General features: G+C 32.9%; 11 protein-coding genes, 2 long non-coding RNA genes and 3 pseudogenes across 23 annotated transcripts; 10 read left to right on the top strand and 6 right to left on the bottom strand.

Annotated features, from left to right (window-relative positions):
- Positions 1-3,679: 3,679 nt before the first annotated feature.
- LOC114412713 (V-type proton ATPase subunit F) lies at positions 3,680-7,249 on the top strand. 2 transcript variants are annotated; one of them, XM_028376721.1, is made up of 5 exons: positions 3,680-3,857; positions 4,593-4,664; positions 5,399-5,480; positions 6,110-6,192; positions 6,839-7,249. In XM_028376721.1, exons 2-5 carry the CDS (start codon positions 4,602-4,604, stop codon positions 7,001-7,003), a joined length of 393 nt encoding a protein of 130 aa, XP_028232522.1. In that variant the 5' UTR covers positions 3,680-3,857; positions 4,593-4,601; the 3' UTR covers positions 7,004-7,249. The 2 variants fall into 2 exon arrangements, with proteins under 2 accessions (XP_028232522.1, XP_028232523.1); XM_028376722.1 differs by having other exon boundaries at positions 3,693-3,857; positions 4,540-4,664.
- A 1,941-nt stretch (positions 7,250-9,190) lies between these two features.
- On the top strand, positions 9,191-14,899 carry LOC114412714 (uncharacterized protein At2g02148). 2 transcript variants are annotated; one of them, XM_028376724.1, is made up of 9 exons: positions 9,191-9,333; positions 9,487-9,706; positions 9,789-9,915; positions 10,340-10,672; positions 10,972-11,134; positions 11,701-11,824; positions 12,164-12,220; positions 13,656-13,925; positions 14,350-14,899. In XM_028376724.1, exons 2-9 carry the CDS (start codon positions 9,560-9,562, stop codon positions 14,449-14,451), a joined length of 1,323 nt encoding a protein of 440 aa, XP_028232525.1. In that variant the 5' UTR covers positions 9,191-9,333; positions 9,487-9,559; the 3' UTR covers positions 14,452-14,899. The 2 variants fall into 2 exon arrangements, with proteins under 2 accessions (XP_028232525.1, XP_028232524.1); XM_028376723.1 differs by having other exon boundaries at positions 9,216-9,351.
- A 2,743-nt stretch (positions 14,900-17,642) lies between these two features.
- LOC114412715 lies at positions 17,643-21,503 on the bottom strand. The gene is made up of 2 exons (XR_003666812.1): positions 18,799-21,503; positions 17,643-18,042 (listed from the first exon to the last, which is right to left on the bottom strand). It is a non-coding gene; the product is annotated as an uncharacterized LOC114412715 (long non-coding RNA).
- A 3,644-nt stretch (positions 21,504-25,147) lies between these two features.
- LOC114412716 (uncharacterized protein At3g61260-like) lies at positions 25,148-36,227 on the top strand. 5 transcript variants are annotated; one of them, XR_003666813.1, is made up of 7 exons: positions 25,148-25,421; positions 25,648-25,777; positions 26,212-26,790; positions 28,990-29,479; positions 31,262-31,343; positions 35,563-35,695; positions 35,845-35,963. XR_003666813.1 is itself a non-coding variant. In XM_028376727.1 (6 exons), the coding sequence occupies exons 1-6, from the start codon at positions 25,392-25,394 to the stop codon at positions 35,547-35,549; spliced, it is 1,338 nt and encodes a 445-aa protein (XP_028232528.1). In that variant the 5' UTR covers positions 25,148-25,391; the 3' UTR covers positions 35,550-35,564. The 5 variants fall into 5 exon arrangements, 4 of the variants coding, with proteins under 4 accessions (XP_028232528.1, XP_028232526.1, XP_028232527.1 ...); XM_028376727.1 differs by lacking the exon at positions 35,845-35,963 and having other exon boundaries at positions 35,523-35,564; XM_028376725.1 differs by lacking the exon at positions 35,563-35,695 and having other exon boundaries at positions 25,151-25,421; positions 35,845-36,227.
- Positions 36,228-41,770: 5,543 nt separating this feature from the next.
- On the top strand, positions 41,771-46,102 carry LOC114412718 (zinc finger CCCH domain-containing protein 17-like). 2 transcript variants are annotated; one of them, XM_028376731.1, is made up of 3 exons: positions 41,771-42,172; positions 43,638-43,748; positions 43,874-46,102. In XM_028376731.1, the coding sequence occupies exons 1-3, from the start codon at positions 42,035-42,037 to the stop codon at positions 45,773-45,775; spliced, it is 2,151 nt and encodes a 716-aa protein (XP_028232532.1). In that variant the 5' UTR covers positions 41,771-42,034; the 3' UTR covers positions 45,776-46,102. The 2 variants fall into 2 exon arrangements, with proteins under 2 accessions (XP_028232532.1, XP_028232531.1); XM_028376730.1 differs by lacking the exon at positions 41,771-42,172 and adding an exon at positions 42,192-43,535.
- A 7,298-nt stretch (positions 46,103-53,400) lies between these two features.
- On the bottom strand, positions 53,401-54,163 carry LOC114411340 (abscisic acid and environmental stress-inducible protein-like). Its single transcript, XM_028375048.1, has 2 exons — positions 54,001-54,163; positions 53,401-53,537 (listed from the first exon to the last, which is right to left on the bottom strand). Exons 1-2 carry the CDS (start codon positions 54,161-54,163, stop codon positions 53,401-53,403), a joined length of 300 nt encoding a protein of 99 aa, XP_028230849.1.
- A 405-nt stretch (positions 54,164-54,568) lies between these two features.
- LOC114412720 lies at positions 54,569-60,075 on the top strand. The gene is made up of 2 exons (XR_003666814.1): positions 54,569-54,673; positions 59,330-60,075. It is a non-coding gene; the product is annotated as an uncharacterized LOC114412720 (long non-coding RNA).
- Positions 55,122-61,140, bottom strand: LOC114412719 (protein TOM THREE HOMOLOG 1). The gene is made up of 11 exons (XM_028376732.1): positions 60,904-61,140; positions 60,705-60,795; positions 60,536-60,588; positions 60,338-60,430; positions 60,156-60,227; positions 58,696-58,768; positions 58,548-58,593; positions 56,557-56,620; positions 56,397-56,450; positions 56,236-56,313; positions 55,122-55,614 (listed from the first exon to the last, which is right to left on the bottom strand). Exons 1-11 carry the CDS (start codon positions 61,066-61,068, stop codon positions 55,522-55,524), a joined length of 882 nt encoding a protein of 293 aa, XP_028232533.1. The 5' UTR covers positions 61,069-61,140; the 3' UTR covers positions 55,122-55,521.
- A 1,106-nt stretch (positions 61,141-62,246) lies between these two features.
- LOC114412722 (SWR1 complex subunit 2) lies at positions 62,247-69,299 on the bottom strand. Of its 2 annotated transcripts, XR_003666815.1 has the most exons (11): positions 69,044-69,299; positions 68,899-68,951; positions 68,564-68,804; positions 68,206-68,281; positions 67,982-68,101; positions 67,795-67,863; positions 67,374-67,416; positions 65,259-65,324; positions 63,792-63,991; positions 63,573-63,704; positions 62,247-62,649 (listed from the first exon to the last, which is right to left on the bottom strand). XR_003666815.1 is itself a non-coding variant. In XM_028376733.1 (10 exons), exons 1-9 carry the CDS (start codon positions 69,248-69,250, stop codon positions 63,799-63,801), a joined length of 1,068 nt encoding a protein of 355 aa, XP_028232534.1. In that variant the 5' UTR covers positions 69,251-69,299; the 3' UTR covers positions 63,356-63,704; positions 63,792-63,798. The 2 variants fall into 2 exon arrangements, 1 of the variants encoding a protein (XP_028232534.1); XM_028376733.1 differs by lacking the exon at positions 62,247-62,649 and having other exon boundaries at positions 63,356-63,704.
- Positions 69,300-70,832: 1,533 nt separating this feature from the next.
- On the bottom strand, positions 70,833-73,094 carry LOC114411341 (annotated as a pseudogene).
- Positions 73,095-77,526: 4,432 nt separating this feature from the next.
- On the bottom strand, positions 77,527-79,905 carry LOC114412721 (annotated as a pseudogene).
- Positions 79,906-86,829: 6,924 nt separating this feature from the next.
- Positions 86,830-91,954, top strand: LOC114412723 (protein NRT1/ PTR FAMILY 8.3-like). The gene is made up of 5 exons (XM_028376734.1): positions 86,830-87,140; positions 87,563-87,668; positions 87,753-87,970; positions 88,621-89,177; positions 90,612-91,954. Exons 1-5 carry the CDS (start codon positions 87,090-87,092, stop codon positions 91,432-91,434), a joined length of 1,755 nt encoding a protein of 584 aa, XP_028232535.1. The 5' UTR covers positions 86,830-87,089; the 3' UTR covers positions 91,435-91,954.
- A 1,101-nt stretch (positions 91,955-93,055) lies between these two features.
- LOC114412724 (protein NRT1/ PTR FAMILY 8.3-like) lies at positions 93,056-98,754 on the top strand. 2 transcript variants are annotated; one of them, XM_028376735.1, is made up of 5 exons: positions 93,056-93,326; positions 93,810-93,918; positions 94,182-94,399; positions 95,095-95,666; positions 97,544-98,754. In XM_028376735.1, the coding sequence occupies exons 1-5, from the start codon at positions 93,276-93,278 to the stop codon at positions 98,364-98,366; spliced, it is 1,773 nt and encodes a 590-aa protein (XP_028232536.1). In that variant the 5' UTR covers positions 93,056-93,275; the 3' UTR covers positions 98,367-98,754. The 2 variants fall into 2 exon arrangements, with proteins under 2 accessions (XP_028232536.1, XP_028232537.1); XM_028376736.1 differs by having other exon boundaries at positions 93,062-93,326; positions 95,110-95,666.
- Positions 98,755-106,964: 8,210 nt separating this feature from the next.
- Positions 106,965-111,158, top strand: LOC114412726 (protein NRT1/ PTR FAMILY 8.3-like). Of its 2 annotated transcripts, XM_028376737.1 has the most exons (4): positions 106,965-107,207; positions 107,452-107,669; positions 108,032-108,588; positions 110,080-111,158. In XM_028376737.1, exons 1-4 carry the CDS (start codon positions 107,108-107,110, stop codon positions 110,900-110,902), a joined length of 1,698 nt encoding a protein of 565 aa, XP_028232538.1. In that variant the 5' UTR covers positions 106,965-107,107; the 3' UTR covers positions 110,903-111,158. The 2 variants fall into 2 exon arrangements, with proteins under 2 accessions (XP_028232538.1, XP_028232539.1); XM_028376738.1 differs by lacking the exon at positions 107,452-107,669 and having other exon boundaries at positions 107,126-107,207.
- Positions 111,159-113,174: 2,016 nt separating this feature from the next.
- Positions 113,175-116,628, top strand: LOC114412727 (annotated as a pseudogene).
- A 9,788-nt stretch (positions 116,629-126,416) lies between these two features.
- LOC114412728 lies at positions 126,417-128,338 on the top strand. The gene is made up of 5 exons (XM_028376740.1): positions 126,417-126,579; positions 126,715-126,890; positions 127,015-127,108; positions 127,369-127,533; positions 127,816-128,338. Exons 1-5 carry the CDS (start codon positions 126,468-126,470, stop codon positions 128,094-128,096), a joined length of 828 nt encoding a protein of 275 aa, XP_028232541.1. The 5' UTR covers positions 126,417-126,467; the 3' UTR covers positions 128,097-128,338.
- Positions 128,339-143,756: the final 15,418 nt, after the last annotated feature.

Genomic DNA, 143,756 nt, shown 5'->3' on the forward strand with positions numbered 1-143,756 from the left:
TAATAATAAACGTCATAAAATAAAAAATATTTAATATAATAAAAGTGACAATAATATAAAATAAAGAGTAAATGATAAATTTAATCTTTCAAATTGTATTTTCATTTATATTAGTTTTTGAAATCTCTGCAGTACTCTAAGTCTAGATGTCTACATGTGCTTTCATTACTGCACTCTCTCACTCACATCTCTTTAGTCTAAGTATGTTATTTTGTTTTTCTATAAAATAAAATACATGAGGCTCACCAGATCAAGTCATATCTTAATGCTCACTAGGTACTTACAAGATTGCTTACATATCAAATGAACTATTTAACCAGCAATATTTCAATATAAAAAATAAATTTCAAGTATATATATATATATATATATATATATATATATATAATATTCAAAATTTAAATATGTTTCTAAGCATTTGAGATATGATCTTATATTTTTAGATTATATTTAACAAGATTTTTTTAGTTAGTTTTTATCTTTTTTTACTTATTAATTAAAAGGTTTATTTGAGTATTGATAAACAATTTTTTTTAATAACTTTTATTGTTTTTTTAAAACATTAGCTTCTAGCTTATTATTTTTTTCATTTTTATTCTTAATATATTTATTCATTTTTTTAATTATCTTTTTTAAATAAATCATGATTTTTTTTATAACATTTATATTTTTCAGTTATTTCAATGACTAATTTTATTAAACATGTGTTATTTAATAAGTTAACTTTTCAGTTACCATTTAATTTTTCAGCTAATTTTTGTAAACATAGCCTTAAATTATTTTTTTATTATCTTATACTTTTAATTAATCTTTTAAAAATATTTAGTTCTAATTTTTTTTTAAAAAAATATCAATAAGTAATAATAACAATATATCAACATTATAAATTATTTATCATAAAAATATAACTTAGGTGTCAAAAAATATTTATTTATTACAAATTCTAATTATAGTATAATTTATATATTAAAATTTATAAATTTTAGTTATATAAAATAAATGTTTATTTTGTGCCATGCACAAGTTTAAAATGATTCAAATAAGTTCCTGAATTTTATTTAAGTTCCTAAAATTAATTATTATTTTTCAATTTAATCCCTAATCTAGAAAAAAATGATATAATAGCATATATTTAAGGACCAACATAAAAATAAAATAAAATAAAAAGTTAATATCAAGAACTTAAATGAAGATGGTGGTATAGGCTTCATAAATCTTCATGCATTCAACTTGGCTATGCCAAGGAAATAAGGTTGGAGTCCAAGCACGATACTATAATTTTACAAATCTTCAAGGTTAAATATTTTCCAATTGAGAATTTCTTGGATGTCAATCTAAGACATAATTCAAGTTTTATATGTTATAGTATCCATGCTTCATAGGTAATTGTCAAGAACGACATGAGATGGAAAATTGGTGAAGGCTCTTTAGTGAATATTTGGAAGGATCCAGCCATGACTTAGGAAAAAAGAAGATTCTTTTATCATCACCTCTCCACCTCCAGGTCTTGAACATCTCACGGTTAGATCATGAGACAACTTTTTGGAGGTATGATTTTACTGGGCATCTTTTTAATAGCCATGACATGCAACACGTGAAAGTCATTCCCTTATTGAATGTTCATGAGGGAGATCAAGTGGTTTGGAAACATAATCCTAAAGGTGTTTACATTGTACGCTCAGATTATCATTTAATTATGGAATCTTTGATAGATAATTCAAGTCTAAAAGTGGTTGAGAATTGAATGACTGTATGGAGATTAAAGCATTTTTATTTGGAGAGTGTTACGTGGATGTCTTCCTTGTAGGCAAAGACTTCAATGTAAAGGAGTTCAATGTCTAATAACTTGCTTTTTTTTTCTCCAACATTGAAAATGAATGGCACATTTTATTTTATTTGGCTGCAATCAAGCTAAAAGCATTTGGCAGGCTGCTGGGATTTGGCAATTTATTGAACACAAAGTGAAAGTAGCAGAAGGTGTTAAAAGAGCTCATTTTTTACTTGCTTGAATCTTTCCATGAAGATCTTGACAACAAATTTGTTGCTATTTTATGGAGTATTTGGAATTCTCAGAATGACAAGATTTGGAATGAGCATACTAATCCTCCTCACGTCTCAGTTTCAATTTCCATGCAGTATTTTACATAATGGCAACATGCAAGGCAATCTGTTCATCATCACCAATGCGCAAATATTCTTGCTGCTCCTTTGATTCATCAACATTTTGGATAATTGGCAAACACCACCACCTGAAGGTTGCTTTAAATGCAATATAGATGATGCACTTTTTAATGAGGAAAGCTGCTTCGATGTAGGCATGATAATTCGTGATCATCAAGGAAGATTTATAAAAGCTCAAACTCATTTCCACAGTGGACTTCCAAATTGGACGGAGGAAGAGACTTGATCTAATCACTTGGTCTAGCCAATGTTATTTATGAGCTAGATTGTAAATTTGCAATTGATAAATGTTGGTCAGAGGGGCCTAAGTGATTGTATTTGTCTAAACAATATCTCAAAAATAATTCAAACTCAAAGGTGAGTTTTGTTAGGAATTGCTGAGTTAATCATGTGCTCATACTTTATTATCAGAGTGTCAAGATTATTTGTTTGTTAGCAATTAACTCTTTAAATGTATTCCTTCCTTGTATTTACCTTCTTTTATTAGCTGAAATGAAATAAGTTTGCTGTCTATATATTAAAAAAGAACTAAATGAAATCCTTACAATATTTAAACACTTATTTAAATTTTCCTTTAAGTTGATACACTAATATAATAAGAAATACAATTTCATGACCAATTAGTAAGCACCTGTTTGCAGGTTTGAAATATATTTGTTTACAAAATTAACTATTTTCATTGATATTTAAATAATTAAGCTTTTTAAAATGGTAAAACATTTGAGAAAATATTCAAGCAAGAAAAATATATTTAGTTATAGTTGTGCATATATTTATAATTTAATTTAAAAATGGATTAAATTATACGAATGTAACTTAAATAACTATTACATTAATTTATAATTTCATATAAAATATGATTTTTATCCATCAAACCGTTTAATTATATATATATATATATTAAAAGATTATTTCTGTCAAATTTTATTAAAATTAAACATCAATAGATAAGTAATAAAATGATTCATATTTTATTATAATGATATAATAATTGTTTAAAATTATATTGGTATAATTTTTCTAATTTTATTTAAAATGTTTATAAAATTATTTGAGAAATTTATCATGTATACTTTTACAGTTTTATCGTATATAATCATAATTATATTATATATGTAGATAATGTTGCTAAAATCTGAATTTGAAAAAACAAAATACCATTTCAATTTCAATTAAAAGTGTAATTTTTCTTTATACAACATAACAATAATAAGAAAAGAGTAAATATTCATCTTAGTCATCAAGATGTGAATCACGGAAAAATCAATCTCTAATAAATGAAAAATTTAAGTTTAACTTTGAAAGTGTAAAAGATAAATTAATCATTTAAATAATCTGATAATAAATTATTACTTAAATTTTATTACTTATCATCAAATTGATTTTTAAAGATTACATTAATAATAAAATTCTCTTACAAATTTAATATATATTAATTTGTTATATTTTTACCATTATGATATCAAAATCGATATTAATCTGAGGGGAAAAAAAGGGAGAAAAATAAAAAAGCTGAAAAGGGTGAGAGAACGAGGTCTGAAACATATAGCACTAGCAAGCATAATTGTTGGAGCTCCAAACCAGACGGGACTACTCCCTAGCTCCGTCCACGTGCCGTCGTACGCTCTGAAATCTTCCGTCGTCTCTGGCATCTCCGCTGCCAGCCTTCTGATCTGGTGCGTTCTATTTGTGCTTTGTTCTGAGTTGTGAAATTTGCGATTTAGTTCTTTTGATTCTTATATCGGTTACTTCGATCCTCAGATGAGGAATTTCAGCGCATAATTCGTTTAAATCACTTTAAATAGAGGCCAGATTATTGTACGTCTGCTCCAATTCGCATTCCGTTTCTCAATTTATAGATCTTTTGATTGGGATTAATGGCAAGTAAAGGGATCGCAACTTCAATCGATCACGTGTAAAGGGTCTAAGATCTGTGATTATTTACTATTTAGTAGTGCTCAGATTGACGTAGAATTAAAATTTTCAAGTGAGGTTAGTTTGGGATCCCCGTGAAGAATTGGGGTAAATTCTCACCATGATTTTTAAGGGGATACTATAGTGGCTCGTATTAATGAATGGATAATATGATTTAATGTTGTATCATATATTTCATCTAGGAATGAAATATGGGTTGCATTTTATTGTTTTGTTACTGTTTTACTGTCATATAACGAATTGAACACAAATATCTGAAACTTGGGTTTTTAACGGTGACGAATGCTATCGTGTAATCCATGTAGCCGACTTCACCTAGTGGGATAAGGCTTTGTTGTTGTTGTTATTACTGTTCACTGTCTAATGCCTATGGAGTTGCGAGCCTCTCTGACTTTAGTTTTTCCCCTTGTTTATCATCTCCAGTCATACCAAATGGCCCTCTGACTTTAGTTTTTCCCCTTGTTTATCATCTCCAGTCATACCAAATGGCCAACAGGGTTCAAATTCCTACCAACAATTCAGCACTCATTGCTATGATTGCAGATGAGGTAAGAGTGTGGCAATGTCATATATGCTTTCTTTATGTCTTGACTGCTGAAGAACAAATATTTCATGTTTGTGATGCATGCCCTTTAGATTTTTTCTTTGGAACCTTTAGAATTTCAGTTTGTGAAGATTGAAAACTTGAAATAATTATTGCATCACATCAGAGTCAGAAAGAGAGTGATTTTCTTCAATAAGACATAAGCTGGTAACTTATTTATATTCTGATAGTTGAGTGCATCAATTAAATAGGAGTATAGGACTTATCAAAACTCAGGAGCAGGTAGTCTTAAACTTCAGTTCAAATTCAATTAGACAATTACTCCAAATCAGATATTCAGCCACTAACATAACAGAACCCCTAACAAGAGTGAAACACATGCTGAGTACTACAAACCTAAAACCCACACATTGCCAATTTGACACAACTAGATATTTGACTTTACAACCTTAACATCAAAGTACTGAAATATCCCTATAGCTTAAAAAATTTAGTTAAAATAGACAGCTACTCTACTAAGAACTGCAAGTCTGCAACATTACAATGAGCCCCAGACAAATTGAAACCAATTAGTGAGATACTTTATAGTTCAAGCTTGTGTTTTAATGTTTCAATGCTGATTGCACCAGTTCCCCATTCTGTTATAGTTGTAATTTTTTCATAATTGGTATTCTGAACAACTGATTGAAATGATTAAAACATCCTGAAGGCTTACAATGACTACTATATTTTACACAGGATACTGTAGTTGGATTTCTGTTGGCTGGAGTGGGAAATGTTGACATACGTAGGAAGACAAATTACCTCATTGTGGATTCAAGTATGCCACTAAACTATATTTTACTTAATATTCTGTAGTCTGAGTATGTTTGGTATTAATCCCCTAAAAACTACAATGTTTTTCTTGTGAAATTGTACATCATGAAGTGACTCCCTGCCTCTTTTAGCTACCATCCAAATTGTGATACCCAATAAACAATATACATACTTTCTTGTTAAGGTATGTGTTGTATGGGTTGTTTTCAACATTTCCTACAAAAGTCTTTGAAAACAAAGTAGCATTTTCCTAATTATTAGTGAAAATAGGAAATGCAAACTGAACATGTTTTTAAAAAACCAAACAGGCCAAAGGTTTCTATATGACAGCCCATGTTCCTTATCTGCAGCACACAAGAAAGGATAGAGAATACATGTTATAGCCTAGACACTTGTAAGAAATTGACATATCATATGTATGCATTATTTTATTACTTTCTCACTGGTTATTAGTAGATATCCTAGAAACTATGGGGTTGATCAGGCTAAAACCTCAGGCAGAGCTTGGGTTATACAAGATAACATTTTTCTTTTGTTTGTGTCAATAGTGTCGTGTTCTGAAGTATTTTTGGTCAGTTTGAAATCAAGTTGATTCTACTCTAGGTTTTTGTATATCATGACTTTGATTTTCAGAAACAACCGTCAAACAAATTGAGGATGCATTCAAAGAATTTACAACAAGGGAGGATGTTGCAATTGTGCTGATTAGCCAATATGTAAGTCATATTTCTTGGCTATAATAAATGGGTCTTGCTGTTGTGCACTTGCATGTTAATTCATACTATCTGCAATTGTTTTCCTACTTCATATGGCCTGAAACATGACCTTATTATTTCCACAAGCCCATTTACTTACTTTTAGCTATAGTTTAGCACATTTTCTGCCTGGTAATCAAAGTTATAGTAGTGAGAATTGAGAAATTCTGGATGGAATCTGCTCATCCACTACAGAAGGTTCCAAAACTTAGGTGAGGTTTTGAATGAACAAATTGCTCTATGAATAAGGCTATACAATGCTGGAGTTTTGCTGGACTGACCAACAGGGCAATATCAATCCCAATTTTTGTCGCTGTTTTTCAGATGTAATCCTGTGGGTTTGTTTTAAATGTTGGCCACTAATTTGATTTCTCACATTTGGTTGATTATTTGGTCCATTTCTTTTATTGCCCATTCAGACATCATGGTACCCTACCCGATCGGAAAGTATTTTGTTCATGCTATTCATTTTTTGGGCACCTTCTTGCTCATTTGACTTTTACTTGTGACTTGTGATCTTTGGTTATGACCCTGCTACCCCCCACTCCCGGTATCCCTGCATGTTTTCCACAAATTGAAAGATCTTACACTTTTTTTCACTGTGCAGGTTGCAAATATGATAAGGTTTTTGGTTGATAGTTATAACAAGCCTGTTCCTGCAATACTTGAAATCCCTTCTAAAGATCATCCTTATGATCCGGCACATGATTCGGTTCTGTCACGAGTGAAGTATCTCTTCAATACCGAATCAGTTGCATCTGGGAGACGCTGAATTCACCTTTTGCAGTTGCAGCTTTTTGGGGGTGTTTGTTGTTTTTCTTTGTACAATATGGATAATAATCTTTTCTTGAAATTCAGAGTTCTATGTAGCTGTAGCTTAAATAATTTGTGCTGTCTGGGGATAATTTAAAATTCCTGTCACAGAACTTCAAGACGGGCCAATATTTTCTGGTGTCATGTCAGATTCAGATGAAAGTTCAACTTAAAATATGCGTTTATATAATCTCTCTTTGACTAATTTCCACCGTGTGATTGAAGAACGCATGTTGTGACATAGGGTATACCGTTGTTTGGCAATGCCTAATGCTGTGTTTTCTTCTTCCGAAATCTGTTTCTCTTCAATCAAACACATTCATTGTCATGCTTGGTTGCGGCTAGACTAGGTTTTTTCAGGCGCTTGTAAATAGATTTTGAGGGGTTTCCTTTTATTACTTTCTTTTAGAAGATATATTATTAATTAAAAAATATAAAAGAAAAAACAGATTTGACAGAAAACACTGTCGTGCGTATTTCACGAAATCAATTTCGTATATTAAGCATTTCTGCCTTGTTAGCTCAGGACCTGCTAAAGGAAATCCTAACTCATCCTATCATATGTTTTTTCATGATCGATCTTGAGAGATACATAGGCATTCTTTGCCTTAGATATGTGCATATGGTGCACAATCTCCTTGGCTAAGATAACATTATATGTGGTGCCTCTGCCAAGAATAAAGCTGGCTTATTAACAAGGACTTTGGAGATAATTTTACGAAGGACATTGCAGAGGTTGATAGGTCTCAAGTTCTTGAAATGTGTGTTGGGTTAACATGGAGGGGGTCGATATTAGTATCCGTAGAGGGGGTCGACATTGTGGCAAATGATGTTTGTGTCGGAGCTTCACCGAGACACACTACGAGAGGAAACAAACAATCTCTGGTATGATGGCCATAATGTCCATAAGTATTGCCCTTCATTTTCAATGTGGTAACAATGATCCCTAATATTGACTTGACTAACCATCGGTTAATGGAGATTAATTTCCACACATACCCATGCAAATCTACCACGATTAACATGCAATGTGTTCGTACCACTTTGATGGATTTGCCAATAACTGAAGCTAACCCATGTAGGAAGCTCTTGTAATAGAAAACCAAGTTTAGGCTAAGCAAACCCAAACTAACGTATTATCATTGTGTCCGCTTCGACAATGAATTCTAGTGAGCACGTCCTCACTATTAGATAGTGTTAAAAAGTTCATTGAACGATCACTAATCATCACCTTTTATGTATCTTTCAGTTAATCAAATTCGATCATGAAATAACCATGGCCAACATCCTGTAGGTCAAGATGTAACTTCCACAATTATTTTTGCTTAGCTGTCTTGGTAGGATAACCAACTATTTTCTCCAATAACTTTATAATAAGTGCTTCTAACCGGGATTCACATAATTCATTGAAATATTTATCCTCTAATAAGATTTTTGGGAGCAAAGAATTTACATCTTCGAATTTCACTTTTAGAAGATTACACGTAAATAGGCCTTTCTTTTCTTTTAGCGCTAAAGGTAGTCTTCCAATGACTTTATCTTCTTTAGAGACCACAAAAATCCATAACTTATCTAAGGATAATGTCGGAGGTCAAACACCATGAGAAGAGTTTTCAGAGAAAACAAAACTTTGAGACACCATTTATCTTCATATTAGTCAAATTAATCTTTAGTTATGACATCCTCGTAATATTACGTAATTATATAATACCACTATTGTAATTTAATTCGTTTTATAAAACTATAAACTATAATAAGAATTAGAGTTTTACAAATGACAAGCCAAAAAGAAAATCTAATCTAGATAGACTGAAAGCTACTGATCGTAATATCACCTCTTCGGACAAGGGTCGGGCTTCGGATCAGTCATCCGCAATTATTTTTTCATATACTACCTTCCCCCAAAAGAATTATAATTCTAAACTATTTTACATAAAAAAAATAGATAAATAAAAAATAATAATTTTATAAAATTAATCTTATATTATTATTAATATATTATAGATTTTGTACTATATCATTAATATTATAAAAAATATAAGTAAAAAATTAATATTATATTAAAAAGTTAAAATAATAATTATTTTAAAATAATTTTTTTCGGAAGAAGGAATAAATTTTGTCCAGTGAGTCTTCTTGAACATGTACATCTTGTTTTTTATTTATTTTATTTGTCAAGAAAACAAAATTAAAGAAAGGAAGAGGAATTGGAGTAGTCTAAGTAGTAACCTAACTGGTGCGGAGATGGGAGTGAGGTTTGGGAACTGGTTTGAGCACCGGAAACCTCAGGTACGGTGTCACCCTCAGGTTTGGAACTCTTCCTTCTCCCTCTCTCTATGGATAGCCGTTAACAATTTCATTTTTCATTCTCTTACTTTCTCTTTCCCATTCTTATTCTTCTTATTTCACCATGTTTTCTCTCTCTGCCAAACCCTTTTTCAGTGACACTTTCAAGAACCACCACCACGCCCAACCCATCGACTTCGGCTGAATTCCATTTCCCTAATTCCCGCAAATGGGTGCTAGGGTTCCCGTGCAGCACTACAATCTCAACTCCCCCTCTTCCTTCATCGAGAGCCCTCTCCACGTCCTCAACGCCGTCGACGCCCGAACCGCCGCCTCCGCCATCGACAACCCCAACGACGATTCCGCCTCCGCCGTCGTCAGTACCGCCTTTCTTCAATTCTTTTGGCTTCCTCTAATTTCAACTTTTCCACTCTGAAATTTCTTCAATTTCGTTGCAGGATTGCATGAATGAATCGCATAGGAGCTGTTTGCCGCTTCACAGTGTGGAGGTAGACGAGGATCGCGCTAGTCTAGACACTAACGAGTCTTCTAGAACTACCTCTTATGATATCTTGACCGCTGAGGGTAAAAAAAACTCGCTTCAACTTCTTAATTCTGACATTGTCATATGAGTTTAATGGCTATGCACTGTGAATCTAAAAGATTTTATAATGTCAACCGATGAGAAATCATTGTTGGTATTATTTTTACTGTAGTTACCATAAAAATCAACAAACTTACCATACATGGTAGTATGTGATTGGATGACATTTGCCCAGTGGTTGGGGAAGGGTAAAGGGAGGAGGGAGAGGTTGCGGGTTCAAATCTCCCAACTGAAATTTCTAACAAAATTAACAAACTAACATTTGCCGATAAAAAATGTGGTTGGATGACAGTGCAAAACCGGTGCATAGCCTATTTTCTCTTGTTCTAGATGTGTGTGATTTTTGTGTGGTGAAGGTTGAGTTAACTTGTTAAGCTTAATTGATTTTAGTTCAACTTGGAACAGATATTTCGCCAATTGAATCAGCAAGGGCAAGGTTTTTGCAAATTATCGTGGATCATTTTATTGATGACCGTGTGATTGAGGTGCCTGATTCTGAGGCTGATTACGCTGGCCAAGACAAAATGAGTAAGAGGAGGACAAGAGAGATCCAGTATGAAGGAGACCCAAATTTCACTCTGCCTTTGATGTATGTGGCAAATATGTATGAAAGTTTAGTTAGTGATGTGAATAATAGGCTTGCTTCCTTGAATGGTATTCGGGAGAAGACAATAGGGGTAGCCCTTGAAGCTGCTGGTGGTTTGTATAGAAGACTGGCTAAGAAATTTCCTAAAAAAGGTAATATGTTCTACCTTGTACCCTTTATGTAGTTTTGTGTGTGTGTGTGTGTGTGTTTTTTTTTTTTTTTTGGAAGGGGGGGGGGGGGGGGGGGGGATTTAGTTGTTTGAAGATGATTTTTTCTATTCCGTTTTTAATGGTTCATCTTTCTTGTTAAAAAAAAGTGAATTTGTGCTTTGGTGGCCAAACATGCAACTAGGCAGTTTGGTGTGGGAGGGTTTTGTGTTTTTCCTTTTTCATGACAGTTTCGTCTTGACATACCGATTGCAACATTTGATGTGTGAGTTACCCCTCATCAGGACCATGTACATTTAAGAGAAGAGAATTGGCGACTTCTATGGAAACGAGGACAAGGTTCCCAGAACTAGTTATACAAGAAGAGAAACGTGTTCGCTTTGTGGTAGTTAATGGATTAAGAATTGTTGAAAAACCAAATAACATGCCGATTGATGACGCTGAGTGGTAAGTTGAGATCCTCCCTCTTTAGTTTATTCTATTTTCCGAGTTTTTTGGGTTTTCTTTTGTAGAGTTTCTGACTTGTATCATAGAAATAGAATAATTCTGTATAATCCTTTTGCTATATCAGAATCTTATTGTTTCTTGAGAAGTAGTACTTATATTTCAGTTCTAGTTTGTCACTACATCAAAATTTTATTATGTCAATAATTGTAATTGAGTGGGAAACAGTTCTCTCCGATGCCAAACTTGTCTGTACCGTTTTAAGAAAATATGTTGATAAAGATATTTGATCTGTTGATGGTTTGTGTTTTTTTATCATAGGCCTTTTTGTTACTTCATTAATTGAGCTGTTAACAATTCTCTTTGATGCCAAACTTGTTTGTGCCCTTTTAAGAAAGCATATGGTTGAAGATATTTTATTGATGGTTTGTGTTTTATCATCCTGTTCAGAAACTATTGATGAGCCTAAATATAAGAAAGTTGGTTACAATGAGATAGAGATTGAACATTTATTTGAACTTTGCAAAATGTGTAATGCTTGGTCTCACTTGCTTTGTTCTTGGTTTTAGGTTTAAGAGATTAACAGGTCGGAGTGAAGTTGCTATCTCAGCCAGTGATTACAAATTTTACTCTCCAAGACACAAGTATAGGCGTGGTGCATCGATTTCACTTTCAAATATCCAAGATATCCCTGTATGTGTGATGTGGTTCATTTTTGGCAAACAAATTGTTTCCTTAAAGATGCATAATACATGAGCTACTGCAGTTTTGTGCACAATGTCTAAACTGCAATTTCTAAATTTGCACCATTTTTGGAAAAGTTTTACTAGCATGCTGATTATGAATATAATGTGCTTTGTCATCTGCTACCAGCATAATTATGATTTATACATCATGATTATTGATGTGTATTACTAAATGCTATAGAAGACTATGTTTAAAGGGTGCATAAATTGTAGTTGCTGGCTGCACTTATTTGTATCCAAACTCTATCTAGTATTTATGCTATTAACTGTTGACTTGTTTTTACAGAGTTATCCTGGAGCAGAAAATTCAACTGCATTGGCTACTCCTCAAGGATTTCACTCAGTAAGTGATATATAAGTTAATATATGTTACTGTCATTGTTGGTTTGTGATAGAAATCTAGTATCCAATCACAAAGAATAGGGAAAAATTCCCTGAATACAGCTAAAATTTTGCATAACTGAGGGTATGCACCGCACAATGCTCATATGCCCTAATTTTCTTACAAACGACAAGATGTTCCTCTCTCCCAATCTCTCTTCTATATATATAAATGCAAACATGCCTTGTTTCTTCAAAGTTCAAACTGTCCCAGCCCAACTAACCTAACTAACTAACTACCTTTCTCACTGACAAACTAACTCTAACAGTCATCTAACAATTGCTCCCATCCTCTTGCAACCTGCACTCATGTTCTGCAGTTGTGGCACAACACCCATTCTACCTGTTTCAGCCACCATGCAAGCCACGAAGTTCAATGGTTCTTGCAATTCTAGTGGTGAAATCTTGGTCAGTGTATGTGAGACCCAGAGTTTAGTCACCTTTGCTGGCGCATCCTCCTCCACTCAAGAGCTCGAGTCTGGTGGTTTCGGCAGCAGTGGGTTGGCTGGTGTACTCACAACCTAATCCTTCTTGGCTGTCACATCTTCCATCCACCTCTGTCAGACCACCATCTCACTACCAGTGGGAGGGATTTCTCTTTTACTACCCACACTAGAATCCCATACTTCTAATGTGGGACTAGTCTCATACCTTGTTGGATCCTAACATCCGATCACACTCAACATCCTTGGCATGCACGCAGACGAGCTGTGCACTTGCCCTTTGACTAGTCTCAAGTGAACACTACAATGTTGGCATCACCATCTTTGTTGCTCATTAGCAATTGAGAGACATGATGAAGAGCTTTGATACTAGCTGATAGAAATCTGATATTTTATTACAAATAATGGCGAAGATCTTCTCTGAAAACCAACAATTTTTGCAAAGTTTCTTCACCTCAATGCCCCAAAATCCCCAATTCTCATTAATGACAAGATGACCCTCTCTCTCACCTCCCCCTCTTAATTTGTATGCAAACATACCTTATTTCTCCAAAGTTCAAACTGTCTCAGCCCACCTAACCTACCTAACTTTCTCACTATCAAACTAAAACTAAGAGACACCTAACAGTTTGTCTTAGATGGGATGATCAATGAATGTTGTTATCACCTCAGTACAATTTTTTGGGTGCAAACTGCAGATGGCATCATTGACTCCTTTGATTTAAGTTGGATCGAATATCAACTTGTTGCTGGTGGTGATTGGTGTCTCTCCTTATTTATAAACTGACAATAAATTCTTTTTTGTCTATTTCTGGGAATTGGGTTTGTTTACCCTATTTTCATGCTTATCCATTAATTATGCTTTCTGTTGCTTTGGTTGTGCTTGGTGTGGATCTTGGGACTTTTTTTTTCTGTTACTTTTTATAATATTTTAAGAGCATTATTTCTTGCCAGCCACAAAATCAGCAGCAAACACCATGTAAACATCAATTGCAGTCATTGCCACATCAACCTCAGTTTCACCCAGTTCTCCAGAACAATCAAACTATGCACCAAAGTCAGCATGCAGGGCCCTATTCTCATAACCCTCAAAGTGGTCCTCCTTCACACCTACCTGAAATTTCTCATGCTCACCAGCCAATATCAATATCTCAACACATGGCTTGCTTACAGCCACTCACTGGTGGCCATGTTGGAGGACATGGAGGGCGCTTGCATATGCTGGTGAGTTTATTTGATAGATTTTAGGATAGGGTTTTTGCAATTCAATTTGCATGTCTAAAAGCTTGGTAAGACCAACCTATTTATGCCATTTTGTGTCATTTCTCTAATTGCTGAGTTAATACTCAGACTTTATTGTATTTGCTCTCAGGCCTATCCCCGGTATGTTGTTTTAACATTTAAACATAACTCTGATAATAGATACTTATTTTGGATTTCTCAATAGGACTTCATATTAGTACTAAGGTTTTACTTATTCTGCCTTATCATGTGTAGTAATCAATATGGCACATGACCAGGCCCAACAGTTTAAATATCTTTATAATGCTATGAGACACTTGAACAATTTTGTTGATTTTAGTTGTTTGACATTCCTTAAACTACTTTTTCTTTTTTGCTAAGTTGTATTGTGTTGCTTATTATACAGCCAACAACTCCTGCAAAGTTTTGTGATGAATGTGGGGCTCCATATCTGAGGGAAACATCTAAGTTCTGCTCCGAATGCGGCTCGAAGAGGTTAGGAACATAGCAGGTTTAGACATGTTTTACTACTCCATTCCCATATAGCATTTGTCCTCAACATTTTTTTTTGTCACAGGTGTACTCAGGTTTTTTATATTATTAGTTTTCATAGTATTTTTTATGTTCTGAAAAATGTATTTAGCCTAAGAAAGAGTATAGTTTTCACTTGAAAGGTGTGGTCTGGTAAATAGTTGTAGATATATCTATTGGGTTTGCACTTGTGTGAGCTTTATGAACCGGAATGCAGAACTTCAAGAAGCCGTGAAATTGACAAGCTTGTTTGTTTTTAGCTTTTCTCTGTTTTAGTAATAGGATACTCTAACGTACTATATTGGTTTCAATTAACTACACGGGTGTGGTAAAATCATGCGTTGTATATTTCTGAAGGGATTGTGTGTTGAATTGGAAGATTTTGCAGTTTGTACACACAAGAAGCTCGAGATTTGTTTTGGTTCTTTTGACTTAGAAGTTTTATTTATTTATTTTTGATAAATGGAACTTTACTATGGATTGATTTCTTTTGGTTTCACTTTCAATGGTGATCAATGCTATTGGAAATATGAAAAATTAGTTAGTTCATAAAAAATACCAGCAGAGAAGCAAGTGGTCCTCTTAAGCATGGCTGTTTGTATTGAAAACCATAAAGACCCTAAACTTTGGCTCATCGAGATGTTTACCATTATATGTTGAATAATTTTTTAACCAAATACATGACCTAATTTAACCTTAAGAAAAAGCACAATTAACAACTGAAGAAGTTTCTTTTTTTTCTTTTTAGTTCATACTAGTATCAATTTTATAGTCTGTTTAGTTAATAATTAACCTACATTATTGGTCTTAATAGAAATATGACGTGATTGCGTCCAAAATTTACTTAAAGTGTCAATGATTTGAATCTTGAAATCGTATTGGGAAAGATTTTATTTAAAATATCACTTTCAACTGGAAGGTTAATCTAACAATAGACTTGATTAGAGACTTAAGAATGAAATGATTGAATGCAAAAGTAATTGGTCTAGAAATATGTTGTGGCTATACACAAAACGACTTGCAATGTATCGTTTGAATTCTAAAATTGTTTCGAGAAGGTTTTATTTAAAATACTACTTTCAACAAGGTTCGTTCAGCAATGCTTACAAGGATACTGGATTATTTTTGTTTTTTGTTTGATTCATTTTCTATTATTTTTAACCTTGTATATATGTTTAAAGGTGGTCATTTCGTCAACCGAAAATGTTAATTTTCTTAATTTTTTAGTTATTATGAAATAAAAGTAATTAGGTTACCTTTCAACATGACCATCTCGTTTTCTTGATGGTCGTTGATTTCGGATATTAGATGCAGATGAAAAAGTATATCAAATGTCTGGTATAACGAGTAGAAATAATTGAAAATACGCGCGAAATATTCAAGAATATGGACAATGTATTCCATATACAAATATTATACGGACATTGAATATGAACTGTGATAATGTGTAGTCAACATTGGTTCACTGGAAAAGGGGAGGTAATGAAGTAATTGGATATATATTGGTTGCCTATATTTTTTTTAACATCAATAACCTAACTTAGCATGTGAATTAAATTTCATTCTATTAACAAATAATGTAGATTTAGGATAATGAGACTTCCAAATTCGCCTTACACGCCTATATTATTTTTAAAATGGATATTGTATTTAATTTCGTATTCACAATTTTATCATTAAAGTCTATTATTCGTTATTACTTTTAAAAGGTGGGAGAAGAGGGAAATGAGTATGAATTGTATTGTATGATTATTAATTTTGAGACTTTGATCATTGGTAGTTGGTACTCATTAATTTTGAGTCATTAATAAATTAATACATTAATATTCATTCAATTAAGTAAAATTAAAGCATTATAATTAAGAAAACATAACAAAACCTTTAAGATGGAAGATTAATTAATGAAGACGTGACTAAATTCCAAGAGTAGATGAAGGAGCTGAAATGTTACACTAGTGACAATATGCAAAACTGACGAGGTATTAAAAAGTACTTGAATTTGTGAGAGATTGAAAAGTAAAAAAAAATTAAAAAAAAAATACATTGGTATATTAATCTCTTCCATTTGAAATCTTATTGTTAGGATAATTCTAATTGAAACTTGGATTTTCTAATGTTATTTTGCTGAATTTAGATTAAAAGCAATGTTGAATTAGTGATAACTTAGCTAGATGAACACCATTGGGAGAAATAAGTTAAAGTAATTAAATAATGTAACAAGGAAAGTTAAATAAATAAATTATTTATATCTTAAGCAAAATAAAATTCTTGTGTTGATTGCTAATAAAAAAAAATATGAAAAGGTCAAATCCAAGCTCCAAAAGGTACTAATAAATATTGATAGAAGAATAATACTTTAGTAAAAAAAATGACATTATTTTAATTATTAATAGCAAAATGAAGATTAAGATGAACATTTAATTATAAATAAACTTTCAAGCCAATTCATGGTAACAATTCTGACAAATAAAAAATGTAAATGTAAAATTATTTTTAATAAATTACAAATGATGATTGTACCGAGCACGACAAAGATGGATGATATCATTTCATTTCATTCTCATTCCCATTCGTTAGGAAGCCATGATAACAACTTGAATCCTCTCTGTTAGGGACCTTCATGTTTTTTGTTTCTATCTTCACCCCCACGCTTAACACATCTGTTATATTTCCCATTTAAACACCAACTAAATGGCCTTATCCTTGATGAAACATTGCATTCAGGGGGTAGAAAGTAGAGCCAAGTAAATAAATACAACGCCGACAGGTTCAGGTGAAATGCGGTGGGGGGTGGATTTATTGGTGAATGCATGTCACCGTCTGATGTTGCATAATTTAATTTTATTTTGCACACACAGAAAAAATAAATCTATACTCGCTATGCATCATAATCTTTTATTTTGGTCTCGTCCATTTCTTCTTTGGATACCACAGCTTACATTAATGTCCTGTGGTCCATTTTTTCCTTTGGATTCCATCACTCACATCATGAGCTCTTTAGATGAAAATGCATGTTAAATGGAATGCTGTAGGTAGAAATTGAATAAAGGGTTTCTATGGGCTGAATTTTTTCTGCTAACAAAATTCAAATCTACATCATATGTACTTTTGTACCCACATTCATTGAATATGGGCGCCATTCATGACAGTGCGTAGTCACACGTGATATAGACAAAAGCTGTGAAAATACTACTTGCCATACACCAATAATATGGTGGTATTGTTTTGGCACTGTCCAATTTAGTTGTTTATTCATTGCGATACAATGGCTGGTCAAAACACCTGAGAATACTGGTGATCTTTTATTATTAAGTTATTTTACCAGTACAACAGTAAATCATCCTTGAATCTAGTAACCTTGAAATGACACAATCTCTTCTCTCCCCTAAACTTTTTAATGCCAAAATCAATCAATAAATAAATATACACCTGATCTTTAGACTGTTTGTCTTTGTTAGCTACAAGATTGGGGAGAGAACAAGAGAAGCCTGAATCTGTCCACCCATTGGAGTGATTCACAAATTTCTAACTCTAGACCTCTCTTGGATCCATGTCATCTAGAAGCAGCCTGCATGAAGCAAAGTACATGAGACCATATCAGGAGCATAAAGCGCCTCAGCTTCCAAGCAAGTGAAACAACCTGATAATAATGTACTTCTGATTATCAGCATGTTAGCTTATATATGTAGTTGGTTTACAATTGGCAGAAATATGGGGGGAAATTATCTTAGACTGACATACCTATTGAGTTAGCAATGAAAAACTCACATCAAATTATAATCCCCATGCAATAAAACTGAAATCAATTTGTTAGATTAAAGAAAGGAGTACCTAACACCAATGACAATGCTGACAGTTATTATCAAAATAAAAATTACTTTGGAAATGTATGAACTGTGTAAAAAATGTTCAATAGTAAGCGTTTATATTGTGAAATGCATAGATAGAATCAGAAAAGTAGTGCTAGCCCATCATAGCTAGGAAAGATTTTATGAGAGAAGGCGTTTTCTTAAACAGACAAAGTTTCTGTATAGGGAGGGGCCTTGTCTATAAAGGGACTTGAAATCACCACTATGATTGTCCAAGTGGTGAAAAGGGCATCCCACTATGGCTGAACTCCTCTACATCTGCCAAATAAAGATTTGCTGTTCTGTGAAAGTCAGTTCATGAGATTGCGAAGCACTAAGCTTGTGCAATTAGGTAACACAGCTGTCGAAGTAAGGCACTGAAACAAAAGGAATTAAACTACAAGACAACTTGTATCAAGTACATAATTTGAAAGGAAAGAAATCTGAGTATATAGAAGAAGAATAGTGTCCAGTACCTATAATTATGAGCTTCCTAGTTATAATATTAGCCAAGTTGCTTTCAAACCAGGAAAACATCACGTTATGGTTGACTTGATTATCAAATGAGAACATGATTATTGATGTACAAATCCCGGAAGCTGCAGGATTTACATCATAAAAAATTCAAGTGCCTTGAGAATGAGAATGCATCAATTGGAACAGCCAGTTGCCATTATCGAATGATGCATCAAATTCATTTCAATGATGCTATTGAACTTGGTATAAAATGAAGCAATCTAGATTGTAGGCCACCAAAATAAGGAACAGTAGACCAAGTATGTATAACATGTTTTCCTCTCAAGTGTGTACAGAAGGAACTGTTATGTCAATAGTCACTGGAATTAGGCCCCTCCTCATCATATCATGAAGCGCCAGAGCTTCATTGATGTCTCCTAGTTTATAATACTTTCTCAATAGATGAATACAGAGAACTTGATTAGGAATAATGCCTTTCCTGAGCATCTCATCTAGCAACGACTTTGCAAGTTGTACTTGACCATAACAAGAAAAACCCCAAATCAGTGAAGTATAAGCTGCCAGGTCTAGCTCCATACCTATTTCAACCATTCTATTTCGCAAACTCAGCTTCTCCAGGATTTCCATGCTTCATGTTCCCATCAATCAAAGAAGTATAAATTAATTTATCTGGACTGATTCCCTTATCCAGCATCTCATTGAACAGGTTCTTGGCTTCTTCAACACAATCATTTTTACAAAGGCCATCAATCAGAGCAGTATAAATCATAATATTAGGTTGCAAACCAGTTCTAGTCATGTGGTCAAAGTAACTAACAGCCTGTTGAGCTAAACCTTTTTTGCATAAACCATCAATTAGTGCACCGTACGTTACCACCGTTATCTTGATACCCAAATCTTGCATCTCTTGTAATAGATTAACAGCCTCTGTGGTTTTTCCAACCTTAAAATATGCATCCATAAGGGTTGTATATATGTAACTATTTGCAATCAGACCAAAATCCATCATCTCCCGAATTACAGCCATAGAATCTTCTATTTTATTTTGTCTGCAAAAATCCCATATTTTAGTTCCATACAGCAACAGATCTGGCTTGAAGTTTTTCTTGTTTATTTCCTATAAAATATCCATTGCCTTCTCCATCATCTTAGCCTTGATATATCCATGAAAAAGGGAAGTATAAATCTGCTGATTAAGAGTCCATTCAGCTTTTAACAATGCCCCAAATAATTCTTCTGCCTCTCTCATTCTTCCATCTTCACAAAGACCATCCAGTAATGCAGTGTAGGTGACGATATTTAAGTTAACTCCAGCCTGCTGCATCTCACTTTCCAGTTTAAATGCTTCATTGAGATCACCTATTTTACAATTTGCATCAATTAGAGATGTATACGTAAATTCATTGGGTTGAAGACCAACATGTATCATGTCAACAAAAAATTTATTTGCTTCCAGTATCATGCCTGCCTTGCAAAATGCATCAATTAGGTACTATAAGTTACAACATTTGGTTGCAACCCTCTTTGCTTCATCTCATGCAGATACTCAAAAGCTTGAGGAATTCTTTCAAATTAATAAGAGAATTGTATGTTATCACATCTGGTTCACATCCTGCATCTTTCATTTCCTCAAACACAGTGACTGCTCCAGTTAACATCCCTACCTTTCCATACCCATAAATGAGAGGATTATAGGTGACAATGTCTGGCCTAAGACCCAGAGCTTTCATTTCTTCAAATAAACTCCTGGCAGTTTCTATGCCCCCTTCTCTGGCCAGACAGCCTATCACTATATTATACGTAAAAACTGAGGGCGAAAGGCCAGCCACAACCATGTCCTTGAAAAGGCTTAATGCCAATTCCCCTTTGCTTGATTTTGAAAGCCTGTGAAGAAGATCATTACAAGACCTCACTTTTGGCAGAACCATGAACTTGTTCTTCTTCCAAAAGCATTGCCTTGGCCTCCTCAAGCATCCCCAAATCCACTAAAACACTAAACAAAGTATCAAACACTCCAAAACCAGGCCTACAAACATTCCTAGTAGACCACAGCATATCAAAGAAATCACAACCTGGAAACTCCCTCCCCAACAAAATCCACTCTTTAATGACACTCCTGGCATCAAGATAAAACATTCCACAAAACAAAATGTGAGCCAAAACGCAATAAGACTCCGCGGCGTGGCGAAACCCGGCTCGAGCCCCTGCCTCCTTGAAGAACTTCAGGGCTGATTTAGGGTCCCCTTTCAGATTAAGCAAATCCTTAGACACCCAAATGGGTACCCAATGCTGAATCAAACAAGTGGGGACGGTCCTGCTGCAAGAAACTACGCATTGATTCGGAAGCAATGTCATCAAAAGAAGGTTTTGAGACAAAGGGGTATCTCATAACACACAGAAAACTGGCGAACCAAATCATGGGGCGAGCAAAAATTGAATTTTGAGAGGAGAGGGATGAAGGAGTGAAGAAAAGGGGAAAAGGATTTTGAAGGGGTGAGGAATGGAAGGAGCTTACTCGGAGTGAGGCCCTGCTACCGATGTTGCGCGCAAAAAGCAACATGTTTGGTGAAAACAAGTTCGATTGGATTTGGATTCTTCATAGTGGGGATTGGTGTTGGTAATGCAAGAGGAGTTTCATAGCTAGTGTTGAAGGAACAAGAATGAATGCTACTAAGGTTTATGGAACGGGAAGACCATTCCGGCCATTCGTTTTACTATTCAACTTCCTAGTCAGTTTTAATTGACTTTTTTTTTTATTTTAAAAAAAAGTAAACAAAAGTTGTGAAATTAGCATTGAGTAAATCCCTAATCGTTTCAAACTGTCATGGTAATTTTTAAAATTACATTAAATAGATCTTTGAAATTAAAATTAGACTTAAATATATTTTTTTCTTTAAATTTGGGGTTAGTCTTTTTTAGTCCCTAAATTAATATTTATATTTTTTTTAGTTTGTTAAATTTGCAAAAGGTTTTTTTAGTCCCTCTTGACTAATTTTTAGCAATTTGAATGAATAATTTGTGACAAATTTTTTACCATAGACTAAAAAACATGAATTTGAAAAACTAAAAAAAATGTAAATTTTAATTTGAGGGACTAATAGAACCCTAATTTTGAATTATTAAAAACATATTTAGATCTTAAAAAATATTATCTTTTTTTAAAAAAATAACGATTACATTGAAAATTGAATCTAAGACTTCATATATATATTACCCAAAATTTATAATTTATCATCATTGTAGTTCATAACAAAGTTAGCGGCATGGATTAGTGTAACTAATGGATTTAATTTCAAAATTTAAGGATTACTATGAGAATGTCTAGCCAATTTAGAAATCAGTAATTAGTGTTTGGTAACAACAAAAGAAAGTTAAAATGGGATTAAAAGAAGAAAATTACATGAAAAATATGAATTTCATAAGTTTAGCATTGAAGAGGTGACAAATATTTTTTTTAAAGTTATTATGAAGCCTGTGCAAAAACATTTCTTCACTTATATGAGAAGAAATTGACTCATTTTGTGTGTTGTGTCTTGTTCTAAAGTCTCATTCTTGCTTCTATTGTCACCACAACAACAATCCCAATAGTAAGTTATGGAAGTCGCTAGCATTTAATAAATAGAATGCTTCATGTGAACTATTACAACCATGACACATCATGTTACCACTACAATGTCTCCTCATATGTGTTTGTCGCTATAGATCTATGTTTGTCCATTGTAAATTCACATCACCCACTTTCGAAGGAATCTAGACGAAACCTAAGTGAGTTTCTTATACAAATAATTTCTTCCCTCACAAAATTGTAAATTATTTTATTTTTTAAAAAACAAAATAATAACAATGATAATTCTAGTATCCTCTGTTTTTTTTACCCATCAAATAATTTTAATTTAATTATTTCTCCTTTATTTTTCACTTAATTTCTCTTCTACAAAACAACCTATATTAACCTCTATTTCCCACTTATTTTCCTTTTTTCTTTTTTTCACCTACCTACTCCCCCTACCTCTAATTCTTCTCACTCTAAATAATGATCAAATAAGTCTAAAATTGTCTTCTTGTTATTGATAGTAAAATATGTGACAACATGATAATAAAAAATAATACAGAAATGACTGTTATTTTAATCTATGAATATAAATCTTACTATATTTATAATGCTTATATTTTATAATTTATTATCATTCTACGTCTCCCTATCCATTTTAATTGAACAAGTTTTCTTGACTCGATTTACATAGTATATAATATTTTTTAAACCATGTAACTTTTTTTAAATGATTATGTATTAATAATTATCCTCATACCCTAGTTACCTTCAAGCCCTAACCCAGCAAAGAATTTCGTTGCCATGGTTTGGGTTGAGGATTTATTTGTTAATTTTTTACTAAAATATATTTGTAATTTCTAATAAATATCCAAATTTTATATTTATTTTTAATAAACTTTTTATTTATTTTTCCCACTGATAAGACAAAAAAAATTATTTTTGATGTTGACACTTTTTTCGTTGGAGTTGCTTATATTTTTTTTCAATGTTAAAAAAAATTGATATTACCAAATTATATTTTTCTCGTTAGTACCCATCTTTTTTCTCATAACGTCTATTATTGTTCATGCCACATGATATTAGTTAGAATTTAAATTTTGGCAAGTGTCAAGCAAGATGATATGTCTTGCATATATAAATAATCGTTCAAGTAGCTCAACAACTCATCATAATTACTCTTTAAAAAAAAACTCATGATAATTACTTTTATCCACCATAATAATTTGGCTTAATGTTTCCTTATTAAGGGAAAAATTAAAATATTTAAATGTGTCTAAGAGCGTCTCTAATGTTGCTGATGTTTAACTAAACTCTTAAATATGAAAATTGAACCAAATATTCGTTTGTAGTTTGAGCAAGTTTATAAAACTCATATAATTAAACGTTGTTTATACAGAAAACAATTGTTTAAGAAAAAAATATTTTTGATCAACAGAATGGAGAGGAAAAACAAACCAAAACCTCAATCTAAAATACTAGAAACGTGAAAATGATGATCAACACAAATTTTAAAACAAACAATTGCAAACTAAAATCAAAATCCAAATTGTAAATTAGTTGCCCAACCTAGAAATTGGAAAATCTAGAAATTGCATTTTATTTTGTATTTTGAAAAAATGTCTATAACTTTTTTTTCCTCTGAGTAGTGCACTCAGTGTCAATATGATCATCTCCCAAACAAAATAAATTCATAAGAAATAGACATAAGATATGATGAATTTTAGTTTCGAGGCTTATTTAGAATACGGTCTGATTGGAACAATACTTTATAAATTTGAAGTTTATATGGTTATTTGTAATAAAAAAAATGAATTATCACCTTATAATTGAGATCTTAAGAAGAATTTTATGGTCAATGACTTCATTAATATATACCGAGTAATTTACATTTGAATTCGAGACTCTTTAATTTAAATATTATAGTATTAGGTTTGAATTAGTCTAAATCAAGATAAATAAATTTATTTAAGGAGTTAAATTTTTAATTTCTTTTTAATTTTGAATAAGAAAGTTTATTTAAAAAATAAAAAAGCAATTATTGATATATGGGAAATTGATTATATATATATAATCAATTTTTGCAAAAATGTAATTTTTCTCCTCTTTTATCATAAGTCTAAACTTATTAAGATGTATAAATTTAACAATAAGTTGCAATTTTCATAGCCCTGACAAATAAAAAAAATCAAATTTCAAATTCATACTATTTTTTTCGATAAAAAGGATTTTGTTAAATATTTGATTTATAGATAATAATAATCTCATAAAGGTTTTTAAATTGTTTTTATTAAAAAAAACGCCCATAAGAGTTGTCCTTTTTTTTTACGGAAAATTATAATGTAATCAAAGATTAAAGTGAAAAATATTAATCATTGTATTTTTAGTTTATATAATACCATAACACTTCTTTTATTAAAAGAAAAACCCACACACACATCTTCTTACTGTTTAATTTTATAGAAAAAAGTTTGATATTCTCTTAAAACATGGTATTTTTTTATAAAAAAAATGCTTTTGTATAGTAGTAAGCTATATAAAAAAATTTCTGAACTATCAAACTCACTCTAATAATTAATTAATCTCTCATAATTTAACTATAACGAAGTAGTATTACTGTGTGATACAATCATGTGGCAGCATGATTAGGGTGATTGGAAGTTAAACTCCTCTCTTATCATGATTTGCCCGTTAGTGCTAAATTTGATAGATTTTTTGCATTACAATACAAGACGGATAATAATTGCACATAGCACATGGAACTTAGAAGTAACAAAAGGGATTAACATTATATGGGGCGGGGAAGTGGTCCACAAAAGCCGATGTAGTACAACAGGTCAGAGACAGGGCCGTCTATTACTGGATCTTCTTGTCTTCCAACTCTCTCTCTCTCTCTCTCTCTCTTGTGAAGGCTCTCACTTTTGCAACTCAAAAGCTTCAAACCCAAAGAAGTAGTACTTGGCTTATAGCCAGTGATGAACACTAACTGCATTATGTAAAGATTGCATTTTTGCTCCCACAAGGACAACCCATTTGTCAAATATGGATTACGAGAGGATCCAAAAGCCTCAGGTATCTCTTCTATCTCTTTCATCCCACCTCACCTTTTTTGTTTTTGCTTGATTTGCATTTTTTAATATTTCTTCTCTCTTACATATGTGTGTTGTGTTGTACTTGGAAAGTGAGTATCATTGTCAGAGTTGCTTAGTATTCTGCAAAGTACAAGCACTTGTTTTGATCTTTTCATTTTTGGGATTCTCTGATTTGCCTTTGGCTTTATGGGAACTTGGGTTTGCAGGGTGTTGGGGGATTTTCGCCTGGAAAATTGAGGAGCATGCTACTGGGTGTGGAGAAGAAGAGAAAAGAAGAGGAAGAGCTTGATTCTACTTTGACCACGAGATCTCAGAATTCAGACATGGATGAATCTGGTATGTATGCTCATCCATTCTTAGTCTTGACAAATATGATGCTGCCTTGAAGCTTGAGAAGTTGTAAATCCAAGATATTGCGTTTCTCAAAATGTAAGATTTTGACTGAGTGTGGTGATTTCTCCGTCACCATTGTTGTGTTGTTGCCTGTGATGTTTTATTTCACTCCTGTAGTTTTGTGGAAATTTGGCAGTATACTATGATTTAAATTATATGCAAAAGGGTGAAGAAAGTGAAGAAAAGGGAACAAGTCATTCTTTGATACATAATGTACTTGATATTTCATATATGGTATACTATTTAAACCTTGCGTCTGCCTTTCTTTTGTTTGGTGTTTTTGATTAGTTTATACAATGATATTTGTAAGCAGTGTCATATATGTATGTGTATCAAGTGTTTGTTAATTGCCATTCTATTTGACATATCTGTTACAGGTGGTAGCAGTTCTGATCATTGTAAAGACGTAGATGTTGTGAGTGTCCTTCCTGATTATTCAACTTCTGCTATAGTTCGCACTAGTAGCATAGAGGCAGTTGGTGGTGATCGTTTTGTGAAGGCCAATGCAGCAGTGAATTCAAGGAATAGAGTCTTAGAAGACCCTTCTTCAGATTATGATAGTGGGCACGATAATATGAGCATGTCCTCATCAATGTTCGAATTTCAAAAGGCGGAGCGTGCCCCACAGAGGGTGCCCGTGGGGCCATTCTCAAAACCAGCACCATCTAAATGGGATGATGCACAGAAGTGGATAGCAAGTCCAACTTCAAACAGGCCAAAGACAGCGCAGATCCAGGGGCAAGGTGGGCATGCAGGACCGCGTAAGGCTGGTAGTCTTGGTTATGGAAGCCGGCAATCTTCGATGAAGGTTGTTGTTGAAGTTCCAGATCAAAAAGAAATTGCTTTAGATGAACCAGATACCAAGAAAATTGATACAAATCAAACTAAGATGGATAGTGGAGGACAGAAATTTGTGAGTTGGGAGGCTGATCCCTATGCAATTGCAAGTTTTTGTGGTAAATGTTTGATTGTGTTTTGGAATTCTTTACTGGAGTTATCTCATAAACATACTTTTTGTTCGTTATAATTTTATTTTTGCTATTTTTGTGAAAGATTATGTTTTTTTATCACTTGTAGTGTGTCGAGTATATGTTGACTCTGTAATCCAGATGACATAAGCTTACAGATCACAATTAGAACTCAGGTAGATTAGTGTTAATTCAGTTAATAACTTATTTTCAGGAAGGCATCTGTATGGGTGTCATTTTTGTGTGTGTTTTTTCTTAAATTATTATCATTTTGACTTTTCAAGGTCTTTATGTTTATTTGGGTCTGGTTATTCAACCTGGGCCCTAATATGGTTTATTTGGTCCCCATGTTTGATGGGCCCTGTATGAATGATGTAGTTAGCTATATATTCTGGGAAACTCCTAGCTGCTAGGTGTGTGATGCTCCCCTTTCTCTTTGGAAAATTTGTAGTCCCCTCGCTACTTTTTATTTTTATTGGTGTATGATGGTTGCACTGAGATTAGAATCTATATTCTCATGCATTTTGTTCAAAACCCCCACCACTAGGTCGACCCTAGTGGGTATCCTACAGTACTACTTATTACTGAAAGAGTGGGTACTACTGCAATTCTTCTTTTTGGTTTCAAAGCTTGTTGGAAGTTGAATGCTAATTCCGAAGGGGGCTAAGTGTGTGTGTATATATTAAAAAATATTGAATGGTAATAGTACCCACTTTTTCAGTACTGTAGTATCATAAATGAATCCGGCAAGTCGGACCAATTGTTAGGAACCAAGTCTTGAAATGAGGAAGAAAATAAATAATTTTATTGAATAGTGAGAAAAGAACAGAAAATAGGAGATAAAACTCTCCTCCAAGGGTTTTCTCTTCATACTCTTCACAAAGGATTTCTCCTTTCACAAAGAGCTAATGCTCGATCTACATATGATAAGGGCTCCCTCTCTCCTATCCTTCTTCCCTTGTTTATATCTAATAAACCCCTCTAACTAACTAACTAACTAATCAATATCCTAGCTGTAGTAACTAACTCTCCCTTCCTCATAGTTCTAGCAGATGCCGAGGTTTCTCCCTTTATTTTCTTCTGTTGTGGCTTTATTAATTTTATCAACAACTTGGGTCATATTGTTTTGGTAGAAATAATATTGAGCTCATCAAATCCTTTGTTAGACACTGCTTGAATTTTCCCTAAACCCTGTCAACCCCCAAATCCAATCCTGCAGGTTCTGTTAGCCATCAATCTAGCCTTACAATTCAACACTTTCAAGTGCCTGAAAACCCCACTGTCTTTCATTTGTTGAGCCTTCAATACCCCTTTGAAAAATTTTGTTTTGATAATTTTAATCCTATGCTTTCCGCCTTCGACTGCCTTGCATCATCAGCAAAGTGCTTAAATTTTGGCAGTATTCTCTTATGATGTTCTGCATTGGCCTAAGAGATAATCACTTGCCATCAAAATGGATATACTGAATTGACTTGTACTTTTCATATGGCATTGCTACAAGATTTTCCAATAAAAGATGAAGACAAGTTTTGGGAGATGGATTGCAAAATAATCCTCTGTAAAGAGTAATGTGAGCTGGGTGGATTTACACTTATATGCCAGTGTATGATTTATGATTGTTGATATTGTGAACCAGGCAAGCTCCTAGCTTCATTCATACGAAAACATTTGGGGGGCGGGGGGCATTTTCATGTGGACATTAAGTAAGGTTTAACCTTTGGCTTCTTGGTATAGATTTTATACTTTCACCAATGGTTAATTACAATTATGTTTGGTCTGTTTATAATTTTGCATGAATCTTATTATTTTTAAAAAAAATTAAGATAGTACACCTCAAAATACTTCCAATAAGACAAAGTCTTCAAGTGAACTACATAATTTTATTTTTTTTGACAATTATTACTTACTTTGCTGTTGATTAGAGTTCAAAAGTCTCAAGCTGTATAACCTAGGTTAATAAAAATTTGAGAGAAATGGACATGAGCATGTTCTCCTACACCAAAATGCTTGAGAAGTCTTTCTTTCTCTCTCAAAATGGTATCCTATAACCAGAAGTTGATTGACATAATTGCAATTGAAAGAGTTAAATAAATTGTGTCTAGTTTAATTCAGTAGTTATTGTGCATATAGCTGACTCTTACTAATTCCTTGTTCTTTCATTACCTTTCTGTTATTTGATATTGATAGTTAGTCTCAGCCAGCACAATTTATCTCTTGCAATCCAAAATGAAACAACATTTGTTCCTCCCCCTTCAACAGCTCGGTCTGTGTCAATGAGAGATATGGGTACCGAAATGACCCCTATTGCTAGCCAGGAGCCATCAAGAACAGGTACCCCAGTGAGGGCAACAACACCAATGCGCAGCCCTAATTCTTCCCGGCCTTCTACTCCCCCCAGAGCCTCCCCTGCATCTACTTTAACTGATCTACATAGTGACAATCTGAATCTCAACATGAATGAGTTGTCCGAAAAGGAGCTACAAATGAAAACAAGGCGAGAAATAATGGTTCTCGGGACACAACTAGGTAAAATGAACATTGCTGCCTGGGCTAGCAAAGAAGAGGAGGATAAGGATGCATCCACTTCCCTGAAAACAAAAGCAGAATTACCTAAGAGTGTCGTTGAAGCACGTGCAGCAGCATGGGAGGAGGCTGAGAAGGCCAAGTACATGGCCAGGTCAGTTTATACTAATTATTAATGTTAACATTATCTGTTTAAGTTTTGGTTTCTGTCCTATAACCTCTGTTGCTTTAGAGATATAAATCTGTTAACATGCCTGGTTGTTCATACTTAAATTAAATTTCATCAGGTATAGGGTGCTGTCCAAATAACTCTTGCATGAGTGATCTGTCACATCTTAAAAATATATAAGTAAAACCACCTAAGTGCCTCCACTTAATAGCTTAAGCTTTCTAGAGCATTGGTCTTTGTCAAGTGTCTATTTAATTTTTGCTACAAATAGATTCTTGAATATTTGTCAAAAGATTCTGGACCAACCATTCTCTTTTGGTGTTTAATCCTATAAAAAGTAATGTTTCTACTACATTTCCTCTGTAAGTGGCCTTTTGTAAAACTTTTTCATGTTTGTGGTTTCCCCTGGTTTCTTGATAATGATGTACCTGAATTTTTGTGTTGTGTTTGAACAAATCATCATAAATGACTTGGTGATGAAGAATCTAGGCAGGAAAAATGAAAAGAAAGGAGGAGAGATATAGCAAAGGAAACAAATAGTTACAAAATTGAATTGAACGCTAGAAACTGTAGTGCAGAACTTCAGTGCATTAATTCTTTTGATTTGTGTAGATTCCAATCATGTCATCATGTATAGTGATTCTAGATAAAAAGGATTATTATTCTCCTAAGAGCATCTCCAATCCAGCATCTCTCATTAGGATTCTTAAGTGGGTCCCATTTATACATATCACTCATTTTTACCATTTTGAACTTACCTGCTGGAGAGAGGCTGGAGACAAAGCCTGCAGGAGAGGATCCATACTCGGCATCCAATCCCTCCAACCCTGCACCTTTACTAAATGGACCGCCACTAATAATACCACGCCCTTACATTTCATCAATAATTTAGCTAGTTATAAATATTTTAAAAATTATCTGTATATGAAAATTGGCTATATTTTTGCTTTTTCAAAATTTTTATTTCATATTAGTAAAAAAAGATTTTACAAAAAAACTACATTATGCATTGCTGCACTGTTTAACAGCAGCTTTCCAGTGATAAAACATTTGAAACCATTTTTATATTATATACATATATATATATACACACACACACACACACACACACACACATATATATATATATATATATATATATATATATATATATATATATTTTAAATAACAAAGCACAGGCGCTTAAATAAACAACTGGTGCTTAATTTGTGTGTCAGAGTAGCACTCCAACAGCAGATTCTTAGGAAGAACGGTTTTCAATAAATAAGAACCCAAACAAGCATCACCAATAGAATTGCTCTAAGTTTTTCAGTAGTTTGAAAGTGACTGCAATTTTATACCTACCCAACTACTCCTGAAGAAACAAAAACAAGGAAACAAATAATAAAAGGCAACAGAAAAAATTATAAACCAAGGAAGGACTTAAGGCCTAATTGTCTGAATCTGACAATATGTGGAGTTTATAGCCTATAGGTATGTATTTAAATTTCATGTCTGTCAGTTTCTTTGTATCTTTGAGACTTAGGAATAATAGCTTAAAATTTGTCTTCCCTCCCTTTATCATGGATATTCAGTACAGATTTATGGATGTGTTTCTTATTTGTGACACAATGAATAAAATTTCGCTACATAATTAACCAGACTTTTGGAACATGAGATCAATATTTTATGGGCATTTAAACAGTTTCAGAAACACATAGGTTAATATTATTTTGTTTTGCTACATTCTAAATTCTCTGAAGCAGGAATATGTTGTTAATTACACAGGTTTAGGCGTGAGGAGATGAAAATTCAAGCATGGGAAAATCACCAGAAAGCAAAAACAGAAGCCAAGATGAGAAAAATTGAGGTATACGCCTGTTATTATTAGTTTATTACTAATTTTGTTGTTTCCAACATGGCTATTTAATTTAGTTTTTTGGGACAATCCTGTGGATGTTAACCTCTAATCCTAATATGGAAGAATCTGAGTCAGCCTAACAATGGCAACACAATGTCTGCTTGGAGATGAATAAGATACCCTAAATAGGTACAGAGTATGTGAACGGAAAACAAGGGAACATCTAATATATTTTAATCCATATTGTACCATAATTTATAAACTTAAAATTGACTTCATAGGGTCTAACACCATGTACTGTTCTTGTGTTACTAATCTGAGAAAGCTTTAATAAAATTCTAATAAGTAACCTGTTGGACATTTTAGTGTAATTGATCTCTTTATTATGTTAAAATAAGAGTGCACGCTTGTTTTAATGTAATAACGAGATGTTCGGTTTAGGCAAATTTTGGAAGTTACATGGAAGTTACTAAAACTTCCATCAACGGTTGGAAGTTACATGGAAGTTACTAAAACTTCCATCAACGGCAGTTTTTAAAAAAGAAATAACTTCCATTAACCGTCAAAAACCACCTGTTCTTTGATCATAAATAATCATTCTGGTTCAGAAAGCATAACGGGTGACAAAACATACAAGACCAAAACAAAACTCTTGAATTATAATCTTCTGATTTTATCCGATTGAACAATTTTGGTTGAACCCCGAAATTTGATTCAATCTGAAAGTGTTATACACGACTTCAGATTTATCCAGTATCATCTCGATTTTTCAAAATAACCAACTAAAGATTGAATCAAATTTTTCGAGATGACGAACGATAGTTCGAAGATGATAAGCAAGTTTGCGAAGTTGGACAAGTTTGAAGGGCAAGATTTCAGAAGATGGCAGAAGAAGATGCACTTTCTCTTGACAACATTGAAAGTGGTGTATGTGCTGAGTACACCGATGCCGGTGTTTATGGAAGACGAAACTCTGGATCAAACAAGGAAGCGTTCGAAATGGGAGAACGACGATTACATTTGTCGTGGACACATTCTGAACGGTATGTCTGACTCTCTCTTTGATATTTATCAAAATGTTGAGTCTGCTAAGGAATTATGGGACTCTCTTGAATCCAAGTATATGGCAGAAGATGCCTCAAGTAACAAATTCTTAGTTAGTAATTTCTTTAATTACAAAATGATTGATTCGAGGTCTGTTATGGAACAATATAATGAACTGCTGCGGATTTTGGGTCAGTTTACTCAACATGATTTGAAAATGGATGAATCCATTGCAGTTTCATCTATAATTGATAAACTGCCTTCTTCTTGGAAATACTTCAAGCATACCTTGAAACATAAGAAGGAAGAGTTGACTCTGGTTCAACTCGATAGTCATTTCATGATTGAGGAGTCGCTGAGGGCTCAGGAAATTGACAAAGTCAATGATAAAAATGTAGCAAGTTCCTCTTTCGTTAATATGGTAGAGGAAAGTGGAACAGTTAAGCAAAATTACAATGCTAAGGTAACAAACGAAAATTTCAAGGAAATAAGAACAAAGGTCCAAACAAACAGACAAAATTGTCATGTTGGAAGTGTGGGAAACCTGGTCATTTAAAGAGGGATTGTCGGGTGTTCAAAGGAAAGAACAACGCTGGTCCAAGTGGGTCTAATGATCCTGAAAAGCAACAAGGTCAAATTGTAGTGAATAATTTTAATTCGAATACGAATTCAAATTATGTATCACTAATATCTGATGCATACTATGTGCAGGATGATGACGTTGCTTGGTGGTTTGATTCGGGAGCAACAAGCCATGTGTGCAAAGATCGTCGTTGGTTCAAGGAATTTAGACCAATCGATGATGGCTCTATTGTGAAGATGGACTATGTTGCAACTGAACCAATCCTAGGATTAGGTTGTGTGAATTTAGTTTTTACTTCTGGAAAAAGTTTATATTTGGATAATGTCTTATTTGTACCTGGTATTCGTAAGAACTTATTGTCTGGTATGGTTTTAAATAATTGTGGTTTCAAGCAAGTACTTGAAAGTGACAAGTACATCTTGTCAAGACATGGTTCGTTTGTTGGATTTGGTTATCGTTGTAATGGAATGTTTAAATTAAACATTAATGTTCCTTTTGTTCATGAATCTGTTTGTATGACCTCGTGTAGTTCTATAATTAATATGACAAAATTAGAAATTTGGCATGCTAGATTAGGACATGTTCATTACAAAAGATTAAAAAATATGTCAAAAACAAGTATGATTCCTCCTTTTGATATGAACATTGAAAAATGCAAAACTTGCATGTTGACCAAGATCACTAGGAAACCTTTTAAGGATGTTAAAAGTGAGACTAAAGTCTCACACCTTATTCATAGTGATTTGTGTGATTTGCATACTACTCCATCATTAGGTCATAAAAAATATCTTGTTACTTTTATTGATGATGCATCAAGGTATTGTTATGTATATTTATTAAATACAAAAGATGAAGCTCTTGATAAATTTAAAATTTATAAGAAAGAGGTAGAACTTCATCAAAATGAGCTAATCAAAACTCTTCGTACGGATAGGGGAGGTGAGTATTATGATCCGGTTTATTTTCAATCTACTGGAATAATACATCAAACTACAGCTCCCTATACACCACAACAGAATGGTGTAACCGAAAGGAAGAATAGAACCTTGAAAGAAATGGTGAATTCCATGTTATCCTATTCGGGTTTAAGTGAAGGATTTTGGGGTGAGGCTATGTTGACAGCCTGTTACTTGTTGAACCGAATTCCTAACAAAAGGAATAAGGTTACCCCATATGAACTTTGGCACAAAAACACACCAAATTTGAGTTATCTCAAAATTTGGGGATGTAGGGCTGTGAGAACTCAGCATAATTTGGCGATCATTTAACCAAAGGGTTAAGTAGAGATCTCGTGAAAAGGTCGGCTGTGGGATTATGATTAAAGTCCATCTGAAATCTCTTATGTTAAGATACCCAATTCCCATCTAATATGACATTAGGTGCTGAATTCAATGTGGAAAGCTTAACATGTAGAGATTGAAACACATCATCGAAAGTATCCCAAAAGGTATGTGTTCGGTTCTGCAAGTTAAGGAGGTTGAAGTATAACTTCTCAATGGTTCTTTTGAAAAATTGCATTTGCAGGTGCAAGAAAGAAAAGGACTACCTATATAAGCATGAAGTTTAGCCGCTTCAAGAAGCTGAGACTTGGCTTTGATATGCTTATGAAGGATAGGGACACAGGCTAGTAAACTAGTGTCGAGCAAGAGTAATGTTATAAACTATTGTGCAAATTATCTTCATGTATTCATTATGAATAGAAAGGGTTCAATCCTTAGTGACACCCTGATATTCGAATATTTGAAACGTGTAATTTGCTAAGATGAAATTCAATCGTCACGATATTTCATTTATGCAGTAGTTTGTTGTATGTTATGACTTTGGTGATTTGATCGGTAATTACACTAAAATGGGGGAGGTTTGTTGGACATTTTAGTGTAATTGATCTCTTTATTATGTTAAAATAAGAGTACACGCTTGTTTTAATGTAATAACGAGATGTTCGGTTTAGGAAAATTTTGGAAGTTACATGGAAGTTATTAAAACTTCCATCAACGGTTGGAAGTTACATGGAAGTTATTAAAACTTCTATCAACGGCAGTTTTTAAAAAGAAATAACTTCCATCAACCGCCAAAAACCACCTGTTCTTTGATCATAAATAATCATTCTGGTTCAGAAAGCATAACGGGTGACAAAACATACAAGACCAAAACAAAACTCTTGAATTATAATCTTCTGATTTTATCCGATTGAACAATTTTGGTTGAACCCCGAAATTTGATTCAATCTGAAAGTGTTATACACGACTTCAGATTTATCCAGTATCATCTCGATTTTTCAAAATAACCAACATAATCGTAGGTGAAGCCATGTACTGTTCTCTTATTGGTCAAGACTATGAGGTGCATTGATAAGTGAACAATAGTATGAGTATCAAATATATGTGTATTTTGTCCCAATCTGAATACAGAAATAAGTGGCTATCCCTTCTGGTATACTGAGAGAATTTATGCTTATTTCTTTAGTCTGTGTATATTTCACTTTAAATTGAGCATTATGTTAGCCTTTAGGAGAATTAGTTCTTCACATGGAATTAGAGCCTTTATGACCATGTCATCAGGAGTTCAATCCTTATGCTTCTAAATGAAGTTGAATTTCAGCACAAGATGGAAGAGGACTTTGAGTTGCATGCCCTTCAAAGTCCAAAGAACTCTTATGTGATGGAGTGCTGAAGTTTGAGAGTTGACTGATACATTTGAATAGGAAAACCAAGATGTTGGTGTTGAAAATTAAGTAAGCAATGATGACTTCTACTAGATTTCTAACATTTTAGCAAACTTCCCAGCAATAAATGTAGTAGTCCTAATAATACATTGTATTACCAAAAAAATGGTTAGTTACCCAAAAATATGATTTTATAATAAATAATAATTTGGTTGCAGGTAGAAGTTGAAAGGATACAAGGTAAGGCACATGATAAGCTAACGAATAAATTAGCAGCTGCAAGGCATAAGGCCGAGGAAAAGCGTGCAGCAGCAGAAGCCAATAGAAATCATCAAGCTGCAAAAACTGAAGAGCAAGCAGAGTATATACGAAGAACTGGTCATGTCCCTTCCTCATATTTATCATTTTCTTGCTGCAATTGGTGCTCTTAAAAAAAGCCAATCTTTGTCAATGTTTATTTTTTGTTTCTATAGGTATGAAATGCCTTTTGCTGCTTACACCCAAGCATGTTAAATATGCCTGTTGCATTTCCCTCCTGGTGTAAAATGTTACATTGTTCTGAAGAATAATTGCAATTTGAAAGTGCTTTGCTATTTGTTCAGTTTTTATTTTCTGATCATTAGAATTCGGATTTTGGACCTAATTCAGTCCAAAAGTTAAGGTAACTTGTGAAGTGAGGGTTGACTTACTGTTTTTGGCATCACTGTCAGTACGAAAATTTCAACATGCTCTTCTTATATCGAGGACTGAACATGGGTTTTATACAGGCATCAAAATGATTTGGAAATAAAGTAAGTTGATATATATTAAATTTATTCGTATATTCTGTGACTATTACATATTAAGACGTCTATATGTATATATGTGCATATGGTGATCAAAATATTGTTTATTTTTGGTTTGCCAATGTAATAGCTATAATATTCAACCGTATAAAAACTTATGTAAACAAAATAATCATCTGTATTGTTAAAAAAAAAATTATGTGATTGCTTCAAAAATATCAAAGCACAGGTGGATTTTGATTCAATGTGCCATCATGTAGAAATGTATGAGACACATGATAATAACAATAAAAAGCCCATGATATGAATAATGAAAATACCAAACATATGAAATATATGGAATCAATTTTTTTATAACCTTTGAATTTTTCTTCTTTAAAATATGTTTATATACTATTTTCTGAAATATTATGTAAATAATAAATGAGAAAAAAAGTTATATATTGATAATATGAGAAGTTTTACACATTTATTGAGTCACAGATTATTATATATGATAAATTTATTGATTTTTTAAAATAATTTGAAAAGTAATTTATAATTAAATAATAATGTAAAACTATTTTATAGACATTAAACTCATAATAAATTGTGCCATAGAAAAAGTCAATGTATTTATATTTAGGTGAATATTACATAATACAATAAACTGCCGCTTTAATACTTTTTTCAAATCTAGATTATTTATATACATAGACAGTTGAATCTTTTAAATTATATATATATATATATATATATATATATATATATATTATAAACACATTTTTTAAAAGTATAATAAAATTGTATCATACTGTTTAGGTAAAAAAAAATCTATTTATATTTTTTGTACAAATATTGCTTACGTTAAATGTAACATAGTTAACTTATATGTAAAGAAATATAGTAACATGTATATATAAATAGATTAAATTTTAATTTTAATTTTTTTTAATCATGGCAATTGTGTGAAGTATCTGTTAAATTTGTTAATGGTTAATTTGTGTTACTGAAACTAACTGATCATCCTTAGTGAATCTTTTCTTCTTATCATATTTTATTTCATTTATAATACTCAAACTCGATATTTTACTTAAGAAAATCGAGTCTGGTCATTTGAAACAATAACTTTTGGTATTAATTTTAATATTTTTAAAAAGTGAATTTTACTTATAATATATTAACTATAATATTTGTAAAATATAATAAATAAAATATATACCTATTAAACATATGAATTCTTATATAAGAAAACAGATTCATTTATTTATATATTTGTGTAAATATTGTATTAATGCAGTCAATGTTAACATTAATAATTCTTTTTCAATTCTTGTTTACTTATATATATATATATATATATATATATATATATATATATATATATATAAAATTTGACTTCATATTATATTTAATAAATAAAGTATTTAATATTTTTGAAAAGTCAATTTTACTTATAAAATATTAATTACAGTATTTGTGAAATATAAAAAATACAATATATACCAATTAAACAAATGACTTCTTATATAAATCTAAATATATTGAAAACATATTTTGAAATAAAACACAATTAATACAAAATTAATTCCTTGATATATATATATATATATATATATATATATATATATATATATATATATGAAAATATCAATAAAAAATTTATTTGTATTATTGCGTAAATGATATTTATGGAAATTAATTAAAACATAAAATTTCAAACATATTAATTTAATATGCTAAATTCATAAATATATATAATATTTTTCTTATTTTACATACTTAAGAATTTTACTATATATTATATATTTATTAAATACAGTATTTAATGTTATTGAAAAGTCAATTTTACTCACAATATATCATTTATGCTATTTATTGGTTCTAACATATTTATCAAAATTAATACATTAAATATTTTCGCATTTCTTTTATTTTTCAAAGAATTAGTTGTTCACACATTTTAAAATAGGTAAATTGAATTATATATATATATATATATAATAATAACAATAACTCATTTCATAATTTTTATCCTTAATAATTTGAATATATATTCTTAAAAAAATAATTACTTCACAAAACATATAATCTATGTTTCCTTACATGTTTACAAATTTTAATTTTTGCTCTTATTGGGATTTTGGTAAGAATGCCAAATTACTCAAGTAATAAAGTAGTAAGTAAAATATCATTTTTACTTTGACTTGTGCGATAATTTGATAATTAGTAATAAATTAAATAGATTATGAAGATTAATAGATGAAGTAACCAAGACTAAAAGACAATTTCATAAAATTTAACTGAGAAAAAGTGAGAAATTTAAGTTTTTGAATTTTCACAAACAATTGGCATGCACAATAAACAGATTTTAAATCAATAGGAGAAATTTGTTAGGTTTAACTTCATCAAATCATCCTAACATGCAACCTCTGTCTTCTTATTCAAAAAAATGTTTGTTATCATCAACCCACAACTTTATTCAAATCTTAATCATTTAACTGAGAGAATCTAAGTCCTTTGATCTTGCATTAGGAATAAGGATTTTAATGATATCCAATCCTTTTTACCCTATCCCTAGACATAAAAATTATTGGGTGTTCCCTATAGTTTGCAATTAAATTAAAATTTCCAATTATAATTGAATAAAGAGATTGATGCAATCGGGTGATCAAACTAAAACAAGCATTGAACATAGAAGATAAGCAATAATAATTCTTTATTGAATAATAAAAAGAGTAATTACATGAAAATATGTTTGATTACATTAAATCCCAACGAATGATGAATTTAGCTTCTCATGGCCATTGGAGAAAGCAAACTTGACGATGAAAAAGATGAAGAATCCCAAAGTATAGACACCACCTCCAATGTAAGCACGAACAAACAACACATGCCTTCTAAAGTTGTGCTTAAGCGGTCTCAAAAGTGGTGCACTTAAGCATTGACAACAACATTAAATGTTCAGCTTCAAGATCATGTTTAAATTGTCCCAAAAGTGACTCCTTAAGTTAGGGGTGTTCATCGGGTCTAAATCTACCCATGATCCAACCCAATCCAATTATATTGAGTTAGGTTTCTAAAGTGTTTGGATCGAATCTAACCCAACTCAATTAAGACTTAATCATGCAAGGGTTGAGTAATGATTTTTTTTTAACTCGACTCAACTCAACCCATATCATATAATTTAATTTATTATATATAAATTAATTATTAAATACAAAACACATTAGTAATTTTTAGTTCACATAGTTTATTAAATTAAATCATCCATGAAATTTTCCTTTTTTAAGTTGTTTTTATTTTGGTCTTGATTTTGTGTATGCTTTCGAATGTTAATATCATACTTTATTTTTTTTATCTAAAATAAAATATTGTATTAACATTAAAATATTAATTATATTGGTTAAATATTTTTATAATTCCTTTCAAATGCATTAGTCATTATATACTTACAAAGCTTTAAGCGAAAAATAATAATATTGTTCTTAATTTTTTTTTCAAAAATAAAAATATTTTTTAAATAGTCACATCCAATCAATCCAACCCATAAAAAACACAAACCTGACCCAAGGCATAAAATTATGATCTAATTGGATAATGAGTTTAACCAAACTCGATCCAACTCATGAACACCTCTAGCTTTAAGCACATACAATAACATCCATATTTTTTTTTCCAAAGTTGGGCTTAAGACCTACCAAAGTGGTAACTCATGAACACCTCTAGCTTTAAGCACATACAATAACATCCATATTTTTTTTTTCCAAAGTTGGGCTTAAGACCTACCAAAGTGGTAGAATTAAGCCTTAGTAGTAAAATCCCAAATTCTTTCCTTTTGTTTTTCCTTCCATAATGGTGCTATAAATTTTCAACTCTTCTCTAAATGATACTTCATCAAATTTCATAAAAAAAACACAAACAAACAATCCAAAATCATAAAAAAAAAACACAAACAAACAATTCAAAATTATCCATAAAAAAATAGAAAATTAGAAAATTTTAAACAAACTAAGCTTTTATTCAAAATTTAAGTAAGCAAAATATAAACAAAACTCAAAAAGCATAAAAAATATAACATAATTGTCACAAAATAACTACAAAATGTAGGAATATATGACAATTATCACATTGCTTATTTAAGTTTTTTTTAGACATATGATCGCACCAAGTTGATGCCTCACCACATGCAACATCACTTTAAATTACCTACATTCTTAAAGCTAAATTCGTAAAACAAAAGAAGAGGATGAGAAAATATTTCTTGTTTCAGGTTTTTGTATTTTAAAATACTTATTTTCAAAATTTAATACATTTTAGAGGAGAAATTTGTTATTGAGCAGTATATCTTAGAAAACAATTTTAAAATCATGTAAAAAAATCACATGATATAATCATATAAATTTTTAATATTAGAGTATTTATTCCAATATCTCTCCAAATTTTCTCTAGCTCATCATCATTGCCCTATGCTCTCCCCCTTCTATTTTTGTCTTTTTTTTTATAAGCAAGAGAGCAGGAGAAGTCCATATTACTTTTCCATTTATTACGTACTCGTGCAAAAAATTTCATACTAAATAAGTAAATAGCACTGCTAGTTCATGGACGTCTTAGACTTTATTTGAATCTATATGTTGTTTCAGGTTGAAAGAATAAAAAAAGTGATCGGTAATCTCTTTAAAACTTAAAATAAAATAAATTGATGTCAATTATTTGTCTACTTTTTTTATATCAAATCACACCTATTTTCTTATTAGAGGTAATTTTGTTTTAACCAATTAGATTAATCGTGGACAATAAGATTTGTCCTATGACTATTCATTCCAACTACATATCTAAAGTTTAAATTTGAAATTACTAATTAATCTAAACAATAATTTAGCAAGTGGTAATAATTTATTTTTGAGAAAAATGATTATGTATTGTTTGGTTTTATAATTTATTTTACATATTCATTCAATCACAATCTATTATATACAATAAATTTATTAATTTTTAAAATAATTATTTTAAAATTTTACATTATCAGTAAATAAACATCATACTTATTTTTAAAATTTTTGAAAACTAAAAGCTGCTTGTAAAAATACTGTTATTGTTATTCTTATAAACATGAAAAAGGAAACCCAAACCCAAATTGAAGTAGGAAGTGTATAGAGGAGCTAGCCAGGCCCTTAACCTTAAAACATTAGAGAGAGAAGATGATGATGAACCAACAGATAGAAGGCAAGTGTCCCATTACATTACAATTTTGGTATGAAACATCGAAAAAGAATCATTAACACACAAACACACAACAGACACATTAATCTCAATTTCTACATAAATAAATAAATAAATAAATAAATAAAAAGACAGAAGCCGAAACCAGGCTCACCCTTACCCTCTCTCTCTTTCTCTGCTCCATATAAACCCATCACATTCGCATACTCATACTCGAACACACACACTCTCTCTTTCTCTTTCTAAGCTCTGACCCCAATTTCTGTGGCGGCTCTCTCTCTACTTATTTTCTCTTCTGAGATTGAGATTTGGATCCACCCTCTTCCCCTTCTTTCGGTCTTTGATTTGATCTTTTCCTTACCTTTCTTTGGGTTTGGGTCTGGGTCTTCAGCTTCAACTTCAACAACAACAAAAAACAGCTATGGTTACCCAACAACAGCCACAGCCACAGCTTCAGGTTCAGCCTCAGCAGTCGACACCACCCTCTTCACAAGATGAGGCCTTGAAGAGGAACACCGATTGTGTCTACTTCCTTGCATCTCCTTTGACATGCAAAAAGGTCCTTATTCCCACCTCTTTGCTTCTGTTTTTCAAAGAAAAGAGAGAATTTGGGAATTATGTCCTTTAGGGTTTCTGATTCGTGTGTTTCTGGAAATAGTCCTGGTGGGTGGTTTTCTTCAATGGGAAAAATTGAATTTTGGGAAAAGGGGTTGTGTAAATTCCCCAAATTCTTTAGTTTGGGGATGGTGATGGGGAATTTTGTGGACAGAGAGTGTTTTATTTTCAATTTTATTTTGGATTGCGTTTTTGGGTGCCTAGTTTTTGTGAATCTGTTATTGATCAATTGGTTTATTAATTGGATCTTTCTTGGCCTTACTTTTTTGTATTTTTTTTTCGTTTTATCTGATAAGGTAAGGGGAATGGGGGAGGACGGGGTTCTTGAACCGTATTGCGATTAGCGATATGAGATTTTTTTTTCTTTTAAATATTGTTTAAATTGAATCAATCCCATGGATCCTTGCTAGGAAAACATATCAATCAAGTTTAGGGTTTTTTGTATGGTTTAAAGTGTTATTCAATATGTTCTGACAATCTGATTGTATCTGAAAAGCAACAGTTGGCATAGTGAATTAACTTTCATTGCAACAAAATGTTTTAACAAACTGCTATTACATGATAGATAGTCTGCATAATGTTCTGTTAGCAAGATCTGAGTTGTTCACTGGTGTTGCTGGCACTCTTTTACATAATCCTTGAAGTTGTTATTGTTATCATTAAATATATTTCAACATTTTACTTGAAATAGATATTTGTTTTCATAATTATTCTGTTGCGTAATCTTGTTTCTACAATTATTCTATTGAATGTGTCATGCCATTTTCTTTGTGCAAATCAAGTAGTTACTGTATGTAGCAACATAATGTTTTTCGCGTATGCTCTATGAAGCACCGACTCGGACACCGGACACGACATGGACACGGACACGTGGACACCTGTAATGTCCAAAATATAGAACGTAGTACGGGTGTCGTGTCGGTGTCAGACATTGACACGGACGCGTGTCAGACACCGGACACGGCAAGGGACTGGAGTGTCCGTGCTTCATAGCGTATGCTTTCTGCAGAGTTTCCTGTTTCAAGATCGGCACAATAGTGTATTTTACCATCAGCTATTGTTTTGGTTCTGTGCAAATCAAATATTTTACTGTCATGGCGGGTTTTTTGTGTGCCCTGCAAATCAATTATTTTACTGTCGTGTTTTTTTTTGTGCCATGCAAATCTATTATTTTACTGTCGTGTTTTTTTGGTGCAGTGCAAATCCAGTATTTTACTGTCATGCTGTGTTTTTTTGGTGCCGTACAAATCAAGTATTTTACTGTCGTGCCGTGTTTTTTTGTTGCTGTACAAATCAAGTATTTTACTGTATGTAGCAATGTAATGCTTGGTGTATACTGCTTTGATATTTTGAACTCTGGCTTTTGTTGCTAGCATCATTTTGATTTGTTTTCTTCTTTGTCGGAACAGGGAAATGAATGCGAGTACCGCCACAGCGAGTATGCACGTGTTAATCCTAGGGACTGTCGGTATTGGTTGAGTGGCAATTGCTTGAATCCCAAATGTCCATTTCGTCATCCGGTGAGTGTCTTTATGAGCACCAATTTTTTATACTTTCATGTCAATTTTTGGACTATTTGTCTATTTTCCTCTGTTATTCTTTCTTTGTACGGCTTTTGCTAACAGCATTTTGTTTTTGCATGCAGCCTCTTGATGGCTTGTTAGGAACACAGGCAGCAGTGACTGGTGGACCATCTGTATCCCCATCACAGATTCCAACAGCATCTGCAACACATGCACCGTATAATTCCAGTAAACAAGCTGTACCTTGCTTTTTCTTCCAAAAAGGACTTTGCTTAAAAGGTGACAGATGTGCCTTCTTGCATGGACCACCCACTCCTACTTCTAGCACGGGTAATAAAGTAGCTGCTCAGGTTCCAGTGACTAGCCAAGGAGTTGAGAATCCATGTTTTAAGAAGCCTTTTGTCAGCAATGAAAAGTATACTCAGGAAAGGAAAACTTCCCAAGGAAATGTTGCAAAGTCAAGTGGAATTTCTGAAGCCAAACCTGCCTCAAAAATTGAAACTGCTCCTCAAAGAAATATGTTTGAATGGGAGAAGAAAGTGCCACCACCAGCTGTGGGATTTGATAATGAGGTTTCTAGATTTAAGACAACCTCTCCACCAGTGACCAATGGCCCTACTGTAGCCCGGCCAAACCGTCTGCATCAAGCTCGTGTGCCAGATGATCACAATTTCCAGAGTGGCAAGGACAGTGATGAGTTTCTCAGAGAATCATCTCCTGGGTTTGATGTTCTTGTAGCTGATGAACTTAGGAATTCTGATTACTACCACGGAGAAGATGAATTCAGTAAAGCAAGAGGTCAAGATGAAAGGAACTTAGACTCTTTGAATGAATATGATTTAGGACATTCTGGTGATTATAGTTTAGCAGCTGATATCGATCGTGAAAGATTCCGTGTGCCTCAAGGTTATGAGTCATATGATCACTTGCAGGAGCCGTATGCTTGGGAGCAGCATAGAAAGCCCTCAGCCCATGTAGACAGAAGGACTCGCCGCAGATCCAACAGTCCTGAAAATGCTGAGGTCTCAGATCTACGACATCATTTATCCAAGCGCAGGAAGGGCAATGGTTTGAAGTCTGTTGTCGGTCATGATTATGCCCATGAGGGCCATGGTGAGGAACAAAGTCGTCGGCCCTTCTCTCGGAAGGATTCACTTGAGTTACCTCTGAATGAGAGCTTCCTCGGTAACCGCTTCCGAGGTAGAATAAAACTTCCAGCAAATGGTGGTGCTGATCACCTAGAGAGGGAAGACAGGGGAAGATTTAGGAACAGATTGTCATCTGGAAGGTTGCCGGCCACTCACCATTTGTCACCTGGAGAGGGAAGGGTCCATGACAGAATAAGAGGAAGATTGCAAGATGATGAGAGGAGAAACTCCAAGGATCGATTGATGGGGAGAGAACTACCGGGTGATAGGAGTGATTTTGCTGGGCCAAAAAGTCTTTCTGAACTTAAAAATGGGAGGAACACTGAGAATAGGGAGCAACAATCACTGGGAAGGAGAAGAAGTTTAAGGGATGATCGCCCACAATCTGAAGATGATTTTCTGTTTGAAGGTCCAAAACCTCTTAGTGAAATTCTGAAGGAGAAGAGAGGTGCTGGAGCTGATGCAGACTCTGGGAATGGCAAATCATCTGACAATAAGAATCAAGAAGTTACCAATGGCCAGAATCCTACACCTGCTGCAAACACACAAAATGGAGTGCTGTCTGAGACCAAAGAAGATGTCAAGAATCTTCCACCAAATAATGAAGAATCATCCAAGCTTGAGGTCACTGATGCAGCTGGAGGAGACAATGATGGTGAATATGAGGAGGGAATGGTGTACGATGAAGCAGGTGAGGATCAGTATTATGAAGGTGATGATCAGAGAGATGCGGACTATGAGTATGAACAAGGTGAAGGTGATGAGGGATACTATGAGTACGAGCAAGGTGAAGAGGGTGAAAATCAAGAGGAAGATTACATGGAAGAAGAAGATGGGGATGATTTTGCTAAGAAGATTGGTGTCGTTCATTCGTAATTATTATGGAAACTCTGAGAAACAAGGGGACGTGTCCTACTCTACTCCTTGTGATCAAATCTCATATAGGTCTCTCCTCTGACTGAGCAGCATTTTCTGCTTAAAATTTGCTTGTAGAACTCAAAACTGCGCTATCATTATCACTTTGTTTTCTTGTATTAATTAGTCCTTTTTATTTTTACTGTATTTTCATCAAATTTAACGGATATTTTTATGTGATCAGTGGGGCATTTTGCTGTGCTCTCAGCATATAAATGTCATGCAGAGTGCAGGCCTTTAACCTTAGAAAGTTAATAATAGTTGCATTCACTTATGAGTTTACCCTAATACCTTGATTGATCTAGTCAAATTGTGCGGTATAAGCCATTGTTGCTTCAGCCTCAATCATTGGTTAGCTCTTTTTTTTTTTTTGACAGAAACTGGTTAGTAGTTCTTTAAACTCTTCTGTTAACGATTCTGATTTCTCAAGTTATGAACCAATAAATGCCTAGACTTTTCTTGGTACAAGTCATTGTAGCATTCGGGATTGGTGCTTCAATGATTTGATACGTGTTCAATAGGACACTTCGTGGCTTTAATAAGTTCACAAGAAACAAATTTAAGATGAAGTTTTAGTAATTTTTTAGGACAAAAAGAAAAATGATTAACTAGAGAACTAAACAAGATTATGTTACTGTCCACGTCAACTGTACAAGTTAGCGTCTGGTATGTTCTTTGAATTCATTGTCAGTTAGGAAAAACACTCTCCAGATTAGGATTGTTTCTCCAAGTAAAAGTATATTCATTGTTTGGTATGTTCTTTGATTTCTTTCAGTTAGGAAAAATATCCACCAGTTTAGAATTATTTCTACAGACTGCAAACAAGTATAAGTATGCTCATTCTTGAAATTTAATAGGTTAAAATTATAATAAACTTAGATTAAATTAAATGAAGGTAGAATCACCCTTAATTTGTTTATTTTAGACGAGTCATTTTTTTAATTGTTATATTAATGATTATAAAAATGTTTTGCTTTTACTTTTTTTTTTTGAATTTAGGAATGAAATGGCTAAAATAAATTTATTGTTTTCACTAGCTTTTAAAATAAAAAATTAAAAGAATAAAGTGAAAAATGTGTAATTATTAATGAAAAGATAGTAAGTGAAACTAAATATATATAATTAATCCATCGTATTATGTAATGTTGTAATTTTTGTTTTAAGGGTACAAGGCTCATAAACTCCTTCAGGATTGAATGAATTGTAACCACAACTCCCATTTAATAAATGTAGCAATTAAGTTATTGGATTCTAATATTTTAGAGGAGTTAAATACTTATTATTAGGTTGGGTATATAAATTTAAAGACCCAAAGGTAGTTATGACATCTAAAGTGACCTTAGGAAAAATATGAAATCAAATGGTGTAGTTATTGCCTTGTCTTATGAAATAAGAAATATTATAGGCAAGAGATTGTGTTGGTTCGTGAAAATCCTACATACTTAAAAGGTTACAACTCTTCATGAAATGTTAGTTTTGATTAATGTTGGTTAGTTCAATTTTTTATTCCTGAAAGGTTATATCACTTTATTAAAAAAAATATGTTTCTTTATTCGGTTCCCAAATGTATTTTGCCCTTACTTTTGAGTGCACGAAAGAAAAAAAATCAAACTTTTTTTTGGAAGGGAAAAATAATCGAACTATCACTTTGTAAATTACATAATGTTATTGTTTTGACTAGAGTTTTTTATACGTGCAACTGTGCAAGTCATACTCATGGTCAAAGATCTTCATTGTATAAAGGAAATTTATCATTAATCCAAGTTACACATTTAAAATAGAATACATTGAAACAAATTAAGCCTAAAGATAAATATTGCTTACTCCTTAAATACACGTCTTTTCTTCTTATCTCTTCTACTATTGCTCTTTAAAAATCCATAAAAACTTCATGTTAATATGTATTAGTAGGAGTAGGGATGGAAATGAGTCAAGTTAAACCAAGTTTTATTAAGCTTGAGCTCGGCTTGAGTTGAATACGTAAAGCTTGAGCTCGGCTTGAGTTGAATACGTAAAGCTTGAGTTGACATAGGCTTTTTTTAAGGCTCTGCTCGACTTACATAAAAGTCTGACTTACGAGCCTATTTAAAAGCTTGCTTAAAGACGTCTTTTATTAATTAATTATTTTAAAACCTAGTGAAATACTAACTAAAAAAAGAAACTTATAAAATTTCGTATAAATAATGTACAAATCTAAAAATAATTGATAAACAAAATTATATTGAATTCAAGTCGTTAAAGCACAAAGTATATAAAAAAAAATAAAAATAGCATAATATTAAAAAATGTATGGATTAGAGATGATTTACACTAATATAGCCAAACAAAAATTATTATTAGTTAAATTAACAATTTTTAATCCAATTTTTTTAATATATAATTATATTATATATTTTTAAAAAAAATATATCCACAATAATTTCATCTTAGTCTACTCAAGCCATATCTTATATAATATTGATCGAGGTCGTACCCAAATCAAATAAACATTAAAAATGCAGTAACGAATCTAGGAAGTGATCCTAGGCCGTCTCCCAACGAGCAATGGTCAACCAAACGTTCATAATAGATAGTAATAAAACAGTAACGAATTGGGGGGTTGTTTGTTTTTGTAAATTAAACAGCAAACAAATTTGAATTAGAAAATAATAGAATTAAAAAAAACATGTTTCCCCTTGATTCACAAGCAAGTCTCTTATCTTAGGTCACACGAATTTATCCTTAATCAGTTCAACCACTTAATCCAACTCTAAATTAAATTACTAACCGAAAATTAACATAAGGTTGTCATTATGTGATTAAACAACACATACACCAATTAATCATGAACGAAACTGATCATTAAGCATGAACATAAATTAAGCGTAGAGACAATTAATCAAGCACTAAGCATGCATGGATTAATAGTAATTGGTGAAGAGGAAAAACTTATTCAATAGTAATAAAATCTAGATGGAATAAAATCTGAATAAGATAAGATTTGATAAAATAAAATTATTATTATTATTATTAGTTAAACAAGTTGGCTTATCAAGCTTAATAAAATTTTTTTATAATTTGAGCTTGAACTTTTTATTTAAAAAAACTTTTTAAAAAGCTTGAATTTGACTTTTATAATAAACTAGCCGAGCCGAACCTTACATAAACCGAACCAAAAATCTTCGATAAGCTGTTTGACTCATTTCCACCCCTAGATAGGAGTAACTAGCATTCATCAATTAATACTTATAATCATTTCCTAACCTACCAGATTAATTTGATTTTTGCTGACCAACTAGATTAAGTTGTTTGAAGAAGGCATTCAACAACACCAATAATATATACAAGAGCATTTAGATAGCCAATCATGTATTACAGAAGCAGGAGTTTATTGTCTATTAATTACGTCCCCCTCCCTGGAAAAAATACAAATTAATTATCGACTTGTATATAAAATCGCGATTGAAGGTATTATTTTATTTAAAAAAGGATCGACCTAATAAAAAAGAGATTAATTGAATGTGAAGTAAAATCTCCATATACATCCTAATTACAAAAATAAAATAAAATTATACAAACCCCTCTAATCCTTGTCACCTGCCAGTTGGGATTCCCCTCTTCATACAACACTATGGCCCTCCAACCACTTCCCATGTCACTTTCAATATTGGATCAATTTGTAGATGCTGAATTTCTCATATTCTTAACAACTAACGAGATTATTTTTTTAAGGGTTATTTCAATTAGTTTTTAATTTTTTTATTAGCTGACAAATTTATTTAGCAGATTTTTTTAGTAATTTTTAACTTTTTTTAAAATATTATTTGAAGTAATTTTTTTTAAATGTTAACTTTTAACTTTTAATTTTTATATATTTTTTTATTTTTACCTTCAATATATTCATCTAATTTTATAATTATTCTTTTTAAATAAATTATAATTTAATTATTTTTTTATTTTTTATTTTTAAGCTACTTCAACAATAATACCAAAGCACTTATAATTTAATAAGTCAATTTTTAACTTCTAACTAATTTTTCAATTTCAACTTAGAATCACGTGTAACCTTAATCTACAGTAATATTATTAATAAAACGCACAAGTTGTGCTTCAGTTACACGATAACAACTCGGTATGTACATGACAGCGCAACACGTGGCCTCAGTCACCCCCACAGAAGACACAAAAGATCATCCACACCTTATAAATCGAATTTGATACTATACACACTGGTAATGCATAATGAGATACGAAACCTATCCTAGAACGAATACAAAATCATAGCAAGCAAAGTGCTGGATTTACCTGCCACTGCTTATAGGAGAACTTGAAATCTTTTATATATACACCTTCAACCATGACCATAGCACGAACAAAACCTTCTGACAGACTTGTTCTGCATCAAAAGTTTTCCTTTAAAAAATCTCCAGATTACAGTGCTGCCAAATGGTCCACACATTTGCACTCCAACCCATATTCCACCACTCACCCTTTATTATACCATGCGGATTTTGCCAAAAATGGTTTCTCATAGAACTTGGTAGAGCTGAACTTATGCCGAAGAGTTTATACCATCTCTTCCAAATTAAATGAGTAACTCTACAATTGAATAGCAAGTGAGATGAGACTTCAACCACTTCATGGCATTTCCCATTGACAATTTAAATCACAACATCAAGCAAATGGTGATCAAGCCAAAACAAACATTAATGCATAGAAGAGAATACGTAATCATGAACAATAAACATAAATTAATAATGAAAATGTAAACCTAAGGATAGGTTCAATTACATCAACCCCCAAATGGATAAATCCAATTACATAACCACAAGAAGAAAATAAGCAAATAGATGAAAGAGTTGATGAGAAATGGTAGGGAAGCCATGGAGAGCAAGGGGAAGAGCTTCATAGCCTTCCCCTCAACCCTAGAGAGCTCTCCTCCCCTAAATCAAATCTCCTTCAATTCGCAACCATGAAGTTTAAATAGGGTCAAACACATTGCACTGTTGTTCTTGTACAATGACTTGCGCACTTGGAAGTGCGCATACAAAAACAACATGTGTCTAAATGATTGAGAGTTAAACCTGAGTTGCACGTTAAGCCTCCATGCAAAATAGAACTGTTATAAGTGACTACGTGTTGAGCCTAAGATTTACGTTGAGCCTAAATTCCGTGTAGGAAAAACAATTTGTCTAGCTTAAAATGTGCGCTGAACTTGACATGTTTGACTCCTTTAACCTCAAAAATTTTCTTTAAAAGGACCTTGAATTAGGTCCCAACACCATCTATCTTCTCTATTCATTTATTTCTACACCAAAATAAACTAAAATTAGATAAAAAAATCAAACATTTAAACTATTTTGAAGTTATTCTAATTTATCCAAAACTTAATTATAAACATGGTCAAACAAGCTTAAATGTATTGAAATATTAAGATAATTACGTTTAAAATGGTTATTAAAATAAAGTTCCTAAGACAATTATGACCACCCAAAGCCAAGAATCCTCCCCATGGGTTGATATATTCACATTGACCACCATGTTATGAAATTCCTCCTCCAAACTCCTTTTCCATACAAGCCAATCTTTCTCCACTAGTCCACTAAAAGTCCCAAGCTCATGTTTTTTTATCACTCCACCTTTTTGTTCCGAATTGAGGAACAACCTCGGAAAGTACTGTTGAAGATACTTGCTACCCATCCAACAATCTTCCCAACACCTAATATATCTTCCATCCCCAATCTTTCACTCTACTAAATTATCAAACCATCCACCATAGTCACCTCCACACACCAACTTCAAATCCCTCCACCAAATGGACTCATGAGACTTAATCTCACCCTCATTCATCCCTTTACAACCAACATACTTAAACTCTAGGACTCTCACCCAAAGAGATCCTCTATCATGAAAAAAGGTTCCACTTTCATTTTGCAAGAAGTGCCTCATTGAATAGGGGTATCCCTTTCACTCCCAACCCCCCAGACTTCCTTTGTTCACAAATCTTACTCCAACTCACCCACAAAATTTTCTCCCTCCCATCCTCACACCCCCATAAAAATTAAATTTCCTTTGCAATCTACCTAAAATCATAGCAACCCTTTCTAGAATTTTGAAAAAAGATAAGAAAAGAAGAAGAGAGGTAAGTACGGAGTTTATCAAGCAAATTCTACCAACAAAGGAAAGGTACTGGTGCTATGATTAGGTTCAATAAGAATTCCCAAATACACAAAAAAAGGGAAGGAAAAAAAATTCTACAAATCAAATATGTAACATATCTCTCAATAATCCACTTCCAATCCAACCCCTTCAAATCTACTCCTATGGAAATTGATCTTTAACCTGGATACAAGCTCAAAACTTCTCATGTATGATAGGCTTTAACTAATGAGAGTATATGGAGAATAAAGAAGAGAGGGAAATTTTATGAAGTACAATCATTAGTTTGGGTTCCAAAACACGTGCTTACATAGATAAATAAAAATGAAATTTAAAAGAGATTAAAATTAAATGCTTATATTTTCATTATTATTAAAAAACTGTTAAGGAATTGTGATTTATATTATGAATTTAACTAAAATACATCGATAATATATTTTTATAATTATTAACTTATCACAAATTATTCACGTTCTAAATTGTTAACTTTCTTGACATTAACATGGTAGCTATAGATATTATTAAATATTTATATAATGTATCAAAATTAAATTCTTAATGTTTTTAATCGACCGAACAATCCTTTACTTTCCTGGAAGATCTTAATGACAAAACTGTTTGAGGAATTGTTGTTTATAATCCTTTTGCACTTCTTTGGTGATAACCTTAAAAAAAAAGTTAGGGAATAGTTTTCAGCAAAGTTTTCATCCTTGAATGCATTTTTCTCCATCAATTTTGTTTTGTTGCGAGCCATGTGTTTGGCAAGTTTACTTGGTTGAGAATGTGATAACTTGGTTTTGTTTTGGATTTGTAGTGATGATCCATCCCCCGAGTGTTTGGTTATTGGTTTTCTACTCGGAAATTTTTGTTTGTTCTTCACCTTTTCCTATCTCTATTGGATTCTTTGATGCTTGTGTATATTTGTTGTCTGATTAGAGGGATCAATTTTTGTTTCAATTTTGGTTATTGGAAATTTTGAATACGCGAAGTTCTATAGTTAAGGTTTTCCTTAATCGTTTATCTCAATTCTGTGTTGTTATTTGAAACTCAATACCGGGGGTGTTTTCCTCCATTTTCAAGCTGATGATCTACAATCTACCAATACAAGTCCTGTTGGTGCAGTGTGTATTCTCTTTTCATGATGTTGATTGAAACATTACCCTCTTCAACTGGATCTAGCAACCAATTACAATCTATTAGTGGAAAAAAGTTAAAAGCATTACTTGCAATTTATTTTATAAGAGTTTTTATTTATAATTGAGTATCTATCTTATAGGAGAACATAAGAATAATTAATAATAACTATGGAAAATAATAGATGGTTGAAATTAAAATATTTAAAATTCTAAATTAAAATCTAATATATTATCAAATCTCTAAAAGATTAGCCCAACAACAAACAAATTTATAAAGATTTCAATTATTATTTTTTAAAATATCTTAATCAATCATTTATCATCACCATAACTGTCATTATCACCACCATGACCACCATTATAGCCACCACCATGATTGTCGTTGTCGTTGTCACCACCTCCACTATCATGACCTTCTTTTCTGTTGCAACTATCATCATGATTGTCACCTGGTGGTGGCAACGATGACGGTCATGACAACAGAGGTGGTGGCGACCATGGTAAAAGTGATGAGTTAACAATAATTGTGATATTTTAGAACATGATTTGTTTGGTGAATCTTTTAGACATTTGATGGTTATATTAGATTTTAATTTGAATTTTTGGATATTCTAATCTTAATTGTTGATGATTTTTAAGCTTGGTCTGATGCTTGTTATTAATTTTCTCATATAAGAAAGTATTCTCAAGAGTTGTATTATATATATGTAGGTTATATTAGATTAAAACATTTTAGATTCAAATTAAAGTCTCGTTTAATCATAAATTTTTTATAAGATTTATCAAATAAAAATTAACTTATAGCGTTCTAAAATATCTCAAATCTATCATCACCATGAACAACATCACTTAGTTATTACCACAACTGTTATTGTCGTCATCGCAATCACTACCATGATTGTCAACCACTACCAACACCAACATGACTCTTGTTGTTACCGTCGTCACCACCACCATGGTAATAGCTACCATGACCACTGTCATCGCCATCAACATGATTGTCACTGTCATTACTGTTGACGGTGACATCGACGCTCATGTTAATGACAACGACAGTAATCATGATAGAGATCATGGTAGTGGTAGTTGTGGTAAAACAAGTACACACATTTAATAATTTTTTTGTCGCACCAACCAAATGAAATAATTTTAGCTCTATTAGTTCTCACTCCATTTTTCTGCATAGTAAAACAAGCATAACCTATAATAAGGCTATATAACCAATTTATATGAACCCCTCGTCAGGAAACACAAGTTTTTTTTTCATTATCTTTGGGTGAACACAACTCTAGACTCCAACTCAGTGGGACACATCATACTCCTACATAACACATTTTTCAACGCATCAACGGAACGTTCTTGACGTTCCCGTGTTTTGTTCAATAACTCAAACCTACCAGTCTTTTAGTGAACGAAGTCAAACCAAACATTCAAATACTGACCGGCTGTTATTTGATACTAATACTGCTTTAAGATGAAATGAAAGGCTAAAGTGTAGCAAATCCACAACGCCCGAGGCCTCATCAAGCAAGAGGCTTTATTAACCCCAACCAAAAAACAATGAATTCCAGCAAATTTGCCCCAGGTATGAATTTTGATCTTCTAAGGTTCTTGCAAGCATGCTTCAGAATTCTGAATGCTTTTGTTTTCTGGGTATGTTAATAATTATATTGATTAATGGCATCATCAAATTCCGGCAAATATGCCCCCAGGTATGAATTATGATAATCTAAGGTTCTTGAAAGCATGATTCTGAATTTTGAATGTTTTTGTTTTCTGGGTATGTTAATAATTATGCTGATTAATGACATCATTGAATTCCGGCAAACATGCTAAAAAGTAAACGTTTCAAAGAGGAAATTTTTATTTCACTTAGTCGCTGTTAAATCTTAGGGATAATCAAATACATCCGAGAAATTCCAAAACTAGCATAGTATTATCTGTCAAAATACAAATTTATAGCCCTCGTCAAATTCACAGAAGACATGAAAGAAATTATATTTAAAAAAGAATTGAATGAATTAACAGGAACGTGACTGAAAAGGAACAGTACATTTCATTTCACCAACTAGTAGCAGTTACAAGACTTAAGAAACTATTTTACAATATATCAGTGTCCTTTTCTCCCAAAAAAGGTTTGCTCATCGTGTTGAATTGCAGAACCTGAACAGCAACCACATTTTCCTAGAGACAATGCAATATCACTTATATAACACAAGCCAACGTGTTTGACAATCCATAAAATGTCACGTTTCAAAACCTACACAAACCTTAGGAGAACTTTAAAACAATGATATTAGCTTTGCCAACAGAAGAAAGACTGACTTCTCTGTCCTCTAGAAATTATCCTTTTAGGGTGGTGTGAGAAACATCAAAGAAAGCAGAGAACCACCAACGAAATCCTGACTAAATTTTCTCCATATGCTAGTCTTTTCAGCGTATTGGGTGATATTGTGTGATACCACGCTTGGGAGGAAGCTTCCTCAAAATGAAAAGGACCAAAGTAGAAGGCAATATTTCCACAAACTGCAACAAAAATGTGAAAAAGATGAGAGATGACCAAAGACAAGTAGAACAAACCCCCTTTGTAATGCCTTATCCTTGAGATCAAATTTAAAATATCGAAAAGAAAATTAACTCTAGAGCGTGGGAAAAATTTGCAATAACAAATACCTAAAAAACAGCAATTCAATTCCTTTTAAATTGACTTCAGAAAATTAATTAGCAATTTTCCAAGAGAAAAATTTCCACCAGAGGTTGAAAAGTCACTCAGGATATATTCCCTAACAATATGAATTGGAGGATTTGAAACAGAAATGACTTGATTATCCAATTTATCAATTCCCTTGCCTCTACTGTTTCAGGTAAAAAAAAAAATCTTACTAAGAATCAAGACAAAACTCAAATGACTTGCCAAAAGAAAAGATGAATTTATGTAAGTTCATAAAACTAATGCACAGAATTTAACGGAGCCAAACAAAATTCAGGCAGGGAATGCAGCTTTCAACACTAATCTTACAGCAAGATTAACCATATAAACCCAATAGACCTAAATGCATAACCCAAAATATAAAAATGATTACTTGTACAGCACAACAATGGGGAGTATGAAAAAAAAAGTACAACAATGAAGAAATACAAACTCACCAGGTAATATATAAAATTCAGAATGGGATGGTCCAAGACATCAAGGTCGGCGGCTTTATCAAATGCATTAAAGCACATCTGACACAATATAATATGATCAAACTCAATTTAAGAACCATGCAACAGGAATCACTGAGGTTTTTAAAGAAAAGGGGACTAACCATAACACATCTGATAAGGAAGCATGAAAAGCATATGGTAGTCACATAGCCAACCTGCATTAGAAAGATCAGGTAGATTAACTCTGGGTAAAGCAAGGGGAGGAGTGAGGTGAAGAGCAGATAAATACAGAAAAATTTCTTAGTAAAACAGAATACAGACCTCTTGTAGCTTCTTGCGTCGACCTTTGGATTCCACAGGAAAGCGTTGCAGCATCAAGAATAGTCTATCATAGAAAGAAATACAAAAAAAATGGATAAGGAAATGAGAGGATACTAATTACTAAAGATACATACACATGATACAAGTGCATAAATAACACTTAAATACAATATAAGAAGTGCCTTAGTTGACACATGACTGAAAACTGATAGCATAGTATGGACCATGGACTTTTCTGGTCTGTTGTTTTTTCAGGTAAATCCCCTTTTCATTTTCTCACTTGTTCCCCAGGCAATCAAAGCTTCATCCTTGACAATCCCATTCAAAAATGTTTTGTTCGGAGTCCAGTACTTGATAGTATCCACTCAAATTATTTATCATATCACCCTCTAAGCAAACGTGTAATGTAAAACATAAGCTCTGAAATTATGAGCCACTTATTCCTGCATTTTAAAATAGCTACTTTCTTCTGGAACAATCAGTTTGGGTTTTTTTATGAGAAGGGTTTTTGTCCAAACAAAGGCAAAAATTTTAGGAAGTGTGTGATTTATGCAGTTTTTTGGTGCTTTGAAGCAGAAAGCACTTGTTTTCACAGGTTTTCCTAGCCACTAACAATGCTCAGGATAATATCAAGTTTCGGCCACTGATGTTTTGCACATGTTACAATGGTGTGGCCATCTCTGAAATGCACATAGATTTGGCAGCACTGCCGAATTATTTGCTCAATTCTAGTTGTTCCCATTTATCCACATAGATTGGGTATCTTATCCTCACTATCTCAAATACTTTTTTTCCAATCCAATAAAAAAGGACACGAAAAGTCATTTGTAAACAAAATTAGATTTTCTTTACACTTGCATTGCAAGGCCCCTTCAAACATATACTAATAAAGATAAGTCAAATACTGTTCTCTACAATACCTAAATTTTTTGTTGAATAATTTAGGATAAAAAAAGGACACTTTCAATTGCACAAAGAAAACAAACACAGGGCAACACATTGTAATGCAACATGAAAATTTTATCTGCTTACTAGGTACTGGTAACTAACAGTAGAAAGTAGATGCTACTTTGCTGACATTAGATCCTAGCACCACATCATATCACAAACAGAATCATAAAAAGACTGTCACTGGGCATAATGTAGACTTTGTTTTGTGTGTAGCTGGAGATCTGGTTACAATCATTTCTAAACTAGTATTTTAGCCTGTGTATTACACTGGATAAATATTCATTTTTAAATAATTAAAAATCATAATAAATAAATACCTTTTAATACATAATTAATTATATTATTATTAAAATTCCTAATAGTTAAATATCACTTAATATATAAATTATATTTTAGATCTATAATGAACAATTTAAATAGGGCTATAATGTTATTTTAAATATTGACAATTTATTTAAGAAAACTATTAAAATTCAATTTAGAGATAAAGATTAAAGAGACGTTTTGGCTTGTATGAGAAGTGAAAAGCACATCCAAAGGAGAAAAGAGAGAATATGGAGAATGTCTATTTGAGAGAATGGGGAGAATCAGAGCTCTACACTCCAAGTTGTATAGTCTAATTTATAATATAGGAATAGATTAAACAATTACAACAATGAACTATTTAGTATTTACATCCAATGAAGTGTCTACAACTCCTCATTCACCCTTACAGCTTATGAAGTTACACTATAGCTGCTATTAAGAATTATGACCTTACACGTTTCATAGAAGAAAGGGGTCTGAATAAGACAAAAACCAAACAAGATATATGCACAAGGCACCCATATTTTTGAACTATTTGAATTTCATCAATTCAGAAAGGTGGTAAATATTCGAAGAACTCCATTGTCTATCTACTAATCGTTGATTTCTTTTTCTCTTCTGAGTTCAGACAAGGCAAAATTCCAAACTTAGTGCTATTCTTAACCCAGATGCATTAATTCCATTCCACAATCCAATTACAAAAGATGCAGTTGAAAATTGAAATAGACAATCACCTTCCACCGTAGAGAAGAAAGCCAAGGGCTGCAAACAAAGAAACCCCTACATATATGCACGGCAAAAACATGATTAAAGTCTTGATCAATAAAATCTGATAGTTAAACCCTCGTAACAAGAAGAAAAAGGACTCTCAAACATATAAACCTGCAAAGAACATCTTAGACAGGATGACTAGCACGCTGATAGGTTTCCACCATAATATCAACCATAAAGTAATCTGAAACACATATAAGGGTTTACTGTTAGAATGGCATGACAGAGAGAGAAGTAAATAAATAAAAGAGGAATCTACAAATTCAAAACCAGTCAACATAAAAGTAGCAGCTATTTACAACTCCGAATAGATATTATAGTAATAGAAGAAAAGCAATGATGCCACAGTAAAGTTGAAAAATAATAAAGGTAAGTTGATTCAATAGTAAAACATCAATTTTAGGACAAAAATGAAAGACAAACATTAAAAAAAATTCTTAATTGGAAAATATTTTATATTATCTTAGAACATTTTTCGTGATTGTTTACTTTATTAGGTTGTTAGCCATATTGGTAGACTTGGGCTTGCACTAGTAGTACTAGAACATAACTTTAGTATACAAAAGTATTAGGCTAAGGTATTGGAACATATTATTTCTGTCAATTATATTTCATTTTATTACTTTTAATCTGCCTTTCTCATTTCCCTTCTTCTCTAACCCTGGAACTATGACTATATAACTTGATATCAGAGCACTAGTTTCTTTGTACTTTGAACCCCACCCCTGAAAATAAAATTCAACAGATTACGATGTAGAACACATTTCAAGGCTAGGGAAGCTTCTAGTGACCTCCATTTGAAGTTTAGGTGGAGAACGGGGAGTTGTCAACAGGCACCTAGTGGAGGGATGGTGAAAGTATGGGGGGGTAGGGATTGCAGGCACATGCTTCTGGAAATGTGGTGGCTGGTGACTTAGTTCCAACAAAGGCATCGACAATGCTCAATTGCTCACCTCATTTACTCCAGACAACAACAATAGCAATGGCCTTATCCTACTAGGTGAAACCAGTTACATGGATCACACAACTCCTCAATTAGGCTAGGTTAAAGCAGAAGCAATGATTCCTTCATCCCTGACAATTAAAAACTGCAAGGATTGTTTCTAACCTCCAGCACAACACCCCATTTATGTTTGATAACTGTGTCACAAAATAGATCTGATAGTGAGTGAGATAAAACACAAGCCTGAGAGCATTAAGCAATTTTCTGCTGGGGAAAAAACTTGTGGACAGATGGATAGGTTCAACTTGCATCAGATCTGACAAAGAAACAACAACTGTGGATCTTGGAGCTCCTATCAGAAATGGGCACAGCTAGAAGTATTATGTGACGGACTATTTCTACAAAGCATTGGGTGTGGAGGGCCATCTTATACAGCTCTAGCTGTACCCTAATAGCTTATTTATCATATTGATTGACAAACTGTCTATTGTAGTTTCTGCACAAGCCAAGAAATGCAAAATGAAAATGGAAACAGACAGCTTGCAACATCCATGGCCTCAAAAAGAAGTTCAACCAACTGTGCTGAGTGGTAACAGTAACAAGTGCAATCACAGGCAAGATTTTTCACCTGAATAACATAAACCACAGCATTAATCGTATAGAAACTTGGTCTGAGACCATCAGTAGATACTGCGCGTGCCTGCCAAACAGGTAACGTAGCATCAAAGTCATAATCAGGCCACCAAAATAGCAACATCCCAAGCTAATTAAAAAGAAAAACAGTAAAAATGCACCACGAATTCAACTTGCCTGGTAATAAATCTCAGCCCAGAACAGTACCAACAGTGCATAAGTTGTAAAGAAAGCAAGACTAGGCATGTCAAGTAAGATATGTTGGACAATCTACACACACGAAGCTGAGCATTAGCTATAAGATAATAAGCCTTAATTTATGAAGGAATTGTTAAAAAAAAATATATAAAAAAAGCTGAAACAAATCATTCCTACCTCTGGCTGCAACTTCTGCACATCCCGACGGAAGACAAAAACAAAACACCTAACTGCAAAACCAGAAAGAGCATCCACAAAAATGTCAATCACCAAACAAATACAAATAGATTCAATTTTTTTAAAATTACAAATAAAAAAAGAAAAGAAAGATTAGAATGATACAAACCCCCATTCACAATGAAATTGAGAAAGTGAAAGACCTTCTGCGTGGTCCAACCATATTCCGGCACTCTCAATTGTATTCGCACTAATTGAACCTAAAGCCATCACAATATTACAATTATCATAATTATCAATTAAATAGTAATTGGAAAGGAAACCCTAACGGAAGTGGAAATAGAAATCTGGCAGAAACGACGTCGTACGAGAGCGACGGCGGCGACGATTCCGTAGAGGATGGCGAGGAGGTGGAAAATGCGATCCTGCCAGAGCGGGGAGCGGTTGATGTCCCGCCACCAGTTGGAGGATTCCGTCAAGTCAAGGGCGGCAACGGCCACCGCCGCCATTGCCGGCACGCCTCTCGCCACCATGGAATCGCTGAATGGAATAACGGAAGGAGCCTTCGTTCGATCTTCTTCTTCTATTGACGAATAAAGAAAGAGTAACAGAAATGCAATTTAATCTATCTAATAATTATTACTACTACTATTTTTTTTTTATCGTTTTCTGACAAATATTCAAATGCTTTTCTTTCGCCTTTTCTGCAACAATTTTTACAAGCTATAATTATTTATTTATTTTATTGTTGCTGTGGTGGGGTTTTGTTTTTGTGGCCGGCGATTGCGATATAATTTGGATTCAGACAGAAAAGGGAGAGAGGAGTAACGGAAATCCAAACGTCGTGCTTGATACACGTAATTATGTAACTCACCCTGCAATTAGAAGTTAGAACAAAGTAATATTCAGTTAACTTGTCTTAAAAGAGTTTTACCTAACAAGAAAGATCTTTGTTGAGAATTTTAAGGGAAAAAAAAAAGTTTGATGAATGTGCATGTATTTAGTGCGTGTTTTTTTATGAGTCTTTGTAAAATTAATTTTATAAAATAGAATTTGAAGTGCAACAATTTACGTCCAAATGTTTATATTTTAAAAACAAATTACTAATAAACATATCAGCACATCTGAGTATCAAAATGGAAAAAAAAATTACTCTTAATTTTGAAATCAAAATTATTTCTCCTGATGTAGATTAAGTGCATGTATGTTTTGGGATGACTTCATATGACCGAGTTGAAAACAATAGTCACAACAAATTCATTAAAACAAAGCATAAGTTATAATTTAAAGAACGTAACACAATGTCAAAACAATTCATATCTTTCGAATTAAAAAAATATCTAATGAAACTCAAAATTATTATATTTAGACTATAATGTACTTATATAATACCTTGATCTTTGGTACTTACATTAATAATAATGGATATTAAATAAAGATATATTTGAAAAGATAAATGTTAACTAAGTTCTTAAAATGTATAAATTTATCTTCTTTACCAGTTTTTTTATGCTCTAATATATTTTAGATAATAAATATTTTTTCTTTTTAATTTTTAACCAATATTTTAAGAATACTAATTAACAAAATTCATTTAAAAAAACATTAATTAGACTTTAAAATTCTACAATAGTAGATGTTAAAAAGGTAAAACATTAAAAAAGAAATGAGAATGAGATTAATTAATATGTGAATCTACAAATGCACTTAATTTAATGTAATGAAGTAGAATCAAATTAATCGTCTATAATATTTAAACATTTGTTAAGTGTAATTGAAAGATCAAATTGTATATTTAATTGATGGACCATGGCAACTCATATTTGCATGTGTCACGTGGTCCCTATAGTATTTGTTTAATCCATAGAAAACTAGTGTCTTTTGATTCGCGTTGGCGCCTTCCTGGCTGTTCAGCTTTTCCTGCGAACGTCATCAATCTACTTTTTGTTAAATGGATGGATCTCAGTTAGTTCTTCACAATAATAGCTTTGTTTTTGTGTCAAAGACAAATGGGAAATCTAACGTTTTGATCAAATTGTAGCCTTCGGGTAAACGGTTGATGTCTATCAAACTCCAGAAGAGCAACCCAACTTTCTCCCGTCTCTTGCTAGTTGCTGCATTACAAGAAATTCGTAATTGATTTATTATTAGAGCAAATGACATTGATTATGCTTTAGTGGGAATCTATAAATTTTGTTTAATAGAGATAAAGATATAACTTATAATATTTTTACAAAAAGTTTACAAACTTTTACAAAATACATAATAACATCACAAAAAATTCAAAATATCTATACTTTTATCAAATTACTCTACATATTTTCATGTTTTTTTTTTTATATTGGTGCATTTTCATATTTTAAAAATGTCAACACCATAAAAAATTAGAAAGAAAAGTGATAAAATTAATATAAATTTATTCTCTCTTTTATTTCTTATAAACTTTTTTACATTCATTTTTCTTAAAAAATATATTAGGGAGACAACACCAATTTTTTTTATGAAGACAAAAATAAGTTGTTAAATATATAAAAATATCTTGTAGGGGCTCCCACACTTCTTAAGGTGGATCCTCCTTTTTTGCTAATTGCGATATGTTAAACATGGAGTTTATTTTCATTGAAAGTATAAAACATGTCTTTATTTTCAATAAATTAAAAAAAATTAGATAAAATTTTTAAAATAATTATTACAAGTACATAATCTTATGAGATATAATTCAACGTTCTAATTCTTTATACAACTCAAACATAAGGATAATCACTGTGGCAAAACCATTGTCAGGTGTGTGCTAGCTCACCTTAAAAAAAAGGTGTGTGCTAGCTATAAACAAAAATTAACGCAATTGATAAATTAAGCCCAAAATTCTCATGAAGGCATAACTTGAACGAACTCAAACAGATGATGACTAACCAAACCGTTGGCAAAGATATACAAAATATAACTTCTAACAAATTGCGATGGAATATTTGACATCATATATCTTTCTCAAGTTTAGCGAAAAAATTTAAATAGGTTATTTTTCAAAAATGCATACCAAGCTCCAAGACACGACCCAACATTTCCTTGCAAGCACTGGTCATATACTCGGTTTCTTATATTATCTCAACCTGAAGTCTGGATCATGATCATGTAGTACAACCACCATGACATCTTTCACTATCAGCCTCTGAAATTAACAACATGCATCATTATTACCAGAGATTGGACAGTAAAAATTATTTTAAAACAGAACGAGAAAAAAAAAATCAATTACCAGGCAGCTAGTCAGAATAATCTTCATCCTCAAAATCCGGAATTCTACGAAAACGAGCTAAGGACCGACCATCTGGGTTGACATTTTTATCTGGCATTATCGATCTCTTTCGCTTAATTGAAAAACCACATCCAGAAACTGAATCATATAAGCCTCCCATGCTCATGTCCTTTCTACTGTTAGTACTTTCATTCAGAAAGCTGCAGAACAATCCCCCATAATATTGATTAAAACCCATTAGTAAACAATCATTTCATTACCAGCTCTCAACAAGATGTTCAAAGCATATACCAAAATAAATGTACAAGAACATGTAATTTGCCGCTTCATCTTATGGTTAGCTAGAATGGTCCCAAATTTTACTTAATAATACATTTCTATAATAAAGCCAAACCTGCTGTCATAAACTAACTTTTTCAAAAGCTTAAGCTAAGCTTGGTAAATTAATGTTTTCCATATCTAGCACACCCTCTGATGCAAGAGCCCCCTCTGGGCTTGATGCATAAACAAAGCCCAGCCCAGTCCCGGCCAACCAATCTTTGAGTTGAAATTTAACCCCTTTTTATTTATAAGAATGAGGATAACAAGGATAGGCTCTACACCACATGATCATAGAATTTACAATACCATGTCACAGCATGGCTCTGCAATCGTGTAAGGGCTCATTATGGTTTTTCTATCAAACACCCACCATTGGCTTTCCGATCACACTATACATGTTACAGGCTTGAAGATTAATGGAAAAGCATCAATTTGACAATGATATTATTCCCTCTTAAGATGACATATCTGTACTGTACCTATTGGTTTGCACTTTCATGCTTAAGAATTCTACTTTTCAGTCAAAATAAATTTTATATGTTAATATAAAACTTTGACACCTATAATTGACACATTTGTGTTTTACTCTATACATTAAAAAAACTCTACATTTTGGTTCCTACATGAAAAATAAAAATGTTTGCGAGTTAATCCTATCATTCGCCGAACTTATAACAGTTTGTGGGGATCAGAACAAAAAACGGTGTGTCAGATGTAGAGACCAAATCATAGAGACTAAAACAAAAAACATTGCCAAGTATACTAGCATAGGGACCTAATTTAACACCATCATGACACTAACAAACAACAAGAAGCAATTTGTAAACATTTTTTCATGTATCGACTAAACTGTAGTGTTTTTTTCATGTAATGACTAACAAAAAACAATGTCAGGTGCAGGGATGAAATTATTGATTTAAAAAATTTATTATAGTAACTTCAATAATAATAATAATAAAGAACATTTCACTGGGGTAGGACTGATCCAGAAGTCACCTTCGTCTGGAATATTTGACCAAATCACTCCAGGAAAACAAAAACAAGAGATTAGCTTAAATTCTCAAAAATATAGTTTAGTCAATCTTCTATAAAATTTGTGAAAAGGGGAAATGCGGAAAACACAATTTGCAAACAGAATAGTCATACCGTTCTCGAATTATTTTAAAAGCTTCTTTTGTAGCATATGGCTGGCCAGTCTTTGGATCACGGTACCTACATTATTCCAGAGAGAATTCCTTAACAGTATGTGGATAGAATGGGAATAGACTCAGGAAAATCTTCCAACTGATATACTGATAATTAATGACATTCATAGCAATGGTTAAGCAATAAGCATGATGCAATTTGAAAATTCAAACAAGAACCAACTAGTGTTACAATCTAGTAACTTTGTGTTGATTTCAATGTGATTTACGGTGAATGTGCATTCCCAACGTGTTACCAAACACCCACTTTGACTTCCACCACTTGCCACTGTACTAAAGATACTAGGTTGGCATTCCCTCTCTGACCTCATTTAACCCTAGACATTGATCTTCTTTTTCAAATGCAACAAAACATCTCGTTACTTGTTAGAGAGGGAAAACAGAAGCAATACAACCAACGAGAGGGATATCCTCTTAGATAGAGAATCCAAAAGAAAACAGAGGGATAAACAGGCACTTAATAAAAGGAAATTAGGCTGTCAAGTGTTTCATTACTTCTTAACAAAGAGAAAGTAAAGAAACCACAGGCAGAAGAAACATCAAAAGCATCATACTAAGAGTCCAACATTGACTTTATATGGTTGTGATTTTTTGCAACAACAACAACAACAACAACGCCTTATCCCACTAGGTGGGGTCGGCTACATGGATCAACTTCCGCCATAATGTTCTATCAAGTACCATACTTCTATCCAAACCATTGAGTTCGAGATCCTTTTTGATAACCTCTCTTATAGTCTTTTTGGGTCTTCCTCTGCCTCGAATTGTTTGTCTTCTCTCCATCTGGTCTACTCTCCTTACTACAGAGTCTACCGGTCTTCTCTCTACATGCCCAAACCACCTAAGTCTATTTTCCACCATCTTCTCTACAATCGGCGCTACTCCAACCCTCTCTCTAATAGCTTCGTTTCTAATTTTATCCTGTCGAGTCTTACCACACATCCACCGCAGCATCCTCATCTCCGCTACACCTACTTTATTCTCATGTTGGCTCTTGACCGCCCAGCATTCTGTTCCGTACAAAATCGCCGGTCTTACCGCAGTCCGATAAAACTTTCCCTTTAGCTTGATCGGTACCTTTGCATCACATAACACCCCCGATGCTTTTCTCCATTTCATCCATCCCGCTTGAATGCGATGATTCACATCCCCTTCAATTTCCCCATCATCCTGTATTACAGACCCAAGATATTTAAACCGTGTGACTTGAGGGATAATATGGTCTCCTATTTTCACCTCTGAGTTAGAAACCCTCCTTCTTTTGTTGAACTTACATTCCATATACTCCGATTTGCTTCTGCTTAGGCGAAAGCCATGTGTTTCTAGAGTTCGTCTCCAAGTTTCCAACCTCTCATTCAACTCCTCCCTCGACTCTCCAAGGAGGACTATGTCATCTGCAAAAAGCATGCATCTCGGCGCTATCTCTTGGATTTGTTCCGTGAGGACATCCAGAATTAAGGTAAAAAGGTAGGGGCTAAGGGTTGACCCTTGATGTAAACCAATTGTGATGGGAAAATCGTCTGACTCTCCACCCTGTGTCCTAACACTAGTCGATACCCTATCATACATATCTTGGATAGCTCGAATATATGCAACCCTAACCCCTTTCTTCTCTAGAGCTTTCCACAATTTAAATGAATAATCATGACATGTATATACCGTGAATGCTTTCTTTCTCTTTTCAGTACAAAGTAAAAACCATTGTCAATGCCTAACTTATGTTATTGCTAAATGCTATGCATTTTTCTACCACAGTAACCACACAACCATAGCCACAGCAAACTGATTCAAGTGCAAGATTTCCATTAGCATTTTCCCATGATATCACATTTTAAATTTTTAAATGACTATAAAATCCTCAATTTATCATACCAATTCATCTATGTAAATGTTTGAGGATAAATCACTTACAGAGGAGACCAAAACCAAAAACCATCAGATATAGTAGGGGAAAAAACTATCAAGCATTTCCAATTTGCACACACATTGTCTCTCATCCAAACTAGAATTGAGAAAAACAAAGCAAGAACCACCAAATTGGTAAATGAGCTCTTACTTGGCAGGCAAACCAGTAATCGGGCAAACAGGTTGCTCTGGATCTGCAAAACAATATATAAATAAACTCATAAAAGTAAAAGAAAACTTGTAAAATAATGTACTCTGAGCCATCTATTGCTTGATTATCAGAACAGAAGGCTAAACAACACTTCATTGAAGCTTTATCTTAAAAATATAACTACTGAGAAAAGCAAAGGCAAGTAATTCTTAATACTTGTTCCATTTAATTTAATTGTGTATATTTCAGATTTTCTAGATAGCATTTTTAGTTTTTTACCATAGATTGTAAAGGCAGTAAAGCCCACACAAATATCTCCATTCTCGTCAATATTCTTACACAGCCATCTTCTTCTATGGAATCAGGGCACTCTTGGTATGTTGCAATGATACAACAAACAGCTGTGGTAAGAGGGACTCACATTGTACAGGTGCTGTGGGAATGTCCGAGTGAAATGACGACCCTTTAATAAACTCTAAATAGGAAGTACCTAGAAATATTAACAGATAATCGTATGAAAAAGACAACAACCAAGATTAACAAATCAAGAAAGCAGGTAAAATGCAGTGTCCAAAGACAGTATATCATTATGCCTTGAAAAATCCTACCATTTTTTGAAATATACCGTATCTGCGGTCCATTAAAAACAGTTTTATGCACAATTGCTCTTCTCTTAACCTCTTCCTCTCTAGCCAAAACACGCTCTAAATTTCGCAAGTTCATAATTTCTGCAAAGTCAAAAAATTATAATAATTTAAACAGTGAAGGATCTTCAGAAGTTCAATCAAGCAAAACAAGCAATCTACTAGATATTAAGTATTATCATCTTGACCTGTTTGAGCAGCTTCTAAAAGCATCTCTTCCTGTGTCATCCTCTTCTCCTCACCTTCCTTCTTCCTTTTGACCGGCTGAGTCCCCGTGAAACAAAATAAAAAACATTTTCAGACCAGGATCACAAATCTAGTAAGGTGATCATGAAAATAAAACCTTATTAAAAAATAAATAAATAAATAAATCAAGCTTCACTGCCCAATGTGCAAAGTTGGAGAGCAGTTAAGTAGTAGTACTACAAATAAAAAATCACTAAACCCTTGAGCTTAAGTTATCATGAGTTATACAAATGGAAATTATTATTTACTAAGGAAAGCAGATGCAGAAAGAGAGTTGAATTGAGAAGAGAAAGAGTAGACCTTGATGGTGGCTTGGAGGGCTGCACGAATGGCATCTCTCTCAGCTTGGCGAACAATGACAGAAGTCCTAGTGGACTTCCTGATCATTCTCTCCCCACCCTCGTCCTCCACAACTTTCCCGGAATGCTCCTCGTCCTCATTCTCCTTTGGAGAACTCTCCAATTTGGATATGGTTTTCTTCTTTTTCTTCTTTTTCGCCAGAGTCTTCCCAGGAAATATAAGTCGCTTCTTTTTATGCATCCTATTAAACAAAAACAACACCATTAACTAAAACAGCAGAAAATGCAAAGAAGGAAGAGGCAGAAAAGAAAAGAAAAGAAAAAAAAAAAAAAAACCTTTCATCATCGTCATTTTTGTTAGGGTCTTCTTCTTCCTCGGGCACGGGCTCCTGAAGGAAGAGTTGAATCAGTGATGTGAGTGTTAAATTAACAAAAGGAAGAGAGAAGGAAAGAAAAAAAGGTGGGTTGAATGGTGAAATACGTCTTGGTCGAAGTCGGAGTCGAATTCGTCGGCGATTTCGGGCTCCTCTTGGTAGTTATCGTCCTCTTCGTCCTCTTTGAGAGCGTCCTGGTTCCAGAACAATTCGTCTTCTTGGATTTCGTCGTCGAGGAGCTTCGTCAATCTCTTTCCCCTCGTCGCTCGAGACGCGCGGTCCAGCAACACAACATCTTCGCCTGACCCCTCCATGCCGCACCCTGGACCTGAACGTTGCTGCCTCTATTCACTCTTTTATTTTTTTAATAAATATAGAAAATTGTAACATACTCACATTTTTAAGATAATTTCTTTTCACATCTTTGTAGATCATTTTTCAAAAAAAAAATCAACAAATTTATAGTAAAATATCTACAAAATTAAAATAGAATAAATTACACTTATATCACCCTCTTTTTAAAATTACACATAGTATCATGTACTTGAGGTAATGTATCACCACTAATTTCACTTGTATGCTTTCTTGTTCATTTTTTTTTGGGTAAAACTTTCTTATTCCTTATGAAAAAGTAAAAATTATATATTTTTGAAATAAAAGGTGTAACATATTTATCTCTATAGTAATACTTTTTTTAATATTATCTTCTTAATATATTTTACGTGACTCTTTAAAATTGATAAAAAACATCAATTTTAATGAATTCAACTTTTCATTTAATATTTAATTAGTCTCTGTAATTCGTGCATACGCACGGATCATTTGTTAACCGATTTTGTATGTATTTTTTTTTATTTACAACATAGTTAAATATTGATAACAAAATAATTATTAAAACAATAAAATTAACAAAATATTGTCCGTAAAATAATAGGAGAAAAATTAGTCAAATTTTTTCATGTAAATAAAAAAATATATACATAATCTTTTCTAACTTTTCATTTAATATTTAATGGTTTCTTCTCCGGATATAGAAACCAGACATATCAAAATGGAACATTCGTATTGATTTGACTTGTTGAATGCAATTAGACTTCTAGAAGGAAATTGCAGTAGCACACATTCTTGTTTTAGTTTGATAATACAGATTCACGATATGCACAATAATGAAGACGAGTTAGCTTGGAATCATGTTCTCCAATTATATATATATATATATATATATATATATGATAGGATGGGTCAAATGAGGTCCAAAAAGAAAGAAAATAAAATAATTTAAAGATTTTATCGGTTGGAGTTAAATATGTAATTTATAATTTATTATTTTTATTTTACTTATGTTAGAATAATAGGATGTTAACACTTTGATAGTTATTAGTTATTGATTGATATTTCTTAGGCTATATAAATATATTCACCTTTACCTTTTATCACCAATGAATGAAATATCAAAGCTTATCATATTTTCCTTAATCTCTTTAACTTTAGTAGTAATCTTTTAGGTTAATTTTCATAAATAGAAAAATTTCCTTCTATCAATGGTGCTTTCACGTGATCTATTCCTCTCCCACCGTCACTACCACCGAAGATAACCTACAAATTATTTTCCAGAAGTCTCTTTCCATTATTATGATGGGTTAAAGTAGAAATAAGAAATATATAATAGTTATAACAGCATATAATATTAGGGTTTCAAATACAACTATAAGAGTTATATTCTCGAGTTATAAGTATTAATTTTTTTTCTCTAAAGTTTATCATTAGAAAAGTTCAAACTTGGAAGATTAAGTAGCTTGACACAAAAGGTTATTATCTAGTTTCTCCTCTTCATTTTCTAACCATTAGAACAAACAGTGAAGGTTCCTTATTAGTGAGATAGAGCTCCCAAGCTAGCTAGGCAGCCATGATTTTCTGACGCTTGTTGGATTATTGAGCAATGATTTCCCTGTGTGCATCCAATGCAGTGTTCTTCACCCCATTTTCAACCAAGGCCTTGTTCTCTTCCTTAGTGTTTTTGGTCACTATGGGGTGATGCACCTTTTCAAGTTCATCCATCACAATGTGTATGTCAAGCACAAGGCGTTCAGCAAGGGTGCTTGAAAACTCAGCCCTGATAACCACACGGAGCACATTGATGTGTTGAGCAGCAGGTGGCATTGGATATGCCGGCACGATCCAACCGTGGCGGCGCAACATCTCCGATGTCTTGAACTCATCGTACCGGCTTCTGTCTTTGAGGGAAAATGCCACCACAGGAACACCATTGTCTTTTGAGAGTATGTTAAAGTGTCCACTCTTCACTAAATCTTCCTTTAGCACCATTTGCATTTTCTCTGCAGTTCTCCATTATGCTCCGGTACCCCTATAGTAAGTCCCGTTAGAAGGTAATAAGAGTATACTTAAGTTTAACAAATGTTTCTTAGAAAAAAAAATGGTTGGTCATGTTGTTGCCAATTTTAATAAGAATGAACTTAACTCGGATCATAGTGATGGTTAGCTATTTTATGGTTAAATGTGATCACTGAATAGATATATAGTTGTGATTGAAGATACATTGTTATTCATTATGAAAATAAATCACAATGGGGGAAGGGGGGGGATTGTAAATCAAACTAATAAACTAAAATTGTTATTATTTAACTAGAAGCTCACTTCTCTTGGCCAAGTCGAATTAGCTGATTGAGCAATGATCTGACTAGAACCTGCAAGTTGCAAATCAATTTTTTAGGATTAAACCATAAGGGAGATATATGGTATAAGTAGGTAGGTAATCCCAAGGATAAAGAAAAATACATAGATTATAATCAAATCATCTTTAGAGAAGTTGAGGGTGAAGGTGGTTTGGTCAGCTCCAAGGTAGTTAATATGGAAGACAAGGTCTTCTGGCAAGTCATCCTTGGTTCTCCATATAACCCAACCAATGCCAGCATAAACAAGCCCATACTTGTGGCCACTTACATTTATGCTCTTCACCCATGGGAGTCTGAAATCCCATTCTAGCTCTGGGTAAAGGAAAGGAGCAATAAAGCCACCACTAGCAGCATCCACATGAATAGGCGTATCCCATCTATATAATATGACAATTGACAAGTAAAGCAAATTAGGTTTTGATTCTCATTTATTAACTTTTAATAGATTTTGTGGATTTAACCCACATTAAATCATATGATTGGATCAGACTAAAAGATCTATATTTAATCTGAGCTAAAGAATTTAAGCTCTAAATCCTACATTTTATCAGGTTTGGATTAGTCCAATTAGCCCGATTCATTTTGCAAACTTTGTACCTAACTAGTGCATTAATTAGTTTAATTAAAAGTCAGATTGCATGAATTACTCAACAAGTATTTATATGAAAAGAAAATAGAATAAATTAAGAAAATCAAGTAAAATTAATTTATGTGCTTTGTTTTCTTAAAAAAATCATTTAATTTTTTTCATGAATTGAGATATACAAGTTGATTTTAGTTTAAGAAAAAAAATATTTTATTTAATTTTCTCATAAATACTTAGCGAAAAATTTACTTAAGTTGATTCTTAGTTATTAAATATCAACATAACCTATGGAAAGGGAAAAACAGAAACAGAAACAACAGAGGCCCATGGAATCCGCCAGCAGTAAGTGACTCATTTCAAGGGCAGGTAAAGGTTACTAATTGACAAAACAAAAAGGGAACGTGTGAGGTGATTCCCAATTCCAAACCAAAACAAAAGCTCGTTAATCGTTTACACCAAATAAGGTTTGCTTAAAGTGGACACGTGAAAATGTGGTCACTTTTAACCAAATTAGGATTAATTAATAGATATTTCATTTTCATCCAATAATAAACATAGCACTTCAAATACTTTATCACTTAAAAAGAGTTTTTCTCGTTTGCAGCTTAAGTTTTGGCAATATAAGAATGATATATTTAATGTGTGTTTGGATGACGGGGTTAGTATAATTAATTTTGAATTAAATTTATATGTGTAACTTAAGTTTTGGCAATATAAAAATGATATATTTATTGTGTGTTTGGATTAGTGTTGATAAAATTAATTTTATAAAATTAATTTTGAAGTGACATGATATATATTTAAATATTTTTATTATAAAATTAAATTAAAGATAAAATTCAGTAAAAAAGTTTCCAACCTGAGATTAAACATGCACATATTATTGGTTAAGTAAAGAAGGTGGATTGTTGCAAACGTATAACTTTGTTGTTAATTTACATTATCAAATTCTATTATGATAAATAAAAAAACATTTTAAAATTAAGGTAATGATGATACTTCTATTTTTAAAATATCAATTTTAATTTATCTTAGGGAGACGAATGTGGGTTTTGCTTTTTTTGCTTTTGTTCACACAATGTTTTAATTTTTTTATGGTGTCCCACGTTCAAAACTATGTACGAAATATATCTTGGTTTCGTTTCTGCCATATAAAAATAAAGGAACAAAAGTGTATGAGAAGAACAAGAAAAGCAATCAGGGGAAAAAAAGTCTTTGGAAAAATCAGAAAGATAGCCTGCACAAAGGTCAAACAATGATCTTAGACAAGTAAGAATCAAGATTCCTTAAGAATTTTGGATAGGTGGTCGATCAGACATAAAATTTCTTCATCAAATATATATCAAATGTAACTGCTTTTACTGTGCGTCAGTTAAATAGGTCTTGCATTATGCGAAAGCTTTTTTGGCCATTGGATATAAGCTTATAAAAACGAAAAGCAAGGATTGAATAATTTGGCTTTTCCATATTAGCAAGCGTCATCAAATGTAACCAAAATACTTATGTGTAATAATTTCATTCTCCTCTCTGTTGTTTAAATTTAATTTCATATATGAAATATGGAAATTTTTATAAATGTATATGTGTAAGTAATTTTCCTTTTAAAATTAATATGCTGTTGTCCTTGAAAATATGATTTTTTCCCTTTCATTTTAGTTCTTATTAAAAAAATATTTTTATATTTAATAAAAAATGATATGATTTTAGTCTTCTTGTGAAGGACTAAAATTATACAAATTTTATAAATTATAAGGATTAACATTAAGAACTAAAGATATGTTTAAAATGCCCAATTTTTTTTTTTATATTAAGTTGTCCAAATTTGAATAGTTATCATCTTGCTTATGTATTTTTTTGTTGTTTACTTTATTAGTTGTTTTACTTTTTATTTCTTTATTTATTTTGTAATGGGAATAAATTGTTAGACTTTGGTATTTATCTACTGTTTTGATTTCCTACACCGCTCCGAATTATCGGCTAAGTTTGAATTTGAATTTGTGATAGTAACAATTTTTAAGTATTCTAGCTGTTATTAGCAAACTAAAGTATTACTAACTAACTCCCCTGATTTTTTATTTTTTTTTGCATGGACTAAATCAATAAATTGGGTATGGAGCCGCGTTATTAGATTATATATTCTCTAGTTTAACAACTTTAGAATCCTTTTCATATTTTAGCAAAGTTAATTTTCACAACATTGATTATAACTTGTTAATATGCATAAATTAAACTTGACATTTTATAGCATATACCATATATTATAGTGTATAAAATTGATTTTTTCCCTAAACCAAATGGACTCTTAGTTTTTTTGTTTTAAATTCTGATAAAAAAAATTAATTTTAAACTATTAAAAACGATTAAAATATTCAATTAAAATAAATTTAATCATAAATATTATATCGAAATTGGTATTGAGTGTGCCACAATTAATGCATAAAAATAATTCTGACCCTTATTATAAGGAAAGGTGCCACAATTAACTGCAAGATAGTATTGTAGCGTGTAGGTAAACAAATTTATTTATTTTTATATATATCAGCGTGTAGATTATAAACAAAACAAAAATATATCTTGTCTTTAAGGTAGCTAGCCCCTTAACAAAGAAAATTTCTGCAAAATATGGTGAAATGATCAACGTTCACACGCCTCAACCTTAGATTTTGACTTGTTTCGGCTCATTAATATGAACATGAAATACGGTGATCAATTTAACATACAAAAGTGGCAGCGTTTCAGTGGAAGATGGAACTACAACTACGTATTTTGTCTTGCGCAACTTAACTTGACTAAAATTACTCTTTTTTTTCACTGAAAAAACAATTTTCTTTTAGTTTAATTTTTATTCACTTACACACAACCAAATCACAAATCTTAGTAGATATAAAGTTATTATAAAATTTAATAAATTTAATTATCATCTTGATTTGTAATTAAATAACAATTTAAAAAATTCTTTATAATATTAACACATGAAATATTCTCTCTCAAGTCTCGATAAAATATTTTTCTCTCATACGAAAATATTAAAGGAATACATAGGTGGATGGACTTTCTAATTGTCTTCAAAATATTCTCAGAGAACTTTTTACACCATCTGCATAAAAAATTCATATACTTAACAAAATAAAAATATAAAAATTAAAAGCATAAAAAAGGTAAAATATCTTTGGAGTCCCCGTAAAATTTTAAAATATTAATTTTACTTTTATAAAAAAATTATTAATTTAATTCCTATAAAAATAAAACATATTTTTATTAGTCTTCAGTGGTCACTGCAATAGATAGTAATTTGGCATGACTAATAAATTTATACCTATAATTTGATTACAAACCAATCAAACAATTTGTAGTGGTTAAAATTTTTCAAAATGAATTAAACAATTTCTCATAGTTAAAATCCCTCCAAAATTATAATTTTTTGTCACTTATTGAGCGATTTTCTCATATTTTTTTATGAGATTATGAGAGAAGATGAAATAAAAGTGAGTTTTGGTCATCTTCTCTATGTGCTTTGAAAGATAGAGAGAAAATAATCAAATTTGTTAGCCACATTAGGAAACGTCAAAGGAAGTTATCATTGAGATCCAACAAAAATATGTTTTATTTATGAAGATGAAATTAATATTTTTCAAATTTTACATTGGCATCTAAAATATATTTTCCCCTAGAAAAAATTATTTAGAGAACGAAAATAAAATTTACAAAAAGTTTAAGTAACAAAAACACATTTAATCTTTTTAAAATATCTCACACTTGGTTGGTTTTTATTTCTTTTTCTGTATTGATTTTATGCTATTTGTACCATTGTTAAGTAATTCACCTTATATATGTTTTCTCTTTCCTTTTTGTTTTATTTGTTTTGTTAAATGACATTGTTAACATTCTTATTTCTTTTTTTTTCCCGTTTTTATTGATTTAATGCATATTCTCTCTCATTGACTTTTTTCTTTTATCATTTTTTATTTATCTTCATCCATGGCGTGTGATGTTTTTTAAGCTATTATTAGTGTAAAGTATATATTTATCATTTTATTAATGACTGATTAATTTTTATTAGAAAATCTGATTGATTACTTCTACTAAGTCTTTTCTTTGAATTATATTTATTTTATTTACAATGTTTGAATCTAAGACTTTTCTTAAAAAGGTGAAGTTCAATTTTACATGAACCAATGACTTGTTGGTTTTCCGTGTTTTATAGAACTTTTTAATTTTTTTTCCTTGTTTTCTTTTGTTTTTCTCTCACCTTTTCTTTGTAATAGTAATGTGCATGTCAATTTTTTCTCTTTCCTTTGTTGATTTGTATTGTTATTAGGGGTGAAAATGAGTTGAGTCAAACCAAATTTTATTAGGTTTGAGTTCGGTTTGAGTTGAATATGCAAGGTTTGAGCTTGGTTCATTAACTGTTATAGACTTTTTTCAAAGGTTCGACTCGACTTACATAAAAAAGTCTGGTTTGGCCTACGAACCTATTTAAAAGTTTGCTTAAAGACGTCTTTGATCAATTAATTATTTTAAAACCTAGTGAAATACTAACTAAAAAAAAGAAACTTATAAAATTTCGTATAAGTAACGTACAAATCCAAAAAATAATTGATAAACAAAATCATATTGAATTCAAGTCGTTAAAATATAGTGTATCAAGAGAAAATGAAAAAAAAGAGCATAATATTAAAAAATGTATGAATTATAGATGATTTATAGTAATATAGCCAAACAAAAATATTTAAATTGTCTAAGAATGTCTTTACAAAATATTCTTTTTCTTGGAAGTATTAATCTAGTTACATTATCCTTTTAGCTTGAATCTCTTTCTTTTTGAAAATTGTTCATATGTAAGTGAACTCTCTAAGCACTTTATACCACTTCATCGTGTCATTCATAATGTCATAAAAATGGTATAGATAATCATCGTTAATGTGTCAGTTGCTATAAAACTAACAAATAAAATATAATTCAAGATATACACCCTTAAACCAATATATTAAAGCACAGATAATCATTGTTTTAAATTTTTTTTTATTTAATAATAATAATAATAGTTATTATTATTATTATTTAAACACATCAGCTTGTCAAGTTTAACAAACTTTTTTTTTTTATAATTTAAGTTTGACCTTTTTATCTAATTTTTTTTAAAAGGTTGAGCTTGACCTTAATAATAAATAAGTTAAGTCGGATCAGAGTCTTAAATAGGTCGAGCAAAAACCTCGAAAAGTAAATCCTTTTTCAAATATTATTTATTATTTTTAAAATTAAATATAAATGAGTGAGAGTAATACCAAGAGTAACACATATATAAATGCACTTAATCGTAACAACTGAACTTTCACTAGAAAATCAATGTGGTGGAACATTTAAAAACAATACATCAATGTTGAATTACATGTCTCAATTGACATCAAATTATAGGAAAACAAACTAATAATGGAGTAAGCTAGCTAAATGATATGCCCAAAATTTTCGGAAAAGAATAAAGTAAATATAGTTAAGGGTGGATTTTAAATGAAGTTAGAACAAATATGGTGAAAGCTCTGGCTCCTTATTTAATTGGCATAGAGAGCTAGGCCGCCATAATTTTCTGACGCTTGTTGGATTCTTGAGCAATGATTTCCCTGTGTGCATCCAATGCAGTGTTCTTCACCCCATTTTCAACCATGGCCTTGTTCTCTTCCTTTGTGTTTTTGGTCACTTTTGGGGGGTGTAGTTTTTCAAGTTCATGCAGCACATTGTATATGTCAAACACAAGGCGTTCAGCAAGGGTGCGTGAAAACTCAGCCCTGACGACCACACGGAGCACATTGATGTGTTGAGCAGCAGGTGGCATTGGATATGCCGGCACGATCCAACCATGGCGGCGCAACATCTCCGATATCTTGAACTCATCGTACCGGCTTCTGTCTTTGAGAGAAAATGCCACCACAGGAACACCATTGTCTTTTGAGAGTATGTTAAAGTGCCCACTCTTCTCCAAACTTTCCTTCAGCACCATTGCATTGTCTCTGCAGTTCTCCATTATGCTCCTGTATCCCTAGTAAGTTCAATAATTAATTGGGTAAGTGTATATTCGAGTTCAATAAATGTTCTTAGAAAAAACGGTTGAGCATATATTCCTTCCAATTTTGATATTTCACTTGGATCATAGTGATGGCTGGCTATATTTTATGGTTAAATGTGGAAATTTTTATTAGATACGTACGTAGTTGTGATTGAAGATGCGTTATTATTTTTATGAATATAAATCACAATGAGGGGAAGGGGAAGGGGGTGTAAATCCAATAAGAAATGTTATTATTTAACTAGGAGCTCACCTCATGGCCAAGGCGAATTAGCTGATAGTATTGAGCAATGATCTGACTAGAACCTGAAAAATCCAACTTATATATAGTTAGGCTTATAGGATAAGGTATTTAATCAAGGATCAAGAAATACACATTGTAACGAATGAATCACCTTTAGAGAAGTTGAGGGTGAAGGTGGGTTGGTCAGCTCCAAGGTAGTTAATATGGAAGACAAGGTCTTCTGGCAAGTCATCCTTGGTTCTCCATATAACCCAACCAATGCCAGCATAAACAAGCCCATACTTGTGGCCACTTACATTTATGCTCTTCACCAATGGGAGTCTAAAATCCCATTCTAGCTCTGGGTAAAGGAAAGGAGCAATAAAGCCACCACTAGCAGCATCCACATGAATAGGTGTATCCCATCTATATAATATGACAAGTTAAGCAAATTAGTAAATGACAAAGGAACATGTAGAAATATTTGAATTGGTGAAGAGAGGTAATTAGTGGAACATTAATTACTTACCCAGTTTGCTTGTTTTTTTCAAGCAGCTGGTCATTCAAGAGCTTGACATCTTCGAACTCTCCATTGTAAGTTGACCCTAAGATTGCAGCAACACAAATAGTGTTTTCATCAACCAGTTCAACAGCTTTGACAGGGTCCATCACATAGTAGCCTTCTCTCACCTCAACTTCCCTTAACTCCACCTCAAAATACCTTGCAAATTTCTCCCAACATACTTGCACATTGGAACCGGTCACCAAATTGGGCTTATCATAAGGCTTGCCCTCTGCCTTGCGCTTGTTCTGCCACTTCTTCTTGAATGCAAGCCCTGCCAACATTATGGCCTCTGATGATCCCACGGTTCCTGCTCCAATTGCATTCTCATTTTCTCCAATTTCAGCATGGAACATACGTGCAATCATGTTCACACACCGATTCTGGTTTCAAAAAGTACACAAAAAACATAAGAAATGTTTCATATTCCAAAATATAAAGATTTATAATTAATTTATTGTTGTTGTATATATAGCTCTGAGAAGAAGATGAGAAAGTACGTGAAGGTCGGTGGTGGCAGGATACTCGTCCATGTCAACATAGTTCTTGTTGATGGATTCCATGATGAGCTTGTTGCACTCTTCTTCCATGGAAGTGGTCACAAAGGAAGCCAAGTTCAGCTTTGGAATTGCATCAAGCTGCAACTCATCGTGTATGTTCTGGTACGCAGCCTCCTTTGGCATGGAGTTTTCAGCCTGGGAAGAGAGTCCCTGGCATAGCGAGAAGCAAAGTTGGAATAAAGAAAGAGGTCAGACTCAGAAGAGGGTTTTGGAAAAACCATTGTGAAGTATGTGTTATAATCTGTTGTTGACCTTAAAGACAGCAAAGAAAGAATTAATGATGTTTGTTTAGATGTTGGATGAAGAGGCAAGTAGTGGTATTTATACGTGGTGATGGTCGGAAAAATAGAAGAAGACTCGTTCTTGGCTCCAGAATTTTCTCTGCATTAATTTATTACAATACAGCATATCGACTTCGAATTTGCGTTCATAACTTTCGCCTTTTTCTTACTAGTATTATTTTAATTTTCTAGAAAATGAGACAACATGATGAAGTTATTTTTTGCGCGTTCTTATATTTTCAAACATTTTATTTAACCAGATATAATTAATTATATTAAAAATAAAGTCATAAAATCATATTTTAATTAGTTACTTATTCTTTGTATTCTTATGGAAGACCGTACGTGTTGACGCGTGCATGTTGTTTGAAATCCTCAAATGGAACCCACACGAGTTATTAATTAGCTGTAAGAATTGTAAACGGATCTGAAGCATTTGTGTAGTAGTTGTTTTGTGTAAATTATATAACAAGTATTTGTGTTAAATAAATAGAATGAAGTAAGAAAGCAAAATATTTTTTTTCGTATGTTAAAATTAGTTTATATATTTTAATTTTTTAAAATAATTTTATTATTTATTTATTTATTTTATTAGTTAAGATATAAAAGTTCATTTTAATTTATAAAAAATAATTTAATTTAATTTAATTATCTTATAAATGCTCACTAAAAGATTTACTTAAATTGATTCTAAATGATGTAAACATATATCTTAGAGCATGTTGAATGAAAGTTTTTTATTTTTATAATTCCTATCCATATGTTATTCTAAGAAATTTATACATAATTTTAATGATAAAAAATTCTAAAAAATTTCAAAAAAATTCATCCTTTTTATTTTTTTTATTTTCACCTAATTATAATTTAATTATAATATTATTATGTGTGAGATAAATATAATTTTTATTATTAAAAAATATTTTCTTACAAAAAATTTAAATCTTATTTTTAAGAATATCTGTCATATATATTTACTCCAATAAAAAAAATCCCTTAAAAAAATCCTTCAAAAAACTCTCAATGTTTACTAGGGGAAAAGGCAAAAACAGAAACCATAGATGCCCATGGATTAATCCGCCAGCAGTAAGTGCTGTCTCAGTGTTTCGTTTCAAGGGAAGGTTACAAATTGACCAATCAAAAAGTGGGAGGGAGGTAACTCCTAATTTCCAAACAAAAACAAAATATCGTTTACACACTAAATAAGGTTTAAATTAAATAAGGCTTTATTTCCACTGAATAAAAATAAAATAAAGTTTGCTGAAAGTGGACTCGTGAAAATGTGTTTATTTATATTTTTAATCAAAGTAGGATAAGTTTAGAGATATTATAATATAATCCAATAATAAATAATTAAATATAACACTCTAAATATACTTTCTCACTTTAAAAGAGTTTGCCCATTAATTTACATGTGCAGCTTCAGTTTTGGCAAGAGGATTTGTTATATTTCGGTCAAATGAAGAAAGTGGAGTGTTCCTAGCTCATGGTTTTGTTTCAAAACGTGCAATCCGATCGAGAGACCCTCTTCCATTCTCTCATTGTATTATCTTTATCCATAGGTGTATACAATAAAATCATCAAAATACAATGAATTCTATTGCCGTATTACGATTTACAAGATAATCGAAATATCAAATTCAATTATGATAAAAATAAATAAAAATTAAGGTTACGATGATACCTTTTTTTGTTTTGTTATTATAATGCTTCTGTTTAAAACATGGGTTTGTAGTAATTTTTCACCTTTATCTTTATGAATGAATTATGATGTCCCTCGTTCAAAAACACAAACCATGACTTGATTTCGTTTCTGCCGTGAAAAAAAGGAAAAATGTATGAGAAGCAACACGACAACAAAGGAAAAACAAGTCTTTGGAAAAGTCAAATTAAGTTAGACAGCAACCTCTACATCAAGGTCAAGCATTGAACTTAGAGAAGTAGGGATCAATATTCGTTAAAAATTTCAGATAATAATTTCAACATGATTAGATTTTCTCAACTCGCCGCGGGATTGCAAGACATGACTATCTTAATCAAATGTAACAACAACAAAAAAAAGAAACTTAAGTAAAATTCTTTGGTGATGCTTCTCTCTGATTAAAAAAACATAACACGTGTGATAATTTTATCCACTCTTAGTTGTTTTAATTTAATTTCATATATGAAGTATGGAAAATTTTTATATATGTATACCTGTGTAAGCAATTTCTTTTTTCTTTATTGGTATGTTAATAATTTATACTTCATCATACACTTGTCCTTTGTCCTCCGACACACCTGAATCCATGACCCTTAGATGGAGAATGGAAGCCAATTGTGGAACCTTAATTTGTTAATTTGGTGTAGAACCAACAAAACAAAACACCCTAATTTCTGAATTTGGAGAAGAATACTCCATTTTAACATTTTCCGTTAACACTGTGACAGTAGGGATTGAAATGAACAGTTTTAAAAATAGGAAGGATTAAAATGAATTTTTTTTAAAAATGAAAAATCAAATTGAAAAGAAGAAAAAAATAAAAGACCAAAAATGATATTCAGACAATTTAAAATATTTGTTGTAAATTAAAAAATGATTAATTAATTTTTTAGTTCCTCAACTTTTTTTATATTATTTTGGTCTCTCAAAATATTTTTGGCAATTTTTAGCCTTTCGTTAATTTTTTGTCATCATTTTAGTCCTTCTAATTTTTTTCTCACTTTTAGTCCTATTTTTTATTGTCTAGGAGTAGTCCAAAATATAAAATAAATAAAGAACTAAAAATTGACACAACAAAAATTAATTTTGAGCAATAAAAAAATAAAAGACTAAAAATAGAGAAATTTTTTTAGAAGGACTAAAATTGCTAACAGAAAATTAATGAAGAACTAAAGTTATATGAAAAATTTTGAGGACTAAAAATTGAAATCTATAAAAGTTGAAGGATTAAAAGCTTAATTAACCATTCAAAAATATAATTTATATATTCAAAGATGTTTTTTATTATAAATTTTAATTATCATATAGTTTATATATTAAAAAATATTAACTTGTTATAAAATTTAATTACTTAAAATTAAAAAATTATTTTAAACAATAAACAAATTAAAAAAAGACTATTCAAATATAGAATGCCTAATTTCTTAATTTCGTCAACTCTCGTCACAATTCTAAAATCTGATTAGTATTCTATTATAAAGGGAGATGGATTTTAATTTTATTCTTTGTAATTGTTTAAATGTTTAACTTTTAATTTAATAAATAATAATTTTAAAAAATTACTATTTTTACACATTGAAACTAATTTTTATATTAAATGATAATAACCTTAATTATTATCATAATAACTATAAATACACAACTAATTTTACAATAATTATCACTTTAATCATTACACCAAAACAACAAACACAACTAATTTGACATTATTTTGTATTAATTAATATTATAATAACAGCATACAAAATTAATTATATATAATTGTATATTAATTATCTTAAAAATATATATGCATATACATGAAAAATTTTAAGAGAAAGGGGGGCTTGAGTCCCTACTCCTCCCCCTCTAAATTTGTTCCTATAATAGTAAAGTTGATCAAGATTTCAAGGCTAAACAAGATCATAACATGTAAAAAAAATGACTAATGACTAGATAACTAACTCTTGTTGACTGATTTTTTTTTTCTTCATGTTTATGGACTAAGTCTAGGTAAATTTGATACTAAACATCCTTATTAGATTGTATATATTAATTTTATATGGGTGATAAATAATTTTATGCATAATATTTACAATATCATCACTTGTAAGAATTACTTTAGGTTAAGTATTGTTGTTTAACAAAAATTATGAGTTACTTTAGGTTAAGTATTGTTGTTTAACTAAATTTATGAGGGATAAATTTTGTTAAACAATGTTGTTAACAAATAAGTTTTGTAAGTGATAAGATTAAAGATGACTTAAGTATGTAGTTAAAAAGTTTAATTGTCGTTAATAATGATATTTGTTTGAAAGTTATATATGAATTAATCATATGGAACATCAATCCCATGAGGCTATGTTTGGTGGACATGATTTGGAGATGATGGATGAAAAGAAAGTTTTTTCCAGCAATTTGATTGGGGGTGATTTAAGAGAATTAACTTGGATGGGGAGATGGGTCCCACAACAAAAAAATTGTCTTTCCTAAATGGTCCATCAGGTCAGTAACGTGTCAAAGGAATGCCTTTATGTTTGTGTTCTGGTTGAATCAACATGTTAGCATTTCATTTTTTTTTAAGTTTTTAAAATTATACTGAATTCTCTTTTTCTATTTTTAATATATTTCTCATTTATTTTTTTTCAATAAAAAAATTCAACATTTAATTTTTTTAAAATTATTATTATTTATTTTATTTACTCTATTTATCTTTTCACAAGTAAATAGAACACAAATAAATCTTAGTATTCCGATAAATTAATCTCTAATTCTTAACCAAAAAGGTACTGTATGACCTAAAATTTAATCAAATTTTTTTTAACGTGACAAAAATATTTAATTAAACTAAATTTAATCATAATTTTTATATTGAAATTTGTGTTATAATGTGTTGTGTCCCAATGCATAAAAATAATTTTGATCTTAAGGATGTTATATCTATTGAATTCAAATGATCCATTTGGTCTCCTTTGAGTTTCAACTGCAAGAATAGTTATGTAGCGTGTAAATAAACAAAAATATATCTACATTTCTCCTCGAGCCATTGACCAAATGGCCATTCAAGCCAGCCAGAATATGGTAGCCTTTCACAATGAAAAGTTCAGCAGAATTGAATAAGGTGAAACGATCAACGTCCACACGCTTCAACCTTGCATTTTGACTCATTTGGCTTCATTAATTAATATGAGCAAGAATAATTCACTGAATATGATTAATTAATACTATATATCCGAGTGAAAACGTTGCAGTGGAAGATGAAATTACGTATTTTGTCTGGCACAACGACACAACTTGAATGGAAATATTCTTCGCTTTAACTCTAAAAAACGTTTTTCTTTTAAGGATGAACAAAGTTTTGGAAAGTGTAAACGTAAAGTAAGCATTTGACTCACGAGACAGGCAAGGGCTGAGACACCAGTTCGCTTGTTTTAGGAAAAAAATTCAACTTTTTTTTATATATAGAAAAAATAATAAAAAATAGTGTTATTTATTTAAAATAATGTATATAAAATTAATTTTGCTCTAGACCAACGTTGTTGAATTTGAGTCCAAAAATATAATTATTTTGGATAATTTATTTTTTACATGACAATTATAAGTGGTAAGTGGAAAAAGAAAAAAATATCATTTTCTTACAAGATTTTAAATTCAATCTTGTTACTATTATTGTATACACACAAACAATTAACCTTCAAGTTACCTCCTCCATTTATTTCCCCCGAAACTTCTCCTGACCAAAGCCACTAATTTATCTGTAAATCAGTGGGCCTTGTTACTTGAAAAAATTTCAATATTAGGAATACAAAGTAGAATCAGCTCTGAGCACCTACACACATGGTATCACACTTGTTTCCAAAGTAGGGCTGAAATTGAAGAAGTGGAATGTTCCAAAAGCCCATTTCTCTGGCAGAGTATCATTAGTCCATTACCCGAGTGTTATATGGCCCAAGTAGCTAGGATTGGGCTGGACCCATGTACAACCTCCAACAATCTGGAATTTTACTTTCTGCACCTCCAAAAAGACCCAAGCAGACCAAATTACCCTCCACCCAACCATCCAACACTACGGCTACACACAAACTCTAGCAGCCAACACCACCGTTGATGACCATGATGCAGGGAAGAAGGCACGATGAAATCAGGATGACAAAGGAGGTAGGGAATGTGACCCTATTCTGAAAAAACTATTCTAAAAGACACTTGTTTTTATAATTTTGGAATAGCCTTCCTAGAGCATGCTAACATATTTCTATAATAGCCTATCGAGAATTATGCTAGCATAATTCCAAACAGGTTATTCTGCAAAAAACACTATTTTTTTTTATACTTTTAGAATAGTCTTTTTAAAATAGCTTTTCTAGAATTATGTTAATATAATTCTTAAAAGACTATTTTGATAGATTCTTCTTTTCTATACTATCAGAATAATTTTTTTTTTTTTTGTAAACATGCAAATCTAATTTCGAAAAGACTATTCCAAAACTATAAAAAAAGTTTATGTACCAAAAATTTCATAATTTAGTTGATTGATTATTCCAAAGTCTGAATAGAGTCTATATTGCGGATGGGTTCATTGATTGCCATCTAATAATTCCAAATAATGGATAACGATTCACCCCACCTTATTTAAGACGCTAGATTCGTTATTTTTGAGGCTTGAGTTTTTTTTTTTTCTTTACCTCCGATTGATTTATTATGGGAAAGTAATTCTAATTCATTTAAGTTTGATGGAGAGATAAATAAAATTTGACCAATTATTTCCATCAATAATCTAACTTAGGTATTACTTCAATATATTAATCAGTTGTATTCAGTAAATGAATTGGTTTCAGCTCTCAAAGTGATTAACTGTACCTCTGAAAAAAAAAAGAAGCTATGCATTAAAATGGGTCACACGTTTATAATTATAAAATGGATGATGTTTATGATTATTTTACTTCATGATAACATGGCTCACACGTCAGTTTTTTTGAATAAAATCACAATCAAAATATCGACGATAATTTATTTATAATTAGTAACAAAGCATCTTTTAATTATTTAACCAATATCCTTACTTGAGATACTAGATCCTATTTATCCTTTCGAATAAACAAACTTGTTGGAATCTTTAGGAAATGTTGAGCTGCTAAGATGAAAAATGGTTTAATTGCATTAGACGACAAATCGCTTCGAGAGTTTGTTGTTGCTAAATGCTAAGTGACGCTATGTTACGGGAAAAGATAAAATAAAACTGAAGATATTTATTTTAATTTAATAAGGACTGGGTTGCTTCCTCTCTCGAGTTGCTCAACCTTTCACTCTCCTTTTTTTTCTTCAGCCAGCAACTTGCGTCTCTATCCATTGATTTGCAACTTGCAAACAACACGAAACAATTGCGGTGTTTTTTGAGCATTCCGAGGATATATTTTTTCTCTGTAATTAATTATCCTTTAAATTCCCAATATTCCTCGCTCTATTCTCTTCTCTTCGTACTACCATAGGAAGGAAGGAAGGAGAGAGAGTTATGGGTTCCCCAGAAAATCAATTGTCGCTCGCAGAAGAGGCTCTTCTTCAGGTCAACACAGCACTCTTCCCCTTTCTCTAATTTTTGCTTTCTGTAAGTTGATTTCGTGTAGCTTCTTTAATTTTGTTGTGATTAATATTGTTAAACATGAATCATTTATTTCTTAAAAATGTTTGGTAATGTGGAATACAAGCAAGTTAATGCAGCAAAGTGGGTCAAGGGGCCTAGCTCAGTTGGTTGAATAGTTGTGTGAGTTATTGTAAACACACTGGCTTTGATTCCTATGGATAAAAATGCAGCAAAGTGGTAATTAGTTAAACATAAAATGTTGATCTTTAAGATTTAAATTATGTGACAACGAAATACTCGGTGTCTTTCATGTCCCTTCCCCTGTTTGAACTTTTGCAAAAAAAAAAAAAAAGATATTTTGCTCTATGTATGATGGATGAACAATTGGGTGTTTTATACTGAAGGATGATGAGAGCAAACAATACACAGGAGATGGATCGGTTGACTTTAAAGGGAGGCCTGTTCTTAAGCGGAATACTGGCAACTGGAAAGCTTGCCCATTTATCTTAGGTAAGTTTTTTTCATTGCTCTTGTGCTTAAAAAATAGTAATTCTTTTTTGTTGATTGCATTTTTATGTGATGTGAATCACACAGGCAACGAGTGCTGCGAACGTTTGGCGTACTATGGCATTGCGACAAATCTTGTTACCTATCTTACCCAGAAGCTGCACGAAGGAAATGTCTCTGCTGCTAGAAATGTCACCACCTGGCAAGGCACTTGCTATCTTGCACCTCTCATTGGAGCTGTTTTGGCAGATGCTTATTGGGGACGATACTGGACAATTGCCATTTTCTCCACCATTTATTTCATTGTAATTATTACTAACAATGATAGTTTTTTTTTCCTAATCAAATAATTTTCCACACACATTCCCTCTTTTGATATACTGCTGGAAATGTCCTACATAATTTCTTGGACATGAAGCAAAATATATGCTTGCAAAATGCCAAGGATTTACCTATGCAAAGATTTTTGGGATCAGTCAAGGAAATACAGTATTTTGCATAATGCAATTTGTAATGGTGATAGGATGTTATTTCTTGTTCTTGTTTGTTTGTGGAATACGAATTATTTTATACATTTTGTGTCAAAAAACAATGAGAAAATGGTTAAGGATATGGAAGAACAGCAAATATTATGCTGTCAAAAAATTTGTCAAAGGGAGATTCAGAAGACTAGTTTTGAGTGTACTGTGATTCAAACTTCTTTCTTCCATTGCACTTCTTCTACTTGATATCCAAGTTTCTTAGTGTGGAAGTAAGGAACTTTTACAGATTTCTCTTGAGCACTGAATATAATTTGTAAATGCATCATCACATTTTTCAGGAACCCTTGGTGTTTGTATCAGCATGTTGGTATTCTTTGTCATCATTTTGTTTTCTGTACATCTTTTGCTTCTATATGCTTTGCTGTCCAGTATTCTATACTTGTTTTAAAATGTAAACTGGCCGTTTCATTCAGGGAATGGGTACATTGACTCTTTCTGCATCAGTTCCTGCCTTGAAGCCTGCAGAGTGTTTGGGTCCTGCATGTCCTCCAGCTACTCCTGCACAATATGCTGTGTTCTTCTTTGGTCTGTACCTGATTGCTCTTGGGACTGGTGGTATAAAACCATGTGTGTCATCTTTTGGGGCAGATCAGTTTGATGATACTGATCCCGGGGAAAGGATTAAGAAGGGATCCTTTTTCAACTGGTTTTACTTTTCTATCAACATAGGAGCCCTTGTTTCCAGCACTTTTATTGTTTGGATTCAAGAAAATGCTGGCTGGGGTCTTGGATTTGGCATTCCTGCTTTATTTATGGCATTAGCTATCGGAAGCTTCTTTTTAGGCACACCCCTTTACAGGTTTCAAAAACCAGGGGGAAGCCCTATTACAAGAATGTGCCAGGTTGTGGTAGCATCTGTCCGGAAGCGAAATCTGGTTGTCCCTGAGGATAGTAGTCTCCTATATGAGACGCCAGATAAGAGCTCTGCAATTGAAGGAAGTCGGAAACTAGAGCATAGTGATGAACTAAAGTAATTATTTTGTTTACTGTTTGAGTGTTATTAGGTTTCATGGTCACAAACTTACAATACAGGAAAAGGAATATATTATTATGCATGTTAACTTATCTCTTATATTCTTGTTAAAGTGATTTGTTTATAATCGAGGTTCCTCATGTTAGGGTCTGACTAGCCAGTTACCTTTAGTGCTTATGCTTTGTTTATCACACAAGATAAGGCCTAATAGGATTAGGATAACTAATCTTGGTGCTTGGAGTGCTTAACAGAGAAGAATACTATCTGGTCATGTACTTTCATCAGGTGATTTCCATATGATACCCCTACTATAACCCTTGTTACACCTCTTCTTCCGCTCTAGGACTGTTGCCTTATTTTGTTACCCATAAGTTGCCATTCCCTCTTTAGAGACCACAGTTGTCACTATCATCAAAGTTGGAATACTTTTTATAGAGATCAGACAATTTCTAACTTCTATGACACCTTCTGTGCCTCTGATGGATTTATTCTAAATCTTATCCAAATTTCAATGGATCTGCATATTTTCCAAATTTTATAGGTGCAAGTTTTAGACTAACTAAAACTATCATCTTTAAATTATCTAGTGAATACTAGCAAGACCCAACTGTGCGGAGTATGTCATTAGTAAACAGTCTCATAATGGTGATTTCTTTTGATCCCAGGAGAAAAATATTATTCTTTCCTTTATTTTTTTTCTTAATTCATATCTAAAATTCCCTTCCCCACATCTCTCTGGTTCTAGGGTTGAAGTTTATTGTCAGGTGTGTTTCCCCATATTTGTGAAATTTTTTGTGTATTATAATAGAAAAGAAAATAAATTAGTTTACATTAAATTGGGTAGCACCTTGATACCCAAGGGTATCTGAAAACATTTCTAATTCAATTTTATTTAGTAATCAACAAAAACATGATACTTTAATTGCTTATTAGGTGGATAGTTTTTATCCTATTCCTTCCTTATCCAGTGATTCTTATCCTATCCCGAGTGCCAAATGAGGCCTTAAAACAAAGAGGAGTAAAAATTGCTCAGTATACCATAAAATTATTAATGCTGAGTAAATGTACTGTTATATTTAATTGCTGTGGTTTTGAGATCTATGAATATATAAGTAAAAAAATTCCTTTTTATTTCACTTTGCCAGTAAACTTATGTTGCAGTATATGTGTTTGATATGGAAGCATATATTTTTATAAAAAAAGATCACCGGTTGCCTATCTAATTATTATATCTTCATTTTGTTGCCTTACTATTCATGACTAGACATTTATTGTCAACATTTTAGCTTTTTCATTCATGGCTCAACTTTGCACATAATTGTCCCCTATTCTGAATTGTAAGAAACGAATTTAGAAGATTTATTTGCTTGTTTCAATCGATATCAAAGAATGAACTTACAATGTTTATCATTTTCTTTTGTTTTAATGAAGGTGTCTTGATAGAGCAGCTGTAGCATCCGCTGCTGAGAGCAAAAGTGGTGATTATTCTAACAAGTGGAGACTTTGCACGGTGACACAAGTAGAGGAGTTGAAAATCTTGATTCGCATGTTTCCAGTTTGGGCTACTGTGATCGTTTTTGCTGCTGTTTATGCACAGATGTCAACACTGTTTGTGGAACAAGGAACGATGATGAACACAAATGTTGGTTCCTTCAAGATTCCTCCTGCTTCCCTCTCAAGTTTTGATGTGATAAGTGTTATTGTCTGGGTCCCTGTCTATGACAGGATTATTGTTCCCATTGCAAGGAAATTTACAGGCAATGAAAGGGGCTTTTCAGAGTTGCAAAGAATGGGAATTGGCCTTTTTATTTCAGTCCTGTGCATGTCAGCAGCTGCTATAGTGGAGATTGTGCGTCTGCAGCTTGCGAAAGAGCATGGCCTTGTTGATGAACCTGTTCCTGTACCACTTAATATATTTTGGCAAATTCCTCAGTATTTCTTATTGGGGGCAGCAGAAGTATTCACATTCATCGGGCAGCTGGAGTTCTTCTATGACCAATCTCCAGATGCCATGCGGAGTTTATGTAGTGCTTTGGCACTTTTGACTACTTCACTTGGGAATTACTTGAGCTCTTTCATTCTCACTGTAATGACTTACTTCACTACACAAGGTGGAAATCCTGGATGGATTCCAGATAACTTGAACAAGGGTCATCTTGATTACTTCTTCTGGCTTTTAGCTGGACTTAGCTTCTTAAATATGTTTGTGTACATAGTTGCTGCCAAAAGATACAAGGAAAAGAAGTCTGCTTAAGATTTTCCAGGCATTTCTTTGGACTGGAAGGATGTTCTGCCATTTCCCTGTCAATGTGGCGATTGTTCTGCATGTGGAATAAAGATGCTCTGCAATTATGTACGCTTTTTATTTACAAAGGAAAATCTGTTATTTATGCCGGTTCAAAACAGCCTTGTCTCTGCCCTCTCCCACGAAGCCTAAAATTGATAAGATTGCTTGCTACCATTTAGGCTAAATATGGGCAGTTAAGATTGCTTGCAACATTTACATGTGTAACTATTGATGTAGAAAAGGTTGATACTCCTTTTATGTGCACCGTCGTTTCAGATTGTAGTGTTTGATTAACGAGAAGCAAATAGCTAGGAGAATGCACTACGGGATAAAAGTAGCATTCGCTTATTAACACGGAAATACTCAAACATAGACACTACACTGGTGATTTGACAAAGGTTGATTGTTAATGAATTACATATGAATGCTAATAGTGAGCAGAATAAATTCGCCATGTTTCTGGATATTGGCGACAATTGCACATTAAGGTTTCAGTTCATTGCAATAATAGTTATGTGAAAAGGCTTTGAATTGTCATTCAAATTCAATAGCAATTTGCTATGTATGATAATTATGCTATCTTTTACGATAACTATTCTTGTAAAAGTCATATCTAATTAGCTATCATAATTTTTAATTGGTTGACATTTAAAAAAAATTACATAGAAATTAAACTCATCTAATTACTTCTGGTATCTCATTATTTATTTTTTAAGACAATATATGCTTTTCAAGTATATTATTAATCAAATAAATTATTATGATAAAATAGTCTTCTTTATAAAAAAAAATATTTCTTATTAAAAGAGTTAGAACTTAGAATATAATTGTGAGTTTATTTAAGTGAGATGTCAATAATAAGGATATTATTGAAAAAATAATGTTTTATAATTTTTAAAATGATAAATATTTGTATACAAAGTACTAATTAATTCACATGAAACCAAAAAAAATATAAAAAATAAGTAATTAATATATACATTAAACCAAAAAAATATAAAAAATAAGTAATTAATATATTGAAGTTAAGATTGAATCTTTTATATAATATTTAAATTTAATCTTTGACAAAAGTAATTTTTAATCAATTTTTTTTTATCTTTCAATTGAATTTCAAATTAATGAAATTTTTTTTTTCTGATGAAAAAAACATTAAACTAGAAAAGAAAAATTAACACTGAAAAATACAAGAGCAACAGGCAGTGGGTGTGAGATAATGAGTATTTTATCTTTGAATGTGCGTTGTTTCACATTCAACAGCGATGCTAAAATGTGCAGATAGTGATTGAATATCCAACTAATCAAATGCGACCATCCAGAATGAGCCACGTGTAAGACTTTCAATGAGAAATAAAAAAACAAAAGACTGCATCATTGAAATGAGTTTCCACTCTTAATTCTGGTACACATCGAACAGACGGTGGAGTTTCATATTTTAATGCTCCTGGTGCGAATATGCTAAATATAGTACTAGGTCATTAACGAGAAATGCGAGCAGCACTTTTTCTTACATCCTATTTTTTTTTTTTTTTTTTTAAGATTGACACTAACGAATTATGTTGTTTAATTAAGTAGTTTAGGTTCCAATAAATCTGATTAATTTTTAAGTGTAGAATAAATCATATTAAAAAAAGAAATATGTAATTTATGCAAATCTTTGCGGTGAATTAAAAATCTCTATATATACGTGGAGAGAGAGAATATTTTAGTTAATATCCTTTATCATTTACCCTCCATAAAAATTGAGTTTTGCTCAGTTTAGAAGGAGAAAGAGAGAGGGAAAGAGGCTTCTCACCAAAGAGTAAGACATGGGTTCCATTGATGATGATACACCGCTTCTGGAAGAGGGTCTCCTTCAGGTTCTCCTTCACTCCTTTCTTTCTCCACTTACACACTTACCTGGAATTTTCTATCTTCATGTCATGCTATTTACTTTTTTGTTTATCTGCAACAAAATTCATTAAAAGCACAAGAAGTGCTAAAAGAGAAAATACACAGTAACACATAGTCTTATACTGCGCACATCCCCGAAAAGATTAAGGGCCATCAAATAATTCATGAGTTTGGCCAATAAGAAAGAAATGAATCTTATTCTGTACTACCTGCAAGCCTCACAAAATAAGATACACATCCTTAACAACCGTAAGCCTCTCCAATACCGCATAAAATAAGCTTTCAAAGGACAAAAAAAGGAAGCTCTCGGGTTTGCTTGCCATTGTCATGCTACTTATTTACTTGTATACATACAATACAATTATACAAGCCACGGCATAACACATACTAATAAACAGATAGTTTGCTATGAGATATCATTATGTATGATTGTTTATTTTACTGTGAAGGATGATGAAGGGAGTGAGCAATTCACAGGAGATGGCTCAGTTAACTTTAGAAGAGAGCCTGCTCTTAAGAAGGGTACCGGCAATTGGAGGGCTTGTCCTTTTATCCTAGGTATGATTTTACATTTCTCTCATGTTCTTATTAAATAATCATTTTTGTTTATATCATTTTGAGTAAATAGAATATACGTGTGGAAAGGGTTTTTATACTATCATTCAATAAAAAATTTTGATGTATGATAAGTTTATTGACTTTAACAATAACTAGCTAAAAAGTCATACCTATTTCTGATTTGTTGTTTGTAAAAATATTTAGATTGATACGGCATACTCATAGAAATTAAACTCTATCATTTTTATGTTTATAAATCTCAGGCAATGAGTGTTGTGAACGTTTGGCCTTCTTCGGAATTACAACAAATCTTGTTACCTATCTTACCACCAAATTCCATGAAGGAAACGTTTCTGCTGCAAGAAACATCAGCATCTGGCAAGGCACTTGTTATCTCACTCCTATCATTGGAGCTGTTCTAGCAGATGGTTACTGGGGTCGATACTGGACAATTGCTGTTTTCTCTGCGGTTTATTTAATTGTAATAACTGATAAACTTAGATAACCTTCTTTTACTTGTCAAATGTTTTTTCACACACATCTCTCTCTCTTAAATGTTCAGTAGTATGGCGGTTTTGAAAGATACTGGAAAAAATCCAAGTCTTACATTGGCTAGAGATAAGACCAAGAAGGAATTTATAAGTAAGAGGCAACTCTCATCCTATGATCTAGCTTTTGGGGTTGAGTTAGGTCCAAACCCACATTATAGGATGGTATTAGAGCATATCCTAAATTCAGTAAACAGATCAATCACCATGTCATTCATGCACCAAGCCCAATAGTGTTGGGCGTGAGGGGTGTATTGGAAAAAATACAAGTCTCACGTCTATTAGAAATAAGGGAAAAAAAGAATATATAAGAGACATCCCTCATCTTATTACCTTATTGAGGTTGAGTAGGCTCCAACCCACATTATAAGAAAAGATAAATAATATGAGCACTCTTGATTCTGTTTTGGATCAGTCATATCATTTAATTAATGAATTTAATTACAATGTACTGACACTATCATCCAATCATGTATTATCATGCATGCCTCGGTCATAAGATGCCGAAAGTGATTTGTAATTGGTTAACTTAACATTGTAACAGTGACAGTCTATCAAATTGAACTCATACTTAATTACATACATGCTTTGCAGTTTAATTGTCTTTTCATGCTGTAATGAGTAATAGGGCTACTACATGCAGGGGATGTGTACTTTGACACTTTCTGCATCTTTACCAGCATTGAAGCCTGCTGAATGTTTGGGTTCTGTATGTCCTTCAGCTACTCCAGCACAATATGCTGTGTTATACTTTGGTCTGTACCTGATTGCGCTTGGGACTGGTGGTGTGAAAGCATGTGTGCCATCTTTTGGGGCAGATCAATTTGATGACACTGATCCCAACGAAAGGGTTAAGAAAGCGTCATTTTTCAATTGGTATTACTTTTCTATCTACCTAGGTGCCATTGTGTCATGCAGCTTAATTGTGTGGATTCAAGACAATGCTGGATGGGGTCTTGGATTTGGCATTCCTGCTTTGTTTATGGGATTATCTACTATAAGCTTCTTTATAGGCACACATCTATACAGGTTTCAGAAACCTGGGGGAAGTTCTTATACAAGAATGGCCCAGGTTTTGTTTGCATCTGTCCGGAAGTGGAATCTGGTTGTCCCTGAGGATAGTAGTCTCCTGTATGAGATGCCAGACAAGAAATCAACAATTAAAGGGAGTTGCAAACTGGTGCATAGTGATAATCTAAGGTAATTAAACTGTCTTTACTTTGACATTTTGCCCTAGTAGTATTATGAGCTTCTTTCATTGTCACAATATAGGCAAGGATTAGGATTATCTTGTTATACATGGTGACTTTCTAATATTCTTGTTGAAGTGCAATTTGTCTAATATCAAATTAGGAATTAGTTGTTTATGGGGAAAATGTGTGAGACCTTCCCTAATGTTACAGAAGTTGTAAGTGTTAGGGTCTAACTGGTCACTTACAAATTAGCTAGACTTAGGCCTTCCTTGGCACGCCTAGTAAGGACTGAGGATGGAATAACCAATTATTCTGACTTATCTGATGATTGGAACACATGACCAATTGCAGAACATTATCCAATTCCCTCTTTTCATCAATTTTTGTATGACATTAATGCTGCAGTACTGGGGAGCAATTATAAATTTATAATATTTTTTTGGATTGTGATGATTTTACTGTCTTTTTATATGAATTATTTTTAGGAGTTTTATTTACTTATTCAGGTGAATAAAGGTAATTATGCAGAATTAGAGTCCATGTTGGATACTGTATGGGCCAAGATTTATCATCTATATAATATATTACTATGTTATTTCTAATGTTTATTTAAAGTGGTATACTGAAGGTCAATGAAAAATGTTTAGCGATTTAGTATGTATGTATGTGTTATGTAGCATTTGCTATTAGCTATGATAGGTTAGTTATCCATTAGTTAGTTAGGAGTTGCCTATACATAACAGGGGTTGACTCGGAGATTTTATCTTGTGATTTATGAGGGAATTCAGATTGTTGTGGGAGAGTCCAGGCCTCTTGAAAGTACTACGAATCATTTCTACTATTTTTTTGTTAATAGAGCCTTTTTTTCTATAATTCTGATGCAATTTCTTTCAGTATGTGTATTCAATTTTATTTAACCATCAATGAACATGTGCTATTCTTTAATTTTTTTATCATAAACAGGAATCCAAAATTCACCAAAAAAAAACAGGAAGCCAAATGAGGCCTTAAAACTGAAAGAGGGAAAATGGTTTAATATGCCATCAAAATTAAGAGAAAGTCTTCAATGTGTTCTTTTCCTAAGTTACATGCATCATAAAATTAGTCTTTCAAGAATCAGTTGCCAAATTAGTCTCTCATGTTCTTGTTGTCCCCCTATTGTCCTCCAAAGATTTTGTCACCAAATTAATCTTTAAAAGATTAAAAGATTAATTTGTCACTAAATTAGTCTTTTAAAGATTCCTTTTTTTACTGCTTCAGATCCATGTGCATGGGGAAAATATATTTCTGCTTTTCATTTCACTTTGCTATAAGTTTATGTTACTCTGTAAGCATTTGATGTCAAAGTAGATATTTTAATGCTAACACCAGATCACTGGTTGTGTATCACGTATTTATTGTTGTCCAATTAGTCATTATTAGACTAGCATATGATATGAGTAAAATTAATATTTTTTTTTCATGACTCAAATCTGCACATAATTGTCTCCTATTCTAAAACGTGTGAAATGATTGTACAAGATTTATTTGCTTGTTTCAAGTATATAATGAAGTGCTGAACTAGCTGTACTGAATTTTTTTCTTCTGTGGATGAGAATTATTACAGACTTTTTCTCAAGGTTTATCCTTCCAGTATGCTAATGGCAAATTCATTGTTTTCTTTGTTTCTCCTTTCCTCTATTGTACGAATAATGTGGTCTTTAAAACTTTTGTAGGATATATTTCATGTAAACATTTTTCTTTTAGCCTGTCTTAGTTGCATTGAGAAGTCTTGTGCTAAAGTTTGATGCAGTTTTAATATTTTCTTTTATTTTTCTTTCAAATAACCACACTTGCTTAAAAATGCTTTCTTAAACTCCTTTTATTTTTTTTGCTTTAACGAAGGTGTCTTGATAGAGCAGCTATAGTGTCCGATTATGAGAGCAAAAGTGGTGACTATTCTAATCCATGGAGACTTTGCACCGTGACACAGGTGGAAGAATTGAAAAGTTTGATCCACATGTTTCCAATTTGGGCTACTGGGATCATTTTTGCTGCGGTTTATGCCCAGATGTCAACGTTGTTTGTGGAGCAAGGAACAATGATGAACACATGTATTGGTTCCTTCAAACTACCCCCAGCTTCCCTCTCAATTTTTGATGTCATAAGTGTGGTTTTGTGGGTCCCTCTCTATGACAGGATAATTGTTCCAATCTTAAGGAAGTTCACAGGCAAAGAAAGGGGCCTCTCAATGCTGCAAAGAATGGGAATTGGCCTTTTCATTTCAGTCCTGTGCATGTTAGCAGCTGCTGTTGTTGAGATTATGCGTCTGCAGCTTGCAAGAGAGCTTGACCTTGTTGATAAACCTGTTGATGTGCCCCTTAGTGTACTTTGGCAAATCCCTCAGTATTTCTTTTTAGGGGCAGCAGAAGTATTCACATTTGTGGGGCAGCTTGAGTTCTTATATGACCAATCTCCATATGGTATGAAGACTTTAGGTACTGCACTGACACTTCTGAATTTTTCATTGGGAAATTACTTGAGCTCTTTCATTCTTACTATGGTAACTTACTTCACCACACTAGATGGAAAGCCTGGTTGGATTCCAGATAACTTGAACAAAGGTCATCTCGATTACTTTTTCTTGCTTTTAGCTGGACTTAGCTTCTTAAATATGTCTTTGTACATAGTTGCTGCCAAAAGGTACAAGCAGAAGAAGGCTTGTTAAGATTTTTCAGGGAGTGGAAGCATGTTCTGAAATTTCCTTCTGTCATTGATTGTTCTGTTTGTATATATGCTACGCATAAAAGTAAACTTGGCTTCTCTCAAGAGCCTCTAAGGGTGTATTTGGTTCAGAGGAGAAAAATAGAAGATTTTTTTTTAATTAAAATAGAATGGAAGAGGTGTGAGTCTCAAAATAAAATACAAAATTTCTCTTGTATATTATTTCTCTCCTCCAAAACAAATACACCCTAAGTGAGAAGGTTCACATAGGTAAATTGTTGGCAGTAAATGTTCACATTCTGTACGGTGCAAAACTCACATATGTAACTTGTATATGGCATCAGATTATTTGAGCTCAGTAAAAAATATGTAGTTTTATATTTTCTCTTTTCTATTGTTCATGTTCCTCGTGCTTGATTAACGGGAGGGGAAAATTAAAGGAGAATGAATTACCGGTAGAAAAAATAGCTCATCAGCACAAGTCATAAAAATATATACACTGGTGAGATGAGAAAGGTAAATGGATAAAATATAAATGCAAATTGCGAGCAGAACAAATTTGCAACATTTTTTGTGTTGACAAACTATTGAACAACTCCTTTCACTGTGCCCTTATAAACGCGGTTCTAAATACGGCTCTGGCTATTAAAAATATTCTTAAATATAATTTTGATCTCTAATAAAAATCTCTTTACGTCAAATTAGATTCAAGTTATTTTGAATTTTGAAAGCAACTATGCATAATTATTACTACTTTTTTTTTCAATTTTTTTATGTGAAAAATCTGGTATACTGTTATGGTATAAGGAAAAAAAAATCATCCTCAATGATCATATTCTTAAAAAAAATACTTCTTTTTATGAAAGAAAAACACTTTAAAATTACTTTTTTTAAAATAAAAAAAATTAAACATACTTGCCCTTGTCATATACGCACGTTGAAGTGCAACCAGACAAACGTACTTATGGTGGGGTTGTTTCGTAATTGTATTGTATTAATAATTAGGCATTCAGACTTGTGGTTGGATGTGCGGTTGTTTTATACTACTACGGATTCGAAAATTCCAATATTATTACGTTCTCCATAAGTTGTTCTTATAACTGTTCCGAGCTTGCTGATCAGTTTAGGAGGAAGAAGAGAGGCTTCTAACCAGAGACATGAGTTCTATTGAAGGTCATACACAGCTTCTGGAAGAGGCTCTCCTTCAGCTCCAATTCCCATCTTCTCCAAACAAGAAGAACAATCTATCAAGCCTGTAATTCCTCAACCATGTGTTGAAATTCAGGTGTTGGCAAAAAAGTTTGAAAAATTGATTAAGGTCATTGTAGATACTGGAGCCCAAAGGACGATGATGGATCCAAATATTCTTCCACAAGAATATTGGAAAAATGAAGTGGCCTACTTTGTAGCAGTCGATGGAAAAGTTTTTAGAACTGACCTAGTGACACATGCTCCTAGTGGCATCAAGTTCTTCCCTGATTGTATTGTATCATCTGGATCAAGGTGATTGGAAGCAAACTTCCTGATAGAGATCTCCTCATAGGAATGGATGTGTATACTACTTCCAATAAACTCAAAATACATTCGACTGGGATCAAGTTCAAAAGAGAATTTAAGCCTTTTACAGAGATCACCCGCTAGAAGTGGGAGAGTTTAACCCGCTAGAAGTTGGAGAGTTTAAACAAAAAATTTCCTCCCTATGGGCAGTCATGAAGAATTCAATCATTCATATCCTTTATGGAAAAATGAAAAATACTTTGTTGACTTACCATTCAAGCTAAATGAAGATATCAATCCAACAAAAACAACTCATGCAGGGATGATACCATCAGATCTTCAAGCAGCCAGAAAAGAATGCCATGATCTGCTAAGGCAAAGATTAATTGAGCAGAATCAAACTTATTTTCAAAGTTTGATTTAAAATCAGGTTTTTGGCAACTTGGCCTAAAACCAGAAGATCGATCCAAAACAACATTCTGTATCCCAAATGCTTTCGGTTTAAAAGTAGCACCTTCTCTCTTCCAGAAAGCCATGACCAAAATCTTTGAACCCATTCTGGAAAACACTCTTGTCTACATAGATGACATTCTCCTTTTTTCAAAAGATATTGCTCTCATAAAAAATTGTTGAATCAATTCTTTGAAATAGCTGATCAGCATGGGATCATGCTTTCAGAAAAAAAAGATCCAGCTTGCCCAATCCCTGATTTCTTGGGGATGCATTTTTTCCCAGGGTACCTACCAGCCTCAGCCTCACATAGCTCAAGAGCTATTAAATTTTCCTGATGAAAATCTCAATGTTAAACAAATCCAACAATTCTTAGGAATTGTAAATTATATCCGAGATGTTATCCCCAGAGTAGCCCAATATACCAGTTCTTTATCCAGACTTTTGAAGAAAAACTCTTCTCCATGATCAGAAGAACAGACGATAGCTATCAAAGAGTTCAAAAAGATTGCTCAAAATCCCCCGTCTTGAAGATCCCTCGAACAGACCAGAGGATATTACAAATTGATGCAAGTGATAATTATTGGGGAGCTATCATGATAGAACAAGAAGGAGAGAAGAATTATTATTGTGGCCATGCCAGTGGACAATTCAAGGAAGCAGAAAAACATTATCACACCACATTCAAAGAAGCCTTGACGGTAAAAAATGGAATAAAAAAATTTGATTTTCATTTGAGGGGACATCAGTTTCAGGTTCATATGGATAATTCATCATTTCCAAAGATTTTGGGGTTCAAAAACAAGATGCCGCCAGATCCTCAAATCTTAAGGCTCAAGGATTGGTTTTCTAGGTATGATTTTTGTGTAAAACACATCAAAGGGAAGAATAATTTGATTCCTGTTTTCCTATCCAGACCAACCCACAAAACTAGTAAGTTAATAACCTCCACTAACTAAAGATATTCATGGCAAAACCATTATCTGAGAGACAGCCAAGACTGTTAAGATGTTCCCTCCAGGATGAGTCACCCATACTCCTGCACAAATCCTTGAATATGCTAAGTCCCATTATTTCCATTTTCTACATGAGACCATGAGATTCAAGCACACCCCTGCACAAATATTTAACCCTGAGATACCCTTTGGAGGTAGATTTGAATTGTTCTGTGATGTTGGATGGGATCTGTGTGAACCAACCATCTGGGCCATCTGGTGTAACATAGTGTAGTATTCAATCCCCATCGCCATAAAACCTTTGATGACATACAACATGTTGATAGATCCGTACAAAGATGAATATCTTTTATGGACAATGTTGGAATGGTTTTCTCCTTTGACATGGTGGCGTATGAAGCTGAAACAAATTCTAGATGTTGAAAGACAAAGAGGGATTTCAGAAGATCACATAGAGAATTTAGTTTCTATTGTGATTATTCACCGTCTTTATTTCATGGAACGGGGACAACTCTGGTCTAGAAATGAAGCTCAAGTCTGGGGAACCTTTGAAGCATATCCCTTGGAAGAAAGTTATCGTCATCAGCTAGCAAGACATCTCTGTGAGATCAATAATTACTTATACAAAACTGTAGATCCAAATCTGCCAAGTTCATCTCATAGGCCAAAAGAAAGTTATCCTACCGATAGGATAATACCCCAGAATACTGATAATGGACAAATCAGAATAGAGTTTTATGTTCCAGAACCAGTGTTTCAAAAGGCAGAAGATTTAGCTGATGGTTATTCTTCATTAAATAGAGATTGGGAAGACTATAATGTTCAATTAATGGAGGACTTATTGCACAAGAAGAAATACCGTTATCATCACCCGGTATATGGAAGTCTCACAAGATTAGAAGTCCAAAATTACAACTTGTCATTATCTACCAGATCAGACTACAGGTCAGACTAGTGACTATTGAAGAACAGCTGTACAGAGGTGTGTTGGAGAACAGCTGTACAGAGGTGTGCTGTAGAGAGAGTAATCTTCAGGATAAGGATAACCCTTATCTTATCGTAGTCATTGTGTGCCATGTGTCAGTAGTTTAAAGGTTGCCTTATCTTGTGACTATGCAGCCTTATCTTATCTGTAATAAAGTAGATTCTATGTTGTAATAATATTATCTTTTCACGGATAAGATTTTGGATGTTAGTTTCAAATCCTCTCCTATATAAAGAGGATGAGTCTGTATGTTAAGGCACACTGAATCCAATAATACTCTCTTCTTACTAAAATGTCTCTCTTCTAAAAGTTCTCTCTTCTCTGAAACTCTGATTCATATAATGGTTATAATTTGAAAACTCTCAACAACTAGTATGCTCTACACTCGCCTCTTAGGAGGATCTTGTGTATCAGAACGCCGAATATTGATATCAATTGGTGGGTTATCTCTTTAGTTTGTAGATATCTTGCATCAAAGTTATCCTAGACTGCTAAATGCCTTGGGTATGGCTCAACAGCATAATGGATATACTGAGATAATGGATATTTATAAAACTTCAAAGAGACAACCCATCTGCTTGGTATCAAAGCCAGGTTTGTCCCAGAAGAGAGTATCAGATGGTAATTATTATATGAGGAAGATGAGTAAGAGAACATCTTTACAAATGGCAGAAACCGCTGAAAAGCAATCTGTTTTGTTAAACTCTACTCTTTCCCTACCCTGAAATATATCCAAAACCCTTTCAGAAAAAATAGAAAATCTTGTGGAATATTCATATATTCCAGAAGACACCCAGATATCTCAGTCCTTAAATCCCTTGTTAAGTCCTTATAATATATTCAAAAGACATCGTTACTCGTTAAGATCTATCACCAGTTTGATAACTACTAGAAGACCCCAGATGAAAGAATATGTCCAGTCTTCAAGAATGGACCAGTGCTCCTTAACTGCTACTTCTGAGGAGCAATATGTCAATATTGAGATCCCCGTACAACTTATTAGAGGATGGCAACAATAGGGATACACCCATCTTCATTATGGAGCCATTAGGCTGGTGTTATCCTTACATGGCAGAAGAGGGCTACCCGTGACTGCCAGAGTCTCTCTTCTAGACTCCAGTTATATCCACTATGAAAATGCTGTGATCGGAACCGTTCTAACTACTCTTCACGCTGGAAGCGTGGTTCTCACCATCTTTCCAAATTACAACGTCAGCTTGAGAGATCCCACTCTCTCACAAAGAATGAAAGTCCAAATCCAGATCACTGGAGCAGAACAAGTATTTGAAGCTCATTCAGCTACCTTGCATCATCAGATTATATATAGATTGCAGAATCATGCTGTCAATCTATCTCTGCCTACTAGTCATGACAATGCTCTATTTATTCTAGCTAATAATCAAGAAGAAACTCCATCCATTGTCCAGATCCCCAGAAACATTTCTAGAAAAGAATTGCAGGAGCTGATCCCTCTTCAATGGGTAACAGGTTACGAGAAGCTCAGAGAGAATACTAAGCCTCTTAGTACTTCTCAGGCTACTTTCAGAAGATCAGTAGATGGGCTTGTGACCACAACCTTCAAAAAACCAGATGAAGCCAGTAGTAGCAACTCTTCAGGGTTTTTCATTCTTTAATGATAAAACCTAAAGTTAAAGAAGACAGCAAAATGCCTATATTTGCTGTCAAAGCAGATGGAAGTGTAATATATTCAGATAAAGTAAATGGACACTTTATCTGGGATGTTGCTCCAGAAATGTGTGATTCAGACTGTTCTTGTGATGAACATGATGGAGACACAGATGATGAGACAGATGATGATGAGGAAGATAAATGGAAGCCAGATCCAAGGCCTTGCAAACCGCCTCCACCACCACAAAGAAGAAGTGACCCCGAAAATGGGCCATGGACAGGGATAAAGAAGAAATACCCAGAAGACCCTTTCTGGAAAGAAAAAAGGATGGCGGAAATCCTAGGTTGGAGTCATCCATCTCTAAAGATTCTAGCAACACCTATACCTTGCATGATGTTTTCCTCCACATCCTATGATTAAGAGTTTCCATCTCTTGACAAAAAGACAGATCCAGTGACAAAAGTTTCAACCAAACCCTACATAATTCCGACAGAAGTAGGGCCAGAAGGAAAGCTCAAAAGCCCTAGTCAGGCCGCAGAAGTCTTAAACTGGCAGACAGATAATGCCAGAGCTCAAAATCATCTTTTAAAAAAGATAGATGAGAAGATTGACAAGATATGTACCCAAGTGAGCACAAATGATGAAAAGCTACAGTATCTGTCTGATATGATGAAAAAGCAATACCATCAACTTTCCAAAGAAATTGTTCGCCTTGAAGAAGAATGGAGAAAGACTACTTTTGGGGCAACATCTGATGCCAAAGAAAAAGAAATAAGGAGGCTTAAAGCTCAAGTCCAGGATCTAGACCGATACATAGAGTCAAAGATGACAGAAAAACAAAAGTCTGTCTTAGATCCGTATTCCTTTTTAACCCGTCCTTCTCCTACTTTCTATTCTCCATTTGCAAACCCTTTAGATTATTTCTTTTCCAAAGCTAGCCAATCTTGGTCTTTGCCCACAGCCTCAGCTTATAAGAAAAAACCAGAACCTCCAAAGAAAGAATCTACAAGATTAAATATCTCTTCCTAAGAGTCAACTGAATCTCCTACAAGAATGGGAGAAACTCAAAAGAATGACCCTCATAACTTTCAAGATTCCCAAGATCCATATTCCCAGTTTTCGATTCAACAAAAGCAAGAAGCCTCAGGGGGAACCGATGAAACTGAAACAGAATCTGAAAGATCTTCGTCAGAAATGGAAAAATCTTACTTTGATGAAGAAGAAGAGATTGGATACATGGACATCTCAAAATTTTGATGGTTGGTTCCACAGAAGAACCATTCTATGATTCTCCTGTAGAAGAAGAACCAGTGATTTTAAAGAGTTCATCCTCCAAGCCAAATGCAGGACCCTGGTTTACCCTTGATGATACTCCCCCAAGGGAATGGAGGAAAAAATTCATCGAGATGGAAGCATGGCTAGACACAAAATTCATGAAAGATGCCGATCCTTACAAAGTGATTGAAGAATTTTGTTGTCGGATGACGGGAACACTGAAGGAATGGTACCACAATCTAGGAGCTGTGCGTCAAAATCAGTTCCATGAATTAAGGTCTACCGCAGTGTTATAGGAACTCTCCATCAAGAATTTATCGGAGAAGGGAAAATCATTGAAAGAAAGATGAGGCAAGAATTCTTTGAGATGAGGTGTTGTTCTTTAAAAATAAAAGATTTAGACAGACACTTCCAAAGAATGAACCAGAGATTTTATCTTCTCAATGGTCTCAATGATCCAAGCCTAAAGAATACATATGTGGCATCATTACCAGAAGAGATACAACCAGAGTTAAACAAGATGGTAATAACCGCCCAAATGGATTTTTCTACCATGTCTATGGGACAAATCCACCAATTTACTCTGGAGGTCGTTGACAAATTATGCAGGCAACACCGGTATTTCTCTGACATCATGAAGTGAAAAGCCAAGTATACCAGAACTTGCAAAAAACCTTACTTGGAGATCAAATGCAGAGAGAAAACTTGTCATTGCTCACCAAAGAAAAAGAAAGCCTTACAAACTCAAACAAAGGAGAAAAAAAGACCTTTGAAGTTTTTCAGGAGGAGCCAAATGAGAGGAAAATCCAGGGGACAAAGATGTTTCATATGCAATCAGACAGGACATTTTGCAAAAAATTGTCCTAAGAAGTCACAAAAGGCCGTCAGACTAATCTCTCATCTCCAAATTAGTGAATATGATGATATAGAATCTCTGTACTCTGAACAGAGCGAGCCAGATGAGGAGACTGAATTTGCCTTGAACCAAACAGATTCTTCTGATGAAAAATCCTTAGCACCTCCAATTCCCATCTTCCCCATACAAGAAAACAATCTATCAAGCCTGCAATCCCTCAACCATGTGTTGAAATTCAGGTGTTGGCAAAAAAGTTTGAAAAACCGATTAAGGTCATTGCCTTTATAGATACGGGAGCCCAAAGGACGATGATGGATCCAAATATTCTTCCACAAGAATATTGGAAAAATGAAGTGGCCTACTTTGTAGCAGCTGATGGAAAAGTTTTTAGAACTGACCTAGTGACACATGCTCCTATTGGCATCAAGTTCTTCCCTTATTGTATTACCCTCGACCAAGGTGATTGGAAGCAAACTTCCTGATAGAGATCTCCTCATAGGAATGGATGTGTATACTGCTGTCAATAAACTCCAAATACATTTTACTGGGATTAAGTTCAAAAGAGAATGTAGGCCTTTTTCAAAGATCACCCGACTTTTCTCTTTAGCAGAAGCCCCGCTAGAAGTTGGAGAGTTTAAACAAAAAATTTCCTCCCTGTGCAGACAGTCATGAAGAATTCAATCATCCATATCCTTTATGGAAAAAATGGAAAATACTTTGTTGACTTACCATTCAAGCTAAATGAAGATATCAATCCAACAAAAGTAACTCATCCAGGGATGACACCATCAGATCTTCAAGCAGCCAGAAAAGAATGCCATGATATGCTAAGGCAAGGATTAGTTGAGCCAACTCAGTCAAACTGGACATGCCAAGCTTTCTATGTGGAAAAAAGGGCTGAAAAATTAAGGGGAACCCTTATCTCAAAACTTCTATCTTCTTGTCATGCTACTTGTATACAATACAATACAAGCCATGACATAACATAACTCATACTCATAAAAGAAACATAGTTTGATCCTATCATCGCAATATAGAAAAGAAAATTAAAGTGGTGTTTTGCTATGAGATAATATTGTTTATTTTATTGTGAAGGATGATGAAGAGAGTGAACGGAGATGGCTCAGTTGACTACAGAGGCGGGCCCGCTCTTAAGAAGGATACTGGCAATTGGAGGGCTTGTCCTTTTATTCTAGGTATGCTTTTACATTACTCTCATCTCATTAAATAATCCAACTTTCGTTTATATCATTATGAGTATATAATGTAAACACTGATGGTGTCAAGCATTTTATATTGTTATTTAATCATAATTCGACATGTATGATAATTTTAATCATACTATGATTTCTGGTTTGTTGAGTGTAAAAATATTTTAGATATTTGGAACGATGATACATAGAAATTAAACTCTATCATTTTTATGTATATAAATCCCAGGCAATGAGTCTTGTGAACATCTGGCCTTCTATGGAATTGCGACAAATCTAGTTAATCATCTTACCACCAAGCTGCATGAAGGAAACGTTTCTGCTGCAAGAAACGTCAGCATCTGGCTTGGCACTTCTTATCTCACTCCTATCATTGGAGCTGTTCTAGCAGATGGTTACTGGGGTCGATACTGGACGATTGCTGTTTTCTCTGTGATTTATTTCATTGTAATAAACTAAGATGAGATAGCCCTCTTTTTCCTAGTCAAATGTTTCTCCACACACATCTCTTAATTGTCCAGTAGTATGGCAATCTTGAAAGTTAAACTATATGAGCACCCTTGATTCTGCTTTGGATCACCTATATAATTTACTTGATGAATTTAATTAGAATGCACCAAGAGTGTTATTTAATCATGATTGTCATGTATGATAAAATTGTTGGCTTTTGTAATAATTACTTTAAAAGATGATTTCTGATGTGTGCCATTGACAGTGTATCAAAATTAAATTCTTACTTAATTACATATATGCTTTGTTGTTTAGTTGTCTTTTTGTTGTTGTAATAGTGATATGGCTACTGTGTGCAGGGGATGTGTACCTTGACACTTTCTGCATCTTTACCTGCATTGAAGCCTGCTGAATGTTTGGGTTCTGTATGCCCTCCAGCTACCCCTGCACAATATGCTGTGTTCTACTTTGGTCTGTACGTGATTGCGCTTGGGATTGGTGGTATAAAGTCATGTGTGCCATCTTTTGGGGCAGATCAATTTGATGATACTGATCCAGTGGAAAGGATTAGGAAGTGGTCGTTTTTCAATTGGTATTATTTTTCTATCTATCTAGGTGCCATTGTATCAAGCAGCATAGTTGTTTGGATTCAAGACAATGCAGGATGGGGTCTTGGATTTGGCATTCCTACTTTGTTGATTGTATTGTCTATGGCAAGCTTCTTTATAGGCACACCTCTCTACAGGTTTCAAAAACCAGGGGGAAGTCCTGTTACAAGAATGTGCCAGGTTTTGTGTGCGTCTGTCCGGAAGTGGAATCTGGTTGTTCCTGAGGATAGTAGTCTCCTGTATGAGACGCCAGACAAGAGGCCTGCAATTAAAGGGAATCATAAACTGGTGCATAGTGATGATCTAAGGTAATTAAAATGTCTTTATGTTGACATCTCAATCTAGTACTATAAGCTCCTTTCATTATCACAATATAGGCATAGGATAAGGATTATCTTGTTATACATGTTGATTTTGTATCTAATATTCTTGTTGAAGTGCAATTTGTCTAACATAAAATTAGTAATTAGTTGTTCTTGGGGAAAATGTTAGATGAGCCCTGCTCTAATGTTACAGAACTTGAAAGCCCTAATTGGCCAGCTACAAATTAGCTATACCTTTAGCCCTTGTTTGGCATACCAAGAAAGGCCTAATAGGATAGAATAATTAATATTGTCCTGATTTATATGATGTTTGAAGCTCATAATGAATTGCACTTCCATGCTGGATACTTTATGGATCAAGATTTATCATCTACATTACTATGTTATTTCTAATGTTTATTTTAAGTAGTATACTGAAGGTCAATGATGATGTTGAGTCATTTAGTATGTAGGTATGTGTTATGTAGAAGTTAGTTATGATAGGTTAGTTACAAATTAGTTAGTGAGGAGTTGCCTATACATAAGAGGGGTTGAGAGGGAGAGTTTATCTTGTGGTTTTTGAGAAAATTCAGATTGTTGTGGGAAAGTTCATACCTCTTAAAATCTCAAGGGAGGAAAATGGTTTAATATACCATCAAAATTAAGAGAAAATCTTCAATTTGGTCTTCCAAAGTTACATGCATCACCAAATCAATCTTTCAAAAATTTCGGTTGCCAAACTAATTCCTCATCATATTCTTGTTCTCACCACTGTGGTCCTCCAAAGATTTATCACCAAAGTAATCTTTAAAAATTTAATTTTGTCATTGAATTAGTCTTTTAAAGTTTATTTTTATTACTGCTTGAGATCTATGGGCATGGGGAATTTTTTTCTTCTTTTCACTTCACTTTGCTTAAATAATATGTTACTTTGTAAGTATTGATGTCAAAGTACATATTTTAATGCTAAAAATTGATCACGATTTGTGTATCACGTATTTACCGTTGCCTAATTGGTCACGATTAGACAAGTATATTACTCAAATTAATATTTCTTTTTCGTGATTCAACTTTGCACATAATTGTCTGCTATTCTAAAATGTGCGAAACAATTGTACAAGGTTTATCAGATTTTTTTCTAAGGATGACAATTATTCGACTTTTTTTCATGGTTTATCCTTCCAGTACGCTAATGGAAGATTCGTTGTTTCTTTGTTTCTCCTTTCCATTACCGTATGAATATTGTGGTCTTTGACACTTTTGTAGGAGTAGGATAGATTGCATGTAAACATTTTCTTTAGCCTGTCTTTGGTGAATTGAGAAATCTTGTTCTAAATTTTGAAGTTCTTTTAAAATATTTTAAAACTTTCTTCTAGATAATAATCTCTAGAATCCTCACTTGCTTAAAAATGCTTTCTTTGCCCCCATATATCAACTACAACAAGACTTCCTACACATAAACTTCTTAAACTCCTTTTCTCTTTTGCTTTGATGAAGGTGTCTTGATAGAGCAGCTATAGTGTCCGATTCAGAGAGTAAAAGTGGTGATTATTCTAATCCATGGAAACTTTGCACCGTGACACAGGTGGAAGAATTGAAAATCTTGATCTGCATGTTTCCAATGTGGGCTACTGGGGCCGTTTTTTCTGCTGTTTATACCCAGATGTCAACATTGTTTGTGGAGCAAGGAACAGTGATGAACACACACATTGGCTCCTTTGAAATACCCCCAGCTTCCCTGGCAACTGTTGATGCCATAAGTGTGGTTTTGTGGGCTCCAGCCTACGACAGGATAATTGTTCCCTTTACAAGGAAATTCACAGGCAATGAGAGGGGCATTTCAGTGCTGCATAGAGTAAGCATTGGCTATTTCATTTCAGTCCTGTCCATGTTAGCAGCTGCTATCGTGGAGATTATGCGTCTGCGGCTCGCAAGAGAGCTTGATCTTGTTGATGAACCTGTTGCTGTACCACTCAGTATACTTTGGCAAATCCCTCAGTACTTCTTATTGGGGGCAGCAGAAGTATTCGCATATGTGGGGCTGCTTGAGTTCTTCTATGACCAATCTCCGGATACTATGAAGACGTTAGGTATTGCACTGTCACCTTTGTATTTTGCATTGGGAAATTACTTGAGCTCTTTCATTCTTACTATGGTAATTTACTTCACCACACAAGGTGGAAAGCTTGGTTGGATTCCTGATAACTTGAACAAAGGTCATCTCGATTATTTTTTCTTGCTTCTAGCTGGACTTAGCTTCTTAAATATGTTGGTGTACTTTGTTGCTGCCAAAAGGTACAAGAAGAGGAAGACGACTTAAGATTTTTCAGGCATCTATTGAGGTGGAAGCATGTTCTGATATTTCCTTCTGTCATTGATTGTTCTGTTTATAAGCTTGGCATCTCTCACGAAGCCTCTAAGTGAAAAGGTTGCTTGTTTCACATAATTATATATAGGAAAATCATTGGTGGTAAAATGTTCACGATCTGTACAGTGCAAAAACCACGTTTGGAAGTTGTCCATGACATCAGATTATTTGGGCTCAATAAAAATTGTGAAGTTTGATTTTTTTTTTATTTTTTTTTATGTTCTCTTATGAAATTTGTGTTTGATTAACGGGAACCAAAATGCAAGTTGAATGCAGTACCGGCAGAAAAGTAGCTCATCAGCACAAGTCGTAAAAAATATATACTGATGAGCGATGAGGTGAGAAAGGCTAATGGATAAATATAAAAGCAAATTATGAGCAGAACATACTTGCCAGATTTTTTAGGGTGTTGGCAAATTATTGAACAAATTTGTCTTTAGGTACTAAATATATTAATTGTTTACAATATCTAATAATGTTCTTCTATGATTTGGGATATTCTACTATTTCTCACTCATCCGGTTTTAATCAATATTTTCTAAACCGTGGCGTGTTTATCTGGCTATTTAATTAGTGGTTATGTTACTCTAGTGGGACATTTATACATGTTGCCTCCTAGAATTAGCAAGCATTGTGTAATCACATTACTGAATTTAGGTCGTACAAACTACAAAGGGACACTGGACATTGGATACCAAATGCTCTAAAATATTAGCATTAAACTAGCCTTAAGTAACTTAAGTAACATTTCTCTTAAATTAAATTTAGGACATTACACAAATCAGAGACATCTGTTGTCAAAATTAAGATGTCAAATAGATTTTCATCAATGAACATTAAACAATCACATAAATAAACTAATACTATACTAAAACTTTAAGTTATGAATTTTCTCTTTATTTATATGATATTTAACTTTTTCATAATAATGTGAGATTTTATCTCATTTCAACTTCAACATCAACTCATTTTCAAACTCACCAAAAAGATTTTAGAATGACATTTCAACTTTTAATCTATCATTCTTTGTAGGTAGCATGATTATGAAAATTGAATGGAGATGATGACTGGCCCTCTCGATACACTTAAACTCTTTATGAGCCTGTAATCCTAAATAATACAAAAAATGTTTTCAATAAGATTAATTTCTTAAAGCAAATTAGAGTTTAAATTTATGGAAACTTCAACAAATCTCCTCTATAATTTTAACGTCCCCAAATACTAAACATTTATAAAAATCTATCAACAGTTTGTCAACTTTCAAAGACTTATAATACCCACCAATTCTAAATAATGCCCAAAGTACAATATAAAATAAAAAGGGGTTGTCAAAACAATAAAGACCTACATAAGGATTGATCTATTAGGAAGGACTGCAACTCCTAGTAACATGCATTTCAGCTAGTTGATCTGAAAAATTATCAAGGAAAGAGTGAGTCACACATTCAATGAAAGAAAAACAAAAATAATGTATGAGATATCGATAGACTAAGATTCCATTGTAACATGTTAAATCAACGAAAATAATTTTGTCTAATTTAATTTTTAAAGAATAATAGTATAAACCAAAAGTTAAGAAACTTATAAAAATAAGTAATATTTTTCTTTAAGTCCGTTTTTAAAGTAGATTGCATATATTATAAAAATAACTTGTTAAACACCACCAATTTCTCAATGGAGAATATGAACAAACTAAATAACAAATTATAAGATAAATAAGCTGAACAATCATGCATGCCACTACCACATCTTTGCATTACAAAAGTTGAAATTGGCCGGCTTGTTTAAAATTAAAAAAAAAAGTGCTTTTTATAAATTGATTCTCTTAAAAGTAAATAGAATTTAATTCTTAAAAAAATAAAAATATTTTATGAAGTGAAAAATAAAAATTTGGTTATTTTTTTAATAAATAAATTTAAACAAATAAACCCATTTATGAAGGAAAAAAATTAAGAAAAATGCTAGTGATATTTTCTTTTTAACACTCACTATGTGATTGACTAAAATTTATTAAAAATTATCAATTTTGATGAATCTTATTTATTATTTAATGAATATTTTAGATATAAAGTTTATCACAATTGACAATTTAAAAAAATTTCAATCAATAGAAAAAAAAATGAGTAGTTAGCAGAAACAAGTAAATTTAACTGACTTTTGCATCCATGGGCCCAGATATTTGGACCTAATGAGGCCCAACGAAGAGGTAAAGGGCCCGACCACTCTAATAAAACCCTGAGCCGAAGAAAATGAAAGCTCCTCTTTCCGCAGGGTTTATAGCAAACAAAAATGGTGCTTCCTTGAAACTTGGTGAGAGTGAGGTAAGTGAAACGCGTTCCGTTTCCAACTTAACTACTTGTTCGAGTTAAGATCATAATAATCATAACAAAAATAGCGGTTTTATTTCTTCCATGTGGTGCTGTGCAGTTTCATTTTTCAACCATTGATTGATTTTTGTGTTGGAAGCAGCTCGAATTTTGTGAGTGATGGACAGGTAAGTAAAACTGATCATAGTAATGTTTCGTCTGCGTAATTTGCAATTCCTGTTGTTTCTGTTTGTTTTCATATCTCAAATTTCGTAGTATACAAACCAAACCTTGCTGGGCAAGAGTTGTGTTCCAACAAATCAAACAATTGACAAACCTAAAGAAAGCATTGTGCATAAGTTGTTTGTTCTGTTTTGACAGACTCTGAATTGGGTTATGTTTTTGGTTTTCTGGTTTTGAGGCTTTAGCTTTAGGTACAAGAAAAATCGCCCTATGGTTAAGCTTAGGTGATGAGAGTCCTGTGGCAAAATGATCTCTTACTACTACTAGAAGTCTATAACATATCCTTGCCTATGAAATCCCAACATAGGTATCTTCCCCTTAAGCTGTATTGATTATTGAGAATAACTATCAAAGCTTTCTCTATGATTTCTTCACTTGAAATGCATCTGTTAAGCTCAGCATTCATTTTATCTGGGTCACTAAGTGATAGAAATGAAGTACTAGAATTCTTGTGGGGTTCTGTAGGCTAGAAGAAAATCATACTTGAATCTTCAGAGTTTAGACCAATTGAAACTTGTCCACTGAGAAGGTTATTACTAACAAAAGGGATCTCTGTTGTACTTAGATAAATTAAAAAAAAAAATGTTTGGGTGGTTTTATTTTTATAACAAAATGCAGTTCCCTTGTGATTTGGGAAGTTGTGCCTCCAAATCTGACTACTTTAGCAATAACCTATACTGCTACTGGCATTTAATGTTATGTACTATGATTTACTAATCTATGTTATTGCAAACTTACCATAATGCTTTCATAAGATAAGACAGATAACTCAATGTAACATTCTTGTAACCTCTTTTTTTTTTTTTTGGTTTCCTTGCAGCTGTTTTGGTTTTTGATTGTTTGAATCACCAGGGAAAAGGAGTGCGTGTTGTATAGTTTGTACAAAACCTGAAGGTCAGTCTGTTCAAGTTGTCTTTTGATCTCAGTAATGTGCAGCAAGAAAATATAGCAAAAACTTGATGTGTTAGAGATTCTGTAGAAATTCGGAAAAGGTGTAGCCTGTCCAAGTTTAACTATTTAATTTTGGGAATTGGCAATTTGAAAATACATAAAAATTTCAATGGCTGCTCCAAGTTCCCTATTGAAGGTGGAGGAAATACAAGGAAGAGGGAGGGGAATGGTTGCATCTCAGCCTCTTAAAGCTGGTCAAAGTGTCCTCAGAGACTCTCCCATTCTGCAGTATTCGGCTTTGCCCTTGATCAGGCAGTCTTTGTCATCCTCCTCATCTGCCTCAGCTTCCTGCTTCTGTGATCACTGCTTCAAAACCTTGCCTCCTTTACAGGGAGATTCTTCATCATGCACAGTTTTGTGCCCCAATTGTTGCCACCATTATTTCTGCAGCTCAAAGTGTCTTTCAAAGGCACTGAACAACTCCCATTCTTCTTGGGTATGTCAAGCATTATCTCATCTTAGAGCCAATTCTCTACTGCTTGAACAGCCCCTTGAGCGCCAAGTCCAAGCTAATTTTCTCATTGCTGCCTACAATCTTGCCAATTTCTCCCCTTCAGACTTTCAAATTATGCTTTCTCTTCAGGGTTCTCCTGAGGAGTCCACCATTGCTGCAGCTCAGTTCCTACACCCCCTTATTAGCCCCCGGAATGAATTTTCTTTAGAACTCACTTCTGCACTTCTTGCCAACGACAAGCTCAATGCCTTTGGCATAATGCAGTCCTTCTCTGAACATGATGACCAGAGGTCTGTCAGAGCTTATGGCATTTACCCCTATGCCTCTTTTTTAACCATGATTGCCTTCCCAATGCCTGCAGATTTGATTACATTGACGCTAATCCACCTGATGACGGCCATAATACTGACTTTATTATTTGGATGATTAATGGTGTTCCTCAAGGCAGGGAGATTTGTTTGAGTTATTTCCCTGTGAATGAAAACTATTCTAGTAGGCAGAAGAGATTGATTGAAGACTATGGCTTCACCTGTAATTGTGATCGATGTAATGTGGAGTCAAATTGGTCAGATAATGGTAGTGTTGAAGATAATGCTGAGGATGAAGAAGAGGAGGTTATGGATGAGGACCAATGTGAACCTATGGCAGCATCAGACACTGACGATCATCCCCATGAAGATAATAACGATTTTCCACATGCTTATTTCTTTTTAAAATACATGTGTGATAGAACAAATTGCTGGGGAACTTTAGCTCCTTTATCTCCACAGGGTGTACTCCATCTAATGTCATGGAATGCAATGTCTGTGGCAAATTGAAGAGTGACGATACCTTTGATATTGATGAAGGGCAAGATGAAGTTTTCATGGAGGACTAAGCCACTAGGATGCTACTTTAGTAAGTAACCTGCATTCCTCTAAATGTTTAGATTATTTTTATTCAATTTATTCTTTTGGTGCCATCTTTTTGTCACTTCTATGACTGTGTTTGCACATGTTCATTAAATTTATTATCCCATCCCTAAACTTGCGATTGTCAAGTGAGTGACACTTTGGTTTTCTTGTAGAAAACGTTGGTCGTACTGTTACAATTGGAGAACACATTTTGGGACTGAAACCTGTTCTTCAAGTTCTGAAGCCTTATTCCTGGACCTTTTAATGCATGGTTTTGTTTGTAGATAAAGGGTACAGATATGAAGAAATTGGTTACCAAGGAAAAAGAATGATGATTAGTCTTTCTGGCCATATGGATACTCAGAGACAGACTGTTTTCTTCTAAAACTTTTTTGGCGGTTATTATTCATTTCTTGTTTGAAGTATGTTTTGCACTATTGATGTTGTTGAATTACTGCCATACCATCAGTCTTGAGTCTGTGTTCAAGTAAATGTCTTAACTGAAAGATAATGCACAATGCCCAAATAAAAAGGAAGGAATGAAGAATAGGAAGAGCTTTTAATCTATCGATTGATAAAGAATTGGAGCCCATGCCATGCCAAAATAAGTATCCCTCGTGTTAAATAATCGGTTTAATAGGCAATTCAAATGGAAAGTTGTCATTTCCCCCCTTCTATTCTGCCCTTTGTGTACCCAGCTAGTTTATCACACCTATCAACGCTTTATACATTTAGATCCTTTATATTTTTTTAAAAAGTGTCTTATTACCCTGTAGAAACTTTCTATTTACCCTTTATTTTTATTGGTGTCCTCACGTTCTTTGAATTTAATTGGTGTTTATGCACGGAATGTTCACCACTTACTCATTTAATTGTGGGTTTATTTACAAGATTAATTTATCGTAGGTATTGGAACTTGTTGCGTGTAGACGAAAGGAATTCTTCCTAGATTATGTCTCTATACGAGCGAGACCAATTCTTGGTACTCAGGAATCAAATGTGACTTTATTTTTTGTGTTGATTTTAAGAGTACAGTAGGATGTTCTATGCTGTGGTTTGTTGCTTTATTCAAAATTCTGCTTTAAATTTGCCGGCAAAAATATTAGCATCTCAATTTTTGAAATATACTTTTGATAATAAAAGTCTCTTGATGCTCCGGCTGTATTTAACTATTATTATTATTATTTTATTTACTTAAAAATGAAATTTTTAGATAAAAGCAGATATTATCAAAGAAAATTAAATAAAAAAGTAAACATTTTAATTAAAAAAAATAACGGATGCGGATACATCGGATATTATCTCATTTGCTAAGTACACGTCCAAGTCCTAGTGAGGTTTATGGACTATCAATGTACAATTTTTTTCCTTTTAATTTTTTTGGATAAATAATCATTTTTGTCCTGAATATGTGGAGCGTTGATAAATTTATCTCTTTGATGAAAATTCAAATTTTAATTTCAATAAATTTATTCATCCGTTAATTTTCGTTTGTTGTGGTCAATGAAAGAGTTTACCTGGTATATTTAGGAATCAATTTGTCAGCGATCTATACACTTAAGGACGAAAATAATTATTTATGCAAAATATAATTTAATTCTCATTTTTCTTTTGTTTTATAATTGTTATAAGTATAACATTATAATAAATCCTTAAAAAATTAGAAAAACAAACACAAGTTAAAACAAACATAATAATAAGTATAATATTGATTAATAAGTATAATTTGTCTATTACTTTGAAGTTTGTAATGTGATAGTACCTTACCAAACATATGATACTCAAACAAAAATACATAGTCATTAACAGAAATTTCAGAGTAACAGATAAATCGTCCTTATTAATCAATATTATATTTATTATTATGTCTGTTCAAACTTTTTATTTTTTTTATTTTTTAAGTGTTTATTGTAATGTTGTGCTTACAATGATTTATATTTTGAGTAAATAATCATTTTTGTCCCTAAATATGTAGAACGCTGACAAATTCATCTCTGAATGTGTCATATAGGTTCTTTAATTAACGGTAACAGATGAAAGTTAATGAATAATTAAATTTGTCACATTTTTTTCACTTTCGATGACTAAAATTTAAATTTTCATTTTTCAGGAACAAATTTTTCAACATTCTACACAGGAATGAAAATAACTATTTATTCATTTTTTTATAACAAAATGTGTAACAAGACTAAATATATTATATATAAGTGAAAATAACTATGTATTAACCGTGTATGATAATTTTATATTATTATTAATTAATTATAAACAGTTATATATGATAAGTTTGTTGATTTTATAATATTTATTTTAAAAGTCACGTCAATTGTGATGTCTTTGAGCGGAGATATTTAATAGGGTAATTCATTCTTTTAATGAATTTAAAATTCTCTAAGGTGAATTTGTTTGAATAATATATTTTAAAATAAATTAAAATTTGGTCATTTTTATAGAATATTTTAATTAACTAAAATAGTGAAATTTGAAATTCTAAAAAAACACAATTTAAAATTCTTCTTTTCTTACGTGTAGACGCTCCTTCGTGATCCAATTGCACATTCATTCTCTCATAATTTTGACTCGTTCTTGCAACCTCGATGTGTTCTCCCTCATGACCTAACGTGTTCTCTCGTTCTCTCTTTGCAACCTCGAGACACATTCGTTTTCTTTCTCCAGGTTCGTTTTTCATCGTGTTCAATCTAGGGTTTAGTTGTTTGTGTTTGATTTTGTTTTTGATTTTGATTTTGATTTATAGGGTATCTCACTTAATATGTTTTCTATGTATAATTTTGTTTCTCTTTAGATCTCTTTGGTACCAAATTGAAATTCTCCCAAAACACATATTTGAAATTCTTTTTTTTTTTTTTTGTTACACATAGACACTTCTTCAGGACCTCACAACACACGCATTCTCTCTCAAATCCTAATACATTATCTCTTATGTGTTTTTTGATTCTCTCTTGCAACCTCGACACATACATGTTTTCTCTCTACAAGTTCATTTCTCATCTCATTCAATCTAGGGTTTCATTGTTGTGTTTGATTTTGTTGTTTTTTTTTATTATTTATATGGTTCTTGTTTAATATGTTTTCTCTATATAATTTTGTTTTTCTTTAGATCTTTTCGGTAAAAAAATCATAAATTTTCTCTATATTTTAATTTCCTTAAAATTCTAAATTTTCTCATCTAGACGCAGGGTAAATGAAAACCCATTTATCCATCAAGTAAGCCTTAATATTTGATTTATTGTCTCTTTTGGTTATATTTGTAATAACTTTTCATTTTAGTCTTTGTAGTTTAAAACATTCTATTTTTGTCTCTATAGGAACTAAAAGAGAAAGTTGTTATAACTAAATGGATCAAAATGGTAATTAAACGAATGAAATTTTAGTTCCATCAAAAGAGGGTTTGGAGAGTTAACATTTTGGGTTGTTTGATAGAAGCAAGATGAAACTCAAACTAAATCTTGTATGATTTATTAATATGGTGTCACATAATTGATAGATAATCTTATTTTTTAAGTATGTGATCAAGGATTTAATCTCCCATCCATGTTATGGAAAACATATGTTGAAGATATTAACTCCTTTAAAAAAAATATTAATCATTATCTTTCGACAAATAGATTCAACCCAAAAAAAATTGTATGATTTCATTTTGATTAGAGAGAGAAACTCAATTTTATCATGAGCCTTGAAAGAAGTCATACCTGCCACTAGAAAAACCACAAAATTCATACCTATTTTTGTTAGTAATACAGACAATACTAATCACACCAACAACACACCAGCCCAAGAGGAGAATGACAACATCAGCAGCAGGCCCATTAGGAATAAAAGCATACCAGCTTACCTGACTGACTATGAGTAGAAGATTCAAGAGCCACGCACGTGTGCTAATTATCCTCTACACTTAGGACAAAGTTTGTTAGAAGATATTTCCATTTCAATTAATATCATGTATATTCGGTTATCCAATTCTGTTATAGAATTGCTCCAAGATAACCTATAAATACCCATAGAAATATGAATAAAGCAGAGGAATTATCAGTCCAATTTTACCTTTTAGGAGTTCTCCCTTGTTCTCGAATACAAGGATATTATTTCCCACTTCGCAGACCATAACATTTGGTCCGACCTGCCATGGCCGATCGTGGTACCCGCAAGACCACCACTGATCGCCTAGAGGAGGCTTTAGCCCGCCTCACTCTCCACCACGAAGCACTTGCAGCCCAGCATTCAGACCTTGCCTCCAAAGTTTCCATTCTTTTGGACAAATTCAACCAACCACCACCCAACTCCGCGCCACTCACACCTGCAATTCCCAAACCACATATCAAATTAGAGGTACCCAGATTTGATGGCCGAGACCCATTGGGATGGATCTTTAAGATCTCTCAGTTTTTTTTATTATCAAGCAACCCCCGAGGAAGAACGTTTTACCTTAGCATCCTTCTACCTCGACGGTCCGGCACTGAGCTGGTTCCAGTGGTCCTACCGCAACGAGTTTATCACCTCGTGGCAGGGCTTTCTCCAAGCTCTCGAGACCCGTTTCGCTCCAACTCATTACGAAGACCCTCAAGGTGCTTTATTCAAGCTCACCCAGCGTGGCTCCATCAATGACTACTTGACGGACTTCGAGCGCCTCGCAAATCACATCATCGACTTGCCTCCCCCTTTCCTGCTCAGCTGCTTTATCTCCGGTTTGTCGCCGGGAAGTGCTCTCCCTGCAACCCATCTCTCTCCCTCAGGCCACAGCCTTGGCCAAACTCCAAGAAGACAAGCTCCTTGACCGCCGCCGCCCTTACAGACAACCCCCTACCCCTTCCCATGCCCACAATCTCTCCCCCTACCCCCCACTCCACTCTCCTCCCACTCAGTCCCATCGCCAACCCTTCATCCACTGTACCCCTGAGGACATGGCCCTATGTCGCGAGAAGGGTTTATGCTACAACTGCGACGACAAGTGGAGCCCCTCCCACAAGTGTCGCGGCCGCATACTCTTTCTCATCGCGGACCCAGACGAACCCCCAAATTCCCCTACCCTAACCCATGAATTTGACTCCTCCCCTCCCCCCACAGAACCACCAGACCTTCCACTCGATACCCCCACCCCTCACATTAGCTTTAATGCCCTCTCCGGCCTCATCGCACCTGCGACTTTCCGCCTCTACGACTCCCTCAACCATACCCGTGTCACTGTCCTAATCGACAGTGGAAGCACCCACAGCTTCATCCAACCCAGGGTAGCCAAGTTCCTCTCCCTCACCCCCATTGACGACACTCCCTTGTTGTGGGTCATGGTTGGTAACGACACCATTTTGGAGTGCCGCCAACAGTGTGCCAACACCCCTCTCACACTACAAGGCCACTGTTTCTCAGTCACCCTCTACCTATTACTTATAAGCGGGGCGGATATCGTTTTGGGCATTGACTGGCTTAAACAATTTGGGCCCGTTATTACTGACCACACCACCCTAAACATGAAGTTCACCCACAAGGGCACCCCTGTTGAATTAACGGCTGACGTCCCCCTTGGACCTTCTTCTTCCTCAGCCAAGCAACTCCGTCGTATGATCCAAACACATTCAACCTCTTCCTTCTTTCACATCTCACTTCACCCACAATCCATATCTCCCGACCCTTCCACCACCCATGACATCCCTGCCATTTCCAATCTCCTCTCCAAATACCAAGCCATTTTCCTCAATACTTCAACCCTTCCCCCAACCCGCGACATTGCCCATCATATCACCCTCAAACCCTCCACCGGACCCGTAAATGTCCGCCCACACCGTTACCCCTTCTTTCAAAAGGCCGAAATCGAAAGGCAAGTAGTAGACCTTCTTCGTGATGGCTTGATCAGAGTCAACCACAGTCCCTTCTCTTCCCCAGTCCTCTTGGTCAAGAAGAAGGATGGCAGTTGGCGCATGTGCGTGGATTATCACGCTTTAAATTCAGTCACCGTCCGTGACCGGTTCCCGCTCTCGACCATCGATGAACTCCTCGATGATCTCGGCAAAGCTTCCTGGTTCAGCAAACTAGACCTTAAACAAGGCTTCCACCAAATACTAATGGCAAAGGATGATATCCCGAAAACCGCCTTCAGGACCCATCACGGCCATTATGAGTATCGGGTCATGCCTTTCAGGCTGTGCAATGCACCCTCCACATTTTAGGCTGCTATGAACTCTGTTTTACAACCATTCTTGCGTAAATTCACGGCGGTCTTCTTCGACGATATACTCGTCTACAGTGATTCCCTGCAATCCCATCTTCACCATTTGCAACAGGTTCTGGATACCCTCCTCCATCACCAATTCTTCCTCAAGCGCTCCAAATGTTTCTTCGGTGAACGTTGCTTGGAGTATCTGGGCCACATTATCTCTGGTGCCGGTATCGAACCGGAGCCTTCGAAATTTGCCACAATGACACAATGGCCGCCTCCCTTTTCACCGAAGGACCTTCGTGCCTTCCTGGGGCTCACCGGCTTCTATCGCCGTTTCATCCGCAACTATGCCTCTATTGCTTCACCTCTAACAACTCTCCTCTACCATGATAATTTTGCATGGTCCCCACCAGCTCAATCTGCTTTTGATCACCTTAAGAAGGCCATGACCTCTGCCCTCGTGCTGATCCCTCCTGATTTTAGCATCCCTTTTGTGCTCAAAACAGACGCTTCTGGTATCGCCATGGGTGCTGTGTTGATGCAGAACAATAAACCCATTGCTTATTTCAGCAAGCAATTCACTCCAAAGCTCCAACGCGCCTCGACATACACTCGCGAATTACACGCGATTATGGCGGCCGTCGACAAGTGGCGCCAATATCTCCTCGGACACAAATTTGTCATCCTCACCGATCATCGGAGTTTGCAGGATTTAATGACTCAGGTCATTCAGACCCCTGAGCAGCACTATTATTTGGCAAAATTATTAGGCTACGACTACCAAATCAAGTTCAAACGCGGACATTCAAATGTTGTCGCTGATGCCCTTTCCCGCGTTCCCCAGGCATCTGAGGGCCTATGTTTGATCCTCCATATTCCTCAGTTCGACTTCATGCAGCAACTACTCCAATCATTGCAAACTAACACAAAATTTTAGGAGAAGCTTCACTCCATCCAAGTTGCGCCTACTGCTTTCCCTACCTTTCTTGTTCATAATGATCTCATCTACTACAAAGGGAGTATCTGGATTCCTGATGACAATCCCTTTATTCCTGCTCTGCTCCATGAGTTCCATTCAACACCATTGGGTGGTCATTTTGGTGTTTTGAAGACCATTCACCGCTTACAGGCTAATTTCACTTGGCCCAACATTCGCCGCGATGTTCGCAGTTACATAAAAAACTGCCAAACCTGTCAGCAGACCAAACCCATTCTCGGAAGACCAGCTGTCCTGTTACAACCATTGCCCATTCCCTCTGGGATTTGGGAAGACATCTCGATGGACTTCATCACACATCTGCCAAGCTCCCACAACCACACAGTCATCATGGTGGTAGTCGACAGATTTTCTAAGGGTGTGCATTTCGGTGCCTTACACTCCAATTTCACAGCTTACAAGGTTGCTCTTCTCTTCCTCGACATCATCTGCAAGCTTCATGGGTTTCCTAGAAGCATTGTCTCTGACTGGGATCCAATTTTTGTAAGCCAATTCTGGCGGGAGCTATTTCGATTAAGCGGCACCACCTTGCGCCTCAGCACAGCATATCATCCTCAGTCCGACGGACAAATAGAGGTGATCAATAAAGTCCTTGAGCAGTACTTGCGTGCTTTCATCCATGACCGTCCCACTGAATGGTTTAAATACCTTCCCCTTGCTGAATGGTCATATAACACCTCCCTGCATTCCAGTACCGGCGTAACTCCATTTGAGATTATTTACGGCAAACCGCCACCATCGATTCCCAATTCCCTGCTTCCATCTTCCAGCAATGAAGCTGCAGAGTCTCTTCTCCGTGATCGCACCTTAACACACCAGAAGTTACAGAATTGCTTACTCAAGGCACAACTCAACATGAAGCGTTTTGCTGATATGAAACGTCGACCAAAATCCTTTGAAGTAGGCCAATGGGTTCATGTGAAGCTTCGCCCACATCGACAAACTTCCATTTCCGGCAGCTCGCAGTCCAAACTTACCAAACGTTTCTTTGGGCCCTTCGAAATCACCGAGCGAATTGGCCCCATTGCTTACCATTTGAAACTGCCAAACTCTTCGAAGATACACCCGGTCTTCCATTGCTCCTTGCTCCGATGTTACTATGGCCCATTACCCCCGATAGCCCATAACCTTCCCCCTACAACTCAAGGCAATCAACCCATTTTGGAACCCCTAGCTATTCTGGCCCAGAAGGATGATACTACTACCTCACCCCCAACCTCTTTGGTCCTGGTGCAATGGAAGGGACTACCTCCAGAAGAGACATCATGGGAACCTCTCTTGGCTATCTCCGACAAGCTACACCTTGAGGACAAGGTGTCTTTGCCAGCAGGGGGTATTATTAGTAATACAGACAATACTAATCACACCAACAACACACCAGCCCAAGAGGAGAATGACAACATCAACAACAGGCCCATTAAGAATAGAAGCAGACCAGTTTACCTGACTGACTATGAGTAGAAGATTCAAGAGCCATGCACGTGTGCTAATTATCCTCTGCACTTAGGACAAAGTTTGTTAAAAGATATTTCCATTTCAATTAATATCATGTATATTCGGTTATCCAATTCTGTTATAAAATTACTCCAAGATAACCTATAAATACCCATAGAAATATGAATAAAGCAGAGGAATTATCAGTCCAATTTTACCTTTCAGGAGTTCTCCCTTGTTCTCGAATACAAGGATATTATTTCCCACTTCGCAGACCATAACAATTTTCCACTTGAATCTAAAATACCCGTTAATCGATGGCTTAATATACAGAATCTTCAAACAGACATTATGCTTTAATACATAGCAAAAAAGAAGATGAAAAAATATCATTACTTCAATTGATACAACTTGTAAATTCAATTTTAAGATCAACTGTGAATTTAAATTAATTTATTATTCTAAAAAAACAATAATGATTTTTTAAACTTTTTCCTGTAGAGGTTTAGGAAAAGAAATTTTTTGCTTCACATGATTAAGTTTTACCGAAATTTGACTTACAATTCCTCTCTCCATATAAGGTCATAATCATTCTTTATAAAAGAAAAATCAAGTTGAGGTGCAATTATATATATTTTTAATTAAAAGAAGTTCGGCCAAAAAGAAAAGCGTTAAAATTGAGATGATGAGTAACTACTCGTCAAAGTCCTAGCACTCGATTTATCTTTTTAGGGGTTTGGTATGTATTTTGATTCCTCTTTTTTTTTTTTCCCTCTTTAATGCACGATATTAAATTAATATTTTAAAAGCAAAATATGATGATGCGTACCTAAAAGAAATTATTCCTCTACTTTCTTTTTCCTTTGAATAGAAAGCAATTAAAAATCCCCATGCTGTGATTAAAATTTTATTCAACGCTTTGGATTCAATTAGGTGAATTTCCCATTCCCACAAATGCCTGAAGTATTCAATTTTTCAACACCATAATTGTTTCATGTAACACTCAAGTTGATATAGTACCAAGGAAATAGTTGCTGGGAATGTAAATGGAAATTGTACTTTTTGAAACTTCAATGAATTCAAATTTTCCTCCACATGTTTCACTCTGACTCAAAACATTTTACTTTTAATTGTGTACCTACCTTGTACTACTTATCCTGATCGAAATTCATTGGCTGAGGAGTTTATGTTTATGTTAATATTGATGTTATTCTTGATTGAACTCCAGTTTCATTTATATATCAAGGTGTATGAATTCAAACTTATTTATTAACTAAAAGTAATAATAATAGGGAAAAAATGGTGAGTAGAGAAAGCCTCAGTTAGATTGTGAGTGCATCAATCAATATCCACACAAACTACAATGCCTGTATCTGTATCTGTGTGCAACAAAATTCCACACAATATTGAACCATTCAAACCCTAGGATGAAAAAAGGTGGTCCCTAAGACCAAACCCATGATTTAATTCATCTTCTTCTTCTACTCATCTTTTAACCTTACCTGGGGCCCTCAACAGCATGCCCTCTAAGTGGGACCCTTTTGTTATATGACACCCACCAAGTTGATTTTCCATGTGGTGGGAGATTTCAGATATGACCCCCACAATGAGTGAGAGAATGTGCAATAGAAAAAAAAAAATAGAAAAAAGAAATGTACCATTGGAGAAACGGTTGGTAACCATACCATACAAAGGGTCCAGGAAGAAAAACACAAAAGGAAAAGCTGAAATTTGAATTATGTCTCTTTGGGGGCATGTCTTTTCCACACCCTTGCTTTACATTTAAGAACAGAAGCACAATATGATAACCTTTGCAATTATTTAGTCCCCCACATATATAACCAAGGAAATAATTTTTTTTAAAAAAAAAAACTAAAGTGAACACAAACCATTTTCAGAATCCCAAGAAACATCCACTTTTCTCCTTAGCCTGCGTTGACTGACTCATACTATTACTATTACTACTGTTTCTTAAACTCATCCAATGCTTTTCTGTTTTCTTCCACAAATTGTACATAAATAGACCCTTCTCATCATTTTTTTGTTGCCACCAAGTCACACTATTACAAAATGAACCACCTTCATTCCCTAGCTTACACTACCACTACTAGCCTCTGTGGTTCTTCCCTAGGTTGGGATTATCACAACCTTGGAGTTCTCAACGTGGACAAAATGTCTTTAAGTACTATACTATACTTTTGTTTCTCTTTATATTTCTACCTATAATGCATTTGTTACCTCCTTGGATAAGATATTAATGCTTATAACTAGCTAAAGTGTTGCAATGCAATGATTGGTGGTGATATTTAATATGCAGTGCCAGCTATGGAGGGAAGTACTACACCATCACTCTCATCACCTCAACACTCTGATTTCTCAACTGGGTATCTCGAAGATGCTTTGATTGAATCATGTGAGCGTTCAAAACGTAGACGTGTGTTGCCATGTGCTACTGATGAACATAGCAAGAGTTTCATTGATGACCTTGAGCAGGTACAATTAACTATACTATATATACTCTTTGTTTGAATATTTATTTTCTCTTTACTTCAATTTGGTGTATATCTTCTCTTCTTGTTCTTGGAGTGAGACTGAATGTCATGTCTTCACTCTTCAGAGTTTCTGGAATTTCAACCCCTTATGGAACCAACCAGTAGAGAACTTCAACTTCTACTGCATGAACCAGATAGAAAGGTTTTGTGGAATTTCAGGTATATATATATTACATATTACTAATATATGTACTTCTTGTTACATATGAATTCATTTACATGATATGGTCAATTTGGTTCAAAATGCTATTATTGCAAACAAAACACTGATACCTTTGTAATTAATTTATTGAGAAAAGGGGTCCCAAAGAAAAATAAAAGAATAATGAAGGAAAACTAGATTGATAACTGGTGATGATTGTGCTGTTACTTGTACCTTCACTTTTTTTTTAATTTGTCATACATGATATATATTTTAGATGAGCATATAAGCACATCAAGGAGCGAGGAAGCAAACATTCTTCTAGCAGACACTAAAACACCGGAAGAGACAATATCAGCCTCTGAATCTTTAAATTCATCCTCATCTTCATACAAACAACCGGCGACATGCAAAACCACAGACCCCACAGTTGCCCCAACAGGTACTATATTCTTTCTCTCTCTTCTAAATATGATAATATATTGGGAAAAACTTCCATAGGTGTTTTTGGTATTTTTTTCACTCCAGTAATCCGTGTAAAAAAGGTTTGTATTAAAGGTCAACACAGATTATTGAGGTGAAACTCCAATTTTCTGATCAGAGAACAACATAGAAAACATCAATCAAAACTGTATCTAAGTTTTATCCTGATATATATTTGTTTGTATGAATACATTATTAATTAATGCTTCTTGTATTGTATGGTGTTACAATTAATGAACAGAAAATGATGATATGAGGAACAAGAAGGTGGTAACAAGAGTGGTGTATCCATTTGCAATGGTGAAGCCAGGAGGAAGAGAAGGTGATGTGACATTGAATGACATAAATGAGAGGATCCTAATGCCTCCCACAAGACCAGTGAGGCATCCAGTTGGAGACTTTGCATGTCGGCCATGCGTGTCCGCAGAGGGTCCAGGGCTTTCAGGGAAAGCAGTGGTGGCCCTTACTAGAATTCACACACAGGGAAGAGGCACAATCACTATTATCAGAACCAAAGGCTAAGCAATAACATCGAGCAGTGTTATGTGTTATGCCCCTTATTGCTGTGGCTTGGTTAGCACCTACCTAGCTTTTACTTGAAGCAGCTTTTTGGGCCTGATTTGCTTTGTTTTCATCAGTCCTTCTTCCAATTGTAAAGATGGAAAGCGATATCTATGTATGTGCATACACCTTATATAATACTTGAACCTTATGTTAAAGCTGTTCTTCTCAGAGATTCAGACCCAACATGAACAATTATTTGATTTGAGTGTTGTCCTGGTAAGCTAGTAGCCAATGATATATAATACTAATATTCAAAAGAAATATAAAAAAAGAATGTACAAGAGAAGGAAGGGGGGGAGGAAAAAAACAAATAAACATACAAAAGATTATTGCACAATGGAATTAAGGTCTTTTGCCACTGGTTAGGACTTTTGATCTTTGAGAAAGACACAGCAGTGGATGGCACTGTTTCTGCACCCTCACTTTTTTCTTGATCAGGATTTGGAAGGATCTGTGTCTTTGTATGTTATATGGTTAAATAGAAGTAAGGTGCAAGCGAAATAAGGTTACTTTTCACAGCAGTTGAAAATTTTAAAATTAGATTAATTTACCAAATGTATATTCATTAATTCTTGTGTTGATTGACCATTAAGAACTAAACACATCATAACTAACTCTTGAGTAAGGGTATAATGCCTGTTAAACATAACATGCTTGTTTGTAAAGATCAAAGCAGTGAATTTTTTTTTAAAGAGAAAATGAAGAACAGCTTATGATTCTTTTTTTAAAATCTAAACAATTCATTGCATTCACAATTAAAAATTATATGTTCGCAGAATTTCAGTGAGAGAAAAAGAATTAATTAAGAACAAAATAAGGACTAATGCAATATAGTTCACCCACACTAATAACATATATCAACACATTCTAGATATATCACAGTAGTTTCCTACACTAAAATACAAAGAAGCACGATAAAGTGTTTAGCAAATCTAACGTAGAAGCAAGTATTCTTTCTCCTTTTTCTTTCTCTTTATTGATAAGATAATACTACTTTTACGATACTGCCAGACAGAAGAGATAACGAGACCTATACTTAATTACCAACTCCAAAGGTTAAAATTGACTTTTGGTAATACAAAGACAACTTACAGCTACCCCAAGGACTTTTGCCTCTTTTCTTTATTAACAAATATTGAAGCTAAAACTTAATTTTACTTTATCACATCCCTGTCTTTAAATTAAGTTACTTTATAACAAATATATGCACATTATTCCATCCATTGTCTGGAAAATCTTCTTTCTTTTGGTTAATAAACTTACTATTATAATTAATTAATTAATTGTTGGTTAGAGAAAGACATTGATGGTCTTAGATTCTGACGATATGAAAAGGGCACACTAAAGAACAAACAATATATGACAAATAAGGAGAATAGTCTCAAGTGAATCTCATGAACTAATACCTCAATCATGAATCCTACACTTGATATTATAATGTAGTTGTTAGAACAAAAGGCCTAATTTTCTTCATGCGCAGTTGTGTTATATTGCTGCGTCTACCTCAGAGGTCAAACCTTGATCAATTTTAAACAATGCAAATTATAGACAATATCTAGTATGGGTCCCATGAATGAGTAACCGAATCATACAGTACCGATTTAGAAACCAAATTTCGGTCACTATCCATCTCTGCATGCTGTGTGGAACCACAACCACTATCCTAATTTGATATATTTCTATTCTTAATAGTAATGTTTGTGTAGCAAAAATTCATTAAATTGGCGCATCACTTAGTGGTGTTTGATCTTATGACCCTGCTGCGGGGGGTGTAGACCTACCTCACTTGAAGGGAACACTGCCACAACTGTACGGCAAAAGTCTCAAACATCTAATCTGACCTCATATGTGTTTGGTGGGGGATTGGGCTATTGAGTGGAAGATGTCTATTCCTGTATTCCATTATTATTATGTATATATATGCATGGTTTTGTCTCCTATAGCAACCATATATTACATGAACCATCCTCTGACTTTTGCCCTTTTTCAAATATTCTCTTGGACCATCTCTTTTATGTGGTTTTTTGGACCCTTTGCTATTGTATCATATATATTGAGTGTGTGTGTATAGTCACTTTTTATCAAAATGTTATAATTTGAATTAATGTAAGAAATTTTTTACTTATTTTGTTATCATTAATGAATGACAACAAAATAAGTAAGAAATAAATTACCAAATAATATCCTTATCCTGAATAGTCACACGTAACAAATTGGTAACACAATGATACACTTTAGCATATTTTAAAGGTAAAATTTATAATATATTTAAATTCTTTTTAACTAATATAGAAAGAGAGAAAAACAGTTATACACTAAAAACATAAATTTTACACAATCATTTAATTATAATTTAATATGTATAATAAATTTATTAATTTTTAAAATAATTATTTTAAAATAATTTAATTGATAATTTATGATTAGATGAAAATATAAAAATTATCGGGTGCATAAACATTATACTTTTATATAAAAAATAATGATAAATATTGGAAAGTTTTATTTTTCAATCGCAATATATATAAAGGGGAAAATGCAGTATATTGTATACATTTCTACGTCTCGAAAATATTTTAAAAATAATTTCCAAGTTACCTTTATGTCGAGATATGTAAACACTTTCCTGAATCCACCATTTCATTGGTGAATTAAAAGTGAGGAATCGTTCCCTTGACAGGTGCTATAGATGGCGTTAGCTTTTCTAGGTCAAGACGGCAAAAAAAGTTACTATGCAGTATTTAATTTAACGGGTTATGATGTTTATACACTCACATAATTTTAGTTTTCTATATATATATAAAATTTAACCTGATGTATTCAACTCATCACGTGTGTGCGTCATTACAATAGCTAGAAATAAAAATATATTGCATAAAAATGTTTTTTTATTATAGACTTGAATAGTGTCAAGATCATGATGAGATAAGAGCAACTTTAATATGTAACTTTATTATCTAACATTACGATGATATGCAAGACAAGAGATTTTTTTATATATATAATTGCTTGTACAAACAACATTTTTTAATGTAATTTTAAGCTTGAAAAGCGGTCAGTATACCAGGAAATTATGCCACATGCAGTATCCGAATTAAAATTATTATATGTTCTTCAAAAAGAAAATAAAATACTGACAAAAAAAAATACTGACAAGAAAATAAAATACTGACAAGTAAAAACATGATCTCAATTAAATCTAAACTTATCACTAAAATGACTATGTCAAAAATTGGCGCAATAGTTTGAACAAAATATCATACAACTATAACATATTTAACTTTCACTAACTAAATTGGTTAAATTTTTTAACTCGATATTAGTTAATAATGACAAAGAATAGCAGTAAGTTTCAAATAAGGTACGATTTACATCTCTTTCCTGTTTCCAACGTTTAAAAACTTTCAAGATGATTGCGTTCAGAATCAAAGATGAAAATAGAAAATAAAAAATTCCCACGTTGCAAGGTAGAACAAATGGCCCAACTCAGGGTCCTCTATTATTAAATCAAATGTGTGATCATAATTAAAGAGACCCAATATGAATCATAGTGGGTTCCACGCTAATGAAAATCATAATTCATGATTGTCTACTCAAGAATAGATTGTAGGGTTACGGAACGTGCATGTTATTTTAAGTTTAAATATTACTACCACTTATATTAATTATAACACGCCACAATTAATGTTCTGTCCTATTTGCTCTCTATGTATGCAATTGATTCGATTATAATCTGTGACGAACACAAGTCAGATTTTGACTTTATTAAATTATGTCTTAAAATTATATATATATACATACTTTCCGTCCTATATCATGGGAGGGTCACATTACAAATTAATAAAAAGCGCAGCTCTTTATTTAGGGTAGGGTTCTAAATAAGTGCCACTTGGATTAGAGTCAGCTCAAACTGGACTCTCTGCTTCGGCCGGTTATCAAAGAGCAATGAGAATTATTGAGGGTATGTTTGCATTAAAGTTTATAAATTTTATTCTGAAACATACTTTTGAAAAATAATAAAATATAATTTTAAACTAATTTTACTTTTAAACATATTTTTTATTTCCCTACTTGAAATCCAAATATATCCTAAATGTATGAAAAATGATGAATTGATATCAAGTATAAATTTATACACTTACAATATTTAATAATTTTTTTATAGAATACGAAATCTTTCTGACCATTAAATAAAATTAAAACTTCTTTAGGTGTGAAACATGATCAATTGATGTTATATATATATATATATATATATATATATATATATATATATAGGTATAAAATTTCACACATAGTAATATAACATAGTAATTCCTTAGTCATGATTCAAGACATAATCAAGTCAATTTCAAATATGAAGATAGAATTTCCTAAAGCTATTTTTATAAATTTGTAACTAAAAGCACTTGATATCATGAATAGCCTAAACCAAATTTGCACAAGGATGTGTATAACAAGTTTTAATAAATAGCCGATGTCGAAAATATTTTCAACACCAGGATTGTTCTTCCCATTATGGGACAAATGGATGTAAAAAACAATCCCAATCATATAAATTGTTCTCATACTATACCTAATTTAGGGGATAAAGTCTACACCTAGATACTACTTTTACTGTTCCATCGTTCCGTACAGCTCTGGCATATCTCGTGTTAATTGTTGGCGCATCATTCTCATAGTTACTTTGCAATTTCTTTTCCTGTTACAAATCATGCTGCATCACATGTGTGGCTGCATAATCTTTATTACGTACAAGGCTTTGTTGTGGTCACGTACGTGGGCATTCAGCTAACTTTCTAGCTGGTGCTGCAAAAGTCTTTTATAGGAGATAAATGGGTTAGCTGTAAAATTCACTAGGTGTACTGAGTGCAATTAGGTGTTGGTTTAAACGAGCTTGTTGAAGAAGGGGATGTGTTACCTTGTTAAGTATTCCAATCTTTGATGCTTTTGTTACTTTGCTTTTGATACTTGATTACTTGTACTCAATTTCATTTATAAACTCATTTGCTTAATTATGTCAGACAGGTGATTTTTTTTTTAACATTTCAATTAATTTTGACAAAACTTTAAAATCATTGGATAAGTCAAATAGTCAATCCACTTGCACAAACAAGATTCCACAATAATACCAACCTATTTTAACAAAACAAAAAAAAAACACCAATTACAAACTTGTGAATTATAATTTTGTTCTCTTTTAGTTAACTAAGTGCAAACAGTATATCACATTAAAAACCAATTCCAGCAAAGAAAAAGAATCTCTAGCCATATGGAAACTAGGCAAAATTTAAGAACGGACTCAAGGCGGTGAAATTTGCACATGTTCACAAAGTAATTGTATTTGTAAGGTGAAACGGTTGGATGGAAATATGTGTTTTAACTGATTAATGAGATAAAGTGTATATTTGGATCGATTAGCATTCATGATCCATGTTTGATCAAATTTTCACCTCAACATACACCAAAAACAAATAAGTTATTATTTATGTGATTCTCATTTGAATTATATGTGGATGTGAATAAAAAAAAACATTAAAAATATTAATAATTTGATCTTCGTCAAATGATTATGAATTGTTGAATGCGTGGAAAATTGGAAAATTGAATGCAAGAATCTGGATCCCAAAACCTAATAGGAAAATCTAAGTTTCAAAACTTAACATTAGCACAAGCTAGCAAATAGTAGGACAAGAAGATACATGCGTGGTATATAAAAGCTGGATATACAGAAATATATGTCGCTAAATGGTAGAGGCTAAGCAACAAAGAGTGTAGGAGGACCAATCTCAGTTCCGGAAAGAATTGGAAACACATGGAAACTGAAAACGACTGAGAATACATTTTGAAAAGAAAAAAAAAAGAAGAAGAAGAAAAAGCTGTACCCCATTAACATTAACAGACTACGAGACCGCACCAATTTATTGCATTGTCTTTGTCAAATGCCAACCCAAACGAGGACATGGATCACCTTTTCCTTTGATGTTTCTTTGCTTGGGCGTAATGGTTGAAACAATATAACATTAGAAAAAGAAAAAAAACTATACATTCAAAGTAGTTATCATTTAGGTTTTGGACAAGAATTTATAAATTTAATAAATAATTTCAATTTTTATAAATATAATTATATTCAATTAAATTGTTTTTTTTTACTCAATTAACATGTTCTCTTATTAATTTGATGAGAAACCAAGAAATAAAAATAAAATTTGAATATCACTAAGTGCGTAAATTAATTAATAAGAGTTTATTTTAATTTAATTAGGAATCTTCAAATTGAGCCTCATGTACATAATAACATTAAATACTTTAATAGAAATTTTGTCTAATTCTATCTAACTTAAATAGAATTATCTTTGTAGAATAATATTTGCAATCACATGAAAAATGAACTATTTTTAGAAACCGAGAGGTAAAAAATAATTTAATTAAATATAATTAAATCACTATTCACACACACACATGTGTGTGTATATATATATATATATATATATATATATGATGACTCTCCCATTGAAACCCTAAATCAGATGTTCCTCTTTTTTTTTTATCTTGTTCTTCTCTGTTTGGTCAAACACCCATCTAAACCTTTTGGTTTTCATGCTCTTACTCCCCTTGTGTGGATCATTGTTATTTGTTGTTTTTTTTTTTATCTTGTCCCACAAACACACCCCTTGGATCTCATTATCACTATCATGCATAGTCGCATAGCAATTCCATCATGTGGACGTGGTTGGCAAAGACTAATAGCTCTTTATTTTCTAAGTCATTTAATTGAAAACTCCCCATTTGAATCTCCCATAACTTTCCTAAACTTTCAACAAACAAACGTCACGAGCACATGGACATATATCAACCACACAGGCACATAAGATGCCGTTGGTGCAAATAGGAAAGCCTAGACAGCTTGTAGGGATGTGAATGCTAGTGATTATCAAACTCTTCATCAGCATCATCGTCAAAGTCTTCATTTGCAATCAGAAAGACTAAAACGGCCAAAATCTCATCCATGGAATCAATCAAATTATTTGTCCTAAAAAGTAAAATTCTAAAAATTTCTAAAACCTCAAATAAAAATAATCTTTATCAACTTTTTTAAATAAAAAGTTTTATTTTAAAAAATAATAATACTAATCAACGGCCACAAAAATCTACCGTCTAAATTAACTTGTTTTTTAGAGGCAACAAAGAAGCTAGTGGTAATTCCCTAACTCGCATATCAAAACCAGTAATATTTTACTTATTACGTTAGCGTAGCGGAGGAAGTTGTGTAGATGAATGAGGACTAACATTTGATCTTCATTATCGTCATTGTAAAAAAATAAATTAATTAAGGGGTAAGGAAAAAAAAACAATAAAGAGGTGTAATGGTAGTCTTTAATAAGTTTCTATATGGTTTTTGTTCCTCATTAATACCTCCAAGTATGTTTTAATTAGTTCCTAAGTACATACATGAAAAGGAGAAATACAAGCAAAACACACTTTTTTGTTAGCTGAAATATGTTAGGAATTAATTAATTCATTAAATTATTAGTTTAATGATACTCAGAAAGTGAATCTCATTTTCAAAATTTGATGTGCTGACAATTTCAAATATGCAAAATATTATTTTAATTAAAGTTTAGCACTTAAAATTTATGATTTTTTAATTTTAATAAAAAAATTATTAATATATTCAATAGAGTAATTCATCATCCCTTGAAAAATTAAGAAACAAATAAAAATTTATCTCATATTGTGTTAAAAAAAGATTTGTAGTTATTGGTGTTGAAATTGTGACTGACTAGTCATGAAAATGACTAAGTACATGCGATCGATTTCTTTGGGACGACGCACTCAAAGGGGGGATTCTATCTCTTGATTGGATCTCTAGTACGCACCCCCCAAAGAGCTTATTAACAGTTGTGTTACTAAGGTTTCTATGCTAGACTAACAAACGGAAAGCGATGAATAATGTTTTAGAAGAAAGCTTTAAACACAATAAGTAAATGGCAAATAAAATTATGATCATGTATATGTACATAGCTTTTGTTCTATAGTTTGCTTGCTGATTTCTCTAAACAACTACTCTAACACAACTGCAAAATCTAAAAACGAGTAACTCGTTTTTGTAATTAATAAACAATTGCAAATTAAATTGAAAGATCATCACTTCAAAATTTTGCAAGAAAATTAAGTTCCTAATTTCTTTATACCCTGTCGTATTATACCAGTTGCAAATTGTTTGGGTATTTAATAATTAATTTTTTACCAAAAAAAATAACTTTTTCTTTGAACTGTCATTATCTACTCCTTGCATGCTTATTGTGTAGCTTAGCTTTTCTTCATTACTGCTGTGATAACATGTGCACACACACTGCAAGGATGCTTCTTCTCATATCTTTTCCCTTGTTCTCTTTATATATCGGTAAGATTAAAAAACATAAAAGGACCGTTGTTGAAGAAAAATCCTTCTTATGCTCTTGCTTTTTCCGGATCCTTTACGGTGGAAATTAGATTCGATCACTTTTTATATACTTATTTTCATAATTATTAATGTCTCCAATTTAACCAGAAAGATATTCTAAAACTAAGCAAAAATATTTTAATGACGAGTGAGTGACGACAGAAACGTCAAACCTTGACGTTAGAAGGCCACTCAAAGAAATTGGGGTTTCAATCTTCGTTTTGTTTATGGGACCTGGTTATTTGATAAGGGTTCAGGTTGGGTCGATCTTTCACTGTTCCTCTGTTTCATTTTGAACCCAATTTGCTAAGACTGAAAAAGCCCTAACAAGACCGAAATGTTTCTTCTCACAAAAATGCAACTTGTCATCCAACAAAAACATATGCATACAATGTTGATATCTGAACCACATGTTTTTATTTATCCTTCACTCTTTATCTGAAACAACGTTATGTTTTAATTTATTTAATAAAAAAAACATTTTAGTTTATTTAGATATCTGAACAGCATGTTTTCATTTTATTTATGGAACAAAAAAAAGCATATAATTTATGTTAATATATGTATATATATAAAGAATTTAATCATATTGTACTGACAATGCTAAAGTTTTTCATACTATAATTTAATTTAAGTGTGTGTGTATATATATATATATGATAAATAAATTTTCTATAAGATGGATAGTCTATAAAAGAATAGAATGGATTGAAAAAAATTGAATACTTAGATGTTAGAGTGAGTAATGGAAAGAAAAAAAATAAATCAACTAACTAATGCATAATAACATTAATTGTTAAATCAGAATTTTGTAAAAAAAATTAATAATGACAAAATATTTGGGTAAAAATATTAATCAAATGAAATTAATGACACAATAAAATTTCCTTAAGAAACAAATTTTGTTTTTAATAAAAAAAAATGTTAAATATAAGCCGCGCAACACATTTAAGATAACTATTCTAGTTGATATTATCATCTCAGTATCTCGAAGAGTTTAATTATTCGGACTGAGTAATTATTTATTCTACTCTATAGCATTATTCATTTTTTATATATGAAAGAGGCTGTTTTTACGACATATATGACAAGATGAGATGCTTGATTAATTGATATTTTCTTTATTTGAGATAATAAACTACATATTTTTGTAATCAGGTATACTGCAACGAACTCAAATATTAAATTTACTAAAATTTTCAACATGAGAACAATCAAACAAACTAGCTAGAAGGGAACATGATCATAGCCATAAGAAATAACAAGCTACGGAAATCTGACACTTTCAAGTTACAGAATGTGAACGAAGAATTAGTTTAGCTGGTTTATTTACATTTGAAGGTCTTTGGAGAAGGAGGAATAATAAGACAGTGTAGACTAAAATAATTTTATAAAATGTTATATACAAGGTCAATATATTTATTGTGATATTCAAAAGAAGAAAATGCAAATTTTTTTAGATGCATTCTCACGCGTTGCGGGCTTTGTTATACGCGGTAAGAGGTTGATGTCATGAGCCCCTTATTCAGCCCAAGAAAGAAGCAGCATACCATGTGGCTTGTGTCTACAAGAACCAGATAGCCTTCCAACCAACTTGCAGAATTGTGAATAGGAAAAAAAGAAAAAAAAAACAATTCAACATGAATTTCATCATAATTTCTTATTATGTAAGAGTTTATGTTACAAATTAGATATTTTTTTTTTTGATAAATAAACTTTACCCTAAAAACTTATTTAAATAAGAAATAAAAAAAAAAGGTTATACACTATCATTCAATCACAATTTATCATGTATAATAAATTTGTTAATTTTTAAAATAATTCAAACAATTATTTCTCATTAGATGATAATATACAAACTGTTTTATACCGTCAATGTATAGACATTAAACTCATAAGAAATATATAGTATGGGTTGAAAGCTAATTCAGTTTAAAATAAATAAGACTATAATAATTTTATTTAATAATTTTATCTAATTGAAACAAAATTTATCTCATATAAATATAAATGTAATTTATATAAAAAATAAAATTAAATAATAGTTACCTCGCCTCTCCTAAGTGTCAGCTGCTTTTTGTATCTTCCATTTTAAATTTGTAAAGCAAGTCTCTGTCGTGTTTTCTTTTAATCATAAAAATACTGATGAGCCAAGATTTTAATTATTAGTTTGATCCAATGGCTAAGCCACTAACCAACTGCAGTCAATCTATATCAATGAGTTTGTTTGAGTGCATTGAATTATTATTTATGCTGCAGTCAATTTCCTTATAAAATTAGAACAACAACATGAGTCATAATTAGAGATGAATCTTTAATAACTCCAATTTGTACTATAAACTCTTATTATGTAATAGTTTGAAGACAAAAATTTGTTTTTGAAAGGTGAAGACAAGAAATTAAGATATGCTGTATTTGATTTTCTTTTATATTTCAAATCATGGAGATGCCTCAGACAATTGACAACACCTATTTATTTTTATTATGTAATAGTTTGAGGATAATAAATTAAGATATGTTGTGTTTTTTTCTGTTTTATATTTTTAATCATAGAGATGCCTCACACAATTAACAAAAGTTATTTTATGGTCTAAAGGTAGTAGCTCAAATGTAGGTGTTTTTTAAATAACAAAATGATATTGAGTTGAATATCATTTATATATCTAGAGTCTCCTTTTCATACCGTGTTTTAATAAACCTATGTTACTTATTACATGAGTGTGTCATTTCAACTAATTTTTCATTTTTTTATTAACGAAAAAAAATTTGTTTAACAGTTTGGTAAACAAATTTTTTTTTAGTAGTTTTTAGTGTTTTTTAAATATTACTTGTAGGTCATGTTCAACAAAACTAAATGAAACTAAAAAAATTAGCTAATAACTGATAGTTAAAACTTGAAAAGTTGGCTTAATAAATTATAAGTGTTTGGTAAAATTAGTTGTTGAAATACCTAAAAAGTATAAAATAAAAAAATAATAATAAAATCATAATTTATTTAAAAATAGTAATCTGTAAATTTGATAAATATATTAAGGATAAAAATGGAAGAAAATATAAAAAGTTAGAAGGTAGAAGGTAGAATTAAAAAAAAATATTACTTCAAGTAGTATTTCAAAAACATTAGAAGCAACTAAAAAAAGTTTATTTACTGAATAATTAAAAAAAAAATTCAACTAATAAAAAAAGCTAGAAGATGACTAAAATGTTGTGTTGAACATAATCGTATTAGCATTTTTCTAAATGCTAACTTCTAACTTTTTATGATTATGCTCACCAAAACTAAATGAGAAGCTAGCTGAAAAGTTAGTTGAAAGCTAGAAAACTAACTAATAATTGAAAATTGGTATATAGATGTTAAAAAGTTAACTTATTAAATTATAAGTGTTTGATAAAATTAGTTGTCAAACTAACTTTAAAGTGTAAAATGACTTAAATTTAATAAAATCATAATTTATTTAAAAAGAGTAATAAAAAAATGGAATAAATATATTGAGAATAAAAATGAAAGAAAATATAAAAAGTAGAAATTATAAGCTAACATTTTTAAAAAATGTTACTTCAAGTAACATTACATTAGAAACTACTAAAAAACTTGTTTAGTGAACAGTCAAATAAGTTTTTCAGTCAATTAAAAAAGTTAGAACTCAATTGAAATGTTTTGCTGAATATAACTTATATTTATTCATTTTTTGCACTTAAATATTTATTAAATTTCCTTCTTAATATTTTCTATTTCAGGTAAAATTTTACTATTTTTATCCTTTATATAATTTTATATTTTTTAGTTACTTTAACAGATAATTTTATCAAATTTTATGATTTAATAAGATAATTTGTGAACTACTAACTAACTTTTTAACTTTTGGTTAACTTTCCAATTTTCAATTAATTTTTAAGCTAATTTTACCAAATATATTTGATATTACAATGCATGAATACAAATATTGAGTATGATTCTATATAATACAATTTAATATAATATACAAATACAATAATTATTTTTAAAAATAAAATATAAGTACAATGCATATTGAGTTAAATATAATTATATTTCTATTTTTATATTATTTTTATTGATTTATTTACTTTATACTTTACATTTATATCAATTTCTCATCATTGTTATATTTATTTCATACCTTTAATCTCTCGTAAAAATTCATTAAAAATAATATTGTAGGCAAACTCCAATAAAAATGTTTGAGAAGGTCATATTGGATAGTATTTGAGATCCAAATAAGGCAGGAGTAGGAGTACTATCATGACGGAATTACATTGGATGTGTACTTATATCTTCTTATTTTCTAAAATTCATCAAATTTATAAATAAAATCTTATATTTTTATATTTTATTTTATTTATATTTATATAATTCAACCTACTAATTTTATTTTTTATAATTTATACCCACAAACTTAAATTCTTGAATCTACCTCTGAGTAGTACTATTACATTATAACGATTTTAAAGTATGGTAAGTCAAAAGTGTCTTGGCGCAGTTTACATAAATACATAGTTTGAACACTCGAACTAAAAATAACAATCATTGGTCATTCTATAATAACTAGCCCGATGTCTGTATAAGCAGTGACAGCTTCAAGACATGATTCTTTGGCATAATGACATTGGTTGAATTTAATTTAAATTAATATTTTTTTTTCTTTTCGGCTGTTCTTCAAACAAGAAATATTAATATAATTAACGTGATTCATACGGCTTCTAACGTTGCTCGGCTCTCAAAGGGAACCATATTGAATTTTCAGATTCTTTGTTACATGATCAACGTTTTGTTTGATAAGAAATTAGTAAAAGTCTATAACTACGATTGAGAAAGATACAAAAATTTCCGTATGGCCCAATTATAACATTAATATTAAGAATATTTAAAAATTCCATTCAAATTTTCATTTCTAACTGGTAAGGAAGATTTCCACATTCAAAACTACAAAAAAATTTGCAAGCCCAGGATCAAAGTGATAAAGGGCTCATGCACTTTTGAATACAGGAAACAAAATTGTTACAACACAAGATGCACACAAAATTAATGTTGTTGAAGACAGCTATATTAGATTAACTAATCCAGTTGCTTTTCGACACCCATATTTATCTCGGAGGTGAAGAACAATGTTGTGGTGTGGCCAAACCCAGTGTCCAATCTGACGAGTTGTCAAAGGTCAATATAATTAAGAACAGATTCAGATACGCGAAGGTGCTGGAAACACAGAAGAAGAAGTGGTTTTGGGATGATGTGAATTGTAAGAAGAAGAACCAGCACACATGAAACAAGAAAACACCATTTTGAGGACCCTCTTTAGAACTTGACCCCTTTCAGGAATCAACCTCGGTGCTGAAGTTTGTGAAGCCATGTTAAAAATGGTGATTGAAAATGGTGGTGGGCACTGAAAGAGAGAGAGAGAATGAAGGGTGACGAGTGACGACGTTAGTTTAAATAAGAATGTGTACACACCGCGTAAACCGAGTTGGAGAGTGCGCGTATCGAGGATTTTAATCTTGTAGTTAGTAGCAATTGAAATTCTATATAACTTATTGAAAAGCGACGACCCATTCCAAAGTCACCAAAACTTTTAATTTTTTTTAGACTTAATTATAAAAATAGTCCCCTTATTTTTTCCAATTCATTAAATGGGTCTCTTTATTTTTTAATTCTTATCCTAGTTTTTTTTTAAATTGACTATTTAAGTCTCTAGATAAAAATTTGACGTTAACCGTTAAGAGAAAACGTTGACTATTTTTACAATGGTAGTTTTAAGTTCAGTTCCTTAACTTCGTGTTTTCCTTTTTTGGTTTTCAGCTTCTAGAAGCTTTCGCGGTTCAATGGAGGTGTTGTCGGAGAAATCCAACGAAGATGTGGCACCGGAAATGCTTCAGAGTTCTTCGAAGAAGAATGTTCTAGAAGCTTCCAGAAGAGTTGCGAAAACAGTTGCGAATGGTTCAGTTTCAGTGAAGAGGAAGGCTGAACTGCGAACCGATTCGGCCATGGTTGCGACGAAGAGATCGGGTTCAATCGGAGGTTCTGCGAGTGCAGTTTCTGCGCCGAGATGGAACAACACCGGAGGATTGTCTCATAAAGCGTTGATCTTCGATGGAAGGAGAAAAATCGGTGCGGAATCTGCCGCCGGAGCTAGGAGCAGCTTTTCGTTGGGGAGCGGCCTGTGCGGAGGTTGCTACCGGAGCTCCGACGAAATTTGGTGACTTCTTCACACATTGTTGTGAAGTCGGTTGAGGCCTTGCCGACGACTTCGACTTCGAGAACTTCCGGTGCGAGTAAGGTGGAGATGGCGAAGAAGCCGGTGAGTAAGCCAACATTATTGTAAGAGCAGAAGCAACCCCCAGAATTCTATCAACTTTCTACTTCCATGACAGGACAACTGCAAAATGGAAGTTCTTATGCAGAATTTTGTTCAGGCTCCCATAGGTTGGGTAGGAACTCATAAACCGTCATAAAACTCCCCTCACAGCACCATCCTTGAAGCTGAGCCAAGTTATTTTGCCTTAAGCAACCCATCATTGTTGCAAACTCAGTGGTGAAAGGATTGCACAAACATTCTATACCATTAACCCTCTCGAATCTTTTCATTGCCACATCTCCTCCGTAGGGCTATGCAAAAACTGGTTACCCAAATCTGGAAACTAGTTTTAGAATTGGTTCTGAACTAGTTCTAAACTGAACTGTTTTCAAATCAGTTTATAATTGTTTTCAAAGTCAAATCAGTTCTGAATTAGTTTCAAACTAATTAAAAATTGTTTTAAGAGTCGAACTGATTTTGAATTGGTTTTCAAATTTTACAACTTATTGAATAAATCATTTAATAATATTTCAAATACACTTATTTTCAAATAACTAGACTAAACTCTATTTATACATGAACCTGGTCCATATTTGAACATATCCTTCTATGAGGAATAAAATATAAAATGGCATACACCAAATTTCATCCTTAAAAGACCAAGAGTATATTATACAACCATATTCAGTCAAAACCTCAAATAAATGACAAACATAATTTTGGCTTTCAAAATTGAAAACTTGCCTAGCATTCCAATGACAAAAACAATAAAGAAAAAAATCAATATTCAAAATGAAGAATGTTAATTCATTGGGAAGTGTACCAATTCGTCAAATGTAGTAAAGTTAAAACGGAAGTTTGAAT

Source organism: Glycine soja, chromosome 5 (genome assembly GCF_004193775.1).
Source record: "Glycine soja cultivar W05 chromosome 5, ASM419377v2, whole genome shotgun sequence".
NCBI lineage: Eukaryota > Viridiplantae > Streptophyta > Magnoliopsida > Fabales > Fabaceae > Glycine > Glycine soja.

Excerpts from the sequence above, each read along its gene's own strand:
- LOC114412728 (XM_028376740.1), top strand. The coding sequence starts at position 126,468 with ATGAACCACCTTCATTCCCTAGCTTACACTACCACTACTAGCCTCTGT. Across the intron at positions 126,580-126,714 it reads CGTGGACAAAATGTCTTTAA|TGCCAGCTATGGAGGGAAGT; the intron begins GTACTATACTAT and ends TTTAATATGCAG. Across the intron at positions 127,534-127,815 it reads CCCCACAGTTGCCCCAACAG|AAAATGATGATATGAGGAAC; the intron begins GTACTATATTCT and ends ATTAATGAACAG.
- LOC114411340 (XM_028375048.1), bottom strand. The coding sequence starts at position 54,163 with ATGATCTCTATCATGATTACTGTCGTTGTCATTAACATGAGCGTCGAT. Across the intron at positions 53,538-54,000 it reads CAAGAGTCATGTTGGTGTTG|GTGACAATCATGATGATAGT; the intron begins GTAGTGGTTGAC and ends TGCCACCACCAG.
- LOC114412713 (XM_028376721.1), top strand. The coding sequence starts at position 4,602 with ATGGCCAACAGGGTTCAAATTCCTACCAACAATTCAGCACTCATTGCT. Across the intron at positions 4,665-5,398 it reads TTGCTATGATTGCAGATGAG|GATACTGTAGTTGGATTTCT; the intron begins GTAAGAGTGTGG and ends TATTTTACACAG. Across the intron at positions 6,193-6,838 it reads TTGTGCTGATTAGCCAATAT|GTTGCAAATATGATAAGGTT; the intron begins GTAAGTCATATT and ends TTCACTGTGCAG.
- LOC114412726 (XM_028376737.1), top strand. The coding sequence starts at position 107,108 with ATGATGAAGAGAGTGAACGGAGATGGCTCAGTTGACTACAGAGGCGGG. Across the intron at positions 107,208-107,451 it reads GGCTTGTCCTTTTATTCTAG|GCAATGAGTCTTGTGAACAT; the intron begins GTATGCTTTTAC and ends TATAAATCCCAG. Across the intron at positions 107,670-108,031 it reads TCTCTGTGATTTATTTCATT|GGGATGTGTACCTTGACACT; the intron begins GTAATAAACTAA and ends TACTGTGTGCAG.
- LOC114412716 (XM_028376725.1), top strand. The coding sequence starts at position 25,392 with ATGGATTACGAGAGGATCCAAAAGCCTCAG. Across the intron at positions 25,422-25,647 it reads AGAGGATCCAAAAGCCTCAG|GGTGTTGGGGGATTTTCGCC; the intron begins GTATCTCTTCTA and ends TTGGGTTTGCAG. Across the intron at positions 26,791-28,989 it reads TGCAATTGCAAGTTTTTGTG|TTAGTCTCAGCCAGCACAAT; the intron begins GTAAATGTTTGA and ends TGATATTGATAG.
- LOC114412718 (XM_028376730.1), top strand. The coding sequence starts at position 43,323 with ATGGCGGGTTTTTTGTGTGCCCTGCAAATCAATTATTTTACTGTCGTG. Across the intron at positions 43,536-43,637 it reads TACAAATCAAGTATTTTACT|GGAAATGAATGCGAGTACCG; the intron begins GTATGTAGCAAT and ends TTGTCGGAACAG. Across the intron at positions 43,749-43,873 it reads AATGTCCATTTCGTCATCCG|CCTCTTGATGGCTTGTTAGG; the intron begins GTGAGTGTCTTT and ends TTTTGCATGCAG.
- LOC114412719 (XM_028376732.1), bottom strand. The coding sequence starts at position 61,068 with ATGGTGGCGAGAGGCGTGCCGGCAATGGCGGCGGTGGCCGTTGCCGCC. Across the intron at positions 60,589-60,704 it reads CAATTTCATTGTGAATGGGG|TTAGGTGTTTTGTTTTTGTC; the intron begins GTTTGTATCATT and ends CTGGTTTTGCAG. Across the intron at positions 60,431-60,535 it reads TGCAGAAGTTGCAGCCAGAG|ATTGTCCAACATATCTTACT; the intron begins GTAGGAATGATT and ends TCGTGTGTGTAG.
- LOC114412724 (XM_028376735.1), top strand. The coding sequence starts at position 93,276 with ATGGGTTCCATTGATGATGATACACCGCTTCTGGAAGAGGGTCTCCTT. Across the intron at positions 93,327-93,809 it reads TGGAAGAGGGTCTCCTTCAG|GATGATGAAGGGAGTGAGCA; the intron begins GTTCTCCTTCAC and ends TTTACTGTGAAG. Across the intron at positions 94,400-95,094 it reads TCTCTGCGGTTTATTTAATT|GGCTACTACATGCAGGGGAT; the intron begins GTAATAACTGAT and ends AATGAGTAATAG.
- LOC114412714 (XM_028376724.1), top strand. The coding sequence starts at position 9,560 with ATGGGTGCTAGGGTTCCCGTGCAGCACTACAATCTCAACTCCCCCTCT. Across the intron at positions 12,221-13,655 it reads CTCCTCAAGGATTTCACTCA|CCACAAAATCAGCAGCAAAC; the intron begins GTAAGTGATATA and ends ATTTCTTGCCAG. Across the intron at positions 13,926-14,349 it reads GAGGGCGCTTGCATATGCTG|CCAACAACTCCTGCAAAGTT; the intron begins GTGAGTTTATTT and ends CTTATTATACAG.
- LOC114412722 (XM_028376733.1), bottom strand. The coding sequence starts at position 69,250 with ATGGAGGGGTCAGGCGAAGATGTTGTGTTGCTGGACCGCGCGTCTCGA. Across the intron at positions 68,102-68,205 it reads TTTAGAAGCTGCTCAAACAG|AAATTATGAACTTGCGAAAT; the intron begins GTCAAGATGATA and ends TTGACTTTGCAG. Across the intron at positions 67,864-67,981 it reads ACGGTATATTTCAAAAAATG|GTACTTCCTATTTAGAGTTT; the intron begins GTAGGATTTTTC and ends TAATATTTCTAG.
- LOC114412723 (XM_028376734.1), top strand. The coding sequence starts at position 87,090 with ATGGGTTCCCCAGAAAATCAATTGTCGCTCGCAGAAGAGGCTCTTCTT. Across the intron at positions 87,971-88,620 it reads TCTCCACCATTTATTTCATT|GGAATGGGTACATTGACTCT; the intron begins GTAATTATTACT and ends CGTTTCATTCAG. Across the intron at positions 89,178-90,611 it reads GAGCATAGTGATGAACTAAA|GTGTCTTGATAGAGCAGCTG; the intron begins GTAATTATTTTG and ends GTTTTAATGAAG.